Here is a 144,179-nt window from a genome sequence, read left to right on the forward strand (position 1 = left end):
CATTTCTGCATTTTATTTAACATTACACTATAGGCTAAGCTTGCTATTAAGTTCCAATAGTAATAACATTTTCCAGCAAAATGCTACATAATTTAAAAACCTATTGAAAGGAAATAGTAACATCAATGGCATTAGCTGCTATGTTCCCATCGTCTGGTGTTAATTTTTCCCCTATTTTAAGTATTATTTGCAACTTAAATGGTGCAATAGCAAATATTTGCCAACATGTATTTTTATATTAATCAAGACCATTTCACTCAGGCTTCTTCCCCTGCTTAATTTTACTAGATTATGTTTTTGTGTCATAATTGATTTTTAGCTTTAACCATCAGAAAGCAAAAGCTGATGCATCTAAATATAAGGCCATAAAGTAAACAGAAAAAGTATCATTGGTATTGAATGATTTAGGATCAGTGCCATTCATAGCTTCTTGTTGACAACTGACAGCCTTACATATAACTGATCTTGAGCAGGACTGCTTCCAAGATTTGTTACCTATATGCTCTTTTTTCATGGAGTCAAGAACTGATTAAAACCTGAATTATTTGAAGGCACTTACTTGCTGCATTTGACTTTGACGGTAGTTCCCATATCTGCCTTGCAAAATAAATTGGAAACTTTCTCATGTCTAATGACCTTACATAAGGCCAGTTAACAGTCCGTTGCTATCTACATGACACCACCATCTTAATTCAGTTTATTTGGCAACACTGATTTGGACAAGCCCCAGATGAACTTGTCCTTTTCATGTAAAGCAACTACTTTCTTATAAGAGTTAAAGTTGAAAGATAGGCCAGTATAGTCCAGACGTTCTCTGCACTATCGTGCATGTCATTAATTATGCTTCGTCCTCTATCACATATGTGCTACATTAATTAGTATGAAGCATGCATTGCTTAATGAGACATTTGACTTTATTATTGTTTCCCAACTGTTCAGAGACATTTATATTTGTAAGCTTAAAGCACAGCCAAATTGACAGTGATAGACGGTTTGGAATTAGCTGCTTTTTTCCAAGATTTAGTCCAACAGTGTCTTATTGAATACAGCTGCAAAATCAGATCTTACAGATGGTCACCACAATTCTTGGAGACTAAAAAGCCGAGACAGTGGTGCCAGCTTATGTAATGACCCTTAAAGTACTGACATGTACAAGAAAATCCACGTCTTTACTGTGATTTTTTTCCCAAGCAAGCATGGCTGGAAATAGGACCTGAACTGCATGATGTCCACTAAGAGGCTGATATTACCCGAGATGAGCATGAACATATGCTTTCATTCCCTGATTAGAAAGTAACAAAACCAGGTTGTTAATGATGGCTTTCCCATGGCGGTGGGAAAGGACAGCAGACAATCTTTGCTAGCTTAGTTTCTCTCCAGGGCATATTGACTTTCTCATGGAAAATAATGATTTCTTCTTCTTTTTTTGCATCTGAACAGATAAAACACTGCTTTTATTTTGTGTGGGCTGTTCTGCAGGGAAAGCTGCAGTCAGTAAACCGGGATTTTTTTCTGCTCCTGTTTCTGCATGCCTAGCTCCTACAGCTATGAAATGAGCTTGTGTTCCATGGAAGACATAACTTAGCCTGTAATGGTTTGTGAAAAGTGAGAGGGAAGGTTGTTCCAAGGCTTCTCATTTGTGTTCACTACAGTTTTGAATCCATCTTCTTGGTTTTATAGAATTGTCTAATGCTAATACGAAGCTCTAAAAATATCACATAAAGAGAGGTCTGTCCCTGTTATTTAAATACTTGCCTTCCAGTCCTACTGGCCCCACTTCTTACTCAGACACTGACATGTTAACATTCAGTTGCAGAAAAACTGAAAACTCATTACACAAAAATTAGGGTTGCACAGCATTTGAAAAGGACAGAACTGCCTCCAGACAAAATATAACAACATGATTTTGTCTGATACTTCTTTGAGGCATCAGCACCTCCCTGAGAAGGAGGAGGAAACTGCACGGTATTTTGAAGTCTGATGATCCAGCCAGCAGTTACACTCATGGCACAACACTCTCCTACAACCCCATATAACACATTATCTATAGCAAATTGTATGAGTGTAGAATTTATTTCAACATGATAAAATTATATTCCTTTTTTTTTCCTCCCAATTGCAGAAATCACTTGTTCCAAAATTCTGAAAACTTAATTTCTTGAAGTGTTTTGCATTAATTTATTATATGTGCTTTCAATATGATTATTAAATAAGATTTGAACTATTAAAGTGTTATATTCTATTTTGATAATGAGCAATAAAAACGAAGATTAAAAATGACAGAATTAAAGATGACCCAATCTCTTAATCTTATTTGGTCTATTAATTGGAAAATACACAATTTTATATATATATCTATATTTTTACAGATTATTGTTTTGATAGCAGGAAGCAAGATGTACAGACACTAAGTTCTAGACACATAGCTAGACCCTGTTCAAAAGTCAGTTGAATAAAATAAAACTTTGCCAATTTAAATCAGCTGCAAATCTCGCCTGTGACTATGTTGTTTTCCATTTGAACAGAGGGATGTGCAATGCATCAACTGGTCATATCCAAAAAAATGATCCCAGAGTTATTTAGCCAGAGAAATCATTAGGTTGTTTGATTCTGCACTGTGTCCATGAACTTTACACACCATCGTGAGTGAACATAGAATTTTTCTTCCCAGAAACAAGAGAAGAAAAATTCCTATATGCTATATAGTTCTCCTCTGCCCTGTTTAAAAGGGGTTAGTAACACTAAACAGTGACCATTGAACTAGAAGTCACTACCATGGTGCAAAGCTGAAGGCTTTGAGGAAATGACCAGTGCCTGGAGAAGTGGAGACAGTTTGGGAGGGGAGAAAAAAGGAAGGTGAGAACATGACCATTTGGGACAAGGGTGAGCCAGGCGAGGAGAGAGAGACATGAAAGCGCTAAAAGACATGAAAAAAGGTCAGATGCAGAAGCAACACACTTTGTAGGTAACAAAAATTAGATCTCAGCAGAATGTGCATGTTTGTTTGTTTTTGTTGTTGCTTTTTTGTTTGTTTGGTTTGGGTTTGGGTTTTGTTTGTTTTGTCTGGAGAAAGTTTTCCAGAAGTTTGCCAGATCCTTGAGTGCTTTCTGTTGTCATTGCTCTTTCACTCTCTTCCCTTTTCATCACCTCTAACCTCTCTGGTTGCACTGACAGCCACCTGCACAGGGAAGCCTGCAGCACTTTGCCACACATCCAGTCACCCTGTACCACCTCACAGAAGACATTTCCACTTGGTTCTTCCAAGTGCCATTCAAAAGGCCCAGATCCCACATGTCCTGGTCCTTGCCAAACATCACCATAAATATTTGGGTTACCAGTGTACCATACTTACCACAGTAAATAACCAAATACCTATACACTATTAATTATGAATATCCTACAGCATGGAGTACTGCCCAATGCCTTTCCCAGAAGAACTCCAACCATCATTGTTGACAGACAGCAAGAGGTCTCTTCACTCCTTGAGAGCCACATGCTGTGGTCCCACCACCTCCAGCACCCTGTGCCTCTGACTTAGCTCCAGGCAGCCTCTGCAGGCTGCTTTGCCTCCCAGCCCCAGAAGCCCTTCAGATGCATCACCATGTCACGGGTCCACTCTGGTGGCAGCCTCAGAGCTGGCAGCCCTTGGGACAAAACACAACAGCTTCCATCTGGGCTAACGCAGACTATGACTTTCATAAAATACAAAAAGCTCCTGGATCTCAGTTTCTTCTGTTTTCTTCTGCCTCATCTGTCTCTCACTGCTGCACTCCCTTGGGATTGCACATAGTTTTTTTAATAGTGCTGAGACCGTGACTCAGTACTAACTAAAATATCCACATTGCCTCTGCTATCTTTTTTTTTTTTTTGGTAAACAATTTTTTCAACACCTTTTTCTTACCAACCTGCTAGATTGAAATTACCCAAAGTACACAGAAAACTGTTGAGGTTGTTCACCAAACTATTGTCATCTGCCAGACACTCATTTAAAATGCATTGCATATAGCAAAAGTGGATTTGATTAAATGAGATCTCACAAATGTATCCTTACCAACTGAAATTAAGCCAAATACCTCTTGCTTATCTATACTTTTTCCAAGGAGCTGATTTTTCTATTTTACTGACATGGTCTCCTTTGAGATTTTTGTATAATCTTTGGCACAAGCAAAAGCCTTAACAATTTTCTTGACGTTTTCTGTTTATTTTGGGCCATTGTAAACCATCTATTATACATCCCAATCTTGAATGACCCTTAAATGTCAATTTAAACACATTTTTCTCAGAATGAATACCACTGATGGTAAAAAATGAGTCTAGGATATCAGGACTAATACTGAGCTGTAATGGCCACGCTATTCTAATAAGTTCAATCTATTTTACTGGGTCTTGTCCTCCACAGGAGTTTCAGAAATTGCAGATTATACTGATCTGGAGTCTAGATAGGTTTATATTTTTTGTACAAAGTTGAAATATGTCATTTCTTGCTCTTCACATCAGTGCTGTTTTGCCATACACCCAGAACAGTGTTCTTCAGGCATCACATATCACGTATTCACATACAACTTGAAATTTTCACAATTGTCACTAAAAAGCAATCTTAAGAATTGTTTGCGAGGCACCCATTGCTGACCAGGTCCTATTTAAAGTCCCTGATCCTTGTGCTCCCCTGCTGCAACCCCCCCGTATCAGATTATTTTCTGATTATTGTCGTCTCGCATCACCGACACTAATTCGGAATGCAAGCACCTACTGGGACCAGTATTATTCAACATATTCATCAACGACTTGGATGAGGGAATAGAGTGCACTGTCAGCAAGTTTGCTGATGACACCAAGCTGGGAGGAGTGGCTGACACACCAGAAGGCTGTGCTGCCATCCAGAGAGACCTGGACAGCATGGAGAGTTGAGCAGGGAAAAATTTAATGAAATACAACAAGGCAAGTATAGTGTCTTGCATCTGGGCAAGAACAACCCCAGGTTCCAGTATAGGTTGGGGAATGACTTGTGGGAGAATAGTGTAGGGGAAAGGGACCTGGGGTTCCTGGTGGACAGCAGGATGACCATGAGCCAGCACTGTGCCCTTGTGGCCAGGAAGGCCAATGGCATCCTGGGGTGTATTACAAGGGGGGTGATAAGCAGGTTGAGAGAGGTTCTCCTGCCACTGTACTCTGCCCTGGTGAGACCACACCTGGAATATTGTGTCCAGTTCTGGGCCCATCAGTTCCAGAAGGACAGGGAACTGCTGGAGAGAGTCCAGCGCAGGGCAACAAAGATGATGAAGGGAGTGGAACATCTCCCTGATGAGGAAAGGTTGAGGGAGCTGGGTCTCTTTAGCTTGGAGGAGAGGAGACTGAGGGGTGACCTTATTAATGTTTACAAATATGTAAAGGGTGAGAGTCACGAGGATGGAGCCAGGCTCTTCTTGGTCACAACCAATGATAGGACAAGGGGCAATGGGTACAAACTCGAACACAGGACATTGCACTTAAATATGAGAAGAAACTTCTTCTCAGTGAGGGCGACAGACACTGGAACAGGCTGCCCAGGGGCGCTGTGGAGTCTCCTGCTCTGGAGACATTCAAACCCGCCTGGACACGTTCCTGTGTAACCTCAACTGGGTGTTCCTGCTCTGGCAGGGGGATTGAACTGGATGATCTTTCGAGGTCCCTTCCAATCCCTGACATTCTGTGATTCTGTGAAGTAGAAAGCAATAGAAAATTACTCACTGAAAGAGAGGAAAAGGAACAAATCCTCTCTTTCAAAGACAAAGTTGGCTGGCAAATGTTCTGTTCAGATCCTTCTATTTTCACCTGCTTTCTTTTTTTTCTCTGTTTCATAAGTTACCTTGTTCCAGATATCATGCAAACAAACCTGTTTGTTTTTTTGTTGTTGTTTTTTTTTTTTAATGTTTGTTTGTACAAGGGTGCAGACAGATCTCAAAATCTTGTCTGGCTTGGAATCCTGTCATACTTCCTAAACTAACAGTGCTCCTGTCACCTCATCTGCCAATGTGCTGATCACTCTTCTGGCACATTCAAACCAGCTCATGCCTCCTAGAGGGGCCGACCATCATTCTGCTTTGTATATGCTGTGACAAACATGACAACACGATATGCTTTTTCTTATGAGGTTCTTCAACTGAACTGGTTTGGATTCTCTGTCACCTCCTGGCTGTGAGAAGATAACTTGCTTTCTGCATCTTCCATCTGAATTGCACCAACTGGCCAACCTCTAATTATTTTATCGGGGTTTTGTTCCGGTCCTGCAGTAGTCTCCAAGAAAATCTTGTCCTGGGTCCCAGTTCCTGTCTTTTATTAGATTTTCAGCACCCTCTTTTCACATGGTGTTCAGAAATCTCTGACTGTATTTCATAACGTTCCTCTTCTTCTTTCCTTCCCATGATCAACATCACTTAATTCTTGCACAAGACACAAAAAGCAGAATACCAACATACTTAGGAGACAGCCTCTAAACGCACAGTTATTCAAAAAGAAAAAAGGGCCAGATTAATCTGTTCAGTAAGGAATTCCCACTTCTGGAAGAAGATAATTGCTTTCATAAGGAATTAACTTGATGATTTTCATGAACATAATCTTTTTAAGAGACAAGAGAAAACTAGAAAATAAATCATTTAAATTGAACCATGATAACCAGCAAAGAAAATCTATGACCCAGAAACTACTGATTTGCTTTATAGCTGTATAAAACTTTCCCAAGTATTGAATCTCTAAACGGAGATCTGGATGATGATTAAAGATTATGCAGGATGGATAGGATATCTGTGGATATCTACAGTAATCTATACAATACTATGGAGTTTTTCTAGGATTTCTCCCCTATGAGAATTTTCTGCAGGTTTATTTAAAAAAAAAAAGGCTCAACAGAAATGTTACAAGAGACTACAGAATTTAATTTAGGTAGTCCTAGAGGATTTCATTTCTACATACTTCTACTGACATTTAAATGCAAAATTACACAGAGTTCCTGTTTCAGTTCTAGGATATTACCCCATAAAATATAGTATAACAAGTACAGAATAGTTTTCCATAAGCATGGAAGTGTAAAGTTCCTTGGAGTAACTATATTATTTATCTCTTATTTGTGATTTTATTTACTTACAATATTTATTTGCAGTACTTAGAGTGGCGTCTGCTTTCAACTTAAGACCACGATCATTATATTTACTTACCTACTTTTGCATAATCTGTTTTTGGTACCTTCTAGATATTGCTCTTCATTGCAAATGTTTTCTGTTCACGTTTCTCCCAGTACATATACTCCGGCCATCACAGAGTCACTCACACACAGTACTGAAGTTGTAGAACTTTAAGGTGAATTAATGGGACATCAAATCACATTACTTATGGATTTCAGACTGTAAAACAAAGTACAGTGATGCAGCAGAGAGCTTTAATATGTAATAGCTGATGAGAATGGACTGGGTTAGCAATGTGACTGCTAGATGGAAATGCAAGAGTCAAAGTCCACACACAACCTGATTCTTATTGTCCTTTAAAAAGAAACATCAGCTACACTGCCTCAGCCTCTCCCTCATCTACACTTTTATTCTTGCAACGGCTTTTATGTGGGTACATCCTCACAAACAATGAAGAAATCTTTATATTTGAACTAAGTCAGGCTTACAGTACAGACTAGGTGTAGAGAGGGGAGTGAGACCAGTGTTACAGACACCCAGTAATGTTTAGCACAAAGTCTAAGAGGTTGGGAAGAAAAAAAAGGATATTTGTAATAGATTCAAAGGAGGTTCAGAGAAAACTTAATAAGAAGAGCTGGACACTTCAGGTGGTGTCACAGAATCACAGAATGTTAGGAATTGGAAAGGACCTTGAAATATCATCGAGTCCAATCCCCCTGCCGGAGCAGGAACACCAAGATGAGGTTACACAGAAAGGAATCCAGGTGGGTTTTGAATGTCTCCAGAGAAGGAGACTCCATGACCTCCCTGGGCAGCCTGTTCCAGTGCTCCATTACCCTCACCATGAGTAAGTTTCTTCTCAAATTTAAACTGAACCTCCTGTGTTCCAGCTTATACCCATTGCCCCTTGTCCTATCATTGGTTGTCACCGAGAAGAGCCTGGCTCCATCCTCATGACACTCATGCTTTGCAAATTTATAAACATTAAGGAGGTCACCCCTCAGTCTCCTCTTCTCCAAGCTAAGGGGACCCAGCTCCCTCAGCCTTTCCTCATCAGGGAGATGCTCCACTCCCTTCATCATCTTTGCTGCCCTGCACTGGACCCTCTCCAGCAGTTCCCTGACCTTCTGGAACTGAGGGGCCCAGAACTGGACACAATATTCCAGGTGTGGTCTCACCAGGGCAGAGTACAGTGGCAGGAGAACCTCTCTCAACCTGCTTATCACCCCCCTTGTAATACACCCCAGGATGCCATTGGCCTTCCTGGCCACAAGGGCACAGTGCTGGCTCATGGTCATCCTGTTGTCCACCAGGACCCCCAGGTCCCTTTCCCCTACACTGCTCTCTGACTGTATACTGATTCAGGCTATACAGGAAAAAAGATATATGGAAAATAATGAGAGAAACTTTGAATATTAGCACCCCAGCAAAATTATTATTTGATAGCTGTGTCAGGTACTGGTAGAATCATGCACTGACATGAAAAGGTGCAAAGTTCATTAAGACAATAGTTTACACTGAGATTCACAATATACAGGAAAGACAGAATTGCTTGAATTCGCTGAATAATGATTCATAAAAGAAATTTAGAATTATCATGGTGGATTTTTCTTCTATAGATCTCCAAACCAAGAAATCCCTGGTTAAGTCTCTCTCAGCATTAGTAATTTATTATTATTACTTTTTTTTTTTTTTTTTTTTTGGCTCCATGAACTGTTGTCTTTAAAAAATATTTTAAAATCTCTATCTCTTGTGGAATGGCAAGGTGATTTAAATTATCTTGTTTACAGTTCTAGCAAGAGTCACAGATGAGTGGCAATGCTGGTTTTTCAATTATGCTTCAGTAATTTGATTTGTGGTGTAATATTCCATCTCTGCCTCATGACGGAGTGGAAATCAACTATTGTCCACAACAGATGGAAAAAGACCCTTTACTTAGCATGGCTTAAAAGCAAATAAATAAATAAATAGACCCTCTTTTTGTAGAATCAGAAAAATTCAACGTTTGGCACAATGACACCCAGTAAGGCGTGCACACCAGTGTGTCTCAGAAGGCTCCTTACTGCAGATGCCTATTTTTTCTGAAGTTTTCACTCAAAATATAACATCTGAGTGTCCATTCTTATCTTCTCTCAGTTGCATTCTTTACCTGGGAACTATTGGTTTTTTTTTTCCCAATGAGAAAACATGCATAGGATACAGGAGAGTTTACATCACCTCCTGCAGTTTAGGAGAGCCTATAGATACTGAATATTACACAGCAACTCTCAAAGCTTTCATACAAACCAAAGGACAAGTCCTTCTTGGAGGAGACAGCCAAAAAGCTTAATTGCAAGAATTTCATTGGAAGGTCTGACACAGGGTGTGCAATTGTGATCAGCACTGGAGCCGAAGATGGTGGCTAAATCCCCAGTACATAGCACTGAGGGAAAAGGCTGAGCACAATGGGAGGCTGCACAAGGGGGTCTCTGAGTCAGTCAAATTAAATCCAGGGTTCAGGCAAGGACTAATAGGGTTCAAGTGGCTCAAAGTACTCAGAAGTACTCACGTCCTCCTTGGCAGACCTCTGAATCACACGTGTGTCTCTCCACTGCTGCTATCTAAACTTACAGTGAGTTGCATCAGCTGGTGTTTTCCACTGAACTTCTGTGAAATTTGGACACTGAATTCCCCCTGGATCCCTAGAATGTTGGAAAATCAATCTGCATGTAAGTGGAGATATCTAAGTGAGGTTACACCTACACAGAGTATCTTTTAATGCAGTTTTGATGATGTTCAATCTAAAATGTCTCAGGTGTGTAACACAAGGACTATTGCAGATAGAAAATTTGTGAAGTAAAACACACAATGTCAATTATCAAGAATAAAAGTGTGTAGTTGCACTTTCTATTAACAGATGGAAACAACAGACAAGCCCAGATAATTTAATAATCTCTGGCAATATTCATGTTAGAACCAAAACACTTTGAGAAGAAAACATGTTGAATTTTGCCCAAGAACATCAATAAAACCAAAATCAACTAACTCGCTCAAAAAATAGCCTAATAAGCACATCACTGAATTTTTTGTTAATTTCTGCCGTAGTTTGGTACAGTGTCACCTTGACACAAAATGCTGTTGCAGCAAAGTAAACCACACAAAGAGAGCCATCTGCATGTAATAGAAATTAAATTGACTACACTGTGGTCAGCATTTCACCAGGCAATCATTTAGAAAGGCTGTTATGAAACATTGCAGGCTCCTGCTGGGATTGGCTTTCCATAAATATGTGGCCCATGTAATTGTTTAAAATCATAGCTGTGTGATATGTTTTATTGAAGAAAAGTATATCAATGGAATTAAATGTGCAAAATATCCAAAGTAATAAACAGAAACCACCAAAATTAAGATCCTTGTCCTCTTTAGGATTTAGCAAGCAATTCTGCCAGCAGTCTGATAACTACTCCTTCCACTTCTTTCCCTGCTATCACCTGTAACTGTATACAGCCTGTTACTGAGCCTGCAATAGAGTGTCAGTGTGACAATAAGCTGTACTCATCTCACATATTACATGGATTTTATACCCTCAGTTTAAAGTGATAGGACAAAGTGGCCTATGTTTTGAAAGAGTCACAAATATATCCTGGACTCTTCTTACAGGAGATACTTCTTACTAATTCCTGATCAATCTGTAGTAAGATAGTGACAGCAAGCACAAGTATTTTGAAACTGCATAAGAAAATATTTTATTATTACCCTTTTTCTTTCTTTCCTTTTGAAAAATATTTTAACTCTTAAAATTTCTTAAATCCTTCTAAATATTTACAAGAGTTAATAACATAATAGCAAGGTGTTTACAGTTCTAGTGAGAGGTACAGATGAGTGGCAACGCCGGTTTCCTCAGAGCTCTCTCCTATCTTCTCCAACTTTCATCTGCCTGTCAACATGTCTGTCCTCCCTCCCTATAAAGGACACATTCCATCCTGACCAGCCTCCATTCAGACCGCTTCACTTCTAATCCTATGGCAAGTACTTCTTCATCTTTGAAAACAAATAAAAAACCCCAAACCAACCAAGCAAACAAAAAACCCCGCAGCATTAGCCAACCTGAATGACAGAGCATCACCGCTTCCCAAGACACTACGAGGTGCTCACAGCAGTCACGCTGAACCATGGGATATCGAAGCCACTTCCTGAGTGACACACTCGATACTAGCACGCAAAGGCTGAAGCCACTAAAGCCAACATCTTTACTCACCCTCCTTCACTTCCCCTAAATTCCCTTGGTGTATTGTTGCTGTGCTCTGGACTAATACAAATGCCCAGGTTTATGTACTTGCTGTGGTCAGGTCCTGGGAGGTTTTCCACCCTGTCTCAGCCTGGGAAGGCCACATGGAGGTGAGATGAAACTCCTCTTCCTCAGCTCAGGCAAGTTTATTTCTGTCTTCCAGGCATTTGAAGGCACAGACACTGCGGCACCTACATGGTTTGGAAAGGTTTCTGTGGGCTGCTCTCTCAGAGGTATCTCAGCCCTATTTAGCCTCTTGCCATATGCATAGATAGGGTGGGACATTTGAATGGTAACAAATCACTGCTGTTACGGTATGGCCATAGAGTAAATGATTACTGATTCAATACAAGCTTCTCTTCCTGCCAAGCCGCTAATAGAGGACAAAAATGGGACAGGCATATTTCGAACCCCTGTTGTGCCAACAGCAGTGAAGCTAGGCCAGCGACTAAAATTAATCTAAGATTTTGGTAAGTAAAATGAAGCAGATGGTTGTCACAGTTTTCCTAGCAGAGCAGCCTGAGATTTGCCAACTGCATGTTCAGACTTAGTTCAAAACCACAGAGCATGTTGGAGTTTAGCTTGGATTTGAGCTGTTCCAGAAACAACGGAAACTCGATATCACTTCAGATCAGGGACAGAACAAAAGAAGTAAAATCTTCATTGCAGAGTTCAGCTTGTGGTCACGTCATGTGAAAGAAGGTCACGTTACTAGTGACTGCACTAAAAGCTGTACTCATAGATGAGTTAAGATATCATGCGAAGTAAAAACAACTCACTAATATTTGACCTACAAACATTGCAGCCCAGTACTACAAAATTAACTTTAGTTACAGCTTTCTAAATAGATAGCTAAAGACAGCTAAAACATAACTCAGAGAACAAAGTAATTCAGATCAACAGAAAAACCACCAAGAAACTCTTGCATTGTTTTTAATGGTTTGGGTTCTTTTTTGCCTTGGAAGTGTGGGCTGCATATTCATGTACCTAATTTTGTTGATTACGAAACATAATATTTATGAAGGACAATAAAAATTATTAATAAATATTTTTACTTGTTTTTCCTTATGAAATAAACAGAATTTTCTATTTCCACTTCAATGTATGCTACCATAGCATTTGTTAAACACATCAAAACTTTCTTTATAATCTGTTCATTTTGATAATAAGCTGAAAGCTGGAAAATTGTCTAAAGGCGGCATCAAGGATTATGGATTATCCATCCTCAGAAGTATGGCACATTACTTCAAAAGCCTGCAGCCATTCCTGTGAAATTTGATTGAGGATCTAAGATAAAATCTTACTGAGTCATTAAGGCCTAACCTCTCAGCTAGAGACAGTTTTATCTGGTACAGAATGGACAACCACAGACCAATTCAAAGCTTCATATATTGGAAACATAGTAATATCAGAATACCTCTTACTATACGTTAACCTTCTTTACTTTCTTGTTAGGACCAAAGCTCTGGGCTTTGTAGATAAACCAAAAGTATTGGTAAGCACAGTAAAGATAAAATAAAAGTTATGTTCATGTCCTTAGATTAAAAAAAAATATATGTTCTGAGCAATTTTTAACCCTTTGCATGGTGGCTTTGGATGATGTTTTCTGTATATGTTTGAAGAAAGGGTAACATTTATTGTGTTATTTCCCAGGTTTCATCCCATTTCCCAGAAACAACGCTTCCTCCCTTTTCCACCTCAAAGTTTGCTCTATAATCCTGTCCTTTTGGTGGCATCCCTGTGTGATAGAGTAAGAAAAAGCTCAGTTAAGGAGTTCTACTGCTTACAAATGGCACCTTGAGAAGCTGGTTCTGGCAAATTTAAAATTCAGTTCTTGAAAGCTGTGCTGGGAAAACATCTTCCACAGAGAAGATGGTCTTGAACTATGGAGGATCAGCAGATGTGGGGAAGGAATAAGATCAGACTGCTGAAGGGCATAGTCACTTCTCCCTTGCGCCCCATTGCTTTACCACGATTTAGGGTAGTCAGAACATCCAACCCACGGGATGATTTGGGCAAGAGAGAAAATTAACTAAGTAACTATTTATAATGCTAACAATTTGTTTAATAAAAAACAAGTACTAGCACATTCATACCTGGAAACAGAGACATAAAGAAGAGAGAACACATACTGCAAATAATTATAGCTATCTTTGCTTAAACTGTGAAATGTGCTGATTACTCTTCTAACAAAACTTCCTCAAAAGAAGTTATTTTGACAAAACTGCCCTTCCAGTTTGACACTCTGACGTGTTGTAATACACCTTTTGTTTCTACATGCAGCTGTCTTAGCCATTTTAGAATAACAGGATATGCCACACACCTCCGGCATCATGAGAGCTCTCAAACTGTAGCAAAGCAATATCTTTTTAGTTTAACAAGAACTATCCATTCTTGATCATTTTTTTTGATACTCCCCTTCCTTTTTCACCGAAAATGCCAGAGTAAATAAAAATATTCCTATTTTCTCCTACTCTTTTCATATCTCTGAAGTAAAATTGGTATAAACTATATATCACATAGAGTGAGATTGCTTAGAGTACGTAAGCTTGTAGATTGCAGTAAAAGTCTGGATGGACAATAGTATTTCACATGATTCCTAGTAGCATTAATCTGGAAATAATGAAGACCACAGCACTTAAACCTAATTCATCCGGCTACTTACCATGCTATTGTGGGCTTTTCCAGAAGACCTTTGTTTATGGTTTTTGTTTGTATTTTTTTTGTTCGTTTGTTTTGTGGGTTCTTTAAAGTTTTATATACACTTTTATTTATATGTATTTGCATTTAGACACACACATATATATGTATTTTCACAATTAAACCCAAGAGCTGGAATTTAATGTGTTTGTTGATAACTCACTTTTGCCATACTCTTAAGATGCAGAAGGTTCATATTATTTTCCAAGTGGCAGATTGACTTCATATAAATCTAGGGCACTATATTATTACGGACTTCACTTAAACTTTTTTCCTTATTCCAGAGAGAAACAAACAAGAATTAACCAGATTCATTAGAGATAGGATTAGAACGACATCATGCTAATTATTGTAGTGGAGAAACAAGGTCTGCCAACACCACAGGCAATAAGTGCCTATGTCACCTGGCAAGTACCTAAGGGTATCTATGGGACAGTCACTGGAAGAACCACTGTCACCTTGATGTATCTGATTACAATCTGTCAAAGGCTGTTATGAAACAATACCAACAAAATTAAATGCATAATAATTCACAAATGGATCACAAAGAAATGCATTCCCATTCACCAACATAAATATACATCCCTCTGACTGAGGAATTCCTTCCTGTCAGCAGCTAATAAGTTCCACCATTTAAAAACACACAGTGACTGGAGAAGGGCTGCTTCCTCCATACGTTGTCACAGGCTTCATGGGCATCAACCACTGGATATGAAGTCAGGCTGCAAATACTTGGGAAGTCATAGAGGATGCCCTAAGCATCACAGAAGGTGCAAGAAAAATGTGCTGTCCACACATATACTGACACAAATGTGGTTCATTTTTTCTCTAGCGGCTGCTAAAAATGGTGACACAAGATAGAAAGTGATTGAACGACATGCAGCTCTCTTTTGCCTTTCTCTGCACCGCCCTCAGCTTCAAGTCTTTCTGTGCCTCTCCCTTTTAATTATACTAACAGGCTGCTAATGTGAAAGCTCATCATTTTTGTCCCCAACCCAAGTCTTCTTTCCCACTAACCTTGGTGCTTATGCTTATTTGCCCAGCCACACTGTCCTGCCAGCAGCTCCAGCAGCAGCTTCCAAAGGAAACCGACAAAGTTGACACAAGCTGGCCTGGCCAGGCAAAGGCTTGGGAGCCCGTGCACAGACCGCATCCTACAGCTCCCACAGGCTGGGGTGCAGCACGCACTACCCCTTTCTCCGCCAGAACCACCCCTGACTACAGAGTATTCTACCTGCAGCAGAAGTCAGGAAAGCCCCTGGCCACACTGGCAAAGACTCAGAAGAAAAGCTACGTACATCTAATGCAGTTGAAGAGGAAACAAGTTTGTGGGAGGACTTTGACCACAAGAACCTTCCAAGAGTCTGCCTTTTCACTGCTGATTTTTGTTTCCTCCAACCACCAAGGAAATCCCTCGCACAGGATCCTGACCATGCCCTGAGTTCCAGACAGCCAACTGTGACAGACAGAGGCAGTGGCGCGTTTGGGAATTAATCCATCAATCAGTGGCGGAGATGAAACTGGAAGCTTTACATTCTGCCTGGATGTGTGGTCTTCTCCTGAGTTAATGTACAAATTTGGAAGATGCAGTGCCTTTGGTCCCTTTTTTTGTGTTCCTAGCAAATAGCACATGGGCCTTCAGCCAATACACAGGAGATTGAAAATATTAAAAGGAATATTGGTCACGGAGAATTGTGTGGGTGGCAGAGTTTGGACAGTCAAGGCAGCCAAGCCTGCGGGGCAGCAATTATCTTTTCCATGTGCATTTAATCTGCCATAGCCAAAGACCGGTCCTGAGAGCACTGTGGAAATCAAGAGTACATTTGGCTTGGCCTCAACCAGCATCTCCTCACCAAATGAACTGCTGAGGATCACGATGGCAGCCACACAAAGAAAGTCATTCCAGACAGACTTTAAAGGGAAGCTGAGACTGATTCATAAGAAGTATCTAGTCTGCCTTTCATGAGGTTTAAATACTTAAGCTTCAAACGGGTCCTATAGCAGTGGTGCTTGGAAGCCTGGTTTCTCTCTAAGCAGAGACAGACACTCCACAGGAAGTCATTAGAGCTTGTGGAGAACAAACAACTAAGGCCTATCAAGTGAGGTTCAAAACAGGATCTCTATTCAAGAGCAAAAAGGAAAGTCCTGTATAAACTAGTCAAGAGACCAGACCAATGGATGCGGTTGTAACTGTGCCAGCACAATTCTGGTGCCTGCAGCGGGATTGCTGGGGTGAGGAAGAGGGGAGATGGAAGAGTACAAAGGAATCCAGAGCCAAAACATCAAAAGCTCATTTTAAGTTCAGAGCAGGGTACAGACCCCCCAAAAGCCTGTGCAACATAAGGTATTTCACAGCCAACAAGGCCAGACAGTGTTGGGATTCCTGGGCTGCCTTGTTCTCCTGTTCCTACTATAACAGGAATGACTCCTTGCTGCCTCTAACAGCTTCAGCTACACCAGTCGCCATCCCCAGGGAGCTCATGGAAGATGGGCTTGCTGGGCCGCACAACCCCTCCTGCAGATTTGGGTCTGGTGAACCACTATAGCGACAGCAATCTCTACCTTGCACCGCCTTGCAGGAGGTGACTTTATCCACCCACCTGACATGCTTGAGGTACAGCAGGGGACAGATGGCCTTGCAAAGAGTTGACAGCTGCAACAGACTTGTTTATCCCACTGTATATATGCACTTCTCTGAATAACCAGACTGGAATACATAGCTAATACATAGAAGAGAATCCCAGAGCAGCACATGAGAATTTTTGTCAGAAATTGTTTTTATAAACCAAAGATATGGAACTGTTGACTTTTCCTGCTCTATAAATTTGGCAATGCTTTTCTAGCATATATTAATTATGCATTGTTAGGACAGAAACTATGATACCAGAATAAAAGAGCTGGCTGGATAAAAAAAAGACAGACTACATGGTGGCAGGAACATTGTCCCAAGAAGCTGCCCTAAAAAGTGAGTTAGAGACATTACTTGGACTACAGAAAAGAGAGCAGGGGAAAAAAATTTTTAAAAAAGAGGTCTTAACATATTGTGCAGAATTCAAACATACTACAGAGTTTCCGAGGTGGCTGCATCAAATTGTGGGTTTTGCAGTGACACCATCTTATCTGCCAGTTTTTACCATCCTGTTACAGCCTCTCAACTGGAAACACAGCCAAACTCAAGCTGCACAGGTGGTGTCAGAGCTGCAAGTTATTGCTTCTGGTAGCTTGGGTCAGAAAAAGTGGAGCAGGGCTCTTCCGGCAGTTTGCAAAACTTCAAAAACCTTGAATTGCCCCTGCCTTCCGGCACGTCCCAGTACGCACAGAACTTGCTTCTCTGAAGGCACCAAAATGGGTACAAACTCCCCATTAGCTCATGCTAAGACAGTGCTCTTCTGGAAAGCAGCCACAAGTGCTACTTTTCAAGTGTGTAGCACCGAATCATTCTCAGCCAGCGCTCAGGCAGCGTGATGCTGTTGCATAAGGTGTGGAAAAAAAAGTACAACCATAAGGACACACAGAGCTGTACATTACAAACTGATTCATCATCCTGGAAGACAGCATGCTTCTTGGGGCCAACCACAATATTTTTTTGCAACTTTCCTTGGTAGGCTTGCTTCAAAACATCAACATGCAAGTTGTGATTCCTATGAAGATTACTGGATTTTAGTTTTTAAGAAAGAAAAGTGTCTTGCTATTATTTCTAGGCAGATATGTCTGAATAGGTTCTGTAGGAGAACTGAAATTGTAAAAAAAAAAAATAATAAAAAAAATGAATTCATAAATTCCAAGTAATTGTAATGAAAAGAAACAGTATTCATGCAAATAGAAGCTAGAATGCTCTACATAGAATAACTACTTCAAGTTTCAAAAGTTTGCATTTATAAAACATAAAGGTAATGCATTTTTCACGTATACCATTAAGCCCTTTCTCTCTGAGTCCCATATTTAATTAAAATGCATAAAAAAACCCAACAACCCAGTGTGTGTCCCTATTTAATTTAAATTCTGCCTGAATGTATCTGAAGGTACCTTTTCGCAGGGGTTTACTCTCAGCTGAGAGTAAGAAAGTTTAAAATGTTCTCTGCTTTACAAGAGCTGAGAGGCCAGTGTCTGGAACGCCTTTGACATCTGCCTGCACTTATTTGCACTGCGCTTGAAATCCTGATGGAGATCAACTTGACGTTTCTACAAAGTCAGTCGGCTCTGGCAATCTGTATTCTCAACCAGAAACTGTGGTGTATGAAGCACCTCCTCATTTAATCACCACAAACTCCCCTCCTGACTCCAGGGCTACATTTTGAAGCACCAGCCTCTGCAGAAAAAGCATTCAGCATACTCGTTTGCACATGAATGTCTACGCACTGCACAATACCACATGTACAGCAATAAATATTGGCTTTCCAGTCCTAATGTGAATAGACCAATAAGCAAATGTCACTTCAGATATCATAGACAGTTTGTGCACAGTTTTCTGAAAAAAAAAACCCTACCAGTAACACAGTGATATAGCAGTATTTAGACACTTGATAAGCTATTGCTCAGTAGCATTTTCTGAATCAGAAGTGCACAAATTTATCTTTTCAGAGCAGGTAAACATCATGTGGGTGTTTTCTGTGGTCTGTGTTATCGCACAAATTCAGGTTTTCCTGTTAATAAACTCACATTAGCTTTCCTTTCTACACCACTTCACTGCTTCCCAATATCCTTTGTGACCATAACGTTAAAAATAAGACTGCTGAAACCATAATAGAATTCATCTTCTCTTACACTTTCAGCAGAGAATGCCTTTTAAGAGTAGTACTATTATTTCTAAATGGTTGTGCTGTCTCAATATGCATTCTGCATTACTGTTTGTCATGACCATGCTTCTATTTCCAACCTTGGTGTGAACTTATCTACAGTAATACATTGGATCAGAATCAAATACTGTTTAGAATATCATGTAGGATTTTTTTTCCCCTTTGACATTCAGCCTCTTGCAGTATATAAATTTTTCAGCCAGGATGATCTGTGGCAGACTGAATCTGTGGTCTTGAGAAAACAAATCCCTATTTTCCTAAGTTTCAAATAAATTCATTATGGCTATGACTCATGTGGCTTTGGTGGCCTTACTGGTTTATTTATTGTAGTGCCAAGATGCAATTTATCTTGCTTACTAGGTCTCTATTCACATATTTTTTACTTTTAAGTAACACTCGCTACTTTAAAATACCTACATTTTTTAATGGCTATTAAATAATGGAATCTTATACAACATTCTATTACTTCACTTTGATACATCAATCTATTGTGATGTTATGACAGCATCCAATCATGATAACACTGATCACAGCCTTGTCTAATCTTTTTACAATGTATGTTCAATACTATGGCAATCTGCAGGTACTACCAAAATACACACAGTGAATGCTGACAATCCTGAAATACCCTGAAGGGGAGATTTAAGTATAGATGCGCAACCTTAAGCATGAAAAAACATACACGCAACTTGGAAAGTCAAGATCAAAATTGCTAATCTTTACATGTTTTGATTGATAATCTGGAAACAGCGTCAGGTATTTTAATTATTTAGTTTTTTTGCTTCTCAGAAGTAGTGTCACAGAGGCACCTCAGAAATCCATTAGGTCAGGCAATAAGCTACAAGCAGAATTTATTCTAAGAACTGTTCAGCAGAAAACCAACCAGAAACAGGGTTTATCCAAAATTATTCAGCTCTCGGGTAGCATTTAATAAATTGCAGCTTCCATATCCCAGTTATTATTACCAGAGGATCACACAAGAACAAGGATCCCCAGAGCACACACACGCACTCACATAAACCAGAGGGCTCTCTCACTCCAGGGCACCCAGCAGAAATAACCGCCTGCCCGGGGTGGGCCAGGGCTCCCTCAGGGATACTTCCAGGAGAAAGTCACTCACCGAGGGGCAGGTGGGCTCCCAAACAGCACTTCAAATGACCGAATGACATAAGTATTGCAGGCACACAAGTGACCCCACAGCCCATTTGCATGAAATTTCTCATTAACTCTCAGTTATCTCGAAAACTCTCTTACCTTTAGCCCTCAATCCCCTGCATCCCAGATTTCTCTGTCACAGCTTACATGCGATCGTGTCATTATTTTACAAGGTTCAAACATTCCAGAAATTCAGATCTCTTCTGGCTTCTTCATTTATTCTACGACACATCAGGCTGTAACAACAGGTGGAACCCATTCCTGCACTGTTTAACCTGCAGGTGACTTTAATCTGCCATTACAGCAGCTCTCTTCCACTACAAAAAAATTAGCAAAGTATGTATGTGAATAGTAATTTTGTTCTAACATACCCTCAAAATTAATGATGAGCGCGAAGAAGAAAAACCAACAGATTTCTACTGTGTATCAAAGCCCTTCAAATACATTTTGTTGTTGTTTCCCCCCATGCCAAGAACTGTATCTTCATTAGAATCTTATCACAATGCAGTGCACAGGCTACAGATTTTCTCAGTCTTTCCACAGCATCAAGGATCACTTTAGTGCAAAACAATGAAGTTCCTTTGGGAAAAAGAAAAAAAAAATAAAAGAAGCAACACCAAAATATTTAAAATGTGCAATAGTTTTCAAAAGTGAACCAGTACAGATTCCTAGGGAACTCATTGAATTATTTTGAGTAAAACATGTTCAAAATATTCTGATTTTTGTGCAGAAGCTTCAAAAAGCATCTTGCTTTTACTGAATAAAATGCTTACAGAATACCATCATATAAGAAATAAAACTTGCAACAATTTAAATGCCACACATGGTAGACCCCTAAGTAGCTTTTACAAATGCTCAGTTGAATAGATTTTCTGAGTTCCTTTTTAGTCAGAAAAGCTTCTGTGGAGGATGTAGGTGCAAAGGAAGTGGAACTGATGAAAATTCTTAAAGGTCTATTGCAAGACTCATAAGGAGATTAATTTGAGAGCAATTTATTAATAGGCATTTGGAAAATATGGAGTATCATTATTCTCTTTGTCATGCTTTCCAATTAATATAGGAATAAGGACAATTAGCTAAAGCACTTTCGTAATGGTTTATTACACAAGATTATCCTTCTAGAAACCTTCAGGAGATAAACAACTGAGCTAGGTCTTTGACATGGTACAAACAACTAGAAATGAGGATAAATGGAGGGAAACTGGAGCTTGTGGCAAGCAGGTGTCCTGCAAGAGGCTGAGAGTGAGTTACCTACTCTGTGTTATGAGGCTACAGGGTGTAGGATGAATGCTCCTTGTTTCTAGCTAGCTCAAGTAGCAGTTCCTGAGGGCTGCAAATACAGCAAATCTGCCTCCTGGCAGCCTCGTGAAAACCTGAAATAGGCATAAAAAGTGTTGGGGCAGAACAAGAGATATTATCAAACCAGTTAAGTATCGCAAAAAATCGAGATGTTACTATATTGCATGATGTTGGCACAAGATGATTTTTTTCCCTTTCAGTTTTCTTTTGTACTTCCTTCCTCATCTATTTCTGTTCCTTCTTATTCTTTATTGCAAGGCATAAGCTTTGCTGAAATGAATAGTGGAAAATGTGGTGGGGAAAAAAAATAAAGCTCAAATATACAGATTTTGGCTGTTGTCGTTCATATAAGCCTTAAAACAGATTCAATACATTCCAGAATTCACTGTAAGAGACTAAATTTGCAGGGTTTATTATCCCACACTACATATAAATTAGACTCTCAAGATATTTCTTAAACACAAAAGGTAAATTGCATATTCATATATTCAGAAACCTTTACCCCATCACACAGAATTATTATGTATGCAGTTCATGAAATCTACTGAAAGTCTTGTAGTTCCAGGAAGTGCTTTAGCCTGATGAATAAATAAACGTGTGGTTTCTTTAATCTATGCACCGATGCTCACTGAATGTTGAAGCAACTCAAGAAGGTTGCATATATTAACAATATCAGACTTTCATTTTAACAAAATGTTGCCTGCCATTCTGAAATAAACAAAGTGAAAATATTTGTAATCCTGTTCTCGATTTCTTTGAAGAGAACTGCTATGTACTTTTTACCAGCTGAGAATGCAACATACATCTCAGTCTCTCATTAAGAATATGTCCGAAAAAAGGGGAAATGCTGGCTAATTACATACCAAAGCTTACTTATGTCTTTTAGATGAAGCTTACAGAACACCTACTATCTGGCATTTTGGGTTCATTTGAAAACAAACAAACAAAAATATCTGAATAACTGGCCATATAAGTGTGACTTCCTCATCTTCCAATTTTAAAAGCAGCAACAGAACCCCAGTGTCATGAAAGCTGAGAGCTTGCCTGCAATTATTAACACATTTCTTATCAAGAGGGTGTCCAAAGGGTGACAATCTCTAGTGACTGATGTGATATAATGAAAATAGGAGCTCTGGATGTTTAACTAAAGATTTGTTAGGCAGGGAGACTCCTTTGCAGAAGAGACTCTTTTTGTGAAGCAGAATTACTCGGTGAGAATGAAACCATGCTTAGTTCCACAAATTGAAAAATAATAATCATAATGAAGTCTCAGAGCCAGCCCCATTCCTTGGCAAGTGCAATCACCTCTGGGATTACACAACCACACTTACTTCCGCAAGTGTGAGAATTTTTTTTTTCCTTCCTTCCTTTCCATGTGCGAAGCCAAAATGAAATGCAATTCCTTCTGCCACATGAATGATTTGATGTTTGCCAAATTGAACAATTTGATCAGTTGCATGTTTAGCCCAAATCACATCAGTCACATGGAAGGATAAAAGACTTAAAAGCTCGTCTGAAGTAAAGACAATGGGTTAAGCCAAGAACATCCTGCAAAAATGCTCAGTAATTTATCAAAGGTTAAAAAGAGAAAACACTCAAACTCACCATACATCAGCTTATTTGACTTCAGAAGAACTCTACCTTAAGCATCTCAGTTACTCAGGTATGGTGGAATAAGCAGGTAGGAAGGGAAAAATAGTCTATGCAATACAAAAAAAAAAAAAGGAATAGAAAGCGAGGATTCTTGCTTCTAGGTGTTAATACATCTTGGTAATACACACCAGCCCAGTAGCCAGAGAGCTGGCAAGCGGAACACAAATCTAGTACTGCAGGTCCACAAAGTGATACAGTCCCAGTTAGCACAATCAGCACTGTGATTACAGTTTAAAGAAGTTTAAGGAAAAAAAAAAAAGGAGGAAAGAAAAGCTATCCAAAAGAAAGAAAAAAGTGTGCACCAATCTGGCAGCACCCAGTTGCACTGATACTCTATTTTTGTTGGAGGGCACTTACAAGTCAAAAAAAAAAGTCTTGTTCACAACTCATTTAACATCATATCTCTAACCTAGTAGATGATGTTACTCTCTTTTTTACAGGCTTGCATTAAGTGAAACGCCTACAGTCACACAATTAGCAGATACACTTCACATTCTCAGTTCAAACCAGCTATCAAGCTTTTTATTTTTATTTATATATATATATATATTTATATATATATTTAGGGTGCATAGAGACTTTGCTTTTAATAGATAATTGAAAGAGTGAGAATTTGTAACCAGCCAGCTTCCACAGACAAAATCCTGTTCTGGGCAACAGGTGCACTCCCACTGACTCTGAACAGAGCCGGAGAAGCCATCTAGACCCCTTGTACTGCTCTCAAATATCTATTTTTCAAATAACAGTCTGAAGATTTAGCAGACAATGTTATTGCACTGACAGTAGTGGGAACACAAAGACATGCTCTGAGAAAGAACAGGTCCTGTTTCTACCTCACAGATTACACGTAACCCTTATTTGCTATACCTGACAGTGTTCATTCCCATCAACTGTCCAAAACCCATTTTTACCAAAAGCCAGGGTTAGACAGGGTTTGGGTATTAGCCTGAAGAGAAAATCTGCAATGGAATTAATTACCAGATGGCTTAGGACTAGTTTTCTTCTCTCAAAAGCATGAACATCGTATGCTGCAGCCTGTCCCATTAACACACCTGGTTTACAGAGGTTGCTCTCTAGGGTTCAGAAAGACAAGTACATCCTTTACTACTTTAATAACCATTAGCATTATTCAGTAGCTAAGTATATTGAGCACCTAAGTATTAAAACAAAATTAATTTAAAAGAATCCATTAAATCCATGAAGCACTGTGGAGAGAGTTACTCCCTAATAACCAGTATTAGGTAGATGCACACAGAACAAGATTTTTTCTGCTGATCACAGATTAGACCAAATGCAACAACAAAAGTCAATCACTGGAGCTGTTTTACACCAGCTGAGATCAGATTATTTCCAGTATATAAGGTGACTTGGACACATTCCAGCACTAAAACATTCTTGGTGGCAGGTCCTGCCCCACATTTAAGCACTTCCCTGCCCTCCCTTCCACTGGGCATTGTACCAAATGAACATTGTGTTCTACAATGTAATTTATTTAAAAACATTTATTTTAGGCAAAATTAAACAGACATTTGAGATTACATAGAAATACAGTTTCCAATTGGATCACATAACCTTTTCATTAAAAATGCACTGTTGCATTGATTTAAGTATTTTTGTGTGGATTGACCAAGTATGTAATATTTAACCATGCCATTTGCAGTCAACTATCATAAAAATCAGTAACGAAAAAGGTTTCTTAAAATGTGCAAATATTATCTTAGTGTTACCATTGATAATAAATGACCACTAAATAGATGCTTATTATGCAAAGCTTTTTAAAGTACAATAAAAATACAAATTCTATTTGTTAAAAAAGGCCATTGCTATGGCTACTAAACATCCTCATTATACAAATTCCAAAATACTATATGACAAACAAAATTATAAAGACTTTTCTTTATGAAACATATACTATTCTATTTGTTAGTGATTTTATATATTTTATATATCTATATATATTTATATATAATACTCTATATGAATGCTGAACAAAGAGAGAGGAAGACTAATGTAATGCAGGACGGGATGGCCTCCATTCAGCAAGGTACTGGAGCACACGTCAAACTCAGCAAAGGAATAATCCCATTCATTTCAGTGGACTTCAAAGGTATATGCATAAGTACTTTGTTGAACAAGGTAAAAAGATATACATGTGATGACAAATTTGCAAAATGCATTTTTGGTGCAAAACAGAACCACTAAGAACAAAACCATAAGTACAACAAAAAAAAAACCTCTCATGAAAAAGGAATGAAAATAATAACAATAATAAAAAAAAAAATCTGATTTTTCTTTTTCCACACCTCTATGGTTTGAAGACAAAATATAAGAGTTTAAGTTTTTTTAATTCCATGAATGTGGAGCTTAGGCATCAAAACACTAATGATAATACATTTCTGAGATAAGTTTAAGATGTTATTTTATTGCTTATGTGAAAATCTAATGAAAAGTATGCATAGATAGGTCAGCAATAAACTCGCAACTGGAAATTCTGGTGTGATATGAACAACTAGTGGGTATGAAAGACTTACACTGAACTCCTGCAGCAAGCTTCAAAATTATAGTAAGACAGATATCATCAAAGCAGACAGTGAAAAAAGAAAAGAGCCTGACTATAAACACTCAGGTGCTGGAAGTCACTTAAAGAATTGAGCCTGGTCAACACAGAGTGCCTGCTTACACACAAAATCACGCCAATTCCTAGGGAAATGCAATACCATAATCTTCTTCTTAAGTTATGGTGATCATGTCATGAGTTCCAAGTTACATACTTTACAGTTCAGCTATAAAATATCAAACCAAAGGGCAGTTACTTTGTCCATTCTGCAATTTAGCAGCAGTTCTATGCTCATTAAACACCAATTAGCGTACTAACAATTTGTTAGTATCTAAAACATGAATTAAGGACATAAAAATCTTCGGATTTTATAAACTAATAACATATATACAGCATAATAACCACACACAGGAATAGAAATCAATTACACGGCATCCAGATTTAGCTTTTAAGCATATATTAATGGTTAGTACTTTCCACGGCTATTTGAACTTTTTGTACTAGATATTAATCATTTTACTGGTTGATTATTAAATAATGGCTTAAAAACTTAATTTCAAAATGCTGCCAAGTAAAGTATTATGTAAAAATCATGCTTGCACATCTGCAAACAGAGAGAGGTATGTGTGAGCTTTCTGAAGAACTTCTCCAGGCTAATAGTCATATAGCATAGCAACTGCAGGCCAAAGCGTGACAGAAAGAAACACAAGAGAGAAATTTAATTCATATTTCATAAACAAATACAACTTTTTACATTTGTACAGGGAAAGACTGGAACTAAGTGGGATTTTTACAGAAGCAAATCTCACAAGAGTTTACATGTTGAAAAAAGCAATTTTTGGCATATGGATAATATCTGTGAATATGTGTTCAGGAAAAAATAGAAAAAAAAAAAACAAACAGAAAAACCACCACTGCGTAGAAATTTCATATATAGTTTCTTGGCATCAGCACCTGCTGTCTAGTGGGTCAAGACAGAATACTGTTCCTTCAAGAGTTAATCCCATTTTGAACCCCTCCTGCAATGAAACAAGACAGAGTTGTTAAAAAAGAAAGTGATTTCTGAAGGATTAAGCTCTCTTTCTAAAAATATCTAAATTTGGGCTTATTTTTACGGAGATAAACTATGAGCATACTTCAGAGTGATTTCACAGACATTTACATTATTTGGCCAGCTGATCTTTAATTTAGTGGGTAACTTATACAAGGATGAATCTCGTACAACAAAAGAAATACAGTATATATAGAAATTGAAGAAAATATTATTGAATAAAAATATTGAATATTCAGATACATGGCTTGCTAGAAAAACAAAATCATACTTGCTCTACTGCAAATGAACAGACCATGCATTTAAAAGGCATGTAACTCAGTGGAATAAAATACAATGGTCTTTAGAACATGAAAAGAATTTATTTAAATGTTCAGACCAAAATTCCTCTTTTTCCTTACAGTAGTTTGATTAGTAGAAACACAAAAATGGTTATAACCCAGAGGCTACCACCCCTTCTACTGGAAATAAATTCGTTCTACAAGTACCTGCATTTGGTTTACAGAATGTACTTAGCTTGCATCAGTTCTAAAAGAACAGCAGGAGTTTTAACACAGGGAAAGTGCTCTTGTTTTCATTTCTCTTTTTGCTTTAAAAGAAGCTGAATAATTGTGGCTCGACCTTAAAGAGTCGAGTCACCTTTGAGTCAAGAAGATTTCAGTCTGTTAGGTGTAAGTACTGTAAAGCTGTAAGAAACTGGAAACAAGGGCTCTGAATAGAAATGCCATGGGAATATCCATTCCAGTGGCAGGGGTCACAATAGTCAGTCGCTATTCACTTCGAGAATGCTGACTGTATGCTATAAATAGCAATAATATATGCTTTCATTAAGCAACTATCTTGTGAACAAAATAAATATTTTTGTAAAGCAATCTGTATAGGGATTAAGCATAAACTCAAGTCTTTTCTCATAATGCACAGCAATACCTCAAGAGCATACTTTTTGGATTTAAAAGATAGATCCCAAGTCAAATCAGCTTAATTTCAAACAAATTTAAACCACACGCTAGAACTTTAAAAGTTTATGAATATTTAATAACCCCACCAGCTACTGCCATCAGAAGAGTAGTGCTGCGAAATAAACTTCCTGACAATGGTTACTAAAAGATCCGAGATTTTCCAGGTAAAATTTGGTTTTTTCCTGAAGGCAGATACATATTGTGAGATGACGAGCCAGTAGCAGTACTGCGGCGTAAACCTCCTCCAACTGTGCTACCCAGTTTGCCTTACCTGGTGCTGTCAAATCTAGTTGCTGAGGGTGATTATTTTTTTCCACACCTGTATTTTTTTAAAGGGCTAACAGGAAGAGCATTCAATGCAAGAGATACTTCAAGCAAACAGTAGCTGAAGTTCCAAGTCAAACACATCCTGTTATAAACAGAGATGGTTCATTTACCCAAAGGATACTGTTAATTGCTGTAACTGCAATCAAAGGAGGACTCCTTACACAGGAGCAGAATTCAGAGTATTAGCCCTACAATCAGCCAATTGCAAACCCCTCAGCTACTGTGTGTCTGAAATGCTAAGCTTTTAAAGTATTTAAAGGCTGCTTCCAGTTTTGAGGTTCTATAAGGTAGTGTTTCAACCATAGGATGCTTGATAGAGCTGCAACAGAACAACAGCTACAGCAACTGGTTTAAGGAGGACAATCAGCTTCATTCTTTGCTGTCCAGACAGCCCTTTCACCCATCCACTTTCATACATCCCATTGATGTCCTGCATGCCCTTATCTTTCTTCTCTACATTTAAGCATTGTTTGATGGTGTCTTATGTAGCTGCACTTCCAATGCCCTTTTTCTGGCTAGCTAAGAGCAAGGCAGATTATGCATTTTGGAAGTGCACACCTCTCATTGCTCTTCTGTTGATCATGTGGAGGGGTTTTTCTGATTTTGTTTTATTCCATACAAAGTGATATTTTGTCACTTATCACTTGTGTTTGCTATGACCTAAGTTAGAACTATTTCTTCTTTCTTGAAGAACAGTGGTCTCCTTGACCTTTCCTGCAACTTCACTCCAGGCCACTTTCCCCTTCATTGAGTCCTCCCCGCTCTTTTAAGATGTGACACTTTGCATTGAAAACAATCACATTCTTGTATTAGCAATGTGATCAATGTTAATTCATCAAGAGATTGCTGCACTGTATGTATCATAACTATTTAAAAGCCTTTTAACTTATTACCATAATGAACTATTGTCTATTGTATAAGAAAATTGTGATGTGGCTGCCAGGTGCTGTTACCAGTTGCATACCGGAGAAGCAGCTTCTATAATATTACAGGCAGAATTGATAAGGAAGTAAAACCCACTACTGTAGTGGCAGTAACTGCAGTGTTGACACAGTGTACTTAAAAATGGCTCATGGACATAGCTGTCTATAACAGGGATGTGACATTTCAATGTTCACCTGTTAAGTCACAAAAAATCCTCTATCAGATACTAACTAGTAGGGTCACACTTCCTTGCCAGCCACAGGGTTAGAAGTTATTGGACACCAAGGCAATCCAGCTAGCCATTGGGGCATTTTTTGGATTTTAAAAGCATGTAAAATCCAGATTCTTTTCTTCATGATTATTTAAGTGGAGGACAAGAAGCTCACAGGTGTATAAACCAAATAAAGCTCTATTGTCTCAACCAATATTTCCATTAAATTAAATATATCCCTCAAAAGGAAAAAAAAATAAAAAATCAGAACATCCTAATCCAGCAGACACCTTGGAAAAGTGACCCTAATAAATTTTCCAAAGATCAGGAAAGCACAGATCTCCCACAGCCATCTCTATTCCTAATAACTCAAGTTTTGCAAAATAAATACAAGTTCTTAAATAATTTTTGAATCTCCAGAACTATACTTTGGCAAATATAAGATATAATTAAAAAAAAAAAATCCTATCAGCTGTAGTCAAGCAAGCCATGGGAAGACAAGGTTGTAACAAAACAGTGTGCTTTATGTCCAGACACAGTTGAAAAGTGATCAATTCAGATAACAGAATAAGTATCCTACACTGTAGTTTTCAGAGCAATGTAGAACACTGAGCTTCAGATCCACTTTCAGGGACACAATTTATATATACACCTCAACTGCATACGTCTCTCAGGTCTTACAGCTCCCACTTCAAGCTGCTGTAGGACTATTAGAGTATCCATCATACAGCATATGCCTATAATAAAAATTTTGCCTTGTGACATTCAGACATTTCAGCTTCTAATAACACGTGTTCTTACCATAACACACTGCCTGTTAAAACGCATGTGAGCTATGGCTTCCTGTACTTCAAAGGTTCAGGAAAAAAAGTAACTTCTCATATGGTCAGAAAATCTCTCAAGTGTGCTGATTTTCAGGGAATGCAGAAAAAGCCCATCCCCTGGTACTGGACAGGAGTGGAAACAGGAATGGCTATGAAGTGTGCATGTATATCGTGTCTTGCTTCTGTGTTCATATCCTCACAATAAAGTGTCAAGTAAATTTTTTACCTTCAGGGTGATTTAACATAAGGAGTGAATGTCATAGTTAACCAGAAACATAATGGTATTGTACTAAAGGGTACGATCAGTCTCTTAAACAGAGAAGCAAAGTTTGTTCTCACTAGCAAAAGTAAACGGAAAACAATCCCTCTTCCATAACTCCCTTCTTTTTTTGTATCTATGAAAATAATACATGAGCTATTCTGGTTAAAAACAGTGAACAGAAAAAGACAAAGACCTTCCATTTTATCAGAAGATAAATTTGCCCAAGTCAGTCTGTTGGCTTTTAGGTTAAATCACTCATCACTTCACGGTGACTTCACTCAATGAGCTTAAGTCAGCACAAACCAAATCAACAAATGATAAATTTACACATCTCTGAAGATAATTTAGAGGGCTGAGCTTCTTTCAAATGGAAAGATGACAAGCATACTGACTGCTTCAAGCCATGCAGGAAGAATGGCTTGCAGCTCCTGGAAGCTTGATGATATTAACTACTTTGAGATTTTAATAAATTACAGCAGCTGTTGCTGGTATGATTCATGACCCAGGGAAACTTCTCCTCACTGCAAGATTTCTGGGAAAATAGACCAATTCATTTTATTAATGTCTGGATACAGTCAAAATAGAATGAAAATATGTTTCAGCATAAGGGTGGGGGGGGAACAGGAGGTTGGATAGTCATCAGAGAGAGGCCTGAGCTGTAAAAGTCACATCTCAGCACATGTTCAAGTTTTGAGCTCTCCAAAAAAGATCAACAGAGATTGGACCGAGAAACAGAATAGAAAGAGCTTAAGTGTGAAATTTGGATTCTCACTAAAGTTTAAACATAAAAATGTTCCCCCAGAGGTCAGGGAACTTTACCGGATCTTGTTAAGTTCAGAATATTGGATGCAAAGGAAAATAACCCACTGCTTCGGAGTTTATTCTCCAGAGTCTCTTCTGCTGTGCTTTTCTCTCCCACTTTCCTTAAAACATCACCTTCCAACACACACATATGCCGAGACAGCTTTTCTGGAGAGTGGGGCACATCTGCTGGGGCATCTGACACGGCTCTGCTCGGGAAATGGGAGCAGAGAGCCCGGAGTGAGCTGCTCCAGCCAGGCTGTCACTGCTGGCGCCCAGGCAGCTTACCTGCCGCTCACCGTGGAGGGTAAACTGCATTTAATACCTCTCTGAATAAGTTTATATTGTGAACTGTTAGATGTGTTCGTAAACAACCCACCTTTGTACATTTTATGGAATTCAGGCTGTACTAGCATAATGTGAAGCTAAGAGGTCCCTTCACTTCATATTCCAGAGAAGGAAAGAAACCTACATTTTTCTTTCCTCTTCTTAATGTTGGATTTCCCAGAGCACGTTACATGTTCTGTGGTTTTACCTTTTGTAGGTCTATTTCACCTTCCTTCTTACAGGGTGGCTACCTAACAACTACTGATGTCCAGCACAGCTATCCTTCACCCTTTGCAAGTTTTTAAATAATTTCCAAATAAAAAACCACATTCACTAATGTGACAGTACTAACACAAAAATCTATGTCTAAGGTTTTGCTTAAATCATTTCATTAACGACCATCTGATGATGAAAACTGGAGATTTCTCTAGTAAACATAGAAAACAAATACCAATTAAAATGAAAGCTTAGAATTAGCAGATGGTAAGACAGACTAAAGAAAACAACAATCAGCTGTCCCTACCTTAAAAATTGTAGGCCCCTCAAAATTAAAACTGCCCCGACTTACAGAGTTGCATATATAAAATAAAAATCTTATAGTTTTTGTATTTACATATGTACACACATACGCAAAAAATAAAAACACCAGACATGAACACATGTACACTTCAATTGCAAATGCTTTAAATACTATTATTAAAATATGATATACCAACCATCGCTGACGCTAGGCACCCAGGAAAGCACAAGAAGACAAAAGAGAGGTTAGGAAAAACACATTTCAATCTGTATTTTGCACCAGCCTTATAAGCTAACAATATAAAATTTTGCCAAAATATTACCTGTAACAAAAACTCTTAGTGTGTGACATTTAGCTAAAGTCTTAGCATTTACTTCTTAGTACCCACAGATATTACATTATACTTTTTCCTAAAATTGGCCATACAATGGAAACATGGATATATATCAGTGTGACATGCTAAAAGATTTGGGGTATTCTGTGCTGAAGTGCTTGGTAATGACATTATAGCATTCACAAAACACAAGCGTTTTTACCAGAATTACAAAGAAGCCAGTTTTGGCTTTTAGCTGCTATCTGCAATTAAACAGGTCAGAGCATAGATGAGCAAGAATCTAAATTTCTTAGTACACAGTAAGTGGAGTTTGTCAGTGGCACCATCCTAAACTGACATGGGAAATGAAATTTCACAATGAACACGAATTGTAAAAAATCACTTAGGTAAATTAAACAGTGTTCAAATCTTATTTCAGCCATTTTAAAGAGCTTCTGCTGCTCTCCAGACAGAATAAAGGAACTGAAGGAGCCTGAGACACAAGAGGGCTGGAAGCTCTGGGAACACTTTCTGCTGAGGAGCCAGGATCCTAGAAATTCAAGTTCCCAGTATTTTCCGCCTTCCGTTTTGCTGGCAGACTGCTGAAAAGGTACAGATAAGCAAGCTGGAAAGGAACTAGCAGTTTGGAAAGTCTGACTGAAGTGATTTATTCCAAAACTTAAAGGCTTTCTCCTAGAATTGCTTCAAAATTGGGTCAGTAACTGAACACTGTTGAGTGTTTCAGGATCAACAAACATTTCCTGATAAAAACACATCAGTTCAGAATTCCTGAGTCAATTCTCAATAGTTTTATTTTTCCAGAGTGCCGTAGTCAAATGCAGCTATTTTTAAAGGCAGCAGAAAATTGCCATGACCCCTTTAGCATGTACTTTGCTTATGCCAATGCTATGAAAAAAACAGACTAATGCAACTGAGGGGAAGAGCGGGGTATAGCGGGGTGGTGGGGACTGCTGGAACGGAAAAGTAGCAGCATCCGTGTATCTGTAGGGTTCTCTGCTCACTTTTTTAGCTGGCTCAGTCCCTTCCCAGGCAAGAGTAGCAGTATCCACTCTGATTACATTGCAGATAAACCCTAACTCAGTGCAGGTGTCTACATTAATACCATGGGCTCTTCAGGTAGACAAATTCAAACTCCAACTTAAAGATCATGAGATATACTTACAGAAGGAATAATCAGAAAGAGGTGCTGTGTTTGGTTTGGGTTCCCCCCTGCCCCCCGGCTATGTATTTGTGTGTGCAGACTGCAATACATTTTCAGAACACTGTTGATATGTATTTCAAGAACACTTACGCAGACACAGAAAAGTGCATAACTAACAAGCCAGTAGTTACCTGCATCTCATCTAGTTTGGACTGAATGTCTGGAGGGAAATCTCCTGCTCCGCAGCTAAAAGGGTCAAAAGGTTCTGCTCCAAAAAGGTCTCTCTCTGAAACAACAGAAAAGGGAGTCACTGAGAGAAAATGTATGAGCTATGACAACAGCTCTTTGAAAAACTCAGCGTACATCTCCTTACAAGCTGAATATTAGCACTTCTAGATACACAACTGATTCACCACAAGTTTTAACATCCAAATGTCAAAGCCTTGTTTTGATTAGTTTTCCAAAGTTTAAAACTTGAATTTTTTCAAGACGACCATCAACCTCTGCTTAAGCCTCTATTTAGCTTTCATTAATGCTTATGCCTTCTACAGCAACTTTAGGGATCAGATAAGAAGTTCCAATTTGGACATCACATATCAAATTTCATCTTAACATTATGTCATAAACATGTTCTTGCAAACAACCTACCCTCACTCATAGAAAGTAAGGCCCAGATTTCATAGAGTTTCTCAATGCACAGATGACAGTGACTAATTGTCAGGGTTTTAAAATCTTGGGTAAAGTCAAGAAAGAAAGAATGAAAAAAGCATAGGACCATGAAAGGTCACTCTAAAATTCCACTAAATCTGGATCCATAAATAGAATGATTGCAAATTTCTGTCAATACCATACGGTTTCTCACTTTTTCTTAGCTATAGTATGCTTTCCAGCACCAGCTGCAGTGAGGGGTTCTTTTTGCTTGTTATTTTTTTTTTCTTTTTTCTTTTTTGATCTGGACAAGAAGAAACACCACTGACACTTTTTCCCCCGGCTCTCCCCCTTATTAGAACAGTGCAATGCTAGCTCTTCACGTCTGACAGCTTTTGGGTTGGGATTTTTTTTGGTTGGTTGGTTTTTTTCCTTCTCAGTAATGGGATTTGTTTTTTCTCTACACATAATGGTGCCATCTATACAGACTTTTTCTATCCCATGTTGGGCTGAACTAAACCAGTAAGATGATAATTTTACCCACCCTCCTGCCCCGGCCACTGATTGCAAAATGTACAGACCCAAAATAATACAGCCTTGTCATTAGTAGAGAGAAAATTAAAACCATAATCTATCTCCTCACTTTTGTGGTTGTGTAGCCAGAAACCTGGTAAGCATACCTTACAACTACCTTACAACAATGTCAGCTTAAGAGCATGAGAGTAAAAGGGGCCATTAGTATCTTCAAAATGACTAGCTAGTTTTCTAGTTAAGCACAACATTTTACCCTTAGCATCCAAGATATGAAAGCTGAAAACTGGCTACTTGATACAAAATCCATGTTGCAGTGTTACCAGTTGCCAACGCTAAAGATTGTGCGTACAGGTAAATAAATGTCCTTCAGCTTCCTTGGAGTCAGAGTTTCAGACCTGTACTTGTCTAGGGTCTGCAACATTTTATTTTGCATGTCACAAAGTGTGTTTAGCTACTCATTTTGGCGTTATCAGGCTGCACAATAGGCATTTTAAATAATTAGCAGTTACTGGCATTCATTCCCATAATAAATATAGAAACAAGAACAAAATTGATTAATCATGAATTTCAAAAAACGTGGCTAAACAGCTACAAACTGTCACATGGGACCAGGAGATGGTCCAGATTGGAGAGCCTGATTCCAAAAGCACACTTAAGCCAACAAAGAATCCAGTCTTTCCTGGCAGAGATAGACCACCAACATGCAAAAGAGACTTTAACTAGGATAATCTAATGTAAAAAATAATATCTATCTTGTCCCTTGCCTCTTTCACCGCCAAAATGGGTCTGCTCCAGTACAATCAGTGTCCTTACATGTTCTGATGCTCCTGCCCAGTAACCTTCAGATGTGTAGCAGCTTGGGCTTTCAATCTAACCTCTATTGCACGGAACATAATTATGCTTTATGCTCCTTCTAAGTCTATTTGTTCACTATGTAAGTACTTTTTTTTTTTTTTTTTAAAGTTTTTCTTTTTTTCCCCGCTATGTCTATAGGTTCTTTTTACCCTTAAAAGGAACTGACAGTTCTCTGTGTAAACAGACAGCTAAAAGCAGCCAGTTTCAACACTGAGCCTTAGCAAACATTCGAGGAATGTATTTAGGAAAAAAAACAGTAGAGAACACAACTCCTGGATTTTTAAGTACTGAAATATGACTTATCTCTACCTTTGAAAACAAGTATTTTGTACACTATTATGGATATTTTCTCATTCATGCCTTATTATTGACTTTTATTAATGACAGCACTACTGAGCTCATTACCAGCATGATGGCAGAAGCTTTAGCTCCTCCACCTTCAGGTGAAGGATTGCTTCATTTATATTGTTATTCCAGGCAGACTTTAAAATTAACCAGAGTGGAACCCCTGTATGGAATCAAATTCAAAATAGATAAGTATTTCCTAGCTGAGTTTCTATGAAAAATTATTTTGGGAACTATCTCTATTATAACTTGCTAATCATTACAGTAAACCAGCTAAAAAATTTCATAGTACAACTGCTTTTCTGCATTTAAAATTTGTGTATCATATGATGGATTGCACTGCTAAGAGTCAGGGAGGGATAAAGTTCCATGAAATGCTTTGAATAGCATCCATTGTTAGTATTTCTTTTTTCAACAGAAGCAGAAGACCATTTGGAAACTGGATGAATACTAAAATTTATTCAGTGCACAGCTGCTCTATTGCATGGGATCTCCATAAGCTTATCTGCTGGTGTTCACTGTTCACAGAGGGCTTCCCTTTTAGCAGACATGGAATATATCAGTAATTTTTCATTTCAGGCTAGAATATTTGCATGAAGATTAACAAGAATATCTTGCCTGGCACACTCCTCAAAATAATTGTAGCACAGACAGGCATTTCTTTCTCCAATACACAGCAACCAGTAAGCCTTTGAAAACAATCCTTTCAAACAGCACATATAATTTCCTTTCCCTTTCCCATTCATTTCTGGATGGAAATAAATACAGAGTTTGGGAAACTGACCAACAAGTTAAAAACCATGAAATGCTGATGTTTTATATCCACCACTCAAACCACAGAAGACATGAACAGGTAATAAATTCTTGTTTCTGTGGCCTATCTGACATTCAGGACCAGAAACATGTAATACTGGAGAGTAGCAACCTGCACTCTGCAATAAGCTCAAAATTACCAATTACCAAAAAAACCCCTACAAATATTTGGCTTTTCTGCTGCATTCTGCATCCCAATCTTCTTTACCTTAGCTATCAGCCTGTCACAGAGTTATGCTGATGTATGCTTTCCCCAGATGTCCTGGAGCAGCTGTGATGACAAAAATTAATCACACTGAAGACGAGCACCCAAGTAAATATTTGGAATAAGCTGAGGTGGTGAAGTCCAGGAAGCATTTCCCTTAGCTGCAGGCTGCTCCATATTTTTTTTCTTTTGGAATTATTACAGCATACAAAATGGTTCCATCATTATTCTGACAACAGAATCTTAAATATCTCTGGAAAGTCAGTGTCCTGGAGCAGATTTCTACATCTGCCAGTTGCAACCTTGGATTGCTCAAAATGCATTTGAGTGAAACAAATGTTGAACAACTTGATAATGTTCCTCTCCACTTTTTTTCTGAGATATGACAAAAGTTCTGTGCCAGCAAGAAGCTTAGAAATTATTTCCTCCTTTAATTGATTAAAATTAATAAATTAATTCCTTTAAGGTAACTCAAAAGGAAGTTTGCAATGCCTTACTTCATAAGGAAGCAGCAGCATGGTGTTTAACACTGCATTTTGGTTCCACTAACCATGCATTCATCAACTGCTCAATTAAGCAATGACTACACTGGGCTGCAATGCTTATCTTTAGCATGCAAGTTGTTTCCCACAAACTTAGCATTAAAAGAGGTACTTCCCAGCAACATTTTGACTACAAATACAATTGTGGAAAGGGCTTTTTTTTTAATTTTAAATAATCACTTATTTGCAATTATTACCTAAAGAGACACCACATTTTGTTCCATCTGCATCTTCCTGCCCAAATATAATGGAATTCTCTCCTTTGAAACAGGTTAAACCAATCTATTTGCTATCAGTGATATAACTAGCAGTGAGTAGATATTTACTGAGAAGCCATATTGGCATAATGCTGAATAAGAACTCAGAATTCAAAATGTTCTCCCTTTTTTAAAGCCAAAAAGTTTTGCAGATAACCGCCTTTCTGAGAACTGGTCACTGTTGCACCATCCCAGTATTAGAATGCTGGGTTTCTTGAAGTACATACTGCAAGCTAGTCAAAGCAAAAAATATCATTTAGAACCCCCCAATTTTTGCTGGGAAAACTGGCCAGCTGCTGAGTAAGATGAACTCTGACTTTGAAAGCAAATCTGATAACAGCTAGGTGAACCTCACTTGGACAAATGGAGCCACTGAGGCTGACACTAGCAAATAGATGTCCCATCTTTATCTTTCTTCTTGTTTACTACTGAATGTGGTAAAGGTGGAAGTTACAAAAATGATAGAATCCAAGAAAATCATCCTATAATTTCACCAAAAGTGATGGGAAAAAACACTCAAGTGCAGGGATGAAGTATAGATAAGAACATGAAATGATGTTCAGAAGACTTCACAAAATGGGACTCCAAACTTTGGCTTCTCTTGGTTGCCACCTATCTGATTTGTATTGGAGAAAAAAGTGCCAGCTTGCTTGTACTAGTAGCAATAAAAACATACAAAACAACGTATTATTGTACATTATTATAGTAATGTAACATTACACAGCTTGAATGAGATTCTAATAGGATTTGAACTTTCTCATCCAAGACAGTAAGTCCTTGTTTGATTATAAAATATTCCTCTTTTCTTTCAAATTGCATTTTTGAAATATGCCAAAGCGTGTAAATAGCTGATGAATGCAACAATTTTCAACATATAAAGTACTATGACATAGACTGAAAGAGCTGGGATCAAAAGTATAAAGACTATGATGTATTTCTGCAACCCCTCTCTAAAGCACAGCACACTGAGGAGCACAGAGGATTACAGACACTGACTGCCACATCTCTGAACTACACCATCTTAATTTAATGCAAATTAATAAAGTGCAGAAGAAACAACCATTTTAAACAGTAGAAATGGCTGAATAAGCATATTATATTATCTCCTATATTACAAAACTCACTGATTAAAGAATTACAAATACTACGAAACTGGAATTCTCAAGATCGCTCAGCATTGAGCATTGACTCCCACAAGATTTCTAGCACCAATTTCAACAAAACGAGGTAGGACAATAACTAAAAAACCAAAAAGAATCTCATCCTGTCAATCAATTCAAGTTATTATTGTTAAATCTGGATATGCACACTGAGAATGATTTTGTAGCATTGCCTGTAGTTTTAGAGGAAAAATTTGAAAACACAGAAGGAGTTCTTGGGGGAGTGTCTTTGAAATACAAAGCCATAAAAATTCTCTTAAAGAAACAGTTCTATTGTAATATCAAAATAGAACTGTTATTCTAATAATTATTCTAATATTCTATTAGAATAGTCTAATATTCTTTTAAGTTATTTAAGAATAGTTCATATTAACTATTCTTGATAGAACAGTTTTAAATTATGTCAATATACCCTTTGAGAAACTCATAGAAATTCATCTAAATTTATTTACAATCTTAATTTTAAAAGAACAGATATTTTAATTTAATCAATAGCCTTGTCATCTACTTTCTCTTTAGAGGGTAACCGTCATCCTAAGCAATGGAACTGAAAGGTGCATAGGATATGGTACTGGGGAAGATGTTCACTGACTTAAGTTTTACAATGCATTTTTATGATTTGCACAGCTCTCATTCACACCTGAAACTTCTACATACTAGACGCATTCCCCAAAACAGGCAGAAATTATTTATATGTGGTTTTATATGGTGGCAGGCTGTAACATTAATATTCCTGATCCATACTAAAATAGGCATCAGAAATAGAAGATATTACACATAGACTGACATTTCTACAACCTCGAACATTGCTTGCGTATGCTCTGCTCTCCCCTCCCCTCAGGGATTTCAAAGGCTTTAAAAAATACTTTGTGAACTCCTAAAAAGATTTCCAGTGAAACCAAGAACCTTACCCTAGCTGCTTTCAAGCCTTCGGAAAATAAAATTGCTATTGTAAACCATCTTTTTAAGATCTTTTAGGAGTGGTTCACAAATCTGGTGAGGTCCATCAACTGTAACTGAAAAACAAAGCTGCATATGATACAAAAAGTAGTATTAAAAATAGTATTCCAAGACAGTCTAGATCTTGAGGGATTTCTTCAGCTCTCCCTTCTGCATCATCATCACCATACTTACTCCACCTGCTGTCTTCCTCAGAAATGTAACTTGGCAGCAACATCAAAGACTTTGAGAAGATGGTAGAAAAATTAAATGGCATTATCAAATGTGATTTACAAAAACTGTATATGGCTTTTCATGCAAAATGTAGTAAATCTTTAAAGATGCTTCATTAAAAAAAATATAATGTAAGCAAAAATTAGGTCAGTTGTTACAAAACTTACTGATCTCTGTAGATCTACTGGGTACTGGAGGAGGCTGTGTACCATTGCGAGTAGGTGTTGATGACTGAGGGGATATGGGAGAAAAGGGAACCATATCAAAGATGTCAGTGGAGGGTGATTTAGGTGTCACACTGCCTGCCTACAATAAGGACAATAAATATTAGGGCAATATTTCACATGAAAGATCACAATACTGAATTCTTGAGCATGCAGATAAGAGGCACATTTTCAAAAGTTAAAAATAACCATCAGCATGCAAAAAAACAGCTCCTGACATCAAGCGAATGGCATTTGCAGTTCAGAGTTGGAGACATGCTAAAACTCTCTAATACATAAGCAGCACTGTAATTTTCCCATTTTGAGTCCAACTGGTACAGCCAGAAATGTCACAGTAAAACCTGAAGAAGCTGGTGACAAGCAGGTCTCTATCGCAGATGGATGAATACAGATACGTTCACAAGACCCACATATGCTACCCTCCAGAGTGCACAGAACAAGCAGTCAAAATTAAAAGATACAATTCCAATATTTCTTGTTTACTGATTCTTCTTTACATGATAACTTATTTGACAGCCTAAAAAAAAAATCTGCTGTGATCAAAGCTTCAAATGTACTTTTTGGTAAGTTACAACCTAGATATGCAATACCCTGAATATTAATCTCCAAAATAAAGCTCTCATCCTCGAATGTGTAACCGTTGAGATTTCATTAGTAAGGAGTAAGAATTTGGAAGGGTTCAAAAAAATACTGGATAGGAAAAAAAAAAAACGTCAAACGCAACAATTACTATCATTATATAGACATAGGAATTTTTTAATGATTAATTCCTCCTGCCATCAGTCTGTTACTTCAGGACACAAATGAGACACAGTCAAGTCAGAATAAACTGAACACTAAAAACAGATTATAAAATACATTAAAACTGAGACCGACAAGCTGAAGGCAAAATATGTTTGCAAAGCTAGTTTGCATGTTAACGTTATTAATTAGACAATTCAAAAAACCTACATTCTGTGTATTAGAAAGACTACACAGCCAGGCACAGGGAAAGCCTGCTCTTTTAAAATAAGATTCAATTTGACCAAAATATTCACATGCAAATTTTTAAGCACCAGTTAAATTAGACACCCAGATCCTTTTATTCAGAATACCTGACTACGTGGCAAGCAGGTAGTGCTTAGCACCGCCTGTCCAGGCAAGTTTCATGCACCTAAACCTTCTTTTGGAAGGTTACTTTCTCTAGTGCCTCTGCTGCAGCAACTGAAGCTGCTTTCTGACAGCACAAGCCACAGATTTCTAAGCTAAGTCTATAGGCAGTCCTGAACTACCTGAATTTCTTTCTCTCCGGATGCTGCAGTGGGTGCTGACAAGGAAAGAACATTTATCTATGGTATTCCACTGAATACACTGCTTAGAGAAAAGTAGACTCTTAAGTCCTATTTCTTAGGAGCTTTGAATTAATGAGAGTTCTAGAACTGTTCAACAGCTCCAAAACCTGTGGTATTTCTACACAAGTATACTGAAAAAAGTGAAAAACGAAACAAAACAAAATCCTAATTTAACATACTGCTTTTTTTGTTGTTGTTCTATTTAAAAAGAATACAGAGTCATATTATTCCCTGGCAAGACCAGAAATGAATTAACTACACCAAATAACTAATTTTAAGTTTTTTACACATGCAGACCACTTACTAACCTCAACATGAGTTAGCATATCAATTTCAAAGCTAGTCTCTTGTAAAAAGATTTCAGAACCTGCCATTTAGATGAAACTGGCTCTCATTACCGTGTTCATGGACCCTCCATTAACCCCCTAGCAGCTTTGAAAATGGTCAGAGCACCAGTACAATGTAATGTCATCTGCTCCCACTCAAAGCAGGGCAATGGGTGTACTTGACCCGAAGGAAATGTACCACAAAGCTCCTATTCCATTCTTCATGCAAACAAACCTCTTGCGTAGATACGTTCTGTCTGCACCGAGAAGGTGGGATCAGGTTTAATGTACAGGTACGTGCCATATATTAACCTAAATTTCCCACCAACATGGATTGCTAATCCTAGAAGGTCTTGGACATAGTAAATGCTAATGTAGATTCTCCTTATTTGCTAAGTGCTTATGGCTCCGCAGAAGCTAGATAAACAAACAGTATTTATGTTTAGTCTTAAATGAGTCTTTTAGGCAAAACCAGCAAAACTTTACACTGTCATTTCCCATCTATATGCCATTTTGTTGTTACTGGCCTTTATGGTACTATCCATACAGCTAGTTTAAGTAAAACTATAGTTTAGTTCTTTCAAGAAATGTGTATTTTGAGTACATATGAGCACAAGAAGCAGTTTTTATTTAGTGAACACATGCAGAAAGCCATGATGTTTGCTGAATACAGCCAAATGTTACTTGCAAATGGAAGAAAAGTTGAGAGTCCAAGCATATTGCTATGAAAAAGCAGGCAAAATGCCCATTTCATATGTAAGAATAATTTTCAACCTTCATTTTGCACAGAGTTTTTATAAAGTATGCTGAAAGGTTTTTAATGGCTGATTGCCATTAATGGTGGGGGGAATAAGCCCTTAAAGTTGGACCTTAATAATTGTTTGTTTTGAATAACTAGTCTTAATATAAAGAATTTTAACAAAAGATTGACAAATAACACAGAGGTAATTAATTAATGAAGTAATTTAAACATTCTGGGAAAATAAGAATTTATGTTTTGGGAGTGGGAGAGAGAAAGCTATGTAGAAATAAGAGTAAAACTTCACAAATTCCGTATTTTAAGAGTACCCCTAGAGAACAAAAAATATATCTGTTCTGTCCTTAAACCACTGTACAAAATGCACATTTTTAAGACAAGTTAATACACAACAGAGAATGAATGAAAGCCAAAAAAAAAGAAAACCAAAACACAAAAAGCTTTTGCACAGCAGGATTACACGAGGTCTTGGACAGCTGTATTCACTGGTTGGCTTTGGAAGACCACTTTTTGAAGGTGGTGGTATTAACAATCCAGATGATAGTCTAGAGTCAGGAGAACTCCTAGGAGTAAGTGTAATGGAAGAGATATCTAAACAAGGAGGCGAATCCTCATTGTTACACCAGAAAAAAGTAGAAGGTCTTTGAAACATATGTTCATCATTATCACACTTTATGTGCAGCAGCTGGAAAGAAATCACAGAAAGAGAAAACATTCTGAGAACCAGAACACGGTAACATGAGGGAAAGAAGAAAAAAACCCCACATTTCTTACTTCAAAAAAGTTTGTCAGCAACTTGTTCTTCCATGCTATAGTTACAAGATACAGAACCTGAAAATATTTTAAAAGAAAATCTAAAAAAAAGACCATAGTCAAAGGGAGCCCAGTACCAACTAGAATGAAGATGACTTGCTTGTTCATAATTACACATAACAAAATGAAGACAGGCATCTTTCCAAAAATGAGTGTGCTGGATGCACTGACAAATGTTTAAATCCACCAACATATCAGCAATATCTCATCTCTGCACATGTAAACTAGCAGTAAGTACATATCTGGGGAGAAGAGTTACCCTGGTGGTTAAAGTACAGGTGAGAATTTTCCTTCTCCAAACCAGGAAACAGCTACCACTTATATCCCACCAATATTTAAAGAAAAATTAATTAACCAAAATCTTCTTACAGCAAAAGTTCACATTACACAAATTTTAATGTTCACATTAATAATAGGCTTGGTTTCATATCCCTATTGATGGAAGTTGAGAACCTAAACTTTTATGAACAATAATAACCTTCTGCCAACTTTTCTGTGTGGAAGAACACCTGCTGGTATTTTCAGCAGGTATCTCAAAAGCTGAGACTTGCTTTTGCAAAGCAAAGGAATCCTCATGTCCCTACAATAACAGCATAGGATGCAGGACAGAACAAAACTCCTCTGCTAGGAAAACAAAAATGGTGAGGATTGTAAGATACTCTGGCTTTCTTAACAAATCCACAGAACAGCATTGAGCAGAGGCAGTCGAGAAACATCCACACTAGAATACAAATGGCAAAAACATTCACCTCAGATGGCAAAGCGGTAACTGCAAGGTTTTGGTGTGAATGAGGCAGACAAGAACCTGAGGCTAGCTGCTTCATATGACTAGGGAATATTTAACTGCATATTCCGGCAAGATTATTTAAGTTTGAGAGTGAAGCTGAGAGTTTTGTCCACTTAAAAAAGAAAACCCCTAAATTATTTGCCTGAATAGGAAATATCCGTAATCCTGAAATGGATCTTGTCTAGATGAAATCAGAAACAAAGAGCCATCAGGACTGATCCTGGAGAGAAAAGCATAAAGGAAATGTCTTCAAATATTTAAGAAACATGCCCATGCAATCTTTCTGTTGGGGCCAAGTTGTAATTCCTGCCTCAAAATCTGAGGAGAACAGCTTTGGACAGTTAAAATAAGGCTTTAGAGGACAGATTAATCTTTGAATCTTAACAGAAGAGATGGAACACAAATGCAAACGGTTCTTGGCTAGAGCCAAGAGTCTACACATGCAGTACGCAAGAATTGGATCTGTGCTGTTGGTATCTTGCCTAAAAAACCCTTGACTTGCCCCAGCTGAAGCAATGGCAAACGTATGCAGCAAAAATTTTGAAGTCTGCTTTTACTTTCCTCATAGAATGTTACACAATTGATATGACATGATTCTTTCATTATAGGTTGGAATAACTTCAGTAGAGCAGGATTTAATCAATTATTTTAAACCATCTTTTTTAGAGTTACGTAGAAAACAAAACATTTCAAATCCTTTTAAACTGAGTCTTAGTTCCTTTCTCTACAGATAAGCGAGGTTAAGGGTACAGGTATCCAAATTTATTAACAATGCCATACTTAAGACAACATCAATAAACACCACAAAACTCTAATCAAAATTTGAAAAAAAAATTTTTATCGCAATTGCAAACAATTCATCTGTTGTCAAGCTGGAAACAGAGGGTTTGGAATGGTAAGCAATAAAAATGAAAGCAAAAATCTACAAGACATACAATTTTGGTTATTATTCCAAGAGTATCACTAGCCTACAAGTAGAATGCAACCATGTGATTCCTAACATGTAATACTTACTGCTATATATATACACGGAAAAAATAGATCTCACAATAGTAAACACTGGAAGATACTAAATACATCAAATTAAGAAAACAAAAATATTTCCCTGAAATGCAAAGCAGCAGAGGATGAGTAGTTTCCATAAGAAAGTATGAATATCACATGAAAAAACATACAGAAACCAGCAAAATGAATACAGGATAGAAAGCAGAAAATCTGAAAGGATGATGAACATATATCAAATTCAAGCAATGAAAGGTTTCATACACTATTTGTGTACTTTTTGTGAACATTGAGCAGTCAGGTGTGGAAGAACACCTGCTGGTATTTTCAGCAGGTATCTCAAAAGCTGAGACCTGTTTTTGCAAAGCAAAGGAATCCTCATGTCCCTACATAGCAGCACAGGATGCAGGACAGAACAAAACTCAGGTTTTTTTCCTGTTTATCTGATAAGCAATGATCTTAGGATGTTTCACACCATATAGGCTGTCGAGCTTCATATGACAGTTTTGGAAATGTGTCTTGTCAATAATGAGTTTTCACTAGTAAAGACTAGAGTCTTACACCAAATTGTAAAGGAAGAAAATATAGTAAAAACATATTAAATTGCCATTTTATATGGCAATTGTATTTTGTCTGACCTTCCCACTGTGTAATACTGAACATGTAGTATTGGCAATGTTGATATATTACTTTCCAGTTTGGGCCCCATTTCATCAACACAAGAAAACAATATGAAATCATTCTTAATGAAATCAACATACTAGTTCAGTGGATTTAATCTCTGTTACAATTAGATGTTGTTATGTCCCTGTTGAAGGTTTTACTTTTGATTCGTCCTACTCAGCATGATGCTGAAGATGCACCATCAGGCTGCAGCACACTGGAAAATGTAGCATGAATGAGTTTTTGTTGATCAAGAAATAATTTCAAAATTGTTTGATTTTACTAGGTGTCTCAAGACATTGATTGCAATCTCTGTGTCATACCCCCATAGGAATCAGATAAATATCTTAATGAATTAAAAAATGTTTTTCTTCCTTAGAATCTTCAAGTTGGTAATATACAGGATCGCCATAGTGGATAACTGCAGTGAATGTTACATGGAACTGTAAGTGACCTTGAACTGGAAATTATGCAGTTAGTTACAAACCCACTGATTACAAGCTACCTGAGATTTGGGACTACTAAAGATACATTAATTCACTAATTCATAAAATACTGTATAAGCATTAACAGTTTAATTCATTAACTGTTACAGCTTCGGTTCATTTAGTACTTTTTCAGTAACATGAAATCTGACATAGACAATTTCAAATTTTTTGTTTTAACATGCCAAACATAATAGAATTTTAAACTCTCACGAAGAAGTGCTCACTGAACTGAATACAGAATATTATAAAATTGAAAAAGCAGCAGATAGGCAAAGAAAAAACACGTGCATTTTCTCACTTGGCAGTCTTAATGGAAACATGAATCAAGTGATATGCCTAAACACATTCCAAAACTGTTTTCTGAAATATGCATGCAGTTCCAATGTCTATCTTGGGGTTTTCTCATGAGTGTGTTAAAGCTTTTTAATGAGGGTAATAGGAGCAGGTGGCCTATGCGTCTGAGTCACACTTAAAGAACTTTTTTAAAAAAATGTCTAATGAATCATTATCTTTAATACTCCATGTAAAAAAGGAGGTATTTTGCAACACTGCCATGATAAGAATACATTTAGATACAACTAGTTTCAGAGTACTTATAGTGACGAGGAGAACGCCATTCCTTTGGCGTCCGTTTCTCCCAATACTATTTCCTGCTGCCTTTCAAGTTGCTTTTCTCATATTTTATCATTCTCTCTTTTAAATTATTTTCCTGAATATTCCTGGGTTTTGTCTAACTTTGGAGTCATGCAGTTGTCACAACTTACTTCCCTGCCTTACACACGTTGCTCAAAGAGGAAACCTTCAAGGCATGCCTGAGAAACTCCAGCCAAGCCCCAAATAGATTAAAAATCTCTCTTATCTCATCAGAGGTTCCTCTGTGACCTGCAATAGTTTACTGTTCAGTCTACTATAAAAACTGAGGGTGCAAACTGCATGTAAGTGCTAGCCACATGAAGGCTACGTGTACAGCTAATCAGGCTGCTCTAAGCAACACTGACAGCATAAATAAATAAAAGACGTTGTGTGAAACACCACTCCCAAGGACGGACTGAGCTTTGGAGGTTGGATTTATACGTAGGAGCAGCATCCAAAGTCTTATTGCAATACAAACTTAAGCAGTGTCATCATAGGCAAACAACAAAATGAAAATCAGACTGTCCTCATTTAATCAAGATCAAATGCAAAGAACACCAGCGATTAATGTATTGCCAAACCACTGAAACAGATGAAAAGTAAACAGCACACATATAAAAGTAATGGAAACTTCAGCTGTACATGCAATGGAGTGAGAGACAAAAGCAACATCCCATGCCAACATTTCCCGTGGCATATGGAATTACAGCTGTAAAGGCAAACTACTCTAAGGAAACTCATTCTTTGATATAGTACGTCCTTGACAAATCCACTCAGGAAATGAATAAAGTTCTGCTTCTACTGCAGAACATTTCTTCATTGGCAAATACAGATATTTTACAGACTAACTTCAAAGTTTTAGCAAGACTAGCATACATAAAAACATCTGCTCAAAAGTAGAAAAAAAAGATCACTAAGCAGTTTATTATTTACTGAATGTGCTAAAAAAACTTAAATCTAAATAGTTACAATGCCCTGAGGAGAAATGCCCTGATTGATAGTTCGGTGTTCAACTTTCACAATATATTTTACATGACATTATCATCATAGAATGTCCTGAGTTGGAAGGGACCCACAAGGATCATTGAGTCCAACTCCTGTCGCTGCATATGACAACCCCAGAGTTCACACCAGGTGTCCGAGGGCATTGTCCAGTCTGTTCTTGAACACTGCCAGGCTGTGACTACAACTGAGTTTTCTTATTTTTTTTTCATTTCCAACTATGATCTCCTTGCTTTTAACAGCTTGTTTTATAGCTTCAGAAAGAAATTTGGTTTTTCCCCTACAGTTTACGAACTGATAGAAAAAGCAACTCAGATTGGTGTTAATTTGGCCATTTGGTTAGATCTAGAACAGCCACAGAAAAATTTTCATAGTGATACTAATAACTAAACAACAAGTAATTTTGGTAGCAAATGTACCCCTCAAAAGCAGAAGCCAATTGCTGTCAGTATTCTGCAGCCCCTTACACATTGCAAAAATGTAAAGGGTACGTAATTGCATTGTTCATACACATAGTTTTGGCCCATTTCAGCCAGTATGATTTTAAACTAAGCCCTCATATAAATCCTTACAAGGCCTGCAAAAAAACCAGCAATACAAGCAAGAAGAATGAGGAAAGCAGTTTTAGATAGAATTCTCTTTGTATTTCCCAAACAAGACTACTTGCACTACTTATAAACTCAAAAGAGAGAAAAGTCACCTCAAATTTATTATTATTTTCATTTTAATATATGAATGGATTTTTATTAAGTAGAGCAATGAAGGGCTCACAATAAACACTGCAATACTCAAATTTATTATTATTGCCTAAAAAAGAATACAATTAAAACAACCAGTAATGGATGTATCAGATAGAAAATACTCTCTTACATGTGAAGTTATCAATCATACAAAATATTTTTAATTGTGTGTTCAAAATAAAGCTTCAGCTTACAATTCACTGCTTGCGTTTTCTACTCCTAGTTAGACCACTGATGGATTTTAGATAAACATCATGTGTAAAATTTTTTTGACACATTTTGATGTCAGAGAATAGCAAATTAAGATGTTTTAGGACTGTATTTTGCCAATAAATTGTTCTACATTATTACTCAAGAGTTCAATATGTGAATATACCTGTTTGAGAAGAAAATCTGTCAGGAAACTAACATTTTGAGACCAGCATGGTTTATCTGTTTTGCTCTTGAGCATCACTTATACAAGGTACCATCTTTGATAAACTACAAATATTTTAAAAAATATTTTGGAAACAAAAGAGAAACTGAATTTTAAGTCTTGATAGTATTACATTTGATCTTGAGCATGAATTCCAGCAAATTCCTTTATGTACATCTTTATATTCAGCTCGCAAACCCATTTCAAATGTCAACAGGAAGCTAGAAAATTTTATTTTAAATGACAGTCTGGATATATCTGCTTAGAAACGATGCATGCCACAGTTTAAAGACGCTCTCAAATTCTATTTTCTTTTTGATGCTGAAGTGAGAACAGGAGATGTAACCTAGTCTTGCTTATTGGAAAATAATCTGGGACTCAGAGGAATTAAGCTTTAGCTTCACTCTCAGGAAAAATGAGAAATGGCTTTTGGGGAAAAAAAAAAAAGTGTAAAGGGTCAGTGAAATACTACAAAAATAATCAAACTTGGAATTTCTGAAGGTATTTTCTACCTACTTCTTTCATTAAAAATTTATGTGAAGACTGATGTGTCTAGAATAATTAAAGACACCAAAATCTTGACAAGGAAGAAGCAGGAGTAAAGAAATGACAGACTGGTATTGCATAGAAATGATACCATGGTTTCTCAGTTCCTGACAAGGGGGAAAGACATTCTGTCCTAAACCTGTATTTTAGCAAATAAAGCACGACAATGACATCAGTTGGTGTCTGTTGCCTTCTGAAGTGCTAAAGCAATTACTGATTCCACAGTGTCTCCGCGACCACACGTTAAGCACTTCAAGAGCACAGTCAACAACCGGTAAGGCAGGAAAGTCATTTCAGCACATGTGGCAAAGCTTGAGAAAGTACAAACACTGTGCAAACAGCCAAACACAAAAAGGAAAGCGTAAGATAAGAAAATCCAAGGTACTATTAACAGAAGCAAATTTATAACCATCTGTTGTTGGCTTGTGAAATTGAACAATTTTTTACAAATTACTGTGATGTCAGTTAAGGGCACATGTACTTTTATCATATCAGATATCAAGTACAAGGGCTGAAACTTTCCATTGATCATACAGAATAACAGCAAACTGGACTGACAGATAAGGAGTTATAGCTGTATCAAATTAACAAAATACAAATAAATCAAATTATTTATTATCTCTAAAAAAGCTTCAGAAATTTCTAGCATGGCACTGGCATCTCTTTATAATTCAGTAACATGAGAGCTCTGAAAAAACCTAAACTTTATAGTTTTACAAATTACGAGAATGATCATGTTATGTTCACAGCATGTAACATGAAGAATATCTGCTGGGAAGCAAGTTTTCCCCAATCTAAGCAGAAGTGCTTAGGAAGTAACTCAGATAGGGTATTATTCCCCATGTTGGATGTTCCGCTTCATTTATGTAAGCTATTTTATTTCAGTATTTAACAAAATATTATCAGCAGCTTTGAAAAAGTTACTCTGACAAAATGATCACAAGATAGAACTGGTGATTTTTCTTTGCTAGTTTTGAAGAAAGAGAGCAGTAGCAGAAAATATGTTTTTAACATGATACAAGTTGTAAATTTAAATTCAGAAAAAAACCCCAAATCTCTAATAACCATTAAAAAATAAAGTGTTATTTTACATCACAGAAATTATGTAGAAATAGAGGAAAATATTATTTGCACTGCTTCTGCTTTTTTCTAGTAGGAGTTGAAACTTGGCAAAGTAATGTTTGAAATGATAGCTGATTTGAAATAAAAGCATATAAAGCTAATTGCAAACTACAACAGGCAATCAATTCTTTTATGAATTATTTGTAATTTCTTTCTTTCATACATATTTGTTGCTCACATAGCAGAAGAGCAGCTACATATCACCAAAACTGCTATTCCAAGTACTAATAAACTAACTCAAAAATATTTATGCTTTCTTTTCCCTGCACTGAAAAGTCATTTCATAACCTCTACTCTGTTCATTTATTTTCAACTTAGTTGTTGCACTTTTATGTACTTACTGTTATGCTAGCACAATTAAGAGCTTTTATTTACAATGTACACAAACTAGTTTAAAACAGCCCTACTTGAATGATGTTACTTGGTAAGGTCTTAAAAGACCAAATAAACGTGTACTATACACACCACAGGAAATATTTTGGTCATTGTTGATACTTTAAGTTTTTTTTCCTAAATGCAATTACTGAGTTCTTCACTAATTTAAACAAAAGAGAAATGCTTTTATCATGAGAGACTTAAGAGTCTGTTTAATTGAAGATACATTTAGTTATTATTTTCATAAATAAAAACAAACTAGCTCCCATCCTAATTAAGGAAAATAAAAGATTAAAGAATTGACTAAATTGATTTTAAATCTAGCATTAAAGTTTATTACCTTTCATGGAATGCTTCACAAACAAGAAGACATCCAAAACTTATCATTTTCGCTGCGGGAGTGATGCAGTATTTATAATTTATGGTGCTTTCTCTTCTAAATAGATTGCAGTGAAATTAAATGACAATTCCTCTTGGGAGCAACCATCTAATCAATACCAAGGGAGTGTATAGACACTATTGAAAAATTGTCATCATCGTTATAAACATACTTCTGTACTGCCCAAATTTATAAACATCCATTTGAGGTGAAATTGTGTACATCCAGGGCAGGAATAAGGTGGCCTAAAATGCACACCTTAAAAGCAGCGCTTCTTTTTCTGAGATTTTGCTCTATATACAGTAAGAAATTAGGTTAATTTTCACAGTTATCTGGTACTGTACAGGTAAAATACGCTCGTAAGAAGAAGGGAGTCATTAGGATCAGTCCACAATGTAACCTGCATTTTTAGAAGTCCTGACTAGATATAACTGTCAGTCAGTCATTTAAAAATGATCATGATCATCTCTAGGAACTACAGAAAGTGTTAGAAATTTCCAGTTATGAGGAACCTGTGGTTCCTCATTTTTATGTACCCACCCAGTGTTAGTTTCTGAGGCCTAATGGCTCCTTTGAGACATGCAAGTTTTTTTAAAAGTCATTTGGAAAATGTCAGTTGTGACAATCCACTTGTGACAGGAAGTTCCCTGAAAAATCTGAAGTAGGATTCTTGAACTGGATCATTTAAGTGCTGAACAGAGCTCTTCATCCTGAGGGAGCGTGATTACATGGCTACTAGAAGGAGCACTTACTGTCTTTAGGCAGCAACAAATAGGTATGACAAGGGGATTAAAGAACCACAATTTCAGAGAGCACAATTTGCAATTTTGTTGGCTTGTCACAATCTCGCTCCAATATTGCATTTCAACAGATATGTTACGTAATCACTGTATGTTAATCATAATCACTGGACAGCACAGATGCTAATAATCATAACATAATGATTATAAATTTAGAGTAACTTCAGACATAAGAGTTATGGCCATGTACTTACTGGAGATGCATGTACTTGTGTTATTCTTAACTGGTTTTCCAAATCTTGAACTTTATTTTTCAGTTCTGTGTTTTCAGTTTCTAATTCTTGAATCTACAAAGCAAGTGGTTATTGCAACAGCTATTGGGATATTAATTCATTTCAACAACAGCATCCATTGAAAGTAAGTTTTATCAGAGACCCGGTGATTTAGCACCAATGTTGAACTAGTTATCTAATTACAAAAAATAATTAAATTTTTGTATCTTCCATATTGCAACCTTGCTTTACTCTTTAATGACCTTGCAAGACAGCAAAACACAAAATACTATTTTTCAGTTATCTGGTCTTTTTTTCTTTTTTTTTTTTTGGCATCTGTTGCAATTCTTAGCAATCAGAGTAAATTATGCAAGTTATGCTGTCATAGAAAGCAGGTAACACAAATACAGTAGCATGTTCTTTTATCTCTTTAAAAAACATAGTTCAGAACTTACTCTTTTCTGTAAACCTGCAATTTGTTTCCTTGTTTCAACATCTTTTCCACCAGATTCCAGAAATTTCCTGTAAGCTAAGTCAAATGCTTGACCAATTGTTAAAGTTATCTCTTCAGCCTTTACACAAAACATAAGGTTGAAATTAGTATATAAGAATATTTTATAGGATTACTTTCATTTCAGATGATCACAAAATACTTTATATCATCTATCACGTTCATCTTCATCCATCACGAACTCAACACCATAAAGCAGCACGGCAAACACTCTACAGCAAAATATCTTCACAGAAAATGCTATGAAAGCAACTTAAAAAAAAATATTGCAGATAAAGAAGGGAAACTGAACAGGGAGAACACAATTAGCTAATTTTTAGCATAAATGATGCCTTTAATTTCTGTAAATACAGAGAGTATGCCACAGTATTTATTTTCCTGATGATTTCTGAAGCAAATACAGGCTTTTCAATCATCAAATTAAATTAGTTTTGTTTGAATGGATTAATGTTTTCATGTTAATGGATGTTGTGACCCCTATTGCTTTTACATTTGGATTTCCATACTTATTTTTAGAAGTCCTATAAAATCTATCTACACTAAAAAGTGTAGATAAATGTATTTATCTGTGCAAGTACTTCTGATTACAAAAATCCAACCAAACAGAATTTGCATTTATATATGAAAAATGTAATAATTTAGTAGTTCTATGGTTATTTGCATCATATGTTATGATGCATATATACAACTTGGACAGAAAATCTGCTTTAAAAATAACAGTGGTAAAAGTAGGCATGCAACAAGTAACTACTACATTTACACAGGCCTAAAATTACATTCGGCTCTTTGAAGGCAACTGCGAGGCTGCTGTGGCCCCCAGTGAAAATGAGTTTGATACCCTTGTTCTACAAGAATGAGGAATTAACCCCTCTATCCTTTTACTGTGAAAAAACCCATACAGCCACCTTTCTTAAAACAAAACAAAAACAAACAACAAAAAAACCCCCCTCCAAACACCAAAATACATAAACAAACGAAAACACACACAAAACCCACACACAACTAAAAAAAAAAATTAACTGAATTGGACCAAAAAAGCTGAACTTGGACTGCTGGACTGCTTTAGAGACTAACAGTTTCTGTTAGTTAAAGTATAATGAATCCTGAGAGTACACAGTCCTGTCTTCTTGGAAGGATGAAGGCTGTTGACATGAAAGCTACAACTGAGGTAGGATCCTTTGAAACCTGAGAGTACTAATGAACAAAGAGTGAAATAGAGGACAAAAGTACAGTAAGTGAAATACCAGGTTAGAGAGAAGAAGAAACAGTGAGTTGGTGTGGAATAAAAGTGGTACTAGTGTTCAGAGACTGCAAGGGCAATTTAAAATCATGGGAATGTGTGAAAAAGAGCCACATGATAGAAATTTGAAGAGAAATTAACAGATGTGCCTAGCAATTCTGAACAGTACCTATTGAAGGCACTGGAGCAATGTAGGTGCAGCAGAATAACCAATAACACTTTGAAGTAACACATAAGGCTACATAATTGCATATAAAGTGAATATGCCTCTTTTCCTACAAAAAAAAAGTTCCCTTTGTATTTACTTTGTATGATACCCCAGCTACTTCAGAATAAAACAAAAAGAGAGGCTTCAGATTATTTTAAAAATGTAAACATCTATTTTTGGTGTAGATTCCAGTGTTTGTATTTGTTAATTGCTTTCTGCCAGTGTAAGCACACAACCCTGTTTCAGTCAGACACCATTTTCTTTATTTGCTTTGGTTTGGGGTTTGGTTTTTTGTGTTTTTGGGGGAGGTGGGGGGGGCAGGGGTGGTGGGCATTTTTTTGTTGTTGTTGGTGGTGGTTTTTGGGGTTTTTTTATGCTATTGCACATTTTTGAACAGTTGCCCTGTTCTATCTCAGACACGAGAGAATGTCAGTGGTTGGTGCAATGAATTCTCTGGTAGTGCATCACGGCATGAACAAACCGAAGGGACGTGGCAGGGGGCGGGTAGAGAAGGGAGAACCTTGCTTTAAAGAAAAAGAATGAAAGAGGAAGAGAGGCTGAGGCAAACACACCAGCAGAAGAGCCTGTGAGGTTGTCTCAGCCACAGGCTTGCAGAAACCTCTGCAAAACATCTGTGCAAACATTTCAAGCTTGGTGGGATGCAGGCTGTTCTCTGAATGCATTGTGTATGCCTGGCTTAGGATATCGAGCTGGGGAGTAAGAAGTGTCCCACAAAACCACCTTAGGTTAAAGAAGAAAAAGGCTCTCCTTTAAATTAATACATCTAAGTTATTGGCATTAAAGATTATATGAAAGTGACTCCAATTAAAAGGCATGCTATCTGCCTTTATTAGCCATTCCTGTTCTATTTCAAAGCAGACCAAACTCTATAAAAGTCATCCAAATTCTTTCAAAGCGTCTCGCATACTTACACACTTTTCACTGTCAAATACATAGCACAGATGCTTATTTGATTCTGAGTCTTTGCATATGAAAGTAAATATTCTCTTGTCAGTTTTATCATCAGCACAAAATGATATCCTATGGAGCTGACAGTTGTGCTGGACTTCCTGCAAATAAAGATTATTTTCAATAAATTACTGTACTTGCTTAGTATAAAGATGCACAAAGTAAAGCTCTATATTTCCTCATGTACAAAAGAGCAGGCATCTTGCAGTAACATTTTTGAATGCCTCTTATTGTACATGAGAACACACCAAAATGTATGTAAATTATAACAGAAGTTAGCAAACTCATCTCCTAACAAATGTTCTCATTTTTACTGAATGTAAGCAGGAAGTTTTTATTTGGACAGCATTTATTTGGAAGTGTTTATTTGGACAATAATTTCTGTGCTAGAAAATTGGTTTTACTGTTGCTTTGAGTCCCTGTGCAATTTAGGAACTGATTATGTAAAACACTCTTTTTTTTTTTTTTTCCAAGTGCACACAATCTTCAGATTTCACTGTCTCACAGGGATTATTAAAATGGTTTTAATGAAATAAGTCCTTACCTTTGTATCTTAAACTTAGAAAGGAGAAATAAAATCACTTTGTTATCCAAATACATGGCACAGAAATAAATTAGACAGCTAAGTAATTGCTTGCTTAAGGTGCAATATAAACAGCTTTTAAACATTCTTAGTTGTATATTTTAGATACCATATTTTGTTTTCCATTAAAAAGCATGCTCCAGCTATTTAAAAATGCTCTTCAGCTGAGCGCTCGACAAGACTTATATAAACTCTCTCAACTATTTTTTTTTCAACAAGTCTCTTCTTGGTATTTTATTTTATTTTATTTGGCTTATTACATGGGAAAGCAGTATTTGCTTTAAAAGAAAATATGCAGTTTAGATGTGAAGTATTATCTATTAAAAAAAGAAAGCTTCTGCACAGCACCAGGGTTCCCAGATGGCTATAAACTCATAAACAAGAGATGCCTTCTCCGCACACAAACTTTCAGCAAAAAAAGGTACCATAAGGACAATCTTTTTCCCTTGCCCAGCTGTGCTCCTTTTCTCAGTCTTTACAGTCTTTCTTCTGTGTATCCTGTTTCTCCCACGTCCCCAGATCTCCCTCACATTTAATAACAGAGTCACAGAAGAGTTTAGGTTGGAAGGACCTTCCAAGCTCATCCAGTCTCACCCCTGCCATGAGCAGGGACATCTTCACCCAGACCAGGTTGCTCAGAGCCCCGTCCAGCCTGGCCTGGGATGTCTCCAGGGATGGGGCATCCACCACCTCTCTGGGCAACCTGGGCCAGGGTCTCAGCACCCTCAGACTAAAAAATTTCTTCTTTATGTCTGGCCTGAATCTCCCTTCCTTTAGTTTAAAACCATCAAGCCCTGGTTCTGTCACACCAGGCCCTGCAAAAATGTCTGACCCCATCTTTCTTACAGGCCCCTTTTAAGTACAGAAAGGCCACAACAAGCTCTCCCCAGAGCCTTCTCTTCTCCAGGCTGAACAACCCCAACTCTCTCAGCCTGTCCTCACAGCAGAGCTGTTCCAGTCCTCTGGTCATCTTGGTGGCCTCCTCTGGCCACTCTCCAACAGGTCCATGTCTTACCTGTACTAAGGACCCCAGAGCTGGATGCAGCACTGCAGGGGAGTCTCACCAGAGTGGAGCAGAGGGGCAGAATCACCTCCCTCAAACTGCTGGCCATGCTCCTTCTGATGCAGCCCAAGATAAAATTGGCCTTTGGGCTGCAAGTGCACATTGTCGGCTCATGTTCAATCTTTCACCCACCAGCACCCCCAAAGCCCTCCTCCACAGGGCTGCTCTCCATTCCTTCATCCCCAGCCTGTACTCATACCAGGGGTTGCTTCGACCCAGATGCAGGACCTTGCACTTGGCCTTGTTGAACCTCACGAGGTTCACGAGGGCCCACTTCTTAAGCTTGTCCAGGTTCTTTCTGTTCCTAATCTACCTCTGCTGTAGCTCTTTAACAGTTACATATAATAACACCCACTTGTTCTGGCTCTTTTAGGTTTAGAGATCCATATAGCTACTTTATATCATTTAAGGACAGAACCACTTTTCTATAATCCTCCTTTCCTGTGTGCCAAGTATAGAATCAAGTTCTGCTACATAAGCAGGCCTCCTCTTCCTACCACAATGAATAGTCATCATATGAATATAAACCAATATTCCACTATAACAATATGGAAGTGAATTGTTTCAAAAACACACAGAAAAAGTTATTGTAATCATGATGATTACATTGTAATCATGATGATAACACAGAATCTAAGTCATTTCCCAAAGCATCTATAAATTTTGCAAAAAGAAGGAAAACTTTATTCAAATTTACATTTACATGTGGCTTTAAGAAATGAAGTGGGGGAAATGAAAAGACTACTCATAGTTGATGACCATTTGATTTGTAATAACGACATTGCTGAGATATTACAATATTCCTATTCCCCCAGGAACTTCTGTCTACAGCTCTCTGTTAATCTCTGCAGGAAGAGTTAGGAGGACGAACATATTTTGACTTTTAAAACTGGTGGTTTAAAATAATTTTTACCAGGATATAGGGTTTAGTACCCCCTTCCACCTTGTGACATAAGGAAGATGCATAAACTGCAGTGAAAGTTGACAAGAATATTTCTTGCCCCCTCTGCTTATGAACTGTTGAATTGTGGTATATCAAGAGTATGAAGTGAAAATGGGTTGCAAGTAGATACAGCCTTGAACTAAACTACCTTTGCTCAAAAGGCCGAATAACTGCCTGAATGGTCGCAATTACTCCAGAATTAAGCAGCAGTAACAAACACTTCATTCAAACCCAACATTCAACATACCTATAAAAGATTTAAGAGCACTCAGATGTTAATAACTGCTGACTATTGAGTAAATACTTTTTGGTTTGATTATATTTATTTCATTATTCCTCTTTGACGGCTCTGAGGAGGATGTTAACATTTATTTACCACAGTGTTTTCGTCTTCCTCAGAGTTCAAAAGTTCTGGTGTGAAAGGATTAAAAATATTAAATTCCACATTAGCTACAGTCAGTATTTTGGAGTATCATGCACCTTCCCAGGAAGATATCACCCACATGTTGTAACAAGAAATGGTATTTTAGAAGAATTTTTCATCAATGGAATGGTTTTTATAATAATATTTTTTAAAAATCTAGAACAGTTAAACCAATATTTAATTACTACTTTAGCACCACAAATACATTAGTCTCTTACCTTTGTTTTTGGATCTAAAATTTTTACACCATAGATTGAGATTTGTAATTCAACTTTGGGGGTCTTCTGGCCCTCAGATTTTTTGATATGTCTTGCAAACTGTAAGATGAAAAATAGAACAGCAATCGCATTAATGGTAAGTTTTCTTTGTTTTTTTATTACTTCTAATATCCTCTCAATTTCTTCCAACTGAAGTTGTTTCTCTCCTTCTTCAAAAAATATTTTAAAATTTTGAAACTTTTATCTGTTGTTTATGTACTTAATTCAAGCTTTTGCATGAGATTGCTAGAACAGTAGAAACAGGAACACTTTCAGACAGTTTGTCACCTGCTTGGTTGTTGTGTAGTGAACATCACTGTGTTTTCTACATCCCACTATTTCTACAGTCGTTTCTGTACACATGCACTGTAGGTACCTCCCATATGCTCCTCTGAGGAAATCAGTTCTTTCCAACAGGTTCAATGTGAAAGTACTACAGCTGTAAACACCTAAGAAACAGTCAGCCTCTTCTATCATATTCTCAGAATTTATTTGCTAACAGTTTGCTAGATGATGGCTAGACAACTTTTTGTATTACTGGGTTAGGTAATGTGTCTTATTCAATACATTTTCCATCCTTTTATATCTCCTAGCTGCTAGATCAGAACACTGCATATAAAATAAACAGAGTATTTTCCAACAAACACCTAAACCCCTGAGTTTAATTACTGATTTATTTAAGTGACAGTTGAGGGTTTGGATTTTTGCTCTGTCCCTATTCCTATGCCAACTGGTACTTGGGAAATCTTTCCAGGAACTCAACTGCTTTACACAGTATGACTGTCTCCATCTATTCTATTTCATTTTGCTTGTAAGCAGCTCTGCTCATGGCAATTTATTAACTAGTTTCAAGAACCACCCTAAAGCACATAATTTACCTGTTTTTCCCTTTCTCCCAATTTTATTCTTGATTTTGAAAACACACTTATTGAACATGTTAGGAACATTATTATTAATCCTATTAACTTCATTTACCATGACCTGTCCAGACATTTTATTAATGACTAATGTACCACATTAGCTGATAATATCACATGCTTCACTAGTTTGTTTAAAGAAAACAAACCAAAAAACCCATACACACAAACATGAACAAACAAAAAAAATCACCAAAACCACAAACCCACCTAAACCACTGCACTCTTAAATCTAAATACTCATTTTACATTTCAACAGCTGAGGTTGCTACAGTCATTAGCCAAGTATTTTGGGAAGGTTTGTACATGATAACTTAGTAGTGAAAACCAGCTAGTCAAAAGTCAAGCAAATCTAAGATAACAACTTCTGTCTCTCTTCAGTATCATGTATATAGCTCTTGCAATAGATGTATTTTGCTGTACTCCTGTTTATCTTCAAGCCCACTTCTCACATATTTAGAATATACTTTTAATACAGTTTAATCACTACCCCTGACCCTTTATTTTAATTAAGGTGAGTCATCTTATACACATACTTCCATTAAAAACCAAACCAAACTAACAAAAACCAACCAAAACCCAAAACAACAACAACCAAACCAAACCCCCAAACAAAACAAACAAACAAACAAAAAAACACCAAAAAAAACCCCACTACCACACTGGTTTACAGGCATCTGGCCAACAACACTTCTTGACTTTCTAGGGCAATTTAAATTTACTACAGGAAAAAAAATATTCTTTAATAAAAAACACTAATTAACTCCCACCCCCTCAAAAAAAAAAAAAAATCTTACTTAAATTTCATGCTACCAATTCGACCCGTTTGATTCTTAGGCTTCTGCTAAAATAAATAAATAAATAAATAAATAAATAAATAACCAAACAAACAAACAAACAAAGGGATAGACCAATCAATGCTTTATTACCATACTTTTTTTTTCCAATATGAATATTAAACTTAAATTGTCTTTCAGGTCATTTTGACACATTTACTCAATACCCCCACTCTGTCAGTTTTCCTTTCTGATTTGCAAGTTGACTATGCCCTTTTACTGGACAAACTTTTAACAACATATGTGGTCCCTTTTCATAGTACCAGAGGGCTCTGTACTTGGCTCGCTTTGCTACGCATTACATGGCTTGACCACAACATCCACAGATCACCTGGAGACTCTGGGCTTTTCAATTTCCAATGCACTTTGCAGCGCACAAGAATATCCCTGTCCAACAGGTCATCCTGGAGCACACCTCAACTCTGAACAGCCTTCAACTTGGGTGAACCCTGGCTTTTTGGAAATGCCATGAGTATTTCTGTGCAGTAACGAAGATGAGGCATAAAGAGGATTTGATTTTACTGAGTTAAAGCCATAGTATAGGTTGAGAATGATGATGAAATGCTTGGTGTTCCAACTATATTCATCTTAGAGTCCTAAACAACAGCTACAACATGAAAACTTTTAAAAATAAGTAGATCTAAATAACTTGCACGAGTTTTAGAACAGCTGGCCAAGGCTTGCTCCAAGTAGTCAAAAAGTCTCACAACACTGAGGAAGTTCCAGAAGATAATTCTGTGCCAATACTAAAAAAGGGTAAACAAAATGACCCTACCATGACTCCACCCTCAAAAGGCATAAATGAGACAAAATTAATTATGATCAATATGGGTTTTACAAAAAAAGCAGCTTGTCAAAATAGACAAAGCATTTGACTGAGTTTTGCACGCCATTATATTTAAGAAGTGAAGCAATACAAAGAAAGTATTAGTTAAGCTAGTTATATTAGTCTCCAGATGCAGTTATAAACAGGAAATTGTCATTGGGAAGATATGTTTCTAATGTATTCCAGCAGGGTTTATTTCTTAAGCATGACATTATTGAACAATGACCAGGAGGCAAACAATTACTGATAAAATGTGCAGGCTGAAAAAGAGAAAAAAATTGGGAGAAAAGTAACTAATAATCTGTAGTGAAATCTAAAATCATTATAGAGAAAGCTTGCAGAAGATGAAGGCTGATGCAGGGGGAAAAGCATGGAGAATACCTTACCAACCAGAACAGATTGCCCACATGCAAATAAGCCCCCTCTGTTGCAACTTCAAATTTGCAAATCATACATATGGGAACAGACTTAGTTTCTTAGGAGACAACCCTGGGAAGATGGAATTAATAAAGTTTTGATGTTATGGTAAGGTTTTCTGCTAACTGTGGACTCTTCTCATCAGGAAGATTAATGCAATCCTTGGATATTTCAAAAAGATCCTTAAGATGACAACGACGGCTGCACTGCATCAGCTGCTTGTGAGAATCTACTCAAATTGTATGTTCTGAGGTTTTCAAGCACAGAAGGATGTTGACAAAATAGAGAAAACTCATAGGATATTTCCAAAAGTTACCAGAAGACTGCATAGTCACCTTATTAAAAACTCCATCAAATCAAACCCAAGCTAATGGTGAACAAAAAAACCAAGAACCTCTTCAACAGAGACATCCAGAGAGACAAATAAGCTTTTAAACCAAGGGTTTGCTAAGATACAGTGACTGAAAAGTAAAGGTAGATAAATTCAGAAAATCTGGTGTGGTTACTTTCTTCATGCTTTTCCTGCCCACTCCGTGTTCTTGGTAATAACAGATAACACACAGATACTCATCAGTTATTTCTTTGGTATCTGACCTTCGCCAGAAAGTCAAGTTCAGCCACCTCCCAAACCTGCGCAGAGTTTGAACAGCAGATCCTAACACTTAGTCGGGTATCAGCCAATTTGCCTTTTTTTCTTCTCTGTATTTTTTCTACTCATTCCTTGTACCTACAGAGCACCCTCAGGGACCTCTGAACAGGGGAGACTTGCAAACATTATTTTCTTCTTTCAGCACACATTTGAAACAAAGTAATATTTGTAGCTCACACAATAACAAGATTATTTAAGAGGGTAAAAATCTGTAGCCTCCCATTGGCATCAAAATGGACAATGATATAAAATTATAATGAATCATAGCATGGCTTGGGAAGAGAAATGATGGGCCAAATTCTTAAGCTCTTAGTTTATACATATATTGTTCTCGGGCAAAACACCCAGATTTGGCCCAATAATAATAGCACAAGCATCTCAGTGGGATGGGTTAGCTTTTATTTACTGCTTGGAATGAACATAATATTTTCCTTGAATCTTTTAGGGAAATTAATAGATACAAATAGATCTATTTTCTGTGGTTTAATTTAGTTTTAAAAATTACATACTTTGAGAGCCTTATTAAAATTACATTTGAAATGCTTACGCATCAAGTTTTATCAAACTGAAATGAGAGGATTAATCAGCAAAAATAACATGAGGGGGAAAAAAAAAAAAAAGCTTTTAAAAAAGCCAGGAGCTTTACTTAAAGAAATCATAGTTAAAATAAATTCTGTCAAAATCAATTTAACTATACAAAACTATGTGCTTTTATTTAATATTTACACCTCGCTGCACAATTCAAGAGTTTATTTTAAAAACCCTCAAAACATCAAAGACAGATGCCTCTGTGACTTGGGTGCTATTCTTTAGCCCAGGGAATAAAGGTTCAATGCCTTCATTTTTATGCAGGTTTCCAGTGAGACATCAGACATTGTACTTCATGTGGACACCTTCAAAGATGTCTGAGGGCAATGCAGATGTCTAAGCTGAGAGACAGCTTCATATCTGGCTTTGAGAAGATGCCTTTCCTCTATTCTCTCATAATAACATTCATTATAAGGAAAGATGCCTGAAGGGAAAATATGTCTCATTTCTTTTGCAGTGACTATATAGCACCTTTTTGGTTCTATTATGGTCCAACTCTCATGCAGGTTTTATGTGGGTATAATGAAATTATAACCTCTGAAAAATAGCTGTCAAGAAGAGGGAAAGGATGAAAAGACCACAGATACACAAACTTCAATCTCTCGATAATCAGCTGGGTAGGGAAAAATGCTGTTGCAGAAATGCATTTGTATGGGATATGTTTTATTTTATTTTCCAAACAAACACTGGACTGAGAAGAAAGCTATTGATCTGCTAACTGCAGTACAGAAAACAATGCAGCATAGTCTTCTTTCCATCTCTCATCCCCTGAAGGTTTTCTTCTTGTTTGGGTTTTTTGGAGGAAAGTTGGTTTGTTGGTTGCTTTTGGGATTTTTTTTTTTAGTGGTGGTGGTGGTTGGGGGGTTTAATTAGTATTTAAAAAAATCTATGTTATTTTTGTTTGAGAGGGTAACCAGGTATTCCTTCTTCAACTCATCTGATCTGCTTTGCTCTTCAGGCCGTCTCTGGCTGGTCTTAAACCACACATTCTGCTTTCCTCAGTACTTCAAAGAGAAGAGTCATGGCTGTAAGTCTTGACTGGAAACTTCTTTATCCCAATATGAAAAGATTTTCTTTACTCCACCCTCCACTGTCCTTTGGACAACAAATGAAACCCGGCTTTACCACCAAAGCGTGCTCAGAAAAATATCCACTGCTGGTCCACAAATGGCAGCACCAGGGAAGCATCACCCCTGGGTGGAGGTGTGTGAAGAAGCTCTCTTCACTTCGGGTACCCTTATTCAAGTGCCTTCAAAGTGATTAATTCTATTTACATTATCTCTGGTCATCTTCACTTATGGAAGAAAACAGGACGAGAAAAGAAAACTGAGCTGGAAGTTCAGTAAGAGAACAGTCTTAAGTTTGGGCCTCATAAAAATGTCCCTCTGAAGATCGTAAAAGGAATAGCCCAAAACTCAGATGTTTACTTCTGTTTCTTCCTGACACCCCTCCATGCTCTTTTTTAACCAGTGTTCTGGTTATGCTGCCCCTTCCCATCTGTTAGGTTGATCATTCCACCTGGTCTCACCTCTGGCAATCCTACAAGCGCTGTGTGAGAAGGACAAAATCCATTCCTACAGTTTGATTTAAAAATTATATCCTTCATTAATGAAGAGAAGTAACCATTGCACTTTATAAAATAAAGTGTGATGTAGGCACGTTCTGATACAACATCTTGGTGCCATCTTCCTTAGTTTTTATTTTTTATTCTAGAAATTAGTCAGTCCAGAACAGTGGAAGGAAAAAATTGTTTGTAATAAATTATGAGAACAATTCATCTCACCTTAGAAATAAAAATATACATTTAAAAATATTAGTGTTCAACTCTGTTCTTTCTCCTGCAGTACAGCTCCAAGAAATTTAAAAGTACAAGAGAAAATCCCAACTAGATAAAACCACTGGACAACCCTCTAGAAAAATTAAATATAGATGATTGAAAAAACTCTGTATTCAAATTGCAACTGACCTAGCAAAATTAGCAAGCGTTTAGAAAATGTGGTAGTAGTATTAAGGATAAAACAAGTACAGTGAAGCATCAAGAAATATTTCCTCCAAGTTATTAGTATTTTACTGTAGAACATCAGCTCCACCTGCTGGTAAAAGTAAGTTGATGGAGTGGGGTGCTAAAGTTTCGCACAAACCCAGGTTTGGTAAGTAAGGAGTCTTTGTGCTGCATAAGTTAAGAACTTTTGATATACAACTCTTGATTTCTTTAAATCAAATGTCCATCCTGACATAGTTTGATGACATGATGGCTTAAGAAAAAAGTTTACAGCGACAGTGCTCCATGGTCTACAGATCACTGTGAGCACGACTTCAAAAAGTTATTAATGCAATGCAGACCACTTGTAGAAATAGCTCCAAATATTAAGAAAGAGTAAGATGTTTTTCTGATAGCTATTAATTTTCATTAAAAACAAATTACAATTAACAACATTGTAATTAAAACCAAATCCATATAATAAATATATATATATAGCATCACAAGCTACACATCTTTTAAAAACTCTCCTACTCTAAAAAACACTATATATGTTGTCTTTCAATACATTACTTTTCAAGCTGTTTTCATTGGTTTAAAAATTTTAATTAACGTCTTCTAAAAACAAGCTAGTGATGTGTGGTTAATAATAAAATCCAGTTCCTCTAGGCTTCTCTTCAAAGAATTCAGATGCAGAACATAAACCAGTGTTGAAATGAGCATTCAGTTAATTGAGGATTGCTTCAAACATAAAACCTCTTTATTGCTCTCTGAATTCTGCTCCAAGATTTTTCAAGTCCTTCCAAAAGTTGTCTTTAATTACTTTGAGAGTTTTCTAAGAAACTTGCAATTATTAAACATTCCATCCATGTAATATTTGACATCTAAGCTCCAAACTTCTGAGCTTGAAGAAAATACAGGGTCTTTCAATAAGATGGACCCAAATTCAAGTCACAGTCAACTTCATATTGGGTCCATCTTTTTGAAAAACCCTGTAGTGTAATTGTGGCAGCAACAATTCAGACACATATCTCCAAGGCAGTTTATTTAGGGAACACGTGTAAGAAGTTAGAACAGGTATCTACATAAACCAAAGAAACCACAAAACCACAAAACACATAAAAACCCTCTACTTTTAAATTTTAGTGCTAGGCTGAAAAATGTTTGGTGGGGTTTTTTTGGACCTTTTTGGACCTGCTTTCAGAGCAAATGATTTCAAGGGACCACATCACACAATCCAATCCACCAAAAGCCTCCAGTGACCAGTGGGGGCCCAGGTTAGCCTGGAGCTCCACCAGTGTGACAGAGATGCAGCAGCTGCTTTACATAGGAGGAATCTGATATAACACCATTAAAACAGAATCAATACTTCTTCATAGCAGGATATTATCTTGACAGATTTCTGCATGGAATTACCTCTGCTCAGGGTAATGGAATTTTAATGAACTCTAAACTTTTAACTCAACAGGCTTCACTCCAATACCAGCCATAAACTGGACGAGGTGCACACAAAGCCCTATGTTTTGTTTCCACTGGTAGCAGGCTGCGATGGCTGAAAAAAGGTCCTACTTACATTAGCCTAAACCACTTGAAAACAACAAGGCAATAATGTGTCTGATGAACTGCAGCAGAGTAAATCCTTTAGGCATAAAACATCCTAAGAATTGACTAAGTGAATCTCTAAGGGTAGAGCAAAACAATGGCAAAGAACTTCTGCTTCATTATCTTAACACAATTACTAATCAATCTTATCAGGACGGCTTCTTCAAGGGAAACCTCAGTCTTGAAAGCTGAGCTACGTGAACAGTGTTTCATGCCTTCTTTCTTCCTTTTTGTTTTATGGTAATAACACAAAGCCAAATTATTCAATATTGATTCCGAAATTTTTCTCTTCATTTCCAAGGAACTTCTGTTTAAATGAATAACGAAAACCTCAGAAAGTTATGGAAAGCACAATACAGGGCCGAACAATTTTTACATTTTTCTAAACTAATTTTCCAAAATCTCTTAGCATGAAACAGTGCTATGCCACAGCGCTGTGAGCTAGCAGACAAATCAAATGAGCATTCCCTACCACAACTCATAGCTTTCAAAGGGCTTTAAGCATATTAAGCCATCATTAGGATACTTTATAATCATCTACCAGGCTCCTCAAGTGCCCAAGAATATACAATCAAGAAGAAACTGTAAACGTCCGATTTTCTCAGCCATCTATGTGCATGAGAACATAGATGGTGTTTGTGCACATAGACCTTTTCCAACAAAATACGAAGAAGTGGAGGACAAGGAGTAATGCCTTTTGTCATACATAGGCTTTGTTTGTAAACCCCATTCTCTCACTACAGCTCTATTTCCAGACATATCACCACAGCCGAAGGGTGAATGACATTCATGCCAGCGTCACAGAACTTCACCTCCAGTCTAACAGTCAGTTTATGTGGATCAGATACATTGCTGAACAGCAGCCAGGGACAGTCAGTACCCCCTGAGCCCACTTATGGCGTGGTTTGACATTCCCACTCCTTTTCTTTGGTACCACCAGCTTCACCTTAAGCAGGTGGTTACTCTGTGTTGTGTGACAAGAAGCAGCTCACCTAAGTGAGGCTCATAGGAAGCAAGGCACAGCCCAGAGAAATGCAGGACAGGCATTACTGAAGTCACAAGTTTTCTGGTCAAGGAAGAGTTCACTTTCTTAAATTCTCTAGCAACACCTTTGGGCTGCCATCATTAGAGGCATTCAATAGCTATAAAGTGAGGATGGCAGCTAAAACAAATTGTTGCTACCTAAGTTTGCATTAATTAAGCCCTAAAGTTTCCAAAGAACAATCATTACACATTGAGGTGTTTAAACTTTATACTACACACAACGGTATAATCTAGGAGAAAACTAAATATTTGCACAGCAGATGATATGATAATACGGATGTAATCGAGAAGGGACTACACACCAGTGAAGAGACTAACAAAAGCAACTGTTTCTAGAACTCATGAATTTACCTAGAAACACAAAGTGTCTTACCTGTGAAAACAAGTTAAGAATACATTCCATTTGTATTTAATTAAAAATTCTTTCTTACCTTTAATTTTCTAACAGCATCTCTTACAACTTCTGTGCCTTTGGGCTGCTCCACTTCCGTACTGCCAAGAAACTGAAAAAAATTGTAATCTGTGAGAAATAAGTTATACATTGAAAGGCCTAATTAACTCAGGTAATCTTAGTTTCCAATTATTTCCAAATAGCATTTTGGAAAGACAATTGTTTTAATAGTTGATAAACAACAAATCTTCATACGGCTTTTTCTCATGAAGAGAATAACAAAAATTAAATTCTTATTAGACGAATATAAGAGTTATTAAAAGCAGCTTTTAAAAAACATTTTCTTTATCTTGATCCTATACAAGTTTATAAATTAGAAGTTAAGTACTTTTTCCACTGGAAAATTGTCATTTTAGTAATATCATCTCTTTTGGAAAATAATGAAAAGAAATAGTTTGGACTATGTTACTAAAACTTTCATACAGTGATGCAAGATAAAAATCAGGCCTGATTTTGCTCTCAGAGCTGCTTGGTACAGTCATTTCATGGATTTGCAGGAATTAGGCTCCAACTTACATACAAACATGCCTCATATTCGAAGAATCTCTACTAGAGATCATATTCTTAACAAGTAAGGTTTTAACAAAACCAAACGTACACCTATGAATACACAAAGCATGATATTTCAAACGGACCTTACCATTTCTTTATTTGTACACTGAAATGAATTTAAGTTCTTCTGTACAGTTTTGCTTGCCTTCTACTACACTGTTTTGAAAGGTGTGATAACTCTGCTCAAACCACATTTGTGTAATAATTAATTATGAGTTGCCCACCCAGTTTTTACACTTGAGGTACAGTTGATTTAATCACGCCATGTACCTGCATATGCCAAAATAATGCTAGCAAAGAAGCATAAACCCCCTTTTTTTTGTCTAAAGTACACCATTTTCTGTGTAACATGATGCACAGAAGTTTACATAATTTTGAAGTCTCAGCAGTTTCAAAAGGAACTTAAATTTGTCAAACTACAGATGCTTTCAACATCACAGCTCCGAAGTTTTCAATTTTATTAAAACCCCAAAACACGTTTACTGTAGCCAGTGTGCTCAAGCTGTACACCTGTGAAGAAACTCTGCAGCTCTACCAATAATTAAGTCTCATCAGAAATATGCTACTGACTCTGAAATACGACGTGTCATCCTGAATACAACAGTGTGTAAATCAAAACACCAGCCACATCTGCTTGCAACGCTCTCTACTACTACAGTTTTCCAAACAGGAGACCAAAGTTTTGTAATAACAAAGCAGAAATCTCAATTATTGATTTGCTGTCTTTCATGCAACAATCTCCAATAACTTTAAATAGAGGGTGTGTTTTTCCCTGGAAAATGTGACTGTTGCAAAAAACACATGAAGAGAAAGAAAAATGACTTTTGGACATTATGGAGACTACCTGTGAGGAGACAGAAAGGGAAAGGTGACTGAATACGTGAGCAAATGCATGGGGGCAGGGGTGGGAAGAAAAAAAGATAGCCACAAGCTTAAATGGAAAAGAAAGGAAGTAGATAAGGTCAGATGAGAATCTAGATGCCCCAGGATCGTTGCCTGGCCTGCAGCCTTTCTCCAGAAGAGCACGGGGCTGCCCTGCATTCCTATTTACTTCCATCTGAGATCTGAGATGGCAAAAGAGAGATCAAAAGCAAGAGAGTCATTTCCCCTCCCCATCCTTCTCAGCTATCTTGCTCTGATTCCAAGTCCAAGAAAGATGAAGGTCACTGTATTCAATAAATCTCAGCAGCAGACCATGAACAATAACTTCCATAAATACTGTTTTCCCAGGGGCTTGTACCTCATGCTAATTCACACTACTGCCTTCGAATGTGTAAGCACCAAATTAAGCTTCTACCACAGCTGGGTCATCTGTAAAATGTCACTGAATTCTCAAGCCCACAGTAACGTTCCCAAAATCAAAAATTACCATTTCTGACCACAGAGGGGAGGGAGAAGTAGACATGTAATTAGAAAGATAAACTGCTGAAAATGTAAGTTTAAATGACTGACAAAACCTGAAGAAACACATACTAATTGGGTTTGCTCAATAAGTTACAAAAGAAATAAACATCCAAGACCTAAAGTATATGGAAACATCGTGAGCACTGTATCCATATTTATGGAACATAAATTAAAGAAACAGAGTTCCATCAGTCATTCGCAGTGTGCTGTCTTCCAGTCGAGTATCAGTTTTGACATTAAGCATCACTACTGAAATTTTTATTGCTCTCAGCAGTTTTCAACTGGATGTGGAATTACAGCTTATTCTTTATAAACTATTCAGTGTGGGAAAATATAGTAAGATGCATTTAATCCAGATTTGTGGCTTAAGTGTTAATATCAATCAGAGATTACACCATCATGCCATAGGTTGCACTGTTGGTACCTGATAGTAATATATATTTGTATATCTGTTAACTGCAGTTCTATTTTTTTCATTCAGGTAAACTCAAATTTTAGTTATAACTGCTTACATATTTCATGCCTGGCCTTTGTAAACTTTCTTATTTTATTGATTGATTTATTTTTGGTTAGAGAGTCATAAAGAGAAAAACAGCAATTAAGAGTAAATGTTCTGAATAATTGTACTAGATTGATCTATTTTGAGGCAAAATATCAGAATTTCAAAACAAGACAAGTTATTTTCTAATTATAACAACAGAATGACTGTGCAATATAGATTTAACATATAGCTAACATATTAACCGCAGGCTTTTTATTGCTTGCTTTTTCATCTGCTCTGTATCTTTTCTGTGTGATCAGCCCTATAATAGTATTTGGTTTAATATTAAGTACCAATTACTATGGCATTACTCGTAATAGTTAAGATAAGCAAACACTGATATATTTGCAAAGCTGAGACTTTAGATGAGGAGCATCTCTGTGTTTGTTTAATCCTAAAATACAATGGATGCACTGCCACCTCCGGGTAAAGTAAAATAAAGTAAATAACCAACTGATAAAGTAAATAACTAGCGTGTAATTCACCGTCCTTATGAAGTGGGGAGACAGGCATTTCATTGTGGTCTTTTCAGCAGATTTTCATCACCAAAACTCAAACACACACAGCGGACAATTATTTGTTATATCAGGAATTCAGCAGAGCTGTGGCATGAATAGTATAAGTATTCAGGGTAGAAGAGTTTCTGCAACAAAAATTTCAAAGTAAAATGGGTAAATATGAAGCCTCCCTGTTCAAGATCAGGCTGATGCAGAATTCCAGAGGAAACTTTAAAAGTCAGTGATTGCTTTGATCACTTCAGGTTGCCTCCTGTAGCTGACAAAGAACAACCACAACAACATAAAACAGAACTGTTCCTGAGAGTCGAGCTAATACAACTCCCACAATTAATTTAATTGCAGAAGAAAGAAACTAAAAATAATGGAGCAGTTCCCCTTCAGATCATCCAATATTAATCCTATGTGCAACTTAATAAATGCATTAAACTCTTAAGCATCCATTAACATCAAATACATAACACACATGAAAAATGTTTACATGCTTGTTACACGTATTTACTGTTTGCAACTAGTAAAAAAGAGTTATTCTTGAAGTTGTTGTACTTCATTCATAAAAAGCCAATTCAAACAAAAATGCTCAATAAGTTAGGCCTGCGATTAGACTGATTTTTAAAAAATATTTACTTCTTAGGTTTGGTGCTAACAAGAAGTTTACCAGAATCATACTGAGTTTCAGATGGATACTTTAAGAACTTTGAAGAGGATTAAATTGAATATTTTCTATAACAAAGCAAGCTAAGGCAATTTTTTTCTCATCTAAATTACTACACATCTTTCATTGCAGTCTGCCATTCTTCCAAACACATTCTCTACAAGACCGATGAAAGGTTATTTTTCTAATATATCACTTAACGCTGATCTCACTTGCAGGTGTCTGTAATCAGAAATTACTTTTATGAGGTCAATGGATCTTATCAGTTCAAACAGTTTAATTGTTCCTTTAAAGTATGCTAAGGCTTGTTCTTCCCTCATTGATGTCTGCCATTCAGAAAGTGAGGTGTTGACCAGCCATACATCAGACAAACAAATCAAACTGTTTATCATCTAATATTAGCAGACAACCAGAAGTGCTCAATCCCCATGCAAAGACTTGCAAGATAGTGCAGCTGTGGAGAATCAACAGGCACTATTTCATCAGATTAGAATCAACAGAAGTTTTATCATTGTCAAGTGTCTGGGAGAATAATTCAGCCCCATAATGGCCAGCGGGGCTGTCTTAAACAAAAAGCTACTAAAGAGACCCTTTGTAGGGAATACTTCTGCCTTCAGACTGCAGTGGAAATGAAAGATTTTCTATGCATTTAACTTGAGCAAGACATGTTTCGGTCCAATTCCATAGTGAAGTTATTAAAAACGCTTTTTAAGTTGCACTTTTGCTGGAGAAACTATGAAAACAAAAGAAGTCTTTTTCATTCACATTTTACCAGCTCAGTTAAAGCCCATTCAAATGTAGAGCAGCTTCAACCATTCAGAATCCTTTACAGTTCTGATAAGCCTACGATGTTATCACAAGCCTAATAGTTATTAGTAAGGTCAGGTGAATTGTTAAGATTAACAGTTCACTTTTTTCCTTGCCATTAACAAGACGCTCTCCAGCAATACTTCCCCCGTCGGTTTACATTTTGACCCTCAACATTCCACTTTTTATATATATATACAAAGTCTATCTAGGTGCTTTTCTTCAAAACATAGGGAGAATACAAAAATCCCTATCCGGACTACAGAAAAATTAGTTTTTCAGGGTCAAAAAATTAATTAAACCTAAAACTTGACTAAGAAATAGTTTTATGTGCACTTTTGAATATTTAACATACACTTCCACGCTTCCAGTAGAGAGCAGTGTAGGATACTTTAACAATCAAACAACATCTGTTTTCTTTTGTCATCATATTTCCATTTTTTTAAAAAATAGTCTTTTACAGTGCCACATTTCTTTATTACTCTGAAATCTCTGAACATTAAAAGTTCCCTTTCATGCAGATTCAAATGCAATTATATGAAAAAGCACTTAGCAAACTCATACAATAAAGGGAAAAAGGAATGCAAATTTACTCAATACCTGCTGCCAAAATTTGACAAATTAGCTCATTCTACAGCAGAAGTAAAGGGATGTTGATTTATTGATGAAAGGAAGACAAACGTATCCACATTCCGATAATATCAGAATGACAGTATTAATATAAAGCTATAACGAGAGAAGTGGGACCAGCTTTGAAGCTATGCAGAAAATAGATAAACAAATGTCTAAGCTGTTGATGACTTCCTAAAGCATGAACAGTTTTTGTTCAGCCTGGCATATCTGAGTCTTCTCTGTCAACTGAACAGTAGAAGTACAATATGAACTATGAACCACACTCTTTTCAGTTTTGGGTTCCTTTCTTTCCCCACCCCACAGTCCAGGTCCCCACCTGTAACAGCTTCCTTGGTTCTCTACCAATATGAGTACACAAATGTTTGGATTTTTCCCTTTTGGGCTTCTCTTCTCCAGCGACACTTTAAAAACAATTGCCTCTCCCAGGAACAATTGCTGTTCAAATGAGAGCAGAAATCAAACTCGCCACATGAGAGAATGAGAAAGAGAAGTGCTACAAATACCAGCACATTCCCCGAATATTGCCTGCTTGTCTGGCATGTTATGTTCCCCACAAATGCTGACTCTGACACAGGAAAAACATTCTATGCATTTTTCTGTGGGAGTGTTTGAGTACTATTTGCAAAAAAGGAAGGAATGAATAATTAAAAATATAAAGAAAAGAAGGGTCTTCTAAGGTACTCAAGCATTACCATGTATTTCATCCTTCAGTAGAATTATGCCAAATGCATGTGAGAAAACACGGAGGTGAAAATATTTACAGTAATTAAGATGTAAAGAAAACATTATTTGATAAGCTATTGAAATGTTGGGGGGGGAGGGGAAAAGTATTAGAGAAATGACCGTACAATAATTAGGTAACTCTTAACAAAAGAAACTTCCAGATGCAGTGATGTAAAAACTACACTGCATTTAATTTTGAGCAACCTCTCAACAAGTCACACTGGTTTAATTTGTACTTTCTTCTGTTGTCCAGAAGTGTAGTAACTAAGAACTCTTCACTATCAGATGTCTAAGCCATCATCTCAGGCTTTAAATTTGGTGCTATAACTAAATAATAAAGCATGTAATTTGATAACCAAAGCTTAACATGCCTTTGAACAGCTGATGGATATAACCAATATAGACGTTTCCTTGGAGCAGTACACCTCACCAGGCTCAGATGTGGTTCTTCCCAGGAACCCAACCACCTGGAAGCAGGAGTATCTAGAAAAATTCTGGTAAAGACGCCTGAGAAACTGAAGACATATGGAAATCACAATCCTGCCTACACTTGTCTTCTAACCCATGTTTAGATTTTCTGAGAAGAGAAATTACATAGCTGCTCACTGGGAAGAAACTCAAAGTGTGGTCCAAGTAGGCTAAATCTATAGTGGTGCAATTCTGAAGGCAAAAGACCAGCTTAGATTCTTCCTCAAGTCCTACTGCATTCTTAATCCATAGTCCGATGGGCAAAACTAAAGGGCACAGAAGAAGTAAAATACAAAAGATATATATCTATATATCTATATATCTATATATATATTTGTATTAACATAACTAGTCTGTAAGCAGAACTTCAGGATTATTTAGGACACACTCTGTAAATGATCAAAACTTAGACCTTCTGTAGAGACATCAGTGTGGTCATATGCAAAGGGGGCTATCAACAAGGATATATTTAAAACCAAATCAGACTGCAACACAGCTATTAAAGTTGTTCTCTGCTTAAAAACATCTAATCCTAAAGCTAAAATAATGTTAAGAAATACAGCTAATACCTCTGCAAGGAAGATAAGAGGAGGCTGGAATGCAGAAAGAAAGCAGAAAGGGTAAAAAGCTTATCTTAAAAATACTGTCACTACAGAAAATACCAGTTGTACAAGAAAAAACATTCAGTAATTCTTCAGCCCATCAAGCTTCACAGCACTTCAGAAGCACATCTCAAACTGCATCATGCCCTGAAGAGCTGTCAGGCTGAATCTGAAGATTATAATGGAGCTGGGGTGGTGTGTAGGGGGGTGTTTCCTGCCCTCTAATTGCACACTGTTATCAGCCACCTTGCAGCTACCCCGACTGCAGCCACCAGCTGAGAATAAACACAGCTGCGTGCAGATTGACTTCCAGCTCAAACCACTGCATGAGGATAAACTGGTTCTGTGGTGCGGCAGACCTGGTAGCTGGAGTTAGTGGTTAAGTGCAGGTTTAGGTGAGCTCCCCATTGCCACCCAGCACATGCAGTGAAGGTGTTCATTCAAACAGATTATAGTTCTGATAATGTGGCTGCACAGGGGAGGGTACCTGTACGTTCACAAGAACCATTCTGTGTCCAGAAAAAGAAATCACAATAAATTATCTAACTTGGCACTTCTTTTAGAAAGGTCTGTTCCAAACATGAAATGCCTCTGATACTCACTCAAGGAAGACACACCATATTGCTTGAATGTCTCCATTTAGAAAAACTTATATTCTTGTCTGGCTTGTTCCCAGTGGAAAAAAAAAAAAAATATATATATATATATATTTACTTCTGCTTAACTGAAGAGTGTCCACCTCAAAATAATTCACATTCACTATTTTAAACATCAAATTTCCAGCTTTAGAAGTGCATAATAACAGAGTAGACAGATTTTGCAGCTTTACAAGTCCATAATTAGACAGCAGACTTAGTTCTGCACCACAGGAATTTGATTCACATCAAGCATCATTTCTTTATGGAAACAGTAAAGTCAGAGTAAGTCCTCAAATTTACTGAAATACCATTTTTTCACCAAGTCCTAGATATTTTCAAATATCTTAATGTAAGAAAGTTGACATCATGGCATTTTTTTCATTAACTAGATGCCAATACAGTGATTTAATTTATATTAACCATAAGACAAAACTTCAAAAACTCCTACATTTCACTCCAATGTGCTGAAGTAGTACAAACAGCTCTACATCTACAGACCCTTTTGCAAAGATGTCAAATGTACTGTTAGAAACTTTAGAACACGGAGATCACGTTTGCTTTAATTCCCACTTACTGTCCACAGATGCTAACTAGCAACATTGGCAAATTTAAAGGGAACTTCGCTGCACCATAGTGTGAAAAAATGGTTCCATCATTACCACTTGTATAAACCCACTAGTTTACCCAAACTGTGGTTACAGATCATTTTCTTTAGTGTTCCCATAAAGGACAGACCCTCTCCATCCCCTCAAATACCCCCCTAATCAGTACAATGCTACAATTGAGGGAACAGCAAGATCAAGATCCCAAGTGCTGGCATTCTCACAACAGCTTTCTTAAAAGTTACCACTGTAACACCCTGCACAACACTTGCAAATATGTTGTTACAGTTTTGAGCTCTTTTTTGCCATGCTGTATCAAGCCACTGGTTTGCATGAAGCCACTGTTCCTTCAACTGTAGCATGTATGGGTTGCTCCGTATTAGCATTCTGCAGGCTATTTTGCTTTTCTCACAAAATATAGCAAGTTAAAGGTTGAACTCAGTATCCTCAAGCTCCATCTGTCCTGCTGACTTTTTTCTTTCTTTTTTTCCTGTTGCAAATATTCAGCCTATCAAAAAAACCTATCAAATAATGAAAACTGAACCAAGATGACAAAAAACCCTTATGAAGAAACAAGCTATGTTGTCAAGTTTCAGTAACAAAACCTATCTTAGTTCATAAAACTGGCAAAAATGTTCTGCTTTGCCAAGAAGATGAAGCTTTCTAAAATTTGGTGCATTTTTATTAACTCAAAACTTCTTTAATGGAGTGAGGAAGCAGAATCAGGGGTGCACCTCTGAGCCACATAAGTAAACACGACGCCATTCAGAAAGTGGCTGTTCTTTCAAAGAGATATTTCCCAGATTACTTCATCGTTAGGCACAAATCGGAGCACAGGCTTCAGATTCTTTCTTTCATAACAACATGGACAAGAACAGCCAGGACTTTCCATCTGCCGTTTCAAGGTGGGATTGTGCAATTCTGAGTGTTCGGCTTGCAATAACTTCTTCAGACTGAAGCTGGACACAAAATCGTTAGAGACTTCCTCTGTTCATTGTGAATAAACCCTGCAAGCTGTGAAAAACTGTGATGGATTTTTATAGTATACATGGTAATAAAGACAAATGAAAACGTATTGACGTTATTGTAAAAATATTAACAATATCTTATAAAAGCAGGGGTAGAATTCCATAGACATTATCAATTTTGTGAATAAAGTTTATTTTGCTCTAAAATAATTTCTACCTCTTTTGTCCTTGACTAACATGATAATGGTGAACTTGCAGTATCACGCTCTTTTGCCATGGCAACATGACGTGACATTGTAAACACAGACACAGGAATTCCCAGTGAGACAAAAAACAGAAGAAGTCACAAGAACAAAATTCACATTCAAACACAAATGGCCTTAGTAATGTGAACAAATAATCATTGTCCATTACTCTCGGTTTCTTAAAGCCTTTTTCCATTTTAATGTGAAATATGAAATTGTCTATTTTAAGGACACTGCATCCCTTCTGAATCAGGACTTTTAATACTGTGAGCCTTACTGCACCATAGATTAGAATAAATGACTCCTGCTTTAATTCTTGATTCATAGGAACACTTGGCTGTCAAGCAGAGGACAAGCAGTGCATCAGAAAATAGTTTTTCTGCAGAAAGAATCATGACTGTGTGGAACAAGTGCTTTAGTAGCCTGGAAATGTAATACCACTTTTGGTAATTTTTTCATGCAACACAAACTTTGAACATAATCTGAACATTTTCTTTTTAACTTCCATTACCACAGAAAATCATCTGCTCTTTAAATTCCAGTATTGTAACTACTTTATAGTGCAGCAAATAATTTATACATACATTCTATGGAGGAGATAACAGACACCAGAGGACAAATACATTAATATGTACTGAGGTGTATTAAAGGACAGGAACATGAAGTGTTAACTATGTTGTTTTGTTGATGTTTTTGTTTGGGGGCATTTGTTTGTTTTGTTTCCTAAGCTGTAGTGTTCCTATACTGGGAACCACATTTGTAAAAAACCAATAAAAAATAACAAGTCTAACATTTTCTCAGTAAAGCAACTTCAGTGGGGAAATATGCTGAGTCAGAATGTAAAGTGAATTTATCATGTGGAAAACTTACAAGAATGTGCTAATTAAATGTCATATTCACACAAATTAATAGCAGTATTTTGATAGAAGTGGCCAAGAAAATGTTTGTTTTCTAACTAAAAGAGTATTTTATTTCTTTGCTCCTAAAAACTACTTCCTAAGCTCCATCTACTACTTGAAATGTATTGTTAATTTTATACAAATGACACCTGTAAACATCTTTCTGAGTTACTGTATTCACAGAACACCTTCAGACATTTTCAGAAAATATTTGACTGGGCTAACTAAATAAAAATCAAATTAGCTGTCTATCTGTGGAAGTTAGAGAGAGTGTGAAGCTCCATGCAGTAGAGAAGAAAAACACAGGGGACAAAGCAGAGTAGTAACTTTGACCCCCAAATTGCATCAAGTTTGAAATTCTGAACAAATATCTTTAAATAAAGTGGGTATCTGGTGGGAAAAGAAAAAGGACAGAAAACACAGTACTGGTTCTGGGTGCTTTGATTATTTGAACTGAAAAGAGGTAACACATAAGGAAGGCCCACCCAGGGGGCAAACTGGAAGAGAAAACTAAGAACAGAGGCTGGAACATGTCAGAACACATGGAAACTTCAGACTAAACAGGTAGCACTTAAACCCTGCAGTGAGGTACCACTTTCATCTATTGCAGGTTCACGATCACAGTACAACATAACCTGCTAAAGAATCTTCAGAAATCACATTTAAGATTGTTACAGAATAACAAAAACCTACTGGAAATCTTTCTTGTGAAGACTGGAAATGTACAGCTGAACCAATGTAAGGAGTGTTTCTCCTGTCGAGGCTCATTGCCTATCCAGTACTTGCTTCTAGAATCTGTGATGGAACTGAAGGAGATTTAAATCCCAGTCTGAACCTGGATCCTGTACTGGATCCTTCACTTTTCCTAAATGTAACTGAAGTGTCCTCTCTGTGATTATTATTTTTTTAAGAACCTGTTAATATTCTCTCTTGTTAATCTGTTTTTTAAAAGACACTGTCTTTTCTTCATAAAATGTCACATGAAAAACATGTGATCACCATAATTCAACACTTGGACTTCAGGCACTTCAAGAACATCAGTAACAAGCTAGCTAGGATGAGAATAATTTATTTTACAACACTACTTGGAACAGAAAGAACTGCTTTTTCAAGCTCCCCATCCTGGAGATACCTAAAACAAAATTGCAGACCACTACCTAAACATAGGAAATATTTTTCCCTCTAAACAGTAGAAATTAGGCAACTGAGCTTTTTTATTAGAAATATTATTTTAGCAAACTGAAAACATCTTTAATAGTGAATACTTCAACCTGATGTCACATATGAAATGAAACCAATATTATTGTGACCTGTCTCATTAGCAGATGAGACAGACATCTCAGATGAACTGAACTGTTCCAAGAGAACATAACTGAGTTTGAAAGCAATTTATAAATTATTTTACAATGGCAATTAATCCAATACTAACATTGGCTGTCACTTCTAACTTGATAAAAAAATGTTATGCTTTTCAATAAAAGACCTATAATCTGGCACTAAAGTAGTAAAACTACTCTAGTCTAGATCATTATAGTGATACTCATATTACTAGGTGAGCATAAAATAAGAAAGCAGTATCGTTTTATCCTTCATGTAAGGATTTACAGTCTTCTCTACATAGCGACGTAATCCTTTTTACAAAGAGAGAAGGTACTGGGAACACTTAGTCTTGAGCTCCAAGCACCGAAGTGGAATTCAAAATCTGGGATCTGATTTGAGAACAGAGATTTGCAGCAGCTTCATGGAAAATGTTCAGTATTACCTCAGTTCCCTATCTTTAAACTACAGATAATAATTCACCCTTTTCTTGTCTGCATTATCATGTAATTATTCCAACTAAGAAGAAAGCTCATGAGAGTCAAGTCCAAGGTCTTCTGTTGCTTACTTATTCTGAACTTTGATCTATGACTACTTGCATCAGGGTAGAACCTAGAGCAGGGGTGTCAAACTCATTTTCACCAGGGGCCACATTGGCCTCGCGGTTGCCTTCAAAGGGCCGAATGTAATTTTAGGATCTAAATTTTAGAATCTAAAATTACATTCGGCCCTTTGAAGGCACCCACGAGGCTGATGTGGCCCCCGGTGGAAAATGAGTTTGACACCCCGATCTAAAGCCTCTGTCTCATTATTGTAGAGGCTGTAGAGACATCAAAAAGATAGACCTTTGCATCAAAGAATTTATGATGTAATGAACTGTGATAAATCACACTAACCTCTTGGAAATGCACAGAACAATTTCAGTTAGTACCTCTGAGTGTTACTGATAAAAACCAGTATAAAACATTGAACACCATTCTTCCTTGTAAACATTATTCTAACAGCAAATACTAATACGAGTAAAAACCTACAGCTAGCACAAAATGAACAGAACTCTCTCCAATTCCAAAAACAAAACATTTGAAGGGATCCAGCTTTCCCATCTCCCTCTCTTCTGGTTATCCAAAGGCAAGAGAAGGAAGATGATAAAGCCCCTGAAAATACTGCACCAAAGGAAGGAAGGAGGATTCACTTGACCACATCCCAAAGCAAAACCACTTGTACTGTCACTTTTGACATCTGTTAAGGAAAAAAAAAAACAACACGCACACACACAAAAACAAACAAAAAAAATCCCCTCAAACACAAATCACACACCCACTCCCCCCAAAAAGCAGAACCAAAACAACAAACACGAAACCCTGCACACCTAAATAAGACTCAAACCCAAAACCTGTACCTAGTTTTAAAGTTTTTAAAATTGATTGGAACATTAAGTATGCACTTGCAGTTTTGGTTGGGTTTGCTTTTAATAGTTGCAGTTCCTCAAAGCCTCATAAACTGCACCTGAGTGCTACAGCAATAGTAAGAGATGGCTTAAGGACATTTTTAGTCATGCTTCAGATTATCTGATCCTTCAAATGCAGCCTTCGGTTCCACACATACCATTAAGGCTTGATATATATCCTTGTTTCCACATTTTCCTTCTTTGTAGTAATACTACAGCAAAAAACAAAAAAAACAAAAAAAACCCAAAAACCAAAAAAACTCAAAACAAAACAACAACAAAAACCCAACACTTTTAAAACTACAAGAATTGACTAGATTTGATTTGCCTTAAGGCTTCAGAATGAAGAAAATATTATTCATGCAAAAGTATAAAGCAGGAAAAAAAAAAAAAAACAAGTTTCAACCTATGTAACCCATTAGCCTCTCTCTTTTAGTGGCCAACAATAATTTCTGGTGACCACATAAAACATTTTAGCCAAGCTTTACAAATTAGTTCATGCAAATATTTTTCCTTTGTTATGTCCCAAATCAGAAAGAATCAGTTCTTCAAGTAAGTTACACCTAAAATTCTGTAGGTTTAAAGTTCAAAATGCTTTTTAAAATAGTCCAAGGTTGGCTTTACACTTTCGGAATCAGAGTAGTATGAAGGAGGCATTTCTGAGATAAATGTTCATTACAGTTCAGGATCCACAACTGACTGGCGTACATCATTATTTTATTAGAGTTAATAAAGTCAGAGGCTGCAGCTGGTGACTTGTCCAACAGTTTCTTGAGGATGAATCCTCATGGAGATCAGTAAATGTAAAACTTTTCTTTTCTGAATGGTGAACAGCCTGGCTGTTGGACAGATTCCCATAGTCTTGTATTTGTTGGTAAAAGTCTATGTCCTTGTAGAAGTTTCTGTTCAAAAAGCGGCGCCATTTTTAAAAAATTATTTTCTATTTTCTTGTTCCATTAATTTTTCTAATTTATTTTGACATAATTTCTTAATTATTTTTGCTGAATAGCAGACATAAGAAGGTGATAGTAGCTCCATAAACATAGCAAAGGCTGAGCAAACAGAATTACCCAGCTTTATTGAAAGTAAAAATGGGAGATAAGAAGGAGTTAATTCATCTGCAGGCCTGATTCTAATTTAAAGCAAGAATGAAGTATAAACTGCTGTGGGCCACCAGCCCACGAATACCATAATCCAGATGTTGCAACTCTACAGCCTATTAGTTCCAGTGTCAGCCATGCAACTGACTTGACACTTGACAGCGCAGAGGCTACAAAGCTGCTTAAAGAAACCTCCACTTCCCACAGCTAACGACTGTGCAGAAAGCATCCCTGGAGGACATGTTAACGAAGCTAATTGGGAGTTTCAAGCAGACCTAAGGAGAGGCAAGGGAATATCAGCAACAGAGAAGGAACAGAAAGGGATACAGAGAGTTGAATAAATCTTAGCTGATTGGAAAGTCTTTGGAAATCCCATCCTTTTTCTTTGCACACTTTTATATTTAATTTTGTTAATTCTGTTTGGACAAACCTCTGAGTTTTGTTTAGTTGTCTTGAACAGACATTCACTGCCTATTAGTCAGCTGGGGCCTGCTCCTGCCCAGTGCTAAGAAACTCACAACCCCAAGTATCTTTCATGGTGAAGTCAAGATTTATACTGACATACTAGATGATTCTTTTTCTGAAGAATAAGAAAATTATATTATAAAAGTTGTTACAAAGCTTATAATGATTTTGAGTCTTTTCCCTCAATAGTTTCCTCGCTCAGCTCTTTTAGAGACAGATAGTGGGGAAGGGCAGTGATGTGCCTGTTTAAAACTTATTTTTGAATTTTTAGTTAACACTGTTTCTTTAGAAATATGCTTCAGATGTTCTGTTCAATACTAAATGCCATATTATGAAGAATTCCTGTTGAAAGAGAATTGCTATTACTACTACAGAAAAACATTTATTTGCCTTTTATGTATATCACACCTATACACAAACATATTCTTGTACTTTCAGAACTTGTTGGATTAACACTTCAACATATGGCTGTCCTACATTCCAACACATAGCTCTTCTGCAACAAGACTACAGGAAAGAATAATAATTTTTACAACAAAAACCATCTAAAGAATGTGCCTGGCACAGATGGGTCTCAGGTACCATGTTGTTAATCAGTGTGCTCTGATAATCATGCCAGCTACACAAGTCTTTCTAACTGCAGACCATGCCAGATAAATCACTATACAGAATCCCCTGCTGCAGATTTTCAAACAACCAAAAAAAATGCACATACCTAAGAGGTCAAATCTTACAGTAAATGGCTACCAAAATCCTTGAGCCAGAAATAAAGTTTCCCATACGTATAAAGCAATTTTAGCTGGAGCTGAAACTAGTGAGAGATGTGACAGGCAAGGAGATGGCTGGGAAAATGGACCATATCATATTGCTAAGGGAGCTGCATTTGTTTAACCTGAAGAGGAGGAAGCTGGTGTTTGCACGCACAGGCGCGTGTCAGGATAAAAGTCACAAGCTGCAGCAAAAGAAATTACAACTAGAAATGAGAAAAAATTCCACAATCACAGTGATGAAGTACTGGAACAGGCTGTCCAGAGTCTGTGAATCCTTATACTTGCAGGTATTTAAAGCTCAATTGTATGAGACTGTCTTGTGTCACAGCTGATTTTGAAGGCAGTCCTGTTTTAGATGGGAATCAACTGGATCATCTCCAGATGTCCTTTCCAACCTAATTTATTCTAGATTCTTACATTTCAGTTCCCAAACCAAATCCTAATACAAATGCAACATAGCCAAGGACAGCTTTAATATTCAAGGAATCATAAAGCATTCCATCTTTCTAAAATTGAGGGTGCCTCCAAGTCTGACAATGCGCTCAATCTCTTGCCGTTTTTTATTTTCATTCCAGATTATAGTAGTTAGGTATTATATCTACAGTGTCAAATAACAGATTCTAGAACTTTGTATCAAAAATAGTTTTTCCTTGACAAGAGAGAACTGAAAGTTAGACTGTTTGTAAAGTCAGAGATGAGGAAAAAGAATGTAATAAACAGTCAGGGTGCTAAAGAGAATGGATATGAAGGTAACAGAGAGCAGAGAGACTGGCTACAGAGGAAACTTCAGACTTGCTCAGGGTAGGGAACACTCCAGGGCTGTGGTGGGTTACAGATCAGCTTCAATGCAGACCAGGGGCTCCGCCCCAATCCTGCTCTGCTACACAGTTTTAATGTATTAATTAATACATTACTGAAAAAGGAACTAAAAATGCTTCTCAGATCCTACGCTGCATACACTACCATTAATTGCCTTGAAATTTTTGCTTCCATCTCTTATTTGCTTTGCAAATCTGTTTCATACTTGTAACAGAAGTATGTCATATGGTACTTAGACGTTGCAAGCAAAATGGAGCCCATGAAGAGACCAAGGTATCACAAGCTGGACCTGCAAGAAGATGAGAGCTCTGGAGAATAGATCAAAAGCCACTGTTTCGTCTTTCAGCTGCAGTTTATAATGTATTTACAAATGACCAATATTTTTTTTCCTCTCACTCCCCTAATTAAATTCATGGATAATTTTTAAAACACATGCTCTACTGATTGCTTCTCTTGAGAGAGGAAAAGAAACATTAGACATTATATTAAACTGCCTTGCATTATTTCGGAGCTTTTGAAACCATTTTTGGTTTTTACTAGCCTTGAGCAGCCAAATGATGATGCCATACGAGGTGCAGATGTAGAGTAGGTGCAGCAAACAGGCTGTTTTCGGTGGTAGCAACAACACTGCTGCACAGTCTCCCCATCCACCTGGGGAGGATCTGGTGGTTGCACCATGCAACAGTGCTGGGTGAGCAAAACTAAAAAGGGTGTCAGCCCTTATACTGACTGTAGTTCAAGTTTGCCTAAAATTAGCTGTAACACTTGTAAACTGAAAGTTAGGTGAAGTACCTTTATAAATGCTGTCTCTGCTTTCAGTACATATATGTATTCATCTATTACACTGCAGAATTAGTAGTTTGTGTACCTGTAGCACCCAGATATAAACCACTTCCCACTGCTACCCCTCCACTCTGCAGGTGTTCATTACTTCACCAAATTTTAACTACTTGGATCAAAGCATTCTGTCTCACGTATATGCCTCAAAATGATATACTTTTTTTGGATTTCTGTATGATGTTGAGAGCTTCAGTCAAACCTAAAGCTCTCTGTGCAAGCTACACACAAACAGACCTGAAGAAAGAAAAATTGGAATTGCTCACGAACTTCATTCCTTTCTTGAAGCACATCACCTTCTGGAGAATATGAATGATCTGTAGAACCTGAAGTTGTGCAGCTGGGTATTTTACACATAACTAACAGAGATCTATAAACACCTGGAAAGAAACCACACGTCTAAAAAAACCACACTGTTGTTATTCCACAAATTTTTATAAACTTCTCAGTCAGAGTTCAGTTATAAAAGATACCAGCACTCCTATTCTAAACAAGTCACATTTTTCAAAGCTTTCAGGTAAGCAACAGCAAATGGCTGCGAAAGACAAAGCTGTAGGTCCAGACGCACACAGATACCATCAGCCACATGCCTACTAATTTTTGCAAAACAATCTTGACGTGCTGCCATATAAGGGTATTGTGGGCTGCTCCTGCACAGGCAACAAGCATTGATACTGTCTTTGAACTGATGTGCATTAATGTTTATAAATATGTAAAGGGTGAGTGTCACGAGGATGGAGCCAAGCTCTTCTCAGTGACAACCAATAATAGGACAAAGGGCAATGGGTACAAACTGGAACACAGGAGGTTCTACTTCAATATGAGAAGAAACTTCTTCACAGTGAGGGTGACAGACACTGGAACAGGCTGCCCTGGGGCGTTGTGGAGTCTCCTTCCCTGGAGACATTCAGAACCCGCCTGGACACATTCCTGTGTAACCTCATCTGGGTGTTCCTGCTCCAGCAGGGGGATTGAACTGGATGATCTTTCGAGGTCCCTTCCAATCCCTGACGTTCTGTGATTCTGTGAGATATACAATTGTCTGCAAATACTATTTAACTTCCATTACTGTACAGTGGCACGCTAGTGATGGAAGGTAAGGTGTAGGTTTGTGCTCTAAAGACTGGAGTAGCAGCGTAACCTCCAGCAAGACAGACCAACAGCTTTTCAACAGCACTCGGTATGCTCAGAGCCTTCAGAGCAATGAACAAATGCTGAGGTTCTTAGAAAGCTAAAGTCTTCACCAGTTTCCACAGAGACAAATGACAACTGAAACTATTTGATACTGAACAGTTAAAATGCAGCTCCCTCATTTAGGTACTTAAATGGATTATGTTTGTTGCTGCTGAAACTTTTGATACAATCCTTTCAGCAACATGGTCATTTAATTTGTAGGGATATTTGTGGATATAATGCTATCCCCTCCTTCCCTTCACCCATTTTCAGTATGTAACCTTGTAAGCAAGACGGAACAGGTGGATGCATTTCTCTGAAGCAGGGAAATCTGTTGACTCTACCCCTTGCAGATTCTAAAGATGTTCTCTTATTTATATGATTATTCTACCTTTGGTATAATGACCTCTGAGTCTGACTGTAATGTATCAGAAATAACTATGCATAGAATTGCATTTCCTTGTAAGATTATAATTTTCTGCTTTCATATTTCATTTGGATCTTTTCACAAGACTCATTTTTCTTGTGCTTAAACACCAAATTAATTATGATTACATCCAAGGCATTTTGATATGTTAAAGAAAGTTAATTGGAATTAAGTTATTAATTCTAATTATAATAAATAAAATGTAGGAAAATGAATTATTTCTTGTAATGTTTTTCTATTTCGCTAGTTTCTAATTTTTAACATTTTTGTGAACTGTTTGGAATGTCTTGCTATATCTAACTTCACCACAAATTTAAGCATACTTTTTAATTGTATTGCTCTTTATCTATATACTATTTTCTCTTTGATATTCTTTTATTTTTACTGACACAAACCACGATCATTCTGTACTATGCTGAGTGGATAGAAGGAGAGAAATTGCTAGTATAGCTACAGTAACAAAAATTTATAGTAGAAGTGCAGTTTATGCCATGAAAATGTGGCTTTGATAATACCATAGACTAATGATAGTGATATCCAGACATTCAAAAGACATAATCGCACCTCGAGTTCTGCTACTGCAGTTGCATCAGTTAGAAGCAGCATGATAGTTTTGACCTAAAACTCTTGCCCAAAGTGTCTCCTCCAGAAAAGTATCATCTTGAAGGAATAAGAAATTACATAAAGCAGAAAAACTACTCAACTCTGATTTTTTAACTAATAGGTAAACATTACTAGGAACTGCCATTACTAGGAACTGTGTATTTATTCATTGCTAATGCCTTTTTTTTTTGCCTTTGCTGTAGCTGCAGTACAGGTTCCATATATATATTTAATAACTGAGAGATCATCCATAAAACTGCACAATTCACAATTAATTGTCATTAATAAACCCCCTATAACACAAAGCAAGAGAGTTTTAACAGTCTTTTAGGGGAAAGCTTTGCTTATCTTCAAAGTTTCAAATTTAAACTTCATCACAAATCATAAATATATCCATAAAAATATACAAAGTTTTAAAATAAAGTAAGCCTAAAGTAAACATTAGGACAGGACAGCAGCTGACTCAGCACCAGGAAGCCATCATGCTTCTTGGTAAAATAAACTCCCAAGAGTTTAACATACCATCAAGTTATAATGTAAAATAGCAGCTCTTCAGCCTAGTGTAAGGTCAAAGCTACTGACTCCATAGGATACCAGCAGCCAACATAAACACCAGCCTCTAATCTGCAACATGGAAATACGTGCTTGTGGAAATTTGATACAAGCCAAAAAAAAAGCCAAGTATGAACAGGAATATATATGTATATAATTTACTACAAAGAGACATAGTAAACATTGGTGTTCTGGCCAGTGGCAACTTTTCATTAGCAGAAAAACACCCCCCAGGGTAGTATCAGTTATGTGATGACATTAGTCAATTTTTAGGCTTGCAGTCAGATTTCATTATAAGTCACACTTCGATCATTTTTGTTTGGAGAAAAAAAAATGGCCTAAACATCAAGAGAATTAACTTAAGGGCAAAAGATCTCTTTTTTCCCTTACAGTATGGAAAATAACACAAACATCTGTTTGTAGTTCTAGAACATTACAGAACAAAGATGACACAAAAAGACAAATTCTGGGTTGCCTTCATGTTGTTTTTTTTTTTTTTTAATCTTGGTAACATCAAAAGCTTTTGTTAGACCAAAATTACCATGCTACCGTATCTAAAGAAGTCCTCCATTCCCCATGTTTGATAATATACTATCAAGATTCTAGACTATCATTTTTGGTGGAAAAACAACAACAACAACCACCACCAAAAACAAACAAACAAAAAAACCCCAAACAAAGAAACAAAACAACAAAAAACCACAACCGAAACACCACACACCAAAACTGACCAATGGGCTTTCATTTGGAGTGATATACTTTAAAAAATATAGATTCATGAACTGATGGCAAAATTCTGACTTCAATAGGCCCAAATTTCATGTCCAGAGCATACTGAAATCTGTGGAGTCTAACTATCTGTGCTTCAGTAAGACCAAGACTGAAGACATCAGTATCATTTAAAAAAAAAACCAAACCACAAACCCAAAACAAAGACCAAAAATAAAACCCCATACCAAAAAAAAATACCCCAGACTCCTATGAACTTATGCCATACAGCAAACTATGCCAAACCCCAGCAAACTTCAAAATAGCAAGTACCATGAGGACTGGGTATGCTGGAAAGGAGAAAGAATCAAGATACATTTAATATTTAAGGACATCCTTATGAGAGTCATTGCTCCTGGATTTTACTTCCAGAAGAAACAACTCTGCTCATGCTTTCTGGCAAAGAGGATTATTGTCATAAATCATCCTGAGGATGTACGTCCTAAGGGATAGAAAACATTACTAATTCTCTATTAAAAAGTCCTCTCCAATTTGTAGAAAAAATGCCAGTTGTCTAGATTGCAGGATTGGTTTTCATTTCCAGTTAACTTTGCTAGGATTTTTTCTTTTTCCATAACATAACAGTGAACTCATTGAATGCATTTTATCAACAGCTTTCTTTAATTCTTAAAGATGTCTTAAGAATCAAATAAGCAACCTCCCATCTTTTCCAGTTGTTCTTAAGATCTCATTTTTCTGATCATCTCAGAAGATTAATGTCAGAGAAGTGAATTTTGTGTCTTATAAAGAAGAGAAAATGCTATTTTTCATGCATGGTAATTTGCATTCAAGAAATTATGTAGCGGAATACAGCTCACTTGCCCACGGAAAAATATCATCTCTGGTATCGCTTTTCGTCAAACTGATTCGATTTTCTGAACGTGTCATTCTTCACTAACGTAATTACTTTTTGAAACAAAACAGATAGAGTGTTGTCTTTTCCTCCCAACAAATACAGAAGTGATATGAAGAGAATGTTAGAGAATTGGTAGTGGAACAATGTGAACATCTGAATTAAATCAGAGCCTTTTACAATACTTGCTTTATGAACACTTCCTGAGTTTTTAATCATTATTTCACACTGCAGTTACATGATACAAAATTTTAGTTAAAACCCAAAACATTACAAAATCTAAATGAGGTATTAATAGATATATGCTTTCCTCTTAGAAAGAAAGATATTGTAAAACTTGGAAAAAATAGTACTTGAGAATTGAAGTAAAAAACATCATCTAGATTTAACAATGTTGTTGTTTTGTGCACATATACCCACTAACTTCATAAAAGTTGTACAAATCTATTGCAGGTGTAAATAAAAAAAAGTTACGTGGAGATGCCATACCATTTACACTCCAGTTACAGAGCAGAGCAGATTTTTACTTGCTTTGGAGTAAAGAAGCAAATAACTGACAGTTCTAAGTAAAATTTTCTACTGTGATTCAAATGAAAAGAATGGGCAACTTTATCTTACCCCCTCCCCTCCTCCTCCTTCCCAAACAAACAAACAAAACTGAACTTCCTCTAGATAGGAATTCTCTGTCCCCTTTTTCTCCCCCAGAAGCCATTGGTGCTGTTGTTTCTATGCTTATCACCACCTTATCACTGTCTGGTTTTCTTTTTCTGCATAGCTGTACTGACACCTGTTAATGAGATACACTGTCAAGAAAGATAATGCGTGAAATAAAAGGAAGGTTTCTTTTTTCTCTTTATGTAAAGACCACAAAAGAACGGACATTGTTCAGTGCATAAACAGAATTCACAGCTTCAGCTTGCTCTTACAACAGATGGCACAGTCACTCCAGCAAGTATTCCTCCCTCTCAAAAACAGTAATATAAAAGCCAAGCTGTCTGGCAAGGCTATACAGTTAAATAGTAATAGATTCTTTGGTGAAAAATTCAGTCTGAGAGCACACAGAATAAAAACATGTTCACCTGGCAACTAGCAGAACAAGACTCAAATTTCCACTACAAACACTGACTCGTGATGGGGCAATAGTAAGCGAAAGAAAATTGCAAACACAACAGCAGGGAATACCCACAGAGGAAACTGAGTCCTGGCCTGTGAAATACTTTTTATTTGAATATTAAAATATACCAATCATATGAGCACTATATCCAGAACAGACCACAGTGGAATCCTTTTGAAATATCCTCCCAGTTTAACTGCAAGTTATAGCTGATTAATCAGATAGCTCTGAGTTACAATGATTACAGCATATTCTCTCCTCTTTTGAGGAAACCATTTTCTAAGGTGTTATTCTGGGAAGATAAATTACCTGTAAACAGATGTCATTAAACTAACTGAAACACTATTACAGAACTGCATAGTAACTTGGATAAGAAAGCATGAGTAAAGCTCCTTCTTCTACTGTGCAAAAATTTCATTATTATTCTACCTTATTTCCAGAATATCTGACGTTTCAATGGATCCAGCAAATAGGATTGTTACTTATTCCCTCTGCCAGTGATAAAAAGAATATTGTGCTATTAATTTTAATTTTTATAGTACTGGAAGCATGCAGCCTGATTTTCAATTCCTTTGCTCTCAAAATTTATATCCATTGAGCACCCATTAAAAGGAAACAGCATCAAGCAGAAGAGGAACACTGGTTTGCTTTCCTGAAAACCATCAAATAATTCAGAACAAGAATCAAGTGGCCATCATTTAGGAAACAGAATTTGTCCATCTGCAAAACAGACATTTATTAAGTTTTTCTTCTGTATTTCGTTTGCCTAATTCATGTCTCTCTAGTTTTCAAATGAAACGCAAAACAGAACACGTTGTGTTCTAAAGCTAAGAGGACAAAATAACTTCATATTTTCTTACCTTTGCATTATAGGGAATATAATGCTTTGATAAGGCTTCAGGAGTGTGCATCCATGTTTTGTCTACAGAAAAGCAAAATAAAAGAAGCACTGAATAGGTTATTCAATTGTTAATTTAACTATTATAGTATCTATCTGGAAAACATCATTAACCCTGCTTTTACTCAGATAAATATCTATCTGAAGTAGTTCTTGGGGCTGGAGGGAAACACAGTTTATATTATCTCACAACATCGCAAACATTTACATGAAAGAATCTGGTTACTTCTCTTGGGCATATTTGCCATTTTAACCAGCTTGATTTACCATAAGAATTCCAGCTCCTCCCCCCCCAACATACTTATTCGTCTATGGTTGTTTTTTTTCTTTCTGTCAGCATTTTCTGCATCCTGCTCTTGTTTAAAGCATTGACTGCATGTAGCATTTCTAATTATGGGGTTTTTTTGATGAATTGTGTGCTTTTCTAGATGAATTATCAAGGTAACAAAGAAACAAAGGAAATCATTTTCATAAAACCTATCCAAGTAATACGTGATAGAAAAAAGTCCTAATCCTTCTACCAGAAAATGGAAGCAAGTCAGACTGTGGTAACTGATTCAGAGGTTTAGATATTTTTTCATCTTTCCTTACATATCCTAAATGAATGTGCATATTTTTACTCCTAGTTATGCAAAGGTAAGGAAATCTGGACAGATACTCTTGGCTCAAAAGGAAATCTGTAACTTAGCAAGGGTACCAAAAAGATGTCTGGATTCTATGAGTCTTGTGCCATTGATGAAAACAGTGAGTCAGAAAGTGCATTTTCAACATCCAGATGTAGATCTGCAGAAACTGTGACATGGGTATTAAAGTTTTCCATTGACATTTATAGCAAAGACATGCAAAAAATCATGCAGGCTATCATGGAAAAGTTTGTTACTATCATTTCATTCTGAATTGTAAGCTCTGATTTGGGACTTATGAGACTCAGCAGCTGTTTAAAATACTGCTTAGAGTTAGTTTGATTTCACAGCAGTTGAGAAATATCCCATTTCAGACATTTTGCACCCAATAAACAAGAAAAACATGAAAAACCAAAATCTGTAAAACAGGTATACATTTAAACACCTGATGTAGAATGTGGCTTATGGTTTGGCATGATCCGTAACATTTAAAATTAATTAAATGGATTTTCATAGCTTAGTACTTAATTATTCATTCTGATGCAACAAACAAAATATGAAACCCTCAATGAAAGTCACATTTCATATTACTATTTTATTAGCTGTATACCAGCAAGAATTCTAGACACTTTATAAATAAATAAAACACTAAGTCCTAAAAAAAGGACCAGAAGTCTAAATAATAACCCAAACTGGCAGCTGTATGCATCTAACGTAATAGTAGTATAAAGTGAAAAGAGATGCATGCTATCAAACCAGGTGAAAACTACAGTTATTTTAGATTTTGTCTGAAGCTCTTAATCTAGGTTGCCTTAGCATTTACATTAAAGCTCAACCAAGTGCCCAGGGTTAGGATTTTTTTTTTTTTAAATCATGAGTTTGAGCCATGCAGAGTCCATTAAAACCTAAGCAGAGTTCTGCTTGAATGAAATCTGAGATATTCTAAGAGGTAAAAGCCTACATATGTGGTGGTTTTAGAAGGTTCTTCAGTTAGCCAATTTTACAATATTAACTGCGTCAAATGACCATTTGGAAGAGCCACGGTTTGACAGATGGAATTGCAAGAGTGGAGGCAGGGGGTTGGGCACTATCGTGGTCAGATGATTAACAGTGCTTAGAATTGAGATTTCGTCCCTTTCTACTCTCCATTGAATTACACCAGCCCCTTGCCATTACAAAGGAAAGATTCTTTTACAATCTGCGTTTCACATCAAATGCTTGGTCATCACATAAACTGTGAGCACTGGTGTAAACCATTTCAGAGGCCTTAGCAGCACTGGGAGAGTCAGGGAACAGGAATGTGCTGACAAATCACATGCTGAAGTCAATGGACTCAGGGACTCCATAAAGTATCCAGAACAACTGTGCTATGCTTAGCAGGGGATGACATTAGGTTAGATAACAGCACATCTCACCATTTATCTACCAAAAAGGAAAGCAGTAACAGCGCCAAGAAACTGTTCTCCTTTTGAGATTAATTTCCTCACACGTTAGTGCCCACAGGTGCCCACATCAATTGACATTTTCCTTGCTAACAGATGACAAGAAATTTTGGAACTATCTTGTCTTCCTGCTTTACAAAATTTGCATTGGAAAGAAAGATCTTATGTGACAACCAGCCTAACAACAGCCTCCTGAAGAAGAAGAGAACATCCCATAAGATCAGTGCTGCATCTAGGTATTAATGCTTCAGGGAACAAATAGCTTACTAGCTTCACTGTGTGTATATACAAATCTGTATCTTTCATTTTTCCTAGGTTATCTATTTTTGTAAAAATAAAGAAAACCTTCACATGGAACACACAAGCATTGTCACTCTGTAAATAATTTCCTCAATCCTGTGCTATAAGAGAGACAGGCAGGTTTTCACATACCTCACGTTTGCAGTCAGACAAGGTCAATTTGTCTCTTTTACTACTACAGGCAACAGACGAATTGGTAATGCTGAGCCATCAGAGTTTGTTACCAGAGTTTTCATCTGAATGCAACGCCTAAACATTATTAACAAACATAAATCTACCAGTTTTCTTCTATATTTCAGCTATAGTATTTGTTCCAACCATCTCCTAGAGGAATGACCATGTGTCTAATAGCAGTAATTTATTAAAGTCATTACCAGGTTACTATGATTAAGCAATTGGAATTATGAGTCATATTCTGCCTTAGGAAGGTATAGGCAAATACCCATCAATACACATAATTCAAAAATAATTACTTCTGTTTTGGTTTGGTTTGTTTCGGGTTTTTTTGTTTTGTTTTTTCCCAAACAGAAAATGTTCTTTGAAGGAGTATTTACTTTTTGTCAAGACAACAGAGCTGTATCTCCCTAGAACAGAGTGATCTTTGCAGAATTCTTCACCTTTCTGTGTCCTTCTCTCATAGTATTTAGGACCTTAAGAATGGTTTTAAACAGCTGATTACTAAAGTAGCAAAATGGTAGCACAAAATGCTGGGTTGGCATAGTTACCAAATGAAAAAAAAAGAACAGTTTTTCCATTCCCTCCAATAGTAACACTCGCTGCATAACTCACGCATTTCATAGCACATATTTTTAAGATACAGATGCTAGCATGTAGGTTTTGACAAGAAAGGAAAAGAGGATCGAAATAATATACTAGTCCAACTAATCAATGATTAGCAAATCTTTGCTTTTGCACTTCTAATTTGTTGATGTTAAGAACTTTTAACAAGTTCAGCTTCCTAAATCAAAAAGAAAAACAAGAAAAAATTCTGAGGTATTTAGCGTATACCTCTCACATCTTCTTGACACAACAAGAGATACACTGTGTCTTTGGTAAAAGCTTCTATTTGAAGTTTACAAAGAAGTAAGTTTACAAGTTTTTGAAGAATTTACAAGTTTTTTGAAGAATTTCAAACTGTTTAAGTAAGAACATTGTGTGCCACTTTGGCAGGGCAAAACAAAGGAAAAGCAACAGAAATGTGAATTTCAAAACAGTTAAAATAGAATATTAATTTTCCAGTTCAAGAAGATTAAAATAATGCAATAAAAAAGTTTAATTTGAACTTTTTTAAAATTATGATAAACTGGAAAGAGAAGGAAGAAGTGGCAGCAACCATTCAGAACAACAAAAATATGCATATTTTTAGTATTCTCTTGCTTATGTACCTAAGGTACACACTCCTACATATCTAAACAATTTGATTTCATAAAGTGGTATTTTCCTGAGTGACATATTTTGGATGTTGTTTGTAATTTTTCCACAGCTTCATAAGACAAAGTCCTATAAAATGAAATAATAATTCTAATTTCTTTCAAGGTATGGTTGGTACATATCCAAATTTCTTTCACAGAGAACAATCCATCTTGTCTTTATTTAGACATTCCTCCAGTTAACTAGCAATGTACCTCTGTGAGTCCAACATTTAGGTCATAGCTTGGGGAAGGTACTTGCCATACTTGCCATAGTAAACTTGGACAAGAACTCTACATCATACACTAGTAACAATTCACATCAACAATTCATTAGCTTGTAGATCTCAAAGATGTGCTTGCCAAATCGCTGTGCGAATCATTTAACATTCTGTAAATCAGGCTGTATAAATTTTAATAGGGTAGAAACAAAAAACCTTAAGACTCCTTCAATGCTGTTCTCATTCTAAAGTCAGTATTTTGTGCTTTATGGTTAAGCAGTGTGCATGTGTTCTTGAAAGAAGCCCCTCTAGGTTTTGCAGAAGCAACAACCAGTTATTGTGGTAAACATAATTGTTAACTTGCCTAGAGTATTCTTTAAAGCAGGTGATAGGTAAGCTTATTTCTGCAACACCTTTCCAAAGATAATATAGATAAAACAGCCAACAGGAAATTACCCTCCTATTCTCATGTTGAAAGAGAAGAAAAAATAGGCTTATCTGTACAGAATCAGCATGAATCCTATGGAGAAAGTTTCCAAAGCGTACTCCTCCTCATTTGTAGCTACAGATCTTTAAAGACACACTGTAATTATTTCTTTCCTAAACAATTATATCTGTTCCTCCTTCTTTCAGAATATAAACAAATGCATCCACAGTTGCATACAAATGCCTGTAAACACACCCCTTCTTGTCCCACCAACAGAAGACCATTTGGTCCTTGACAAATTAAGGCAGTAACCCTAAAACTCTCTTTGCTGGCATAATTGAGAGGGTACCTCCATAGTCTAACGAGAACCATGTAACACTACAAATGATACTTTAAAAAATATATTCAATAGCCAATCCAAAAAGGCACTGGGTCGCTGAATACTGGTTTTCCACATGACTTCATATTTTAAAACCCAAGGAGCAGTATTAGGAACACAAAACCTCTTTGTGGAGGTATTTTAAAAGTATTTAGATAACTGGTATTTGCGTCAAGTGAGATTGTTGGGTCACAACAACCCCAGCCAGCGCTACAGGCTCAGGGAAGAGTGGCTGGAAAGCTGCCTGGCAGAGAGGGATGAGACAGTGTTACTGACAGCCAGTATGTGCCCAGGTGGCCAAAAAGAAATCAGGAAAATAATATGGCCAGCAGGACTAGAGAAGTGATTGTGTCACTGTACTCAGCACTGGTGAGGCCGCACCTTGAATCCTGTGTTCAGTTTTGTGCCCCTCATAAGAAGAAGGACATTGAAATATCAGAGAGAGTGCAGAGAAGGGTGACAAAGCTGGTGAGGGGCCTGGGGCACAAGTGTGATGGGGAGCAGATGAGGGAACTGGGGCTGTTCAGCCTTGAGAAAAGGAGGCTGAGGGGAGACCTTATCACTGTCTGCAACTACCTGAAAGGAGGTTGTAGCATAGAGGGTATTGGTCTCTTCTCCCAAGTAGCAAGTGACAGCACAGGGGAAAATGGCATCAAGTTGTGCCAGGGGAGGTTTAGATTGGAAATCAGGAAAAAATCCTTCATGGAAAGGGTTGTCAGGCATTGGAACAGGCTGCCAGGACAGCGGTGAAGTCACCATCTCTGGAGGTGTTTAAAAGGTGTTTAGACGAGGTTCTGAGGGACATGGTTTAGTGCCAGAGTTAGTCGATGATCCTGAGGGTCTCTTGCAACCGAAATGATTCTATGATTTATGTTTTTTATCTTTATTGTTAATGTGGAAGTCCAGCACACAATAGCCCATTTGAATTCAGTGATGTGAAATATACTGACAGAATGAAAATATAATATTTTCTTTAGGACTATATGTATTCCCCTCACCCTTTTGGGGCTTTCACCTGTTGTCTAATCACTCAGCAGAAGAAATACAAAGTAAAACACTTTTCATCTCTGGAATGCAGCGTAAGTTTACAATAAAAATAAAGATGACATTATAGTCAGTCCATCCAGACAAAAAAAGTATCCTATAACCTTTGACTGCATTTTTCTAATGTGTCAGGCCCATTAAATGCATCTGTCTACACTTTCATGAATGAGACTCACAAAAAGTCATCACACAGAAATGTTAGTGCTGAATCTTAGGATTTCTGGCAGGCTGTTACTTCAATATATTCCATTTAGCATTATGAATACCATCTACATCTCATAAGCTGATAATGTGGCACCAATTACCAACCTTATGAACTGCTATCATATGGAAGAAAAAAAAGAAAATTCAGATTCCTGCATACAACAGCAGTTTTGACATTGAACATTGTGCCACATGGAAACTACGTCTGACATTCATACTGGGATGAAGGAGGACCATTGGGGTGTAATAAAGAAATAACTAAATTCAGCTGTGATTTACACTCTCCACAATGTCACTGAAGTCCACTGGATTTCACATGTTCCATTCAGTACTAAATTCAGCCCAAAGCAGATATACGTACCTACATTTTTAGCACTATTTTGAGACACTCAAAAAGTTTCACTCTTTTAATCACAGATGGATTGGATTACAGTCATTCCATATTTAGAAATGCCTCCATCTCGGAGAAACAGTAGTTGTCTCTCACATCTCTGATGAGGCAAAAGCCAACAAATACTAGTTCATTTTTGTTTACTTATATGCACCAGTTCTTATGAAATGGCTCTGAATGGAAGGCCATAGAATCAGTAAAATGTGCCAAAGTCACTTGGGAGAGGCACCTTCATTCACCAAGAAGTAGCCAAACCAAAAAACCCCATCTTTAATACTTACTGTTTTGCCTACACATGTTACCTGTACACATAATTACATATAAATTAATGACAAATCAATAACTCCGTTTAGATACCAATATACTTATAATTATAAAGCTCACATAAAAATACAGCATTTAAAAAGATCTTACACAAGAATTACATTAGCATCCCTAAGCCACTTATAAGAAAGACCAAAATTAGCAAGATGCAAACATATTTTAAGATGAACAGACTTTGACTCGCACTACAGACCCTTCACACCACAGCATTTCAAAGTGAGCATGCTACCACAGCCAACTTTAAAGGAAAATTTAAAGGAAAAATTAAGAGGACTCTTCAGAAACCATGATCCAAACCTGGATCACATACAAAAGCAAGCTCCTGCTACTACGACAGACACATATGTTTTCATAAGTTTTGTCATAATAACAAAGCTGCAATAACATACGCAACCTTGCTCTTAGATTTGTTTATGTGGGAGTGGGAAGAGATGCTCAAAAAAAGGAACAATCTATAAAAAATACTTTAATAGAGTATACTGCACTCATTGATCAATGAATGGAAAACAAAATATGTTTTTGTACAGTCCTATAATATTTCTGCAACAGAGAATATTCTCTGCAACACGTGTAAGTGGTAGTCCAACCAGCCTGTACTGAAGCCAAGAGAAAAGCTATTTTACTTTGAACAGGTACTACATTTTTTTTTATTAAACATGCAACTTCAACAGGTGCTGATGTCAGCTTTAAACCAGAAATAAACTGGGTTTGTCAATATTATTTCATTTTTTTTTCCTGTTATATGAGCTCCTGGCTAACTGATGAGAATAGATACTACAACTTGGACTGCTAAAAGATTTCATTTATTTATGATTACTTGTCTAAGTACTTCCTGAAAGAAGCTGAATTTGTTTAAACATTTTCTCATATTTTTCATTGTCATTATTAGGATGAAAGATTAACAGCTTTATTTTTTTCTATTTGAGGCCTGAGCATTTCAATTAAGCCTCCAACTAAAATGACTATCAGACATATAATAAGAATAAAATACAAACACAAACTATCCAGGTCAGGAGTTCTGGTTTGTGCTAAATCTCGGGGAGTCAGACAGGTAATGACTGTACCAGCTGTTTTTAAGCCCAGAGCACTCGGCACACCTTGGCAGTTGAGGTGGCTGTTTCATGCCCAAACCGTGGCCCTCAAAAATAAACTTATACTGAGTACTTACTCCAGATATTATACCTGTAGTACAAAATTGTAACACAAAATGAAGTACTGGTAATATTGAAAACAGGGGTCTGCTCTGATTTAAGACAAACCTGCTGTTCCCATAATGCAGACTCTCTCAAGACACATAAACACTCATGTCACACATCATATCTGTAGGAAATGTTGTTGTTTTTTAAAGAATCAGGGTTAATTTTAAGAAGAGCTCACTTCCTTTCTGTCCTAGCAACTCATATTGATTTTAGTGCTTCTCTTCTTGCTTTGGCTAGCGATGTCTGTCAATGATGAAATCATTTCCTGGACACTCAGAGGAATGTTTTGTTGTTTGAATCAGGTGACAGTTTGAGAACAGAGCTCTCCAGCACAGTTCAAGTCACCCCAATCACCAGTTCAAGATGATAAGGAGCTATGGCCCCAGCTACCATCTTCTCTATATGCATTATATAAGCTGATCATGACAATGGGGGTTAGGGGACACTTATTCTATAAATCTGCACAATCCAGATAACCTTTTGCTATTATGGAAGTGCCACTTTCATCCGCTTAAATTCCCCTCACAATCTTATATATTTGAGACTGTTTACGTAGCTCCAAGGTAACAGACTAATGTAAACTTGCCATTAGCACAAACCCCACGAGCACAGCCACCGGGAGACTAATTAGGAGTCGGAAAGAACTGCTGGGGAAGTCACAGCACTCACGTAGTCAGCTCCTCAAAATAACCACACTCCTCAACAGAAGAAACCCCCAAACCAGCCCATCAAACACAGGCGTGGGAACTGTGTCTCTGAGGTCTAGAACTAAAATTCGGAAATACAATAAAGCTAAGCAATTGAATCTATTTGAACCTGATCTTAAATGCAGTTATTAGACACGAGCACTGACGTAGCCAAGCTTTTCTGAATTTCAACTGGCATGAAAAATAAATAATTTTCACTTATTCTTGACAATTGCTTAACTGAAATTTGCTTTTTCCTAGGATACAAGAAATGGAAACGTCACGTGCATTACTATGTATAAAATAAATGGATGACAGTATTTAATTCTTCTGGTTGCTCAAATTCTGAATAATTTTGAAGCATCCACAATAATTGGATTTCATTGTGCCTGACACCTTTTTTTACGAAACGTTTTTCTTGTTGGAGCAAAGTGAACAGCACACAAAGTCTACTGCAAAAAAAATATAAATCTCCAAAACCCAAGCTTCTTTCCCAGTTAGCATAAATCAATCCACAATTAAAGAATATTGAAATGGTTTCTCCAATTATTTGGAAGAAGCTAGGCAACTATTAAGCAGCTGGTAGGTACATATCTCTTGATAGAAGTGTTACAAATATCTGCACAAGAAAATACTTAAGAAAAGCTATGTATTAAATGATCTTTCATCTGGTTTTGTTGCCTTTGTGAGTATGTGTATGTTCCTTTTGCCATCAATCTAAATCTGCTGATATTCTGGGCTACTTACTCTGTTTCCCTGAAAAATAAGACAGGGTCTTATATTAATTTTTGCTATAAAACTTATGATTTTTTTACATTTATAGCTGCCTGGACATTATTTAAATTGACTTTTTCTGAACTGTAACTAGAGCTTATTTTTAGAGGAAGGTTTAAATTTCAAGCATCCTCAAAAATCCTGAAAAACCATGCTAGGGCTTATTTTTGGGGTAGGTCTTATCTGTGGGGAAACAGGGTATGTTATCTCAATTCATCTGGCTTTAACAAATACATTTACTAGACATGCAAGGATACAGTGATGCTATCATTTCATGTTGGTATAAGGTATGGCAGATTCCTTTTATTTCCAGCTTTGATATTGATACCACAGCACGAATTCTTGTTAAATAAACAAAACATTTACACTAATAACTAGGTGTAAACTCAGTTGGAATAAAAGTAGGGGCTCTAACTCAGTGTGTATCACCCTTAAGGATCTTCAGTAGAACATGAAAAATAAATATGATAATGTTTTTTACGTCACAAACAAATGGGTAAAATAGCGACAAAGCTGTCAGTAGAAAAGCTGCATCTAAAAACTTATGTTTAATCATAAACAGACCATGAAAAGAGAATAAGTAAGCCAGAAGAACAAAATACATACTCTGAATATTTAGTGGTTTGATATTCTTTTGGAAAGTGTACCATTTCAGATTGCTAAAAATTCAGAATAGCTTCTTAAAGCCAAGAGATATTCTGCTGCATGAGATATTCTAAGTGTATTCAACATGGTTTTCTAAAATAGCTCCTCCAAGAATAAGAACCCAAAGAATTTACATAAATACAGAAGTCACTAACTCTTTAGAAGTTCTAAAACCCTCCAACACATCGTTTGAGGTGTGCAGGGAAAAAAATGTGTGTATTTCATATACACACAGACACACCCTTCTATAAAATATTATGAAATTCAACATAAGGCTTACAATACAGAAAGTTCTAAAACTCTCAGTCAAGAATGTTTTGCCATGTATGTCTTAGCATTGCTCGTTTCTACCTAGCTAATTAGATGCAATTATAAGTACTTCCTGTATAATTTGTGATATTCTAAAGAATTTATAAAGTAAACACATCTCCCATGGAACATAAGCTATACTACTTACCTTTCTTCCTGCTGAAAGCTCGATTCATGTTGAAAAATCTATCCAGTCAATGATGTTTCTGGGTTTAGTTTTCTCCACCCACTTTAACCTGCAGAACATAAGATAAGAAAACAGAAAAGTCCATTATTGTATTTGAAGTTAAATCATTATATTCATATGAAAGACAATGCAAGTGATTTTAAAAATTGTGAAATAGTTCAAAGAAATAAAAGGGAGAAGTGCTTTGCTGAGGAAGAAGTTGCAGAACTGAGAAGATTTATGTTCAAATGCTCAGTGGTACTTGATACAGAAAGACATTTTAAAGCCTCCTGTGAAGCTCTTCTCACTGAGATTTCAGAGACTCGGAGCAGATGGTATTATACATATACACTAAGACAAATACACATTAATAGGTTGGAAAGAAAGCTTTAAAACGAATGCTGGCTACAAGACTACATAAAAAACATTAAGTTAACATTTGCATTGCCCTGTTTTGTGTCATTTAGGCTGTCAGATTATTTCAAACTATGCTTTCATCCTCATGTGGACTTAACACTGGGAGAGGGGTGGAAATCGCAATATAACGATTCCTCTTCACCAGGTATTTAATACTGAAAAACCTGCCTTCTATCAGTGCAACTACCTCCTTGCTCTGATTACACCAGTCTGTACAGTAATTTCTGTATTTTGTTCACTTAAAACCACTGACACACTCTTAAATCTTTATCTTATTATTTGATTCACAATATTGCTTTAGAACTTTATTCTTTACCAACAGTTTAAAGCAGAAAAAGAAAAAAAATTGGCACATGCAATGCTCTTCAAACCCATCCCATTTTGCAGTACAGAGATTTTCCTTTTTCAACCATGTGTGAAGACATTTCCACCACTCCTTTCCATTCTGTTCAGAGACTCCAGCCAAAAGCTGCACCAGTGCCTGTTCTCTTTCTCTGCTCCCAAAGGAAAATAAAATAAAATAAAGGAGGGGAGGAGGACAACTGAAAAAAAAAAAAAAAAAAAGTATTTGGTATCATATTATCTTTGAAATCAGTGAGACTATTAATTTTGCCTTGAATAAAATCAAAAATTAATCCAGTATTTCATACGTCAGCATCCAGATGACTGACAAATTAATTTAATATACTTTATGCAGCTCATGAACACTTCTTGTGGTGGTTGCCCCTCTTTTTCAAATAAGTAAGTTAAATATCAGTTTAAGTAACTATATGTCAATTTCCATGTAAATAGTTGAAATTTTTCAGATTAGAACATGTGGGCAATTACAGGCCAAAAATCACCCCCATTTTATTTTCAGATAATCACTGATGTGGTCAGATTTCTGGTCCATACAGTCCTGTGAGAATGAAGGAATAATCCCCATTTACCTGCACTACAGTGCAGTACCCAGATGTGCAACCAACCAACGCTTGCTCTTCGAAGTACATGGACCAGATCATTATTGTTTTACAGATTTTACTGAGGAATGATTTCAGCAGCAGCAGGGGAATAGGCAATGACAAACTAGAAATAACACTGGCATGGATGAGCATGGTCACCTTATTAACAGGGACACAGACAAAGCTGAGACGTTTAATACTTTCTTTGCCTCGGTGTTCAACACCAATGATAGACTTGGGGATCCCCCATAACCCTGGGCTGGAAAACCATGGCTGCAAGAACAATAAACTCCCAATGAATCTGGAGCTTGTACAGGATCTGCTACTCCAGCTGGATCCCTACAAGTGAATGGGGCCTGATGGGATTCATCCTAGGCTGCTTAAAGAGCTGGCTGACATGATGGTGAGACCTCTCTCCATGATTTTTCAATGCTTTTGGGAATCTAGAGAGGTCCCGGAAGATTGGAAGCAGGCAAACGTTGTCCCAATCTACAAGAAGGGCAACAGGGATGACCCTGGCAACTACAGGCCTGTCGGCCTCACTTCCGTGCCTGGCGAAATCATGGAGAAAACTGTTCTGGGAGTTAATGAAAAACATCTGAATGACAACACAGTCATTGGTCCCAGCCAGGACAGGTTCATGAGGGGAAAGTCTAGTCTGACCAACTTAATTTCATCCTACAAGAAGGTTACCCACCTAGTTGACCAAGGAAAGCCTGTCAATGTGATCTTTTTGGATTTCAGCAAAGCCTTTGATACTGTTTCTCACAGTATTCTCCTGGACAAGATGTCCAGCACACAGCTGGGTAAACACACAGGGCAGTGGGTGAGCAATTGGCTGACAGGCCAGGCTCAAAGGGTTCTAGTAAATGGGGCTATGTCGGGCTGGTGACCAGTCACCAGTGGGGTTCTGCAGGGATCCGTCTTAGGGCCAGCACTCTTTAACGTCTTCATAAATGACTTGGACTCTGGACAGGTTGCTTAGCGAGTTTGCCGATGACACAAAACTGGGGAGAGCTGTCGACACCCTCAAGGGCAGAGAGGCCCCGCAGAGGGACCTGGACAAATTGGAGAACTGGGCAATCACCAACCGCATGAAGTTCAACAAGAATAAGTGCTGGATTTTGCACCTGGGACGCGGCAACCCTGGCTGTACATACAGACTGAGGATGAGATGCTGGAAAGCAGCTCTGTGGAGAAGGATCTGGGGGTTCTGGTCAACAGCAAGTTGAACACGAGCCATCAGTGTCCCTGGCAGCCAAGAGGGACAACCGTGTCCTGGGTGCATCCAGCACAGCGTTGCCAGCCGGGCAGGGAGGGGATTGTCCCGCTCTGCTCTGCTCTGGTGCGGCCTCACCTGCAGCGCTGTGTGCAGCTATGGGTGCCACTGGATAAAAAAGATATAAAGCTACCAGAGAGTGTCCAGAAGAGGGCTATGGAGTTGGTGAAGGGTTTGGAGAGGAAGCCATATGAGAAGTGGCTAAAGACACTTGGTTTGTTCAGTATGGAGAAAGAGGAGACTAAGAATAGACCTCATTGTGGTCTACAGCTTCCTCACAAGAGGAAGAGGAGGGCCAGGCGCCGAACTCTTCTCTTTAGTGACCAGTCCCAAGGTAATGTCAGGAAGATGTGCCAGGGGAGGTTTAGGCTGGACATTAAGAAAAGGTTTGTCCCCTAGAGGGTGGTGAAGCATTGGAACAGGCTCCCCAGGGAGGTGTCACAGCCCCAAGCCTGACAGTGTTCAAGAAGAGACCGGACAATGCCCTCAGACACATGGTGTGAACTGTGGGGCTGTCATATGCAGGGACAAGAGCTGGACTCGATGATCCTTGTGGGTCCCCTCCAACTCAGGACATTCTATGGCTCTACTGGGGTAATCTGTCAGGGAGTTTCACCAAAAGCTGCCAACATGCACGTGGTTCTCTTTGCAGAGAAGGCACAGAGTAGGACTTTCAACAGTGTAAATTATGACAATCAATTCAGTTCAAATGAAGTAACAAGCAGTAAACAACATTAGAATTTTAGCTTTTCAAGCAACTGCCTGATGTGTGTAGCTTACACATTTCCTTTCCCTGTGATTCTGTGTGAACACAGGCAGCCTGTCATAGTTAATATATCCTAAGTGCACCTTACAGAACTTTGTTTAGGACGTTCACCTTCTTCGCAAACTATTACTGACAGTGAAGAAAGACATTCTGAATAAAAAGAGTGTGCTTTCCCGCTCATATACCTCTGGCAGTTGTCTTGCACAGCACTAGACCCATCACTTCAGCTCTCCTGCACAACGGGATCAGAATATGACCTTTTTCAGAACTCTTTTTTTTTTTTTTTCAATTATGTATTCCTGTCCTGATCCAAGAGACTAAATAACATACTTGAGATGCCTTACTGAGTAGCAGATTTCCTAAACAGAGACTGTGCACACACATCATGAGGCTGTTGGCTGGCCACATTTCTAGAGATCACTGTTCAAGTATTTTGTTTAAAACAAAGAGTAACTCAGTCTGTGTTTTTGTCCTCATGGAGAAGGTTGTATTACCATTAAAGTAATCTACACTAATAAAAGCCAAAATTTATTGAATACTTACCTAAAAATTAACACTTTTTCCAAAAGTGTGTTCATAATTTCAATTACAACAAAATATCAGTAGAACAAAACAAGAAAATGGCTTAGGCAACAACCAGTACTAAAACAATCAGTGTACATCCACTTACCCCAGAAAATGTTATTAAACGAGGAAAGATAACACAATTAGCTGCATGCAACTACTTCTACAATTCCTTCAAACTCTAATATGAACAACTTTATCAACCTCTCAGATGGAGAAAACACAGATGAGTAAATGCCCCATAAGATTTTCCTATTTACCAAAACCAGACACCACAAGGCTAATAAAAAATTCCTCATTTGGGTTTGGGGCAAAAGGGTGATATCAGACTTTCATAAGCAGCAAAGTTCTGCCTAGACAAGTCTGTGATATCTTTGCTCACAATATTCCAACAGACAAACAAACAAAACTATCAGAAGCAAGCAAATTGTTCTCCAGTCACAGATGCTGGGCAGGTTTTCTGGTAGAATATAGTTTTGTTTCTGAGAATGCTCAACACACAGAGCTGCAGAAGAAACTGAGTTGCAAAGCAGTCTGTTAAAAGCTTGTAATGAATTCAAAAGGAAGGTAAATCAGAAAATCCTGTTACAGTACAGGAAGCCCTGAACAGAAGGGGGGAGTCCTTCCCACAAAAACACCTATTTAGAAAGGGAAAGAATTTGTCTCAATCAGAGGCATTAGGGAATAGGAATGCAGACCAAACCATTCATTACTCATCACTTAGGAAGACACACCTACGTAAAGAATGTTTCTGCACCTTAGTCTTAGGATTTTTCTTCAGCTTTGTCCAGAAACCAGAGCCTTGTAGGATATACAAACCTGCATGTGACTTCATAAAATGGTTAATTGACAATATATGAAGAATTCCAAGAGGCATAAACCAGGGACATTGGGAGTTATATTACATTATTTCTTCTGAGGCAGAGACAAAATAGAGAAAAAAGGCCTAGAAAATAATTTTATCAAGGTAACAATAATAAAAATTAAAAAAAACAGGCAAACATGCTGGGCAGGAGGGAGACACGACACTGCCAGTCTGAACAGTGACATTGGCATGTGGCATGGGACACTGAGTATTTAAGCTGCCATATCTAACCAAAACAGTAATAGGCCAAAGCAAATGCCTTCATCTCCTTTTCCCTTGGCCTTCACTGTCATTAACCCCTTACTTTCCATGGCAAGGTTCTTCCCACAGTGAGGAAGAAACTGCAAAAAGGCAGAGGGTACAATGAAATTAGTGGATCTGGTGACTCTGGTGTTTGTTGGCATTTGGAGTGGTGAGTGCAAGGGCGGTAAGATTAATTAATGGCTTTTTAACACTAATGATAACGTTGGTTGCTGTCTTCTATGCTTTATGCAACAAAAGCCAGCAGAGTGGCAGTCTGCCACCTCCCAGCACTAGCAATTGCAGTCTGAACACTGAAGCTTCCACACAGACATCTTCAAATGCCTGTGGGCTTCTTCAGAAATGTCGTGTTTTGATAAGTTTTCCAAATTTAGAGCCATCTCAGACTAACCAAGAGAGGGGCTACTAAGGAAAGGGATGAAATGAACCACAAACTACCGGTGTAACTGGTCTCATTTGTCTCTAATTTCCTCTCAGGCATTCCTCAGGATTTATTTGGGTGTCTCCCCATCTCCAGCCAGTCCCTTCAAATGGTACGGGCTATAACAATTACTTGCGCTAAACAGCCACACTGGCTTATCTTTTTTTTTTTCTTTTAATCTCTTTTTCATTCTACAAATACTAATTCTAAAAAAAAAAAAAAAATCTGCCTAAAACCCCCCCAACTTGCACCCATCCACCCCCTTTTTTCTAAAAGAGAAAAGAGGGTCAAACCTGCCCCTTCCCTCCCAAACACACACACAGTTCCCATACTAAACCAAATTTAGCTTCAGAAGCCCTGAAGATCTGGACTCTTCCCCTCTCAGACCGCAGCCTTTCAAGCATATTGGATAACATTCCTTAAAGAATGAAGCACAAAATGTCTTAACCTCTGTTTTCAAAAGGGCCGCAGCAGACAGGAATGTGTGATTCATTGACTTGGAATGAAACTTATGCTTATAAAGTTACATCTTAAGGTAAGATGAGAAAATTCAGAATACAGTAACAGCTTTAAAATTCTTTTTCTGAGTTAGACCAAAACACTATGAAAACATTCATCTGATATGGCACATGACATAATGAAGGAAAAAATTACAATAGTAAAAGTCTACATGAAGTGATATATAAAAACAAATTAACATCATATCACAACATACTTCCCTATCTTCTGTATGACAAGTACCTGAAACACTCATTCGCCACAACCCCTTCTCCTCCGAAACAGTAAAATCATAAGAAAAAGACATCGACACATCAGTGAACAAAATTCAGTGCAGATCTGAACCTGCATTAACCTGGAGCCTTTCTTATGGTTGGGAAGCAAGCAGTTCCAGCCACAGTTATGAAATTATGTGTGTCCTTTATAAGTTTATAAGTGATAATAGAATAGTCTATAGGAATATAAACCACAAAAGGATTTTAATACAATTTAGTGCTATAAAAACTTGCACGAAAAATACCTCTTCAAGGACCTCAAAACAGCACAGGTTTATGCACTTCACCAAAACTGAACAAGTTTCTGTCAGTTGAAGTTCTTAGCCTGTGCTTGGGCTTTATAATTGCACAAAAGCACAAATGGAATTTAGGCAGTACATTTAGTCACTGGAAAGCTTTACTTTAGAAGTTTTATTAATCTCAGCATTTTCAAAAAAATTCCTTAGCCAGAATCAAGCTCTAGGTATACTTTATGGCTGAAGGCAAACCTGCAGAAGTCAGAGATTAATCCTTGTATTTTTTCACACATGCAGAGTGAGGAACAAATTGGTGAAGAACTGGTCTTCTAATGCTCTCATCTCCCTGCTACCAAAGTATGCCTTGCTGTTGAGCTGATGATATTCCCACTGGAGCAGAGCTGGAACAAGAATGACTTCGTGGGACCACATACCAGCAGTGCTGGCCCTAGAGCCTGCAAGTGAAGTGACCGGAAGTGACAAGTGGTGTGGCAAACACCAAAACAGCTGGAAACCATATCCCTAAAACGTACCTCACCTTCCAATATGCTCACTCTCCTCCTATGAATGGGATGGGCAGGAACACTCTGATCTGAAGGCCACTCTGACAGCGACCACAGCCCCCATTCTCCCCAAAGCTCCTGAAACCAGCTGGAAGGTACAGAAGAATCACAAGTGTACTTTTTTTTCTCTCTCTTAACCAGTATAAGCCATTGTGACAAGTGTTTTTCCCACCACAGCAAGTCTTTCAGAGCACAGGTAAAGGATTTCTCATATAGTAGATCTGCCAGAGCTAGAGGAGTATTCACAACAACTCTGAGGACAAGCAGACAATATCAACATCAAACAGAAGCCAGGAACCAGAAAAATCTGTATGAAACTCATGCATTTCATACCAGTTTCCAAAAAGTTCGGGTAAGTGGCTTTTTACTCTCCCACTTCCTAAAATTAACCTGCTCATTTCAATAATAAAAAAAGAAAATACAAATAAGTAACAGGTGACAAGGAGGTATCACTTGAGTCATCTGACAGCAAAAACAACTCCTTAGGCAAGGTTACCACTAACTTCTGTTTTACAGCAAGAAGAAATACCAACATCAAGAAATATAACAAGAAAAAATTTCACTACTAAAGTAGAACTCTGAAAGAAATGTGTTTTAAACTGCTGCAAGCACCAATAAATCCCCAGACAAGTTGCTAACAGCATCATCTTAAGAAAAAACAGAGAAATACAAAATTCACTTGTTTCACAAAACCAGATTTCTAGATCTGGCTTGTAAAACACTGAAAAAGACATTTAATTTAAAAGATATTGCATTTTTTTCAGAATATTTATTTGTAAACAATTATTTTGTATTAGGCTTATCAATGATCATTTGTATTAGTGCATTACATTATTTACAGACCAAACTGGAGTTTATACTGTACAAACAAAAAGAGTAACTTTAAAAACAGGGAGGTTCCCTTCTTCCCAAAGTTGTTATATTTTGCAAGAAAAATAAATACTCTTATTTTTTTCACCATGATAGAATAATCTTATCAGGATACAAGGAGGAGCTTCCTTTTTCGTCAAATCCAAAAGCACCACCATCTAGTGAAATGTGGTGAAGAACTTCAGTCATGTCAGCCTAATTTTTTCCCTGCTGTACAACAATTTACAGATGTCAGATGCTCAGAGCCAGTAGAAAGGCTTCATACATGTTCCCTCTCAAAGAACTCAGGCACTTTCATCTGCTTCCAAAAGACAGATGGCGAACATCTTGCTCACTTGCAGACATGAGGGTCTGTATTTGACATCCCATTAGCCATTTGATCATCTGTATGGAATCTCAACAAGATTTCTCCCTGTTCCGCTACTTTCAGATGGATGATAGAGAGCCTGGGGAGCTTAGTTAGTGTTTTGATTTTAACAGCAACCGAGTGGGATCCAGTGTCGCGGTCCACTATGAATAGGCAAACGTAGAACAGCTCTTAAAAAACAGTTCTGGTAGGAGGGATACTGGACTGTTGAGCTTTCTGACTTGCAGCATGAGTATTTTCAAAAACTTCAGACACAGTCCTTGCTTGGATGGATATATACAGTTAAAAGGAAAGATATGTCCTGACACTGAATATGATTAATTCTATGTTGGCATCACCCCTTCTCTTCTGGAAGAGCTGATTGCTTCATACATATTCTAGAGCAGCTCTTTATTTCATTACTGGCAAATTATTTTCCAACCCTCCATTTCATTTTCTATGCCAGGGGAGGGGAGGGAAGAAAGACAGGTGGGATGCATGGAAAAAGGGTTTAAAAAAAAAGTATTTGAAACCTTCCGGTTGCCAAATGAAGGAAATTTCTATGCATGCCATAGAAAATTGTTGTTAACCTTCTGAAATTTGTAAGGTTCTATTTATTGTATTCATTGTGTTTTCGCAGTCACATTGTAAAATGTGCCACTGAGAGAAAAGGCAGAGTTGGAAAGACTCATTAGGCATTCTAAATGCAATCTCCAAATACAGCACAACAGTTTTAGAAATAACTTAGTTTAGTTCTGCTTACAATGAAAAGCTCATCATATTTAGCAGATCTGTTGCAGAAGTACAACAGTTTGACAAAAGGTACCATTTTATCACTCTACCAAAGGGTATTTGGCCAAACTCTAAAAGCCCATTAGACACACCACTGTGCACACATGCTCATTAGGTCCCATAAGGCCACTCAATGTGCTTCCCTCAATGTGCGTTAAATACAATTGAAGTTCAAAAGCTGATTACTGATGTTCAAAAGATGATTAAAAGGAAGTGAAAAACACAGATGTTTGTTTAGACAGAAACAACCAGAAAATTTCTGGATAGGTACCAGGAAACAACCAGCAAGAGAGGAGTGAGAACAAATGTGCCTGAGTCTCCCCATACAGACCTTCCCTCTTAAAAATGGTTCAGTAACTCTTTGAAGTCACAGTTCTGGATTTTCATTGTAAAGCACTTCGGTGTTCAGTGTTGCTGCTGTTTCTTTATTGTTTTTTTGTTTGTTTGGGGGTTTTTTTAAATATATACAAGTTCAAAACAAAATTAGCAGATACCATCCTTTTATGGAAACAAGAAGTACACACTAAAAAGTTACAATTATGTCAAAGGTTGGGGAGAAGATATAATTATTTAAAGCTATTTATCTGCAGGACATCAAGTCCATACCTTCATTAATTTGGGGCCCCTTGTTCCACAACTCTCCCTCAAAGGAGACGCAGACCTGTGTATAAATTCTAGGTGCACAGATTACTGCAGGTACAGAGTGTATATAAACTTGCTTTCTTATCTTTCACAGTCCAGTTCCTATCATCATTTCCCTCCCAGTGCTAAAGGTCACGTATTGAAAGAAAAACACAACCATACAAATTTCTACCAACCAGTTGTCTCATAACCAAACATATTACATACTTCTGAAACAATGACATACAAAAGTGTCATTCATTTTACACAAGTTTTCAAAGCGTCACTCGCTTCACAAAGACTTAAAATTTGTGATACTGAACACAATCCCTTACTATGAAAGTGAACAGATTTCTCATTACTCTGAATAGATTCAGAATTTGTACTAGAATTGGTTGGCCTCTTGGACAGCATTAAGTTGTATTTATAGAGAAGAAATGGGTTTTATTAAGTTATTTCAACAGTTTTCAAGATTGAGAGGAGCTGGCAACATCCATTTTGTGATTTTTAATAAAACATTCTCAGAGTGAGTATCTTGAATACCAGATAATACTGTTTTTTCAGGATATCATATTACATTCCTTTAGCTTATCTTCTTTAACTCCTCATTCTGAACAATCCCAACATTTCAACAAGGAAATGATACAAAGTTAAATGCACATATATTAAATTGACTTAAAAGCACAGGAATCAAAATAATATTTTTATGACAAATTACTCTCCTCATCTCTGTCTTGCAGATCAGGTATGTGTTCAAGTAATTCATTATAATGTGTATTAAGAAGAAACATTCGAGTTTTGCATGCTATTATGGTTATTATTAATCTTATTTCAATACTTCTGTAAGTGATCCATCCTACGGTAATTTAGTATAAATTACTGAGATAGAGACTACTACATAATAGAATTTCCAAGCTAGCAAGACTTAAATGTCTTCAATTTTCCTGCTCTGTATCTTTTAACACAGCTCGGATGTGTAAGTTTTTAAAAGCAAGTGTAAACTCAAACATTCATCACATCACACACAGAATGGTACTGGCTGCTTGGCACTGGGAAGCCACAATTCCAGTCCCCGTCCCAGTTAACTTCCATGTAAATGAAACATGCTTGAAGTCGAACATCATGTTCACAGTTTGTTCAGTTTTGCATTAAAAAAACCCCACCTTTTTGTGAGGCATCTCCAGTATTTGGGGATGAAAGAGCGTCTTCTCCTGTCCTTTACAAGCATTTAATACTTTGACAGCGATCCTTAAAACACCCCAGGTCAGCACCAACCTGTGCTGAACCCCAGAACCAGAGGAGAGAAATAAATACAGGTCACCCTCCTAAGTATTCGTAGAAACTTCAGACAGCTACTACCAGGAGATTTAGTGACTGATCCCACAACCAAATTACTGGATATTAAGCGAGACTGATGTGAAAAAAACACTCCCTATATCCAAGCATTACGCCAAACTATATTACAAGTTACTCTCCTCCTCCTTCCTCCAACAACATACATCAATGCTGTCAATCTTACGAATCATGCATATTTATTCCGATTACTTAAGTTACTTCTAGGAAAATCACATACAAATAATACTGGTAGTTGCTAATGAAAATTAAATGACTCCATGTTTTGTATTCATATACAAACATAACTTCAGGAACACTCCTTCAGTATTGCTTTTCCAAAACAATGTTGCTATACAATCAAAGAATCAAACATATGAGAGAAAGCTGATAATTTCTACTGGTATTTATGTATTTTACAGAAGTTCATTTCAAAAGAAATAGCTAGAAATACTGAAAAAGAAGAAACTGGTGTGAAATTACAGTCTTAAACAGTCTTGCATCTCCTGCAATTTTAAATTTTTGTAAAAAAAATTGCGCGCAGAGGTAGTAATTGAGAAATGCAGCAACATATGAGAATTTCTGTAACAGGGAATAGTCATTACAGCCCAGTGCTATAAAAATCCTGCTCAGAAACACACCACATCTTTAGCTACATTTTTCTGCGCTTTTCCAAAACCTATTCTGTTTTAACAGAGAACTTATGCAAGAAGACTCAAGCAAAGCTCATTCTTTGGAAATTGCTTGAATATATATGCACATGCATAGATGTGCACTCAGCTGGCTCCCTGACGGCATGTGGACAAAAAGGAGTTACTGAATTCTTACAACATATTTGACACTGCCTTGAAAAAAAAAAAAGAACAGCTGTTGCAGAACAGCAGCATCCAGGACACTTGAGAAAAATTGTACTTCTCACAGAAAGAACTCAACAATCCTGATGTAACCACAACACAAATTTCTATATACAAAGAAAAAAATACTAAGATAAAATAATTCTGCTATGGTTGGGGGGACAGAGACAAAATTACATGTGAAATTACTTACATGTTTTGATAAGCTGGACATGAATTAAAGAGGAAATATTGTTGTAAACTGTGAGTAATGGAGACATTAAGTACTACAGTGTATTTGTGGAGGGAAGTTCCCAATCACTCTGCCAAACCTCTGCTCCTCTTCCTTCACTTTGTTTATGACTGTAAGCACGCAAGTTCTAATTTGTTTCTTGAACTACCTATATTTAAATCTTCCTGGAATTCCACTGAACAAACAATTGTGCAAAATTTCTCTCACCCTTCTATTCCATCCAATAATATGTCTCTCTGCTAAGTGGATTTTCAAAAATATAACTTGCTGGTTACAACTCAGTGATATTTTACAAAAAAAGGTTTAGCTTTGTGGGTTTAACCTTCCAGAAATTATCTGTTATTATAACTGGACTCCGTCTTCTTAAAGAAAGCACAGGAACTATTAATACCAGTGATGTTTATAAACTCCAATAAAATCAGAAGCAACAAGATAAGAGCATAATTACTATGGGAGCCAAATTAAAAGATTCTTCTCACTTCGCAGCTGCTTCAAAAGAAGAATATTGCTGAAAATGATAGCATAAGAATTCTTTTCAAGGAGTAAAATCTCACTATGCTGCCACTGAAACCTGAATTACTTAAATGCCCAAACTAGAGTCTGCGTTTGTCAGCAGGTTATTAACTTTTCAAATGTTATTGGAATCAAGCCAGTGGGAACCCAAATGTATTTTGCAGTCTCTTAATTTACAATGCATATACACAATCAAACAGCAGCACTTAATAAGCAGCCAAAAGGAAAAATGTGATTTGAAAGCAAGCTTAAACTAAAACAAATGAACCAACACCTGAATTTCCTTCAAATTCTCTGAAGAGTTTCATCATAAGCCGCCCCACGCCCTCATACCCAGAGGAAAAAAAAGAAAGTCAGAACAATAAACCAAATTACTTTTAAGTTAAAGTGATGCCAGAACAAAAATGTGTATAACAAAGGAATGCTGTTTCCTCTCCCATAATGTTACTTAGCATTTATGAAACCTTTCAATAAAGGATGTAGAAGCACCCATTGACATTAGGTAAAGCTTATAAGTACTCCCATGAGATTACTATCCTTCTATCTTGTAGATGCATAAATTAAAACAGAGAGACAATATGTGGCCTCCCAATGTCACTGAAAGAATTTGACAGTTGCAGTAAAATTCAGGACTTGAGTTTCACGTTCCTGTTTAAGGACTTCTCTAAACTGAAAATATTTTCTAGCAGTTATTCAGCACATTAAAAAGAAGATATTTTCTTGGCAAATTTTTACAGCAAGCCTAGATAGCTACTCTTTAGTTTATAGGGAGCCTAACATTTCTACAGAACCAGAACAGAACTTTTCAAATAGAAGAACTCTACTACTTCAATAGCTGATATCTAAGTGGATGTTTCAAAGTAGAATGGGAAAAGTGGAACTACAAACAGGACAGGGTGCCAACTTCTACAATTTTACATTCTGCATGATCAATAACGTAGATAGGATCGACAAAAGGGGGTAGATGATACTGTTGGCATCTCATATGTCTTGCTGTGGCTCTGATTAATATAGAACAGTTTACTTGAGCAAGTTACTTCCATGTAAGTAATTTATATCCAAGGAGTTTCTCCTCCAGCTGCCTGGAATAAAAGGAGGAGTAATTTACTACCACACCTTGAATTCTGCTCAACTATCTGATTTAGGAAATAATCATACTTTTACCATACAATTTTCTTTAGCTATTTGTTGCTATTTCCATTCAGTACAGTAACTCTGGGTTATTTGTCTTTTTATTGCTATTTCGTGACACCAAGGGGAGATCTTGTCTTCAAATACTCTGCCACTATGTTACTTAAAATGCTTGCAAGCCTTAAGATCCTGCGGGACTGATCTAAATGCCTAGTACAAATACAAGCTTGCAGTGTTACAGAGCTTTTTGTCAAAAGGATGGTATTTGCTTTTCACAATTTTCTTTTCCCTTTCTTTGGTTAAAGCAAAAAGTGTTCTGCATGAGATAAGCATTTTTGCCCTGAATTCTCATCCACCTATCACCTTCAGCCCTATCCCACAACTTACACTGAAGAGAGTTACATTTTTTTACACATCTGGATTCTGGTACTGTGTCCATAGTGTCCAGCACTGAATAGATTCATTCACATGAAACCAAATCTTTGCTCAAGGTGATGAATAACCTCACTTGTGACATTTACATCTATTGATTTGCCTGGTTTGTGACTACTCCACTACAACATGTGGATCAAAATTACATAAATTGACAGTTCACTGCATTACAAGATCTGCATTTTTCATCTCAAAGTCAAAAGGATTTTTTATTTTTAACCTATACAAAGAACCATCCTTTGATACTTCTTTTTATGTATGTGCATTTTACCAGTTTCAAATCGGTATTTTTTCCAGACTCCGTAATCGGATTGTATAGAACTTCATCACTGATAAATGGATAGTTACTAGCAGATGTTGCTATAGTTCCCCTGTCAAAACCATTAATTTTGAGAACTGGCTGTATTCAATAGACTTATAGCCGCCAGAGAACTGTGCGTCTTCCTCTTCAGCAAGAGTTAATAAGCTGCATTTCTGCTGTTGAAAAGATACCTATCCAGTCGCTTCAGATTTGACCACGAAATATCACCATAAAGGCCAAGAACATATCTCAAACACTCTGTCATATCCACCACTAAACTCTATGCTACATTTTAGTGCAGCCCGAGTTGTATAACAATACAATTTTGTGATACTTCCAAATACAAGGTCAGCTGTATTATGTTATCAGACTGGGATATTTTTAGGAGATCCACAAAGATTTTGCCTTTAAATTTGTCTTTTCTGAAGTCATGCAACTGAGTTGAAACACTAACAAATCACCACTTTCACTCGAGGTTAAAATACTGTGTTTTATCTTGTACTTGTCATGAAGCTGTATTTGCACAATTGACATGGCTTATCTGATTAACACATTCACTAAACTGTAGTAAATTGTTTCTCTAAGCTCAATGGCCATTGAGTTACTAGAAAATCACCTGGCCTGGATATCTGTTCTTTGTAAATATCCATATAGCTGCCATTGGCATAGTATTTGACACCTCCTTTAATCACACAATCAGAGCTTGCCAACTTCATAGGTCAGAGTTCCATTTTATAGATGAGAGAGCAAAGACAGAGAGACTGATGTTTGGGAGAACACACTTCTCCCACCCTTTGGCAGTAAAAGATGGAACACACCAGAGAGATTGTATTTGAAATATATTAAAAAACACACAGAATCAGGTGCTGGGAACAAAACACCTGGAAACACACTCTCTGCTTTGAGAGAATGCTTTAGAAACAGCAACATGGTGTGTGCACACACAGCACCCACAGATTAAAACAATAACCAGAGATGCAGAAGTTCTAATATTGAACAACTCCACAGATGGAACAAATGAGGAGCCTTAAGAGGGCAGCTTTAGCTGAACACCATTGCTCATGAATCTGTTGAAACATTGCGTGAACAACAATTCACAAAATATACAGTGCCTTAGTGATAAAAAATCGCAAAGCACTGAGCCTTGTCATTTATTCACAGTAACAGAGAGCCGTTCATCATCGTAATACAGCATCCACCTCTTAGGGCTGTCACCAAGGGCAAGGCGGGAGCCAAGCGCATCTGCTTTTTAAGTCTGACATTCTCATGTCTCAGTCTGGCAAAGTAAACTCATGATAATGGATATTCCTGAGAGTTACTTTTGGGGTAATAAGTCTGCAAAAAGGATTAAATTCATCCAGGGAAAAAAAAAAACATTCTAACATCCTCCAAGAGGAAGGGATGAAGGCAGCATGTGGCAGAGGACCCCTATGCAGCACTGCACAAACATGAACCCCAGAGCAGCACAACTTAAAAAATGAACTTAAAATATGGTAAGTTAATCTTCACGGTTCTGATTTTTTTAAGTCAATTTAAAGTGGTTTTGGTTTAGGTGCTACAAACTTCATAGAGGGACTATAACCATTGGCCTTTATTTTTTGTTATTCTGCATCACTGAAACATGACCTATTTGGCGATGCAAGTCTGATTTCCTTTCATTTGATTTTAATAGATCAAAATTTAATTGTTCCTGTCTGTTAAAGTAGTTTTTGGGTTAAATCTAGGAAGATTCAACTAAATTTATTCAGCAAGCTCCTTTGGATTTTTCCTGTCAATCTTGAACTTCATAGTCACTTAAAAATGAAAAAATAGGAGAGGTGTTTCAAGTAGTATACATGTCTAGTGAGCCAATTAGGTAAGTTTTTATTAATGGCTAAATCATATATCAAGTTTTTGAGTTGTCATAGTAGATATTTACATAAAACCCCTCAACCAGTTAAGAACGAGGCTGTCATTTGCAGCCTAGACAATACTGAAGTGAACCAACACAACTTGGCTCACATTGTTTTTCAAAAACTTGTTAGCTTAGGTGGTCTTTGTACTTCCATTCCAGGAATAAATGAAATAAGGTTGCAGAACTGTGGAAACACAACTTCTAATACACTCAGGACCTTGACTACCCTTTAGGTAGCTCCCGTCTTCCCACTCCTGTGGTCCAACATGGTTGAAGCTGAGGATAAAAACAAAGCAGCAACTTATTACAGAAAAGAAGTAATCAAAATGGAGGAGGGAAAGGCACTGTACTGCTTTTATATTTATGTTCTTTTTAAATTTAGTTATGGTACTTCTGGCTGTAAAACGCAAGAATCAAACAGCCTGGTAACTTAGATTAGCATGATAAACAAATCTGTAAATTTTCTAGTTCTGGAATTAAAATATAGGCAGCAGTTTATAAATATAAAGCCAAATATATAAACAATGATAAAATAAATATAACACGAATTATAATACAGTACCTTGATTCTTAACAAGAATATTACAGGTTTTCATGCTAACTCCATAAGCATTGAAATGTGAAATGTAATTCTCTCCCTGCCTCAAGAGCAGTCAAAAAAATATTGCGCTTCAGCTTTTCACTCCCGAATGACATAAAAAAGACAAACCCCTTCATCCTTGTTAGGAATGTTAACTTTAGGGAGAGACACGTTAAAAGTAATTTATAAATGAAAATAAGAAGTGGCAACAGATGGCATTTGGAAGTTTAGAAGGAAGTATTTTTCAATTTCACATATCCTGTAGCATGTGTGAGATTAAAAACAAAACAAAAATCAAACTACCTAATACATAAGTATCTGATGCACAAAGCCATTGAGCTGCTTTACCACAGATGGATTGGCTGTTTTTTAACGTAACTCTGTACCATGACTCAAAAGTATGGAAAGAACAGACTTGCATTTAGAAACAGGATTGAGAGTTAGATAGAGGAGGGCTGTGTAACTTCTCTGTCTACATCTCTAGTACAAAGAATAAAACATACTATAGAGTTGTCTCACAAAACCATTGGAGCTGACTTCTGATACTTCGATTTATCTGTTTACTTAGAGTGAAAAGCATATCTTCATAAATGCAGAATGTGATAGCCATTGTGCCTTCCTAATAAGGCCACATGATGTATTTTTTGTAGTTAAGGAAGAAAACAAGTCATTTTGAGGAAGAATTTCAAAAGCAGAACATTAGGAACTCAACGAGGCATTTAGATAGCTAATGGGCTAACTACAGACACTTCCAAACACAGTTCAAGCATTATTTGTGATTTGGGAGGGCAACTGCAAAACATCACAAATCCAAGAACAAATTCCATTAAGTTTTTTGTTTTGTTTTGTTTTTAAATACAGATTATAAGTCTTCATGTTGACAGTCTCTTTGGAAACCATTCAGGCATACCTATCTCCACCTGTCATGCTGCAGAGGGACTGGGTAGGACACTATTTTGTTCCTCATACCATGCATAAAGTCAACCGGGCTATTTTGTTAGATTACAGCAAAGATGGAGCACTGATACAGCAGAGAATCCAAGAACTTCATCAGCTCCATCACACAGGTTCCCTGGCTGCTGACACTTTTGAATGACACAGTAGATCATGGTACTGATTAATCCCATATTTCTATAGGCGAGTCCTCAGTTCTCATGGTTATTTAAATTAACAGGGATAAAGCAGCTACAATTACATATCTCAAACACACCTTAAGCTAAAGGGTAATTAGAGCTTGACCTTATACATTATGCCAAAAGGCACTGCAATGCACCCATTTATTTTAATAGTACTGTAAAAAGTTCAAGATAAAAATGTTTTAAAATTATGTAACTGGTTGACTTTCAGAGATGCTAAAGACTAATGCTGAACTAAAAATAAAAATAAGGCAATGTAAAAGCAGGTTAAGAAAAGGATAATTGCCTATAAAGAAGAATTTAATTAGAAATGTGGCAGAATCTTCACTAGCTGCAAACTTTCAGAGGCCTAATGGTGCTCTAAAAAGGAGTGACTCTCTCCCAAACAGCAGGATGTCTGTAATATAGGTGATTGTGAGAAGCTCAAGGTAATACCTTGAAACAGATCTAGAGGAAATTTTACATTTTGAATCATTTGGCTGCAGCTTTGGTTGGCTCCTGGCCAGCACCACAGCCAATAAAGTGAACCAAGCAAAAGCAGTGATAAAAGCAGTCCAGCTGTTCAGAAGGGGAAGCAGAGATCCAGCGGCAGACAGACAGGAGGTGTGGTCGTTGCTCAGCAGAAACAGCAAAGAAGAGACACAGAGATAAGCAGATCGTAATCAACAATACGGAACACATAGATTTTTACTGATATACCAAAACTTTTCATATCCCCTATAAACACGATCCATGTTTGAATCAAGAAAATCAATACACACAACACCATAAAAAAACATCCCAGTTACACAAACACCTTGCAATTAAGACTAGAGATCACTGCTTTTCTTGTAGGCTTAAAGATCTATGGGAAGAATTTTCAAAATCCAGATTGTGTACATAACAACTCTGCCCTCCTATTTGAACACTATCTTAGTCTATTTTACTCACACTCAGAACACAATACAAATACACTATAGAAATACAAAAAAGTTCTTAACTTTTTTAAGGGGAAAATATTTTAACGTATATATTTATTTATTATACATGGTTAATACTACCTATTAAAACACACAGATCCAAACCATGACCCGTCAATGCAGTTATCATCCTATGAGATAATGTTTTATACAGATTTGACTTAATCAGGTTAAAGTGCGGCTACTTAAAACAAACAACAAACAAACCAACCCCAACTATCTAGACAGTAGCTTCTGATTCTTTTGGTAACTTTATTAATGCACTTTAACTACTCATCATCTAGCTGGCTGAAAACCAGCCAACCCAACTGTGTTGAGGTTTTCTCCTAACACGTGCCAACAAAAAGTAGGGGCTGAAATTAAGCACTAGAAAGTGGAAGAGCAGCAGGACCATCTCCAACAACTTCCACGCTGACTTACATAGTGATATTGAACTGGAAACCACAGCACTAACATACATAGGAAGTCTTTCAGTAAATGACAATATTTTCTTGCAGAAAGTGACAGTCACAGTTCAGTCCACAGAGAGGCTGAACCAAAATAGTCAGGAAAAACACAAATCCAATTCCTTTATCCTCAATCTGCTGCCTCTATACAGCATTCTGAGACATCAGCCCAGCTTGACAAAACCATTTAGATGCCAACATTGAGACAAATTCTCTGTATCTAATAAAAATCGTTTTAAATAACTATACATAGCTCAGCACTAAGCTTAAAGGAAATGCAAAGCATCAGTAAATGCAAAAGTCAGAGTTCATTAGCTCATTCTAATTGCACAAAGGCATTTTTATTACGCTTAGTTATTTGAAAAGGCCATTAAATATAAATCCAAATACAGAGTCAGGGCAAACAAACATCATGGCAACTTCGATGAAGCATAGCTTTCCCAATGAAATATTAAATGGCAATTCTGCATTAAACACAACTGCTTTCATGACCTTCCTTAAGATTTTAACTTCACATGCCTATTGAAAAAGGAACGCAAGGGGCATTAGGTGTCCCACTGGCCCCTCCTGCAGAGCTCTAAAGAGTACTTAACATAAACACTCATTCATGGTGTTACGCCCTTGGACTTCCGAGTATCTCAAATTCCACTTCAGGGTATTAGCCAACTGCTGTTTAAATTCTGTGTAAATTAGCTGAATCATGACCCTCCACTGCAAAAATACGCCTTATAGATCATGTCCTTAGGGAGTCAAATAATGTAATGACAACTTACCACTGAGCTAATCAAGAATCAGAAAATAAAAATTAACTAAAGCAGAGGCACTGAAAACAAAAATAAAATCAATATTGTTATCCAGCTGAACCAGGTCATGCATGCAAGAACTTTCTGCCATTTACTACTGCAGTACATTACTGTTGCAGTAACAAGAAATTTTAACCCTCTACAAAATAACATAGAGAAGTTGAAATATTTCTTTTAATTCCACCAAAGTGCAATTAGAACATGCTCAGCATTTGGGAGGTTTTAGGCCCATCACTGGTCAAGATCCAATTTTGGTAATGCCAATGATTAATTCTGTCCCTAAAGATTTCTCTGTGCAAGTCTATGCATTTTCTATGTAATTTCTGCTTTAACTTTGTAACACTACATTCTTCATGCATACAGTAGGTGATGGACACTAAAACTAAATACACCTTTAAATGTCTAAGGATTCAATCGTCTTAAAATAAAGGACTTTGCACATAAAATCAGTTTTGTCTTTGAATTCCAGAATTCCAAATACTACATAAGCCTCCTTGCAAATCAGCAAAATAATTTGTATCTAAGCATCTTATATAAATCTGTCTCAAGTAAGTCTACATCTACAAAATGATTAGGTGTTGTGGACTGGTACATTTTCACCAACGGGTCTGGTTTTGCCCCATCCTGTGGAAGGAGATACCCATTAGTTAGTCTTTTTCAAGTGCAGAGATAAAAGGAGAATCCAACACATACACAGCAGAGATTTTGTGTTGCTGTTGTCAGAAAGAAAGAAAGAATCTGTCTCCTCCCTTTTTTCCTCAGGCTACAAGATCCTTTTGCAACTGACACACTTTGATTTTTTTTTTAATTATTATTTATTATTTCTTTCTCCTCACTCCCCTCTTTTTTTTTTTCTTTTTTTTTTTTTGGTCTCAGCTCCCTATGCCCCATGAGAAAAGTCTTTGAACGAGATTGCCTAAGCAGTGAAAGAGTCTAAGGAACAAAACTACGGACTTGTATAGCCGTCGTTTTATTTTAGAAAGAAAGTCAAGAACAATACCCTTCCATCCCAACCATCCAGGAAATGAGAACCATTGGACCTGGCTTAGAATTGGGAAGTAACAGCATGGAGTCATAAACGCACACACACTGATGTCCTGAAAACCAGCAGTAACTGAAGTCATCCTACAATATAATGCCACAGCAAGAATTCCAAATCCAGGGAACTTTTACTTGAAACATGGTATTTGCATACCACCTATGTTGAGACATGGAGATACAGAGGGGAGGTGAAAAGGGAACCAGTTTTGAAAAGTAATGAAAACATGCAAGGACTTTGAAAATAATATAGTATCACAGCAACAGGCGTCTCAGTGCCAGATTAAAGATAACGTTTGGGAAAGCCGGCAGCATCAACAGACTGACTCAGCCTAATCTGACTTGAGCTCTACACTTTCTCAGAGGTACTTCAATGGATTTTGGGATTTATAATCAGATGAAGCAATATGCAGTTGCTCTAAAGCAGACTGCTGCAACTGAAACAAGCAAGTCAAGAGAAAGCTTTTGTTAACCACTAGATTGCTGAACAAATGCTTTTGCTTATCCTCACCTCAAAGCAATAAAAATTTGCTACATAGTTCTAGCAGACTTTAGCAGTGTTTTTCATCTAAGCACTGAGGTATCGGGTGTGGAGAAGGGAAGACATAAAAAAAAGAAAAAAAAAAGAGAGAGAGGAAAACGCAATTTGTAATAGTCATACCAACAAGCATTATTCTCTCACTCAACAACAGCATCACTGAAACACAGTTACTTAGACTATGAGAACTTTGGGTCAACAGCTTGGCCCTGCCACACATTCAGCAGTTGACTTACGTCAAAGGTATTGTGTTTAATAGGGAAACAGCCAGGAGCACCTCTGTAACCCCCGTAGTCTATGAGATTAGCCTTTTGGGTTTGTTGCAAGCACTCTAAATGAAAAAGAAACAAAAAAACTAACTTGGATAGCTCATTCCAGTCTTAAAAAAACCCTTTACTCAACGAAGAAAAATTTAAATATTTGCATAATCCTTTTCTATCAAGCAGTCCATAGCAACAATTAAAACAGCTTACCCTTGTGCATTCAAATTTCTTGCCAAGGTATAAAGCAGACACAAATTCAGATGTGGAACAGATCACTTGTCAACATTTTTGAACCTTTGTCATTGCTGCTTTACAGTTTCTCATGTACTAGAATAAAAAGAAAGAATGACAAATATTAGTTGTGAACTAGTATATTATCAAAGCACAGAATTTATTTTGTTATTTTAAGAAATTTAATGCAAACAGCTTTATGGAAATATGTTTCACACAATCTTTTTAGCAGAATTCTGCTGGAAAGGTCTAAATCAGACTAAAATGCTGCGAACAACAGTACTGTATTTTCAAACAGGAATTCTGATTCAACTGTTTTCCCCATAATTTCCTTACCCGCAACTGCCCCACACCAACAAAATAACCATTTAACACACAGAAAAGAACCTTGACCATTTAATTCCTCCAAATGTGAAATGTTCACCACATGCAGCATTAGACCAAAAACTGTCTCTTCAAAGAATATTTGATTGGTAGTATCATTTTAAAAGGAATGCTGTGTACCCACAGATAGTAAGAAATGTGCCTGTAGAAACAGTACCGCATCTTGCTTCACCAGAAGGAAGCCCAATCCACTGCCCTGCAGAGCCAAGAGCCAAACAAGTCTGTTCCTGCCCTGTTTCTGGTCACACAGGAGCTGGTCCCTCCTAAGTAACCACCCTGGCCTTCACACCTTGACGTTCCCCATTGTAACATATTTACAGAAGATTTTAAAATGCTCCTACCTTCTTTACTGAAGGTTTGGCTAAGCTGTACCAATTAAATAGTGATTTTTTTAATGATGCACTCTGAGATGTTTAGTTATACTACTCCCTCCAGTCCCCTGGGATTAAGAAAAAATAAAAGTAATCATATTATGCAGTCCTTCCTCACCTTGTACCATTTCATCTGTTAATAGTCACAGACTTTTCATTAGTTCTCACCTGAGTTTCACTCAAGTCAATCCAATTATTTCTTTTTCTTAAGTCATTAGTCAAGGTGGCAACTAAAACCAGGGGACAGCAATGCCTCTAGCACCATCTTTGACAACTCCCTCTGATTTGATTTTTTTATATATATATATATTTTTTTTTACAGGCAAGAAGGACTGAAGGGTTTTTTTTTTTGCTTCCAAAGAAGCAAATACATGTTGCACTTGTTGCCATTACCTGAGAGACTGAAGATACTAGAGGTATCTTCTAGGGAAATCTAAAGAAAAACACTTAGCAAATAAGGGACATTTTCTTCAAGGTAAAATTGTCAATTAAGGTACAAAAGTGAAAATAAGTCACAGAAAGTTCTTGGTTATGCTGAACTTCTAGGGTTTTTAGTCTTCTCAGTGATTTGGTTAATTTACAAGGATGGCAACCTTGACCTCACCCCAAGACTCTAAGCACATTTCTTTGGGTTCCCATACTCGCAATCGTTTCTCAAGGGTAAAGCAGCTTTTTCAGTAGTTTTCTTTTATTAAAAATGAAGTTATTTGTGTTTTGGCTTGGTTTGACTTTTCAACCATACTTTGTTTCCATATATTCTGTTTTCTTTAGCCTGGGCCTCTTTATTTCATTCCAGTCCAATTTCAGTAACTGGCTCAGAATCTATTGCAATGGGAACAGATTTGTCAGGGTTACTCAGCTGAGAGACTGTTATTTTCAAGACTACTACAATATTCTGTTATGTTTAAAATAATTTCTAAGTATTCTATTCCTTAACAAACATGTAATTCTTACCACTAGGTCACTCCTATATCTTCCTAGAAATGCAAGAAGAAACAACAATAAAACAGATGACAAATTTGATATTGAGTGATTGCCTGAACTATCTTTATTTTTGTCATCTCTGAGACTTTATACCAAACATACCCTTGATATTTATGCAATTGAAATACTGAAGTTTTCACTGCAGTATGAATTCAATAAGAAAATTGAGCTCATATTAAACTTGAACGTCTGATCGTCTCTACTGAAAACTTAGCCACATGATCAAATAGCACTCAAAGCTAGACTTAGATTATTAAAGTTTATTTTATGTAAAGGCACTCTTTTTTTTAATTTTGTTTTCCTAGTCAAGAAGCAGAATAGCATCAGAGGCAAAAAGGCTTCAAGACCTTGCACGAGGTGTTTACTTATCCTATTTATGTTATAAGGGACTAAAGCCAGACCTACCAAACAAAACTAATTATCTTTGAATAGTGTTATTCCAAATAATTTCATCTAGCAATTTGTTGATAGTATTAATTATCTATGTACTTCAAAATAATTACCAGTAGTTCATCCAGTTCATTAACTAAATATTTTAATACTCAATAGGGCATGTCCTTCAGACATGCTGATTTGTACACCATACATTCATTACTGGCATTTTATCAACAAGTTAACAGAAAAACACCATGACTTTCTCCCTCATTTTTCCTAGAAACCTCTAGTTAAGAAACAGTTGATAATTCCTCTACAAAACCCTTGACAAAAACAAACAAACAACAAAATAAAACAAAACCTTGAAAAAGGACATCTGAAAATGAGTTTCACTTGCTAGTTTGTCTCTCTAATTAGCAAGAATACATTCTGCCTTTCATGCTCTTCTGGTAACTTGGTAAGCTAATTCAAAAAAAAACCCAGAAAGTACAACTAATAATATGGTATCCTAGGAGAATAGAAGCCGAGTGCTAATACATCAGAATCATTTTCTAACAGGCTGTATACTGCACCACAACATTATAATTTCACTGCCTTGTTAGTCTGCCAAACAAAATGTGTGGCAATTGTAGTAATTATGCAATACATCATGCTCACCTATTTCACTGGTTTGTATCATGCCTTTATATGAATACAAAGCTAATAAATGCTGAAGGTCATTTTTGTAAGTATGTTCTGGAGTTACAAAATACAAAGATTTTTTTTTTTCCACTGGATTTAATGTGAAATGTATCCTGTACCATTTCATCATCATGACAGTACTGAACTCAACAAGTAAATGCTATACCAAGGCACACCAATGCTCCATTGTTAATTTTTTTCATTAAAAACAACAAAAAGCAAAAGGTAGAGAAGTGGTTTTTGCAATAATGTATTTTTGTTTCTACTCCAAATCTGTACTATTTAAGAGTTTGATATTTCAGAGAGAATATAAAACCATGAACCTATTCCTGTATGTAATGACTTTGTGGCTCTACTTGAGCATGTAGAGCTGAGTACCCTCTATCTCCTTGAAGACAGAAGAAGCTCTAAATCCTCAGCACCCCCTCTGCAAACTCAGGTTTCAAAGACAGCACCCACACTAACATTTTCCTGTCTACTGATACAGGATTCAACCCAGAAAACACGTCTGAAACACATATTTCAGTGCTGTTCACACCTCCATTGACAGCCTCACTCATGAGAGTCAAACACTGCTTAATTAAAAAAAAAAAAAAAAAAAAAAAAAGGAAAAAAGAAAAAGGTTTAAACACTTTTACTTGCTTCTCTGTACTTTTTCTTGTAACTGTCTGGTAACAGAATTCCCACTGTACTTTCCACAACAAAGGCAGAATAGAAAAGGTCACAGGACACTCTGGAAGGCAACACTCATTAAGGCACTGTTCAAGGCTGGATCAGAAGGAGCAATGGGACTGGGAAGCACTGACTCAATGGCCCTGCTCTTTTTTACCTATTTGCAGTTCACCCAACAGCACCTGAAGCCATTGACACAGCCACCTGCCAGCAAATCGCTATTCAGAAACTCATTCATATTGGACTGTTCACAGTCACCGTATCCAGTATTTCAAGAATGACATTTATAGAGCAGCTCTCAGAAGAAGGACTCAAATGGGCAACAGAAACATAAGGCAATTCACCAGCTATATTCAAGGTACAGACACCTCAGAAATCATGCAGAGAAGTTCTTAAACTGGCATTACCAGAGAACGACAACGAAGTCCCTTTGCTGCTGTCTGATCTTGCACAGAAGCCAACAGTTTGTCTCAGAGTACAGCAGCAGCTCTTCAGCTTTAAGCAGCTGGTAAAACAGTATTTGTAACATTGAGTAGCACTACCTCTCCTCATTTAAACCCTTTGATCGTCATAATAACAATACATTTATTTATAAGTGCACTATATATAAAAAAATTAAATAATTTTTTCACTTATACACGTCAAAAGACTTGGCAATCACGCACAGGCTGGTACTGCCACATCATACACCACCACATGGGAAGGGAAGCACATGAAAGAAACTCAGGTATCAGAATACATTCCAAATGTATTCCAGTATGTAGTATAAGATCTTCCTAAATATCCTGTTTTTACTGTACTTTCAAGTGTTCCTACTCCAGTAGGGGGATTGGACTAGGTGATATTTTGAGGTCCCTTCCAATCCCTAACATTCTGTAATTCTGTGATTCAAGAGAGGGAATATGCCCGTTTATAACTACAGCTTAATAGAAGCGATGCCAATTTTAGAAGACAACAAATAGCATTTAGTCAAGGCTACAAAATCTGTGCAAGGTACAGCATGCCTGACACCATCTCAGAGCAAAATTTTACAAACCATCTAAACTTTGCTCTTTGAAAACTCTTGGATAAATAAGCACACTTGTCCTAGAGGATAAATATAGCGTATCTGGTGCAAATACACTTATTTTGATTATACTATTTTTAAAAAAAAATTTCAAACCTTAAAATTCACCTGATAGGAAACAGTCTCCACAGCCCCCAACTGTCTCAACAAAACTCCACTTTGCAACTTTGGTTACACCCATCCCTGCGACCTGCCTTCTTCAGTTCCTAGATGCATCCCTATTGCAGTCTTACATAATTTACATGTGATTAATACTCTCTTTTGCAAAATACTTTACAATCCTCTTGTTTTGCAGGGTCATGAAAATAGTTTTTACAGATACTCTGGTCCAGCAGATGTAAAACAACCTGCTATGCTATAGGTAGAATTACAAGTCTTCCATGTCTCAGCAGCTTGGTATGTATGTACTTCATATTCAAATTGGCTTTGCTTACCCAAAAACTAATGCTGACAATATAGGGTACTTTAAAATCTTCGATATGTGGTGTAATCTGATACGATATTGACAAAACTGTAATGCTAATATGTAAAAGCCTCAAGTAAATTCTGAAGTGAGTGATAAAAGAGAAAGCAAAGCTGAAGTACTCAAAAGAATTAAATCCACCCTGCAATATAAACATTACAGTAGTACCATAAAATAATGAGCTATGGCAGATTAAGGAAGTAGCTAGAACATGAATTAAGTAATAGCAACTGTATTCAAGTTAAAAAGAAATCTCTTGACAAGTGCTATAGTAGTCCAAATAACCTGTTTCTCACACAGTCTTTAAAAAAGATTGGGAAGAGGAGCTTTAAAAGCTTGGATATGGTAGTAAGAGTTTTCAAGGAAATGAAAATGAGTAAAACAATTAGGATAAAAATAAAAATCCACCAAGCCAAGTTCTCCTCTAAAAGTTAATTCTGGGAACAGGGCATTACGTTGCATCTCAGGGAGGAGGGCTCTGACTTTTTACAGTTCAACATCACATTCTCCTCTATACATGGAAAAGACTAGGGAAAAAAATACAAAGGATTAAGTAAATTCTCAGATTCAACATAGTCATTTCTCACACTTTAAATAAGAAGGTGTTTGCAAAGATGAAATCAAAGATGCAGGCACTCTTGAGCAGGGAAGAAACATCCAAGTAGAAAATGGTTTAATTTCTCTGTATGAGATAAATTTATCCTAGGGATATTTTGAAGATCTCTAAGACTATAAAAATGAGCAATACATACAGCCCTATCACAGGATGCCATGACTACTGTACTCCTAAGTTTTAATTTATGCCCAAATAACAGTCACAATATCTCTGACCAGAGCAACCAAAATCTTACAATTGAAGAGAACTCCCAGAATCTGACTGCACCCTAAAGAATCAAAGGCAAATTGAAGAAATGCAATCTGTCTAAAATCTGACTTAGCCCACAGCTTCTTGATAGGCAGCAGGTCCAGCTAAGGGTACACACAAATAGTTTTAACACATAAAGATGGGATGCTTAAAACTGATTCAGAGAACAACATCCTTAGAACACACATTTTCATCTGTCTCCACAGGCATTCAGGCAGCACGTTGCCACTGGAAGGTCAGTGATCCTTCCTTCATACCCCCATGGACACCATGAAGGAGCACTGAGACATTTCAGTCAGCACCAAAAGTCACTGGCTAATCGGAATTGCTCTGCTCAGCACAGCCGAGCCAACCATGACTCACTGACCGGCCGTTGCTGCTGTGATGAGGGTTGATTTAACTGCCAGAATGAACAAAACAGTCAGTGAACCCATTTTATTTTCAGACAATACATTTCATGTTTTGGTTTTTTTTCTTAATAATGTCATGAATTTGCTTTCTGCTTGTCCTATTATTATTCTCACTAAAAATCAATAATGTAGAAAACATGACAATTTACATGCTGCAGGAGTGCTGGATAAGAGAAATTTTTATAAAAATGTGAAAGAACAATAAAGCATAAATAAAAAAAAAAATCAGAGAGGCCAATGACTTGAAAGCTAAGCCAGGGTTCTATGCTTGTTTCTTATCTTACCATTAAATGTCATCTAAACAGTGCCTCGATTAGTGACCTGGAGAATACAAACCAAGCGCACCAACCTGAATAAGAAAGAAAAACATTGCTGGAAAAATCAGAAAGAGACTCACAGGAGTTTTTGGGTATTAGTGGCTGCTATTTAGTTTGGAGGGCAAATTAAGTAGGGGCAGCTGACAGAAATTAATGTATGTTTTGCTGTATGATAAGTAAGTAACCTGCATGAATATAAATCTTTATACTGCTATACCTCATTTATTAATTTTAACTTTTTCCAAAATATTTATAAGAAATTGAATCAAAACAGTTACCAAACAAGAACTCCAAACAAGTTTTCCCTCAATAGCCAGTCTTTACACACATACAAACCCCTAATTCTCATATAAACTGACCTGAAAACATAAATACATATGATATGTTTGTTTACAAACATAAACAGTAAGCTTGTCACAATATACTTTAATGTATATCATAAAAGATGCCACAGAAACAACAAAAAAAATCACTTATCAGCTAATATTTATATTCTGCTAGAAAAGAATGGGATAAGAATTCCTTGAATGTATACAGTGTCAATGAGAAAAAAAACACACCAAAATATTAGACTGTCAGAATATCTTAATTAATGTGGACATTTTAAAAAAACCTTTTCTGATCTATACTCACATGCTGACTCCAAACACCTATGAGATTAAATAGTTTCAAGCAGATCATGACAGTCTCATGAGCTCAAAAGAACAGTGATAAATCAGCACGCTAATTCACTAAAAGAAAAAAAAAATGCATAAGGCAGTGAATTACTTTTTGTTATGTCTTTGAAGAATTAATAGGAGTATGTACACATACACTTGTGTGTGCATATATACATGCACAGAGCACCAATATACAATTTCTCTGCTACCATTTCTCTGCATTTTATCCTTCAGTTACTGATCTTTAGCAGTACTGTTCCCAAGAGAGCCTCAAAAGCAGGCAACCAATCTCCCCTTTAGCTTTTTCCTCCTTTCCCCTTTTGAGTGGGGATGGGACAGGGAGAACAATGTAAGGCTCAGAAGCTGCTGTTTTGCAATCAAGAGGCACCAACTTCTTGATTTAGGACTTGGAATTCAGAAATCTTTCCTCTGTACACTTCATAATGCAATCAATTTTAGTATTGCTTCTTGCTCAACATGACACATTCAAGACCACTTTGTTTTCTGTGGACTCAAATGTGCGACAGCTTTGCCCTCTGAAGCTGTTCTGACTTCACTGAATTTATTCCCACAAGATCCTTCTTCATTGTAAAAAACCGTTTATATTGTAACCCTGTGTAGTGTGGGATTTACCATTTTGTCACGGATGGTTTCCTCACGCTGCTGCTATAGCCTGGCAAGTTCAGAGACCTGCTTGCATTATTCAGAAATACTGCTCATGCACATCCACAGCAGAGTTAATAGATGAAATAAGCCCAGAACATATCGCACTCACCACATGGCAAAACAGTCTCTACAGCAAAAAACACCAGTGATGCTTTAAGGGTAGCAAATGCATCCCTCTGGCTAGGAAATTTTGTGTAAAGATAGGAAAGTCACATATCACTGTAAAATTGTGAGTCAAACATTTAAGAAGAGCTTTTAAATATTTAATGAAAAGCCTCATGAAACATGACTAATAAACAGAGATGAAAGTGGTAAAAAATCCCAAACAACACTTTAGTTGTACTAAACCAGATTTCACTATGTACTCCAGACATTTTTTTCCACAGTAAAAAAAACAAGATAGCAATTATCAACATTGGCTAAAAACAGATATAAATTTGGGAATTGAGTTATAGGAGACAGAGAAAGTGAAAAATAGACACAAACAAGTTGAATTTCATTGCTGGAAGTGGAGGGGGAAATATATACATGACTGTACTAAGTTCATTCCCCCACCCCACAAAGTCTTGGGAAATATTCCCTTCACAGTTCAAAAAGGACAATTTCATGCTTAGTATGTTAAGAAAACAAAGATGAGAACTGAGTGAAGAACGCCAGAGAAGTTTTCCAGTTTGCTAAACTGACACAGAAAGAGAAATATAAGGCTGTGGTTAGATTGTAACTACCTATAGACTAATTATTCACTCCTGAAAAAGCTGTATTTCTCAGGCTTTACTGAAGTCCAAATCACAATACACAAATTGGAATAGTCAACACATAAGCCTTATCATATATCCTAACTTCTCTTTTTAATGGGACTTCAAAATATCTACGGATAGGAGACAACCCTATGGTCAACCTCATCACCCTCCTCAGATGTAAAAACATATTTCAAGCTTGAGACACCAAGGCATCACACAGATTAAGCCTGAACTTTCCAGCAAGCACTGAACTTTGTTCTCAGACTTAAAATAGTTTCATCATTTAAATCCTGTGAGAATCCAGAGAACTGACTGATACCTGCTCCTCACTGCCAGAGGAATAGGCACATCATTGTATTTAAGCAGCTGGATACACTGATTTTTCAGCACATGTTCTCTAATCTAGTAGTCCTATAAAAACACAGCCAAAACTAGAATTCCAGCCTTTCTCTGTAAGCCTGCAATCTGCTTGTCTCACAGTGATTTAAGGAAGCATATATTTGCTCTTTTCCTCCCGTTTGGATGGCAATTTTGATTTAAACACTCTGACAAGTTACACATTAAGAGCCAGTTTTAAAGGAAATACTTGGTTTTATCCAGCAATAAAAGTTTGGTTAGGCTTGTGATTTATAAGATATTATTTAAATAAGGCCAGGTTACAGATGACAGCTTGCCTAAATCCATGCAGACCTGAGCTGCATAAAACAGAGTAAATTGACCATCACAGCCCTCGAAAACATAGTTTATGATGACTTAATCTTTGCACAAATGGGTATAGAAAGAAAACAGAACTGTTATGCCTGGAAAATAAAACTGCCAACACAAATATTGTAGCCTGGGTTATTTTCTAAACGGTCATATTATTTCCCAATAATAAAATACATTTGTTCTGTATCCAGATCAAAAGTTGTGAGCAAATGCATTGAACATCAAGATATAATTTAGTTTAATGCTTCAGTCTTGGGTTTATTTAGGAAATGAACCCAAGCAATTTGAAGTTTTCCAAATAGTAAATAAAAACAGATTAAGAGCTCCAAATCATAAAACATTCAATAGCAACTAACTAATATATATCTTTTAACATCATGTAGATAGCAGTCACGTATTGATATACAGTCACATTTGGAGCAACTGACAGTGATATCACTTCATAATAGAAAAAGCTCTCAGTACAGAAATTATCCAAATGATGAAATGTATATCTTATGGTAGGTCTAATGTAACTACTTTAATTACTGCTGTCACCAAAACTCTTGGGTAAAAGTGATGTCAACATATATTGATTCTGTAATATTCAGGACTATTGATCAAAAATGCCTTAATCATTAAAGCTGAAGACTTTTGTACACTGACACAACCAACTGCTACAGATTGGCAAGTTCAGAGATTAGCCCCCGCCATCTGCACATGAATATGCATCAAGTGTTGGTTTGATTTGTAATAAAGAAGTTAGTGATTACAACTAAAACATACAGAGCACCATTTAAAGAAACCTAAGGAAGTGATCTGATTTCAGCCCAGAGGATTCCTGTACCAGGCTCAATGACACTATCAGAACATAAACTGACCCTTCAGATATTCCACAGTACGTGACTTGCAATCAAGGCTTGAAACAACTATTATCAAATCTAGATGGCCAACCTGAGACGCTGGCAGTTGCCAACACGAAAAACTGAAGCCAAAAACCCCATCCAGCTCCTTGGAAAAAATGTAATCTGACCAACAATCTTTGCCTAAAAATTGGAACTTACACGATTCTAACTGGGGAATGATTCCCTCCTTAGTATTTGGAGATCATACAGTGAACGCTGCTGCCACATACTCCTCACAAAACACCTTTACCTGAGCTTTTAGACTCTCACACATTAAGTTTCCATGACTAAGGGTCTGCTGGGCTGTAAAACTGGATTCCCTTAGATTTTTTCTGAAAATTTTCCTGTTTATTGCTATTTCACAGACCTGCACTTGGAAGCACTGTTGATTACATCACTTCTGCCACCCTGTAATGGCCTCAGCACACCCTTGCACAGTTGTCCAGCACTCATCTGTATTTCCCTGCTCCTTCAGCATATCTCAGTTGAGATTAGAACCACCTGGAGCACATGGGACCCTCCCTCCATAACTCTGAACAACTTCTGTGGATCAAGGTACATCGACAGCACCTAAATCAAAGCCCTTCTCCCCTGCATTCTGCCTGCAGCACTCTTTCCATGTGCAGAACTCAGTGTTTAAAACAACACCAAACAACAACATAATTTATTATCCTCTATTATTTTATATTATGACCATGTCATAACACTAAATTGATAAGTAAGAGAAATTTAAAAAAAAAAAAAAAAAAGCCAGGCAACTAAGTGGGATCATGAGGAAAATGAAGCCAAAAAAATTGGAGGGAAAAAAGTGTCAAGTTTCTAGTAAATAAGACATTACTTCGGAAATCACGATAGTATTTCTCTACAGGGATCATGACTTTTAAACATCCTCACTGTTACTCTGCTCTTTGCTACACTCTACACATCAGACACAATTATCATCATCTACCCTTGGCTGTCTCCACTTTGCCCTTACAGAGCATCCACCAATGGCACGACATGAACCATGACTGCCCTCGAGGATGGAAGCAATGAAAAGAATGAGGATCATGAGCTTCGCTGAAAATACCAGGATTATACCAATATTGCAACAGCATCACATCAGAAAATTTACACCCACCTTACCAAAAATTGGCTGGGTTGATGCAAAACATAGTAAGACTTTAGAAGCATCACACAGCTTCAGCCTGGATATTTCATCCTGTTCCTCAGGAGTAATCCAGGAAACAACAAAAGAGCAAAACTGGAAGCTGCACAACACAACGCATGGAGCACTGGAGCTGAAACATTTTTAGCACTCATGGCAACTTCCTTGGCATGATGTGAAAATGCCCAGGCCATAAAAATGTTCTCTTTGTTTTAACAAAAGTCTTCATTGCCATTAGACACTGATGGTGAATAACAGTTGACATGACAAATTATGCAGACAGTTTACTGTTTAAACTAAGAAACATTTCAGCATTTATTTATATGATGGAAGGTACTATAGATTATATATAGGACGCCAATTGAAACTTCAGTCTTAAAATATGTATTAAATGTAAATAAGTAGATTGTATCCAGGAAAAGGTGATGGGGGGAAACACAAAAAACAAGACTGCCAAACTACACATCTACATTTAATTATCAATCATTGAAACAGACTATACAGAAATAATTTGTTATTCACTGCATATTTTAAACTAAAATAGAGATATTGTATGGGTACTTACACAATGGAAAAACTCCTTTAGTAAGAAATAAAAAATATTTTTAAAAGTATTTTAGACAGATTTCTCAATCATATCAACAGATAAAGGTATCAGGCTTTTTATAAATCTACAAGATGGTTAAGTTCAATTTTCATCTGAATTTTTAAAAGCTCTCAGAGGTTTTTATTTGCTAAACACATTCCACTACAAAAGCCTGTTTAGCTGTAATCAGTGAGCTAAAGCCAGATATACTCGAACTTTGTTTTGCAAATCACATTACATAAAGGATAAGCATAAGTCACAGTGAAAAAATATATTAGATCGATAAAATACTTTTAGATAAGGAGCTCAAAATTATCCCTACACCAAAGCTATTACTAGGATTAAATTTAAACAACTCTGACGAGTTTCAAGCAAAGTAAATTCTAGATATCACCCGCAAGAAACGCAGCATTCCATATAATATTCTTTCAACATTTTATATATTTAATTGAGGATCCTACAGTCAATCTGAATGTAGATATTCAGCAACACAAAGACTACAAGACAGTTTTACTAGATGTCATGCATCATTCGTCCCTAAGGTCTCACCACTAAAGTAAGCAATTCCCATGAGTTTCTGTGAAATAAGAGGCATCCTGTAATATTTATGCGGATCTGGAAGGCTGTTTTTAGATTCCACTTAAACTAGACAAAAACGCTTCCCTCCCCAACTTCAACTCTGTTACAGTAATGACCTCTTGGAAACCACCAAATGTCACGTCTCCTAATACCACAGCTGCATTTCACACAGGTATTCTCTACCATTTTAAGCAAACTCACTCTGGAATGAAATAGGACATTCCCAATCAGGCACAAACAATATACTTCCTTTGACTCTGGTTCGCAATGGCTATCTAACATCTCCCACTAAAACACAGTATTTGGACATGGTCAGCCCTGAAATGGCTGAACAGGCCAAGGTCTTAGTGAGGCCATTTGTTATTATAAATGCATTCAGTCTGGCACATCATAGAAATCGGAAGATACACAGTGAGTTAATTAGGAGAAAATATAAGGTACAGCCCCTTTCTTCCACTAAAGATTGTTATGTTCTTTTAAAATGGGTGAAAATTATATTTACAGAAACTCTGAACTAGAGTTCTTAGTTTGTGTATTCTTTGGTAAATTTAATCTCCTGAAACACCATCCTAATGCTCATTTTTCAGTCAGTAACTAGTCTCCTGCTCTCTCCCTCCTTGAAACCATTTTGCAGTTGATATGTATGTCCCATATTTCATTTTTTCCTCCTTTCCTTTCTTGGTTAAAACCTCTCTCTGTTGAGATGACAGAAATCACAACTTACACTGACTATTGATGGGAGATGAATACCTGCAGTAACCACAGTTTCTGGATAGGACTGCTGCAAGGACCTTGCATTTTATGCTCTGCAGCAGCCTGCTGTTGCTGGCTTCAGACACCACACTGCTCCACTTAGATGGAGTCCTGATGACATTGTGCTTGGCAAATACTTGACTAAATAAGGGAAGATATTGCTTCTAAACAGTCTCTAAACTCAATTCTGTCATCAAAAGGTCCAAATGTAGTTCCGGCTGTACAAAGTGGCAACTATTATATACTGAAACCTCCATTGCTCCTCCATAGCCTTCAATGTAGTAATTCTTATAGCACTGTAACTTCATCCCATCAGCACATTCTTGCCCAGTTTGTGTTTGAATCAATCCCTCCTTTCCAAATGAGACGCAAACCCTATCAGCTACTGTTTCATTTGGTAACCTTTATGGATTATTCAGCATTTATATTTAGCAAAAAAAAGATAAGAAAAGGACATCCCTTCTTATTTGCATGTTACAGGTATACCTGCTTCAAACACAGGTTCAAGCCTGTAACCATTCACTTTCCCACCAAGTACTACAGAGGGTACAATCTTAAAAAGAAATATGAATAGAAAAGAAATATGAATAAAATTCAGGTTGTACTAGAGAATATGAGTCTTGCTACTAATTCCTGAATTGTGTAAAGGCATAATATCATATTCACTTTCACAAAGACTAATATTTCACTGTAACAAGTTATGTCTGGACAATCTTTATATGCACATGTAATGATCAAAAGCACAATTGCCAAGTGGGAAAAAAGGAAACATCTTGAGTGTTTCAGATTCTATAAAGCATATATATGCAAAGTAAAACACTACAAACCAGTAGCAGATGGAGCTTCTCTATGCAGATACTGATTTTAATCCCCAGGCTCCAGCTCTGCTAACCATACCAAGTCCAACCACTTCTGAGGGTTTGCAGAGAACAGGGTGGAAGGTCGGTGATGTGACTGATACTGTCACCAGATCTAGACACAGTGAAGCCCTGTGAGCCCAGCTCCAGGACGATAACAAGGGAACAACTCCTGACCCAATCCAAGCTCCCTCCAACATCTCTGCAGGAACTTCATCTGATACGAGTTCTGCCTTCTATGGCTGCATTTGCTTATCCAGAAAATAATTACTTAAAAAAAACCACAACTAATCTCTGTATTTTTTTCATTTCAGATTAGAACCTATATTTGCAGTGGAGAGAGCAAATATTTATGTTTTAAACAGCCAAGTATAAAACCATAATTCGTTCTTGGCATATAGAGGAAAAACATTGATAGGATTTTTAAATATATTAAGAAGAGAATATATGCATGTGCATAGTTCAACAGTAAACAGATATTTCTTCATAGAAGCCTGGACTACTAGTATACTAAACCCAGCATTTAACTGCAAAAAACGCAGCTGACTTTCTATTAAGGCACAGTAGTGACCATACAGCCAAAGCCAAAAGAAATGTGGCCCAAGTGGAAGAAGACCAAGACACATATACTCAGGAAAATCCAAGATATGAGATACTTAGTAGAGACCAGCAAAATCTGGATCAGCATTTCATAATGATGAAAGTCTTTGGTCAACCTCATAGCAGATTGAGCATTTATTTTACCTACTTTACTGGCTGTTAAGACAAACTTCCCTGGGTAGGGAAAAGGCTAGTCCAGCAGAGAAAGAACTCCAAAAACTACTAGAGTTGCCACCAAGACATGAATATTATCAATATGGGATGCTAAATCAAGGAAGGATACCCCACCCTCATTTCACCTGATTATTTTCCATAATAAAACACTAATCCAAAAGCATGCAGACACCCATACCCCAGCCCATTAATACCAAGACACCAGTGAAGGTTTTTCATCAACTCCTACAGAACTAACAGGATACACTAACCCTAAGCAAGGCTGGTGGGTGAACAAAGAAAAGACTCTTTATCACTGTAAGGTGGAATGAGACATGAAAACCTCTTGCCAGCTCCTATCAAAGCTCTGCAGGTTATTAGTTTCTCAAAGCCAGAAATGCCCTGGATGTCATCTGAAATCACTAAAAACCCTGGTTAATACTTATGGTGCCCTGTCAGGTATGTGAGGGGAAGTTGATGGGAGCCTTTCCCTCCAGCTAAATGTAACTTAAATCAGATTTTCAATGCACTGAAACCCTAGAAAATATTTTCTCTTATTAACTAACAATGTGATTAATAACAAAACTTTAAGTTATTAATGTACACATGTTTATAATTACTAAAAAGTTATCTTTATTTGAAAAGTACCTTTCATTTGCTATATCTGTAGATTTAAATTATCACAGCTTTACCCATTACTGGCCATGTGTCAATATGGGTTTTCTATAATCAGACTTGTAAACAGATCAGAATCCCAAGGATACCCTTGTGTATCAAATCTATACCACTACCACAAATAACCACACTAAAGCAGCATATTATTTGTGGATGAAAACATAAACAAAACTGTAACCAACAGATTTATGGCAAGAAACATTGACTTTGTGATCCTATAAAAAGACAGAGATATCAGAACAGCCATTGTGAAAATTCAGCCCACGTAAGTGGTAACAGTTAAATCACACAGTGATTTAACTCTAAAAAACCACCAGAAACAGCCAATTCTATAAGTTGTTTCACACCTGCCACGGCATTATCCTACAAAGATATGGTGTATATTTTACAAAATTAAGTACAACTATTCATTTTTTTATGGTGACAGATTTGGGAGGGGGGAGGGAGGAAACATCACTGCTTTGATTTTTAATTAAAAGCTGGACAGCCACTACAATACCTCTGTTCTTTCACAATTCAGCTATTCACTAGATTTCCTATCCATTGGAATGACATTCAGTTTACATTATTGTGCTCAATTTCCTTTTGAGAAGTTCCTTCCAAGGCCTCTGATGTAGGCTGCCCCTACATCAGCCTCTCATTTTTCTGGAAGCAACACAGCATTTAACTACGCATGTAACTAGCCAGATTTTCTGAGTCTCTTCCCCTGTCCCACATCAATGATTGAACAGGAGCTGTTTAGGATGATAAAACACAAACAACAAACAAAACAAAACAAAACAAACAAACAAAACAACAAAGTAAACAACCCACCAAAAAAAAAAAAAAGAGGTGTTTTTCAAAATAAGCTCTAAAGAACATAAAGCTAGGACTGACTACTAACTAATTATTTCAACCAGTATGCTGAAATATTGAACAGATGTCCACTAATCAGGTAGCTGGCTCCTGAGAAATCCCCCAAAGATACTCAAAACCCCTTACACAGTCTAGTTAAATCCACACACTGAAATAAACAGCCCAGTACTGATGTTTGGCAACTGTATCAACACCATTACAATAACAAGTTCCCCCTACGTATTCAATCCACACGCACACAGAGTTTCTAACTTGGACACTGATAAACACTTTTTGCATGGTCCAAACTTAAAGTAGAACCATAGAATCATTCCAGTTGGAAGAGGCCCTCAAGATCATCAAGTCCAACCATAATTTAAGTCTGGGCACTAAACCATATCCCTAAGAGCCTCATCTACATGTCTTCCTAAACACCTCCAGGGATGGTGACTCCACCACTGCCCTAGGCAGCCTGTTGCAGTGCTTGACAACCCTTTCCAGGAAGAAATGTTTCCTAACATCCATTCCAAACTTCCCCTGGTGCAACTTGAGGCCATTTCCTCTTGTCCTATCACTTGCTACTTGGGAGAAGAGACCAACACCTTCCACACTACAGCCTCCTTTCAGGCAGTTGTAGAGAGCAAGCAGGTCTGCCCTCGGTCTCGTTTTCTCCAGGCTGACCCCACCCAGGTCCTTCAGACGCTTCTCATAAGACTTATTCTCTAGACCCCTCAGCCTTCATTGCCCAAAAAGTGTCTAGGCAAACCTGTGGGGACAAAATGTCCACAAAGTTCCCTTATGCACAAAAGAAATCATCTTTGATCCAAGCCATCCTTGACTTACAGATCACTAAGAAAATAGTTCTGTGTGCTACTTTACTCTCATACTCTTCCCCAAACAACGATAAGGAAGAAAATTAGTACACAAACAGGATAGCACAAAGACAGGGTATTAACCAGATTGCACAGAGCCGTTCTTAAAATTTGATCTAACCCCTACCATAGGTATATTCCACAGCAACTACAGCCTTTGTTGGCCAAGTCATCCAATGTTAAAGTCCACTGCTCCAATTTAACTACTGTATGATGCTCTCCTAGGACTCCAAGCTGGCCTAAACTGCAACTGAATTTGCCCAGTGAATTTGTCCGACAAGATGACAAAAACACTCCAGGCATTTTTAAAACTGACAAGACAAATTTTATCAAAACATCTGTGGTAGTATATCAGCTAAGAAAGCTAGCATGACTGGTCCAACAAAACACAGAGCCCTTTCCCTGCCCACCGGTTCACAGCCAATGAACCCTCCCTCTGAGCTCAGCTTGAGCCAGATCACCAGGTTTGTGAGCCTGTCACTTAGTCACTTCTAGTCCTTACGGAGTACTTGCCATAGTCTGGGGCCTCGCTAGCTCTCTCTGCTCCTCACTGCAGCTTCTGACATTTCATGTGAGCTGTGACTTTATGCAGCACCTGCCAGATGCCACCCTTTCCCTGGAAACTCCTCTCCCATAAGCAAACTCATTTGCCCCAAGGAAAGAGTTGCCTCCTTTCTTCCAGCCAGTACCTCCAATCCACACATCCTTAAAAAGGAATGCAATCATACAACAGAAAGAAAATTGAATCAGTCTTTCAAGGACAATTCAGTATTATCACACGGGTCATTCTACCTCAAGGAAAGGCAACAACCAAAAAGGAACCTGATCACAGCTACCGTGCCTACCTTGTCAGTTCTGCTGCTAAAGCTACAGGACACTAATTTAAATAACAACACTTCTGAACATTTTAGATCCATGTTTTACTACAACAAAATATACACAGTAGGGAAACAAATGGAACCACTATGCAAAAAACCATGAGCAAGGTGTTCCATCTTGTCGATTGCCTCTGTTCTGTGTACAGAACACAATTGTGTTTTCAACCCCTCAAGAATGAGCAGAGCCCACAATACTAAAACAATGCTACAGAGCACTCTACTAGAGGTTCAACACAATGCATTAGTGAAGGCACCAAAATATTTCTGGATACAGCTTGAAACCACAAATAATAACCTAAACCACCAGTATATTAAAGACCAAACCTTTCTTGTACAGCTTATGGCAATAAACAAAAGAACCAAGTGAATCTGTACCTGTCACAATCATAAGAAATGGCTCTTAAATACCAACACAGGCAGTGGTTCAGATGTGAACAATAAGACAAAAGCAAGCAGCACACATCAAAGACACGCTACCTATTATTAAGGACATTCACTAAGATGACAGAAGCTTCTACAATGCCAACAGGTGAGCAGTTAAAAAAGTGTTTTGTGAGCTTACATCTGGACCCTAAGACCACATCATGTTTTAGCAAAGAACACTAAGCAAAGGAGACTATACTATATGCAGAAGCCAACAACACATCAGAGTGCAAATCTAGGAAGCAAGAGCATTCCTACATTTAAGGACCAAAATTACCTATTGTACCTGTCACAGGCCATTACATTCCATCTAGTAAAGATTTCTATCTCTGAAAAGCTAACCAGTTTCAATTTAAACATTTCAAGGGATGTCAAGAGTGTTGTTCCCAAATGGTAGTTTGTTCAAAAGACTTATCATCTTAATTGTCAAAAACATATGTCTCATCTCCAAAGTGGGTTATCCAGCATCTGGTTTAGTGATTGATTAGTTTTGTGTCTCTCTCCAAATGAACACGTGTTACTACTACCTGCTGTTTTCCAATACAGCAAAGGCATTTCTGATTTCTGTTTCTGATAAGCCTTAAGGCTCTAATTGCCAATCTTTTACTCATTTATATGGATCTTGTCTACAGTAACCCAGTTTCTCAACAACTTTGTCTGCAAGCAGGCATAATGTTCATGGCTGTATTTTAGAAACAAACTTCATTAAGATATAGGCAAATGTAGAGTATTGCATCTGGGCAGGAACAACCCCAGGTTCCAGTATAAGCTAGGGAATGATCCATTAGAGAGCAGTGTACGGGAGAGGGACCTGGGCATCCTGGTGGACAGCAGGATGACCATGAGCCAGCACTGTGCCCTTGTGGCCAGGAAGGCCAATGGCATCCTGGGGTGTATTAGAAGGGGGGTGGTTAGTAGGTCGAGAGAGGTTCTCCTGCCCCTCTACTCTGCCCTGGTGAGACCACACCTGGAATACTGTGTCCAGTTCTGGGCCCCTCAGTTCAAGAAGGACAGGGAACTGCTGGAGAGAGTCCAGCACAGGGCAACCAAAATGACTAAGGGAGTGGAGCACTTCCTTTATGAAGAAAGACTGAGGGAGCTGGGGCTCTTTAGTTTGGAGAAGAGGAGACTGAGGGGTGACCTCCTTAATGTTTACAAATATGTAAAGGGTGAGTGTCATGAGGATGGAGCCAGGCTCTTCTCAGTGACAAACAATGGTAGGACAAGGGGTAATGGGTTTAAGCTGGAACATAAGAGGTTCCACTTAAACTTGAGAAGAAACTTCTCAGTGAGGGTGACAGACACTGGAACAGGCTGCCC

General features: G+C 37.2%; 1 protein-coding gene across 1 annotated transcript; it reads right to left on the bottom strand.

Annotated features, from left to right (window-relative positions):
- Positions 1–26,173: 26,173 nt before the first annotated feature.
- Positions 26,174–101,869, bottom strand: GULP1 (GULP PTB domain containing engulfment adaptor 1; the record flags this gene model as incomplete). Its single annotated transcript, XM_080346949.1, has 11 exons — positions 26,174–26,603; positions 33,457–33,551; positions 39,965–40,103; positions 42,896–43,120; positions 52,395–52,487; positions 52,868–52,984; positions 55,304–55,441; positions 58,572–58,670; positions 67,902–67,973; positions 91,279–91,340; positions 101,842–101,869. 11 exons carry the CDS (start codon positions 101,867–101,869, stop codon positions 26,532–26,534), a joined length of 1,140 nt encoding a protein of 379 aa, XP_080203075.1. The 3' UTR covers positions 26,174–26,531.
- Positions 101,870–144,179: the final 42,310 nt, after the last annotated feature.

The sequence above is a fragment of the Nesoenas mayeri genome (genome assembly GCF_963082525.1).
Source record: "Nesoenas mayeri genome assembly, chromosome: 6".
Lineage (NCBI taxonomy): Eukaryota > Metazoa > Chordata > Aves > Columbiformes > Columbidae > Nesoenas > Nesoenas mayeri.